Raw genomic sequence first — 130501 nt, forward strand, 5'->3', positions numbered from 1 at the left:
TCCCGACTCCTCGTCCTCATCGTCATCTTTCCCCCCCGCCCCCCAGCCTTCGCCGCCGCCGCCGCCACCGCCTCCTCAGCCACGGCGGGCGAGACGGGGTGTGTGGCGGGGGGGAGAAGAACCGCGAGTGCCGGAGAAGAAGGAGGAGGAGGAGGAGGAGGTGGGGCGGGGAGAGCAGAGCATCCCCCCGCCACCCGGCGGAGGGAGGCCTCGTCACAGCCGCCGCCTCCGGCCTCGGCCGCGGCCCGCAGATCTCGCGGTGTTTGCCGGCCGCCGCGCCGCCATATTGTGGGGGCCGTATTTTGATGCGGACTGGGGCCGGCGGAGCCGCGGCGAGAGCGAAGCGAGGAGCGAGCTGGGGGGGGTGGGGGGGAGGGCAGGCGAGCGGCCGGGGGGTGGGGGCGGAGGAGGAGGAGGAAGAGGAGGAGGGAGGCAGGGCGGCCGTGCGAGCCGGAGCCGAAGAGCGGGCCGCGGCGACGCCGCCCCGGCCATCGCTTTGATCCGCGCCAGGCGCCGGCGGCGGCGGCGGGGCGCCCCAGGCCAACCCCCTCCCCTCCCCCTCAGCCGCGAGCGAGCGGCGGCGGCGGCGGCGGCGGCGGCCGGAGGGAGTTGGCGGCGGCGGCGGCAGCAGCAGCAGCGGCAGCAGCGGCCGGGCGGAGGGGGCTGAGCGGGGAGGGAGGGCGGGCTGTGGCGTCCCCCCTGCCGGGTGGAATCGGCGCTGGCGGCGGCCGTGGTGGCGGAGGCGGCGGCGGCGGCGGCGACGGGGGAGACGACGGCTGCCCAAGTGGGAGAGGCGGCGGCGGCGGCGGCGGCTGCGGACGAGGAGGAGGGGGAAGCCGCGGCGGCGAAGGCGCAGAAGGGTAAGCGGACGGCGCTGCCGGGCGGGCCTCGGCGGGATCCTCAGCCCGCTTTCCTTCCCCCCCTCGCCCCGTGCCTGCCCTAGCCTGGCTCGGGGACCGGCTCTCCCACCCCCCCAACCCCTTCATTTCCCCCCCGCCACCCCCCGGCGCGCGCGCGAGGCCCGGGGTCGGGGCGTCCGCGCCTTCCTCGCTCCGCCTGGGTCCTGCCCGCGGTGGCGAGGCGCAGGGAGGGCCCCCCAAGTCCTGCAGGGCGGCGGGTGGGGGCGGGGAGCCCAGGGCCGGCCTGGCCTGGGCTCCGGGGCGTCGGGGGATGTGTAAGGGGGAGGGGGGTGACGGGGACCGACCGGGCCTGCCCCGGAGCCCCCAGCGCTGGGGAGAAGCCGGGGGTGGGGGTGCCTTGCCCCCGGCCCGCCCCCGGGCCTGGGATCTGGAAGTGGGAGGGGAGGGAGGGAGCCAGACGACTTTGTAAGGGGAGGGGGGGACACGATGACCCAGTCTTGGATAGAGTTGACTTAGGGCCCCCCCTCCCCCCGAGAGTTAAGGGAGCACCAGGGAAGTTATGTGTAGGTTGAAGAGGAAGCACATCGCTCCCTTTTCCGATTTTTGCTTTTTCTTCAGCCCTCCTCCCAAGGGGGGAGCGCGCCCCGCGGTGAATAGGTGCCCCCCCCCGTTAGATTCACCAGGCCGACTGTTGAGATTGTGGTTGAAACCGGGAGGCATTGCGAGGGTCTCTGGGCGTTGCTGACAGGTGACAGGTGGGCCTGTCTGCTGCTGATGCTGTAGAACGGTTCCTGCAGAGTTGTAGACCCAAAGTGTCGGGGAGCGTGTGCGTTTGTATTTACGTGTTTGGCCAAGTTTCATTCCATATATAGTATATTTGAGATGCTAAGTTTCCATTCAAGTCAGCTTGATTGTTATGGAGGAATTCTTCAAATGTTTCTGATAAGAGGGGTTTCTAGGAGAGTGGAGGGGATTTGCAGCCTCGCAGCGCTTTTCTTCCAGTCTTTTGAAATTCGGGTTTCCCGAAGCACTGGAGGCTGTTGGTAGATGGACTTTTATTCATTGCAAAGTTCTTGGGCACTAACGTTGTATTCAAGGCAACAGCCAGGCGGTATAGTTTTGCATCCATTTTGTCAGTTCTCGTTAAGTTAGTAAAGTGCCGAATTTTAGGGTCAAGTTGGCTGACATTTTATAAAAGGAATTAGTTTCTGTCTTAGCATACTCAAAGATGTTGCTCATTATGCAATTTCAGATTTCGCTGGGAATTTTGGTGGGTACAGATTAGACTTTTTGGCTTTCAGTTATCACTGTTGAACACACTTTTCATACAATAGCAGAGTTTGACACCTTTTCAGAAATACCCTTAATGTTTCTGTAAAGGTGAATCCATGGTTACTTTTAAAACTTGACAATTTGAAACTTTTTTTTTTTTTAAACATAGGCGTTTCTAATAAATAGTTGCTTTTATGCTTTAGCTGTATGCTTTAACTGGCTAATTTTTAGCTGAATCCTTAGGAAGAATTTTCAGATTCATGAGTTAGGAGCCGAGTTAGTAGCCAGATAGTTCAGGGGGGCTCCTGTAGCTTTTAAAATGTGTGTGGAATGAGTATGTTGAATGGTGGCACTATCCATGTATTAACAGGAAATAGAACAAAAATCCCAGTGATTCAGAACTTCTGTTTGCCCCTCCACCAGTTTGTAATAGAGAGTGCTTTATGTTTTCAATCTTAAAGAATCAAACTGAAAGTTGAATATGTTAATTATTATGCCATCACATTTGTCTTTTTGTTTCATGAAATGTCTTTTTCTGAGTTAGAAATGGTTCCCAAAAGACACTATGAAATATCACTACCCAAAACCTTCTGTGAACTCTCATAATAGTGTGTGATTCATTAATAAGTGGATGAAATGATCAGAGGTGCAAACGATATACTTCCTGAAAAGCAAATTTTAAGTCAATCCCATTTGATTGAAAGAGCCGCCTGTGTTTGGTAGTCTGTAGAAAGAAGCTCTTGCCTTTAGCTAAGGGTATGGTAAGATGTGTAGTTATAACACCTAGTAAAATGAGGCAAATTCTGCATGGTTAGGTGGGTACTACATAGACCCCTAATTATGTCAATATTGAGTGTTTTATACTCCAGCAAGAGTCAGCATGATTGGGTTTGTGCCTTGACAGGAATAAAAGCTTTATTCTACTTCTATGCAAGGAAAATTCCAGAGAACTGTTTAGAAAGCTGTTACGTACCAGAGATAGGTGTATGGTATATAGATTGCTTGATTTTCATGAGTTATGTGCTAGAAAAGCCCCTGTGGCATGAATTTTCTAAAATTGAAGTAATACATATACACACTAAATGTTTATTTTTATGACTATCAGGATACTTTAGAAAAGAAATTTTGCTTTACTGCATTTTTTTAAGTTCCTGGAAATATTTATAATATGTAAGGCTCGTAGATGAAAGTTTCAAGTTTCATTATATCTGCCTGGCCAAGTTCACATGCCCCAGGAACAGCAACAATGATTTTTTGTTGTTGTTGTTTTGATTGGCTTTTGCTATCTTTCTTTAATAAGAGCTCTTTAAATCAAGGGCTATGCTATAATAGAGACAGGTGTGAAGATCAGTGCCCTGCAGGAATAGGGAGGAAGATGCTAGTATTGGATGGACAGTTTGCAGGAGTATGGACATGTGGGCGGTGGTGGCTGCGAGGACAGGAAAGTGACGGCTGGACCACATTAAGGACCTTTCTTTCTTTTGATGGGCTCTCACAAGCTGTGTATGTCCTCATTTACCACTATAATCAGATGGTAAAAAATTTGGAGATAACTGACATTAAATGAAAATTAAATGTATGTTCATATTGTTGACCTCTGGCTTATGTTCCCCAAGTATTTACCAGTATTTTAATATTTTATGTCCTAGTTATTCTGACCCCTAAAAAGATCAAGAACACACACTGTCAAAGGTACAATCTCCAAGGAAGTACTCTTGGAGTTGCTAGGTACTCTACTCTGCATTCTCTGTGGTTGATCACTAAACTCATGTGAGCTTGGTAACTGGAGATCAGTATTAAGGAGAAAGTGCTGTCTTTCGTTTTCTAAGTATCCTCACCTCTCAAAAGCCTGTTTAGTATAAGTGGTGCTTTACCTACTTTCAGCCTTCTAGTTTTTGTTTTTTAAAGGAAATGGGAGGGGGTTACATAGTTGTTCACTTAGATTCTCTTGACTCTTTGCAGCGTATTTCCCATCATGTCCTGAGCATGATGAGAACTGCTAGCTGACAAGTTATTGATGTTTGAAGATTTCTATGAGATAGTTTTAGGTTTTACCAGTTAAAAAGTACGTTAATTCAAAACTTTCGTAGATCCTCAACCCTGTCTTCCAGTGGGGTGTGATAAGTAAGGCTTTGCTGAATGTGACTGCTTTATTGAGCTCATTCATTTGGTTTAATTGAGATGGGGGGGGTCTTGATTTGAGCCCAAGCTGGCCTCAGCCTCCTAGTGCAGTGCTTACAGGTGTGTACCAGGCCTGTATCATATTTTCAGTCATCCGTTCAGTGTCAGAATTTGGTACAACAGACATGGTATCCTGGTTAGTAAAGGAATGGTACTAATGATCTTTGAATTCCCACTGTGTACCAAGTTTTCGTTCACTTTTTGAGTTTTTAGTAAGCCCTAATAGTCTCTAGATCTTGGAGATGTAGTACTTAATAACAGACAGAATTTTCTGTTCTCATATAGTTTACATGTTAGTGATAAGAGACATAATAAATGAGAACTGTGTCTGGGGCACAACACTGGAGAAGGAAAACAGGGAAGCTGAGCAGTGAACCTTGCTTGTTTGATCTGAGATCTGCAGTGAGTACCAATCTCGATTTTAGAAAACAGAGCTATCCAGTGATGTTCTTACTGAAACTAAGAATATCCTTTATAACTTGGAAACAAAATTATATTTGTGCTTCAGATTACAAATTGTTACAGAGTTTCAATTAGTAGGGATTTCCTATTGTTTGTATTTTAAAAAGCTACTTTGTGACTCAGTAGAAAATTCTGGAATTTACCATCCTTCTTTGAACCCTGGTTTTGGCCACTTACCACTTTGCCACTGTATTTAGGGCCAGTTTTGATTTCTTAGATTCTCTTACCTAATCTGTAAAATAAAATGTCTAAGGTTTCTATGATGATTAAGTGGTACATTTTATATGCAAGTCATATACAGTAGAGTGTGGGTCAATTGTACCATTATTGTTTGTTACCTTTCTGGAACTCTGCAAAATAAACATGTTTGAGTTGGTGACTGCAGCAAGCTCTACCAGCACTATGGGGACATTGTTAAATCTACATTTCATTTGGCCACTTAAAGCAGCCTTGCCTGTGGTCTAATATTAATTAAAGAACAGTCTGTCCCTGGTGTTTTCTGGAGAGTTGATGTATGTCATCTAGTCAGAGTAACACAGGAGTACCATTACAGCCTTCTGGTGGAGGAGCATTGTAGGCCTGTCATCTAGGTTGATAAGCTGGATCTAAACACTTTAACAAATGGGCAGCAAGTACCATATAAAATTCCAGTTCGTGCACTTGAGACGTTTAGCACAGTGCATGCCTGGCACATAGAAAATGTTAGTAAAATGTTCACCTGTCAGTTTTTCCTTTATCGTATAAACAAGGGTATTTCAAAGACTTTACAGAATATTAAAGAAAACATTTACGAAAGTGAAATGTGCCACTTGTGAATGAAATTTCAAAGAAAAACCGAATAGCCATTCAAATTGCAAATCTTTATAACACTGGGAGATTACTAAATTGAACTCCTCAGGATAGACTATGTCTTTTTTTCCTTGTAGCCTTCTTCACACACTGAGTAGTGCTTGGCCTGTAGCTAGGAGTCCAGCAGGGTATATGTTGAGTAGTTTGTAATGGGCATCTTTTGTTCCACCACTACTATTTTTGTGTTTTTGAGACAGGGTTTACTGTGTAGACTGGACTGGTCTAGAACCCAGAGATCTGCCTGCCTCTGCCACCAGAGTGCTGAGATTAAAGACGTGCTCCACACTACGCTTTTTAATGGTAAACTCCTGTGTTTGAAGCTTATACGGTACACTAGGCTTAAGTTTTCGAGTGTATGAGATTTGTTTTGAAGCAGAAGTTTGCTATGTACCCCAAGCTGGCCTAGAACCCAGCACCATCCTTCCGTCTCTCCAGTGCTACGATCAGAGATGTAAACCTGGTTGAGCGTCTGATCTTAAGCATAGCCTAAATTGTTAAGTAAAGTCATGTTTTTTAAGTCTAGCAAAACTTCTGAGAAAGGAGAGTCCTGGAAATCTAAAGGAATGGGTTTACATTGAGGTGATTGTTTATTAACTATAGACATGAATATGAAAAGGGGTAGTAGTGCCTCTTGCTGCATGGAGAACCAGACCCAGTGCATGCAAGCATCCTACCATTAAGGCAGAGCCCCAATCCGCCTTTATTTTTTATTTTGGGACAAGGCCTGGCCAAGTTGTCCAGGCTGGCCTCGAGCTTGTACTTCTGCCCCAGCCTTGGATGTAGCTGGGATAGAGGCATGTCTACCTGCCACACCCTGTGGGATATAGCAGCTTTTAAAGGCAAAATAGAAAAATAGTTCCCGTATAATTATATACCTTAACTAACTTAAAGGTGAAGTTTATTTAATCCCTTTAAGGCAGTTTCAGTGGAACTGTTGATCTGTACTGACTGAATTAAAAGGTCCAGTCATGTACTTCAGTGCCTGATATGTAAGATAATGGTGTTTCCACAGAAGGGGAGAAACGACCCCGCACTTTAGCAGTGATCGGTCTTTGTATGTATGTTTAATGTTCACACTGGTCAGCTTTTTCCTGTTCTCATGCAAATTATCCTCTGCTTGATGAATAATAATTCTGGATTTCCTAAAATTTAAAGCTGTCTAGGTCAAATATCCTTGAGCCATTTACGCAAACCATTTCTTAGATTAAGAAGGGGAAACAATTCACTGGGCGGGAGGGATGGCCCAGCAGGTGAAAGCGCTCGCATTGTCATAGACGAGCCTGACAACCCGAGTTTGATCCCGTTGACCAACGTGGTAGGGGGAACTGAATCCTCCGTGTTGTCCTCTGACCACCACACATGGACTGCGGCAGGTGCGTGCACCCAGTAGTCCAACAACAACAACAAAACAAAAAAACCCACCCTCGCAAAGCACATACATACCCAGTGCTGTCTGTTCCAGTCTGGCATACTACAGTATTAGTGGGGAAATAAGCGAAGTGCCAGCCGAGTGTATGTCTATGATTCTGTCGTGGTGACTCGTCTGCTAATCAGCTGTGGGGAGAAGCACCAGTACGAGGTGTCAGTCAGCTCCTGAGGCTCCAGGAAGAAAGTCTGACTCACACACAGGTACAGCAGGAGAGGGAGGGAGGGAGGGAAGGAAGGAAAGAAGAACTGTTCTATTTGCCTTATTTTAAAAAGTGGCCTTCTTTTTTCACTTAAGGAAAAATAGGGGATGAAGTCCATGCCTCGTTGAAGTCCCAGAAGCTAAATACTAATGTAGAGGTAGAAAGGTCCATGGAGGAAAGAAAGAAGGGAGGAGAGAATGGAAAGAATTAGAGTTTTAGTAAAGTGGTGTGAATGCTGATCATTGTTAATAGAAAAAGGCATGAATCCATTAGAGACTAGTTTTGATTAGTGAATTTTTACTTCCCGGCTTGTTAATTTGAGTTATTAAATATGACTGATTTTGAGTGTTAACATTTTACTCACATTTATTTGCATTAATGAAATTTTCACTTACCTTTTCTATATTAATGTTAACTTTATAGTGTTAGCAGAATGGAGCACATCACCGTGGCTGCCTGACGATTAAGTCTGGTAGTCCAGCGATACTGTTGGGGACGTCAGTGCAGAGCCGGTGACAGCTCAGTGGGGTGATTTTTCATTTTCAGTCGGAGAAAATACTTATTAACACAAATAAAAAATTCATCTGAACAGTTTGATTTTTCATTATCAGCCAGAGAAAATACTTGTTAATACAAATAAAAATTTCATCTGAACAGTTTAATTCTGCAAAACCAGGCAGGGAGTTTTTTAGGGAGAGATTCCAATCAAGTCTGAATTCTAATGAACTGGGGTTACAGGTATAGAAAATTCACCTGATTTAATTTCTCTCAGAAACTGGGACAACACTGCTTTTGAGTTAATCTCTTTGTTAATTTGTCAGATTGTCAGTCTCTGTCAGATCAATTAATTGGCTTAATTTTAGTGTATTGGAGGCTTAATAAGGAAAGATTTGGCTTTAAAATCACTTGAATCCAATTTCAAATTACTTAGAGTTATTAAACAACTGTTGTTTGACTGCTCTATTATCATTGGAGTTCAGTTGCTAACTGTTATTCAGACTTTTTAAAATATTCTTTTAAATTATGTGTGTGGGTTTGTACACACAAGTGAGTCAGCCGCCTTGGAGCTGGCGTTAGAGCCATTGAGAGCCATCTGATGATGTAGGAGTCTGGAACCAAACTCAGTGCTCTCCAAGAGCACATGTGCTCTTAATGGCTTAAGCCATCTCTCCAGCCCCTCATTCAAACTTTTTGAGCCAAGACTTGTCTTAAGGAAGTGAATATTTGTATTACCTAATTTACACAGTAATCCTAACTATATATATTTTCTGTATTTCTTATTTTACCTAGCACAGTATCTACCTGGAACCGAGTAGGCACCAATGAGTAGCGCCAAAAATGTAAAATGGATCCTCTGCCTTTTAAAAATAATATTCACCTGTACATACAAAGCTGCTTGTATAGATGTGTACTTGCTTCCATCTTTTCTTTTTGAGGAGAGGAGGTTGTGAGCCTAGTCTGTAAAGATTGAACCATCTTTCCAACCCTCCTTCCTTATTCTTGATGTTCTGTGTCTTTGCTTTTACTTTATACTCTTTACAGATTATAGGTTTTTTATTGGTGCTTATCATAAGTAGACAATGCAGGCACAAACAGTTTTGATTTTAAAAAACGATTTAAGAATATCTGTAATCCCAGTACTGGGGCTGGAAGCATGAAGATACAGAAGCTCAAGGCCATCCTTGAGTTTGAGTCCAGCTTGGAATACATAAGACTGTTTCAAAGGGCACGCGGAGGGAGGGGGCCTACAGACAGAATTCAGAACAGATTACATGTTCAGTTGAAAGCCACCGAACCCAAACACCAGTATTCTGTGTCTGCACTGAGGTAACTGTTCACTCTGTGACTGGCATGTAGCAGCGTTATACTGGAGTAAAGTATTGCTCTGCTACCTTTCTGATGATTTCCCAGAAAATGGAAAAATAAACACAAGTGGAAATGGGGATTTCAAAAGAAAATTCCCACTTCCACATATAGTGATTCTGCTTTCTTCCATATAAAAGTATACTTGCATGCATAGAGATTTTCAGACTGTGTGATTGGTTGGTCCGAGTGAGACATCCTCATTCTCTTCATGAGATTTTCCGCTCATGAACAATGACATTCATTCAGAGAATGACTGTCAAGTACCATTGCTGCAGTTTTGAAAGTAGAACAAGAAGTACTTTTAGAGGAAGGCAACTAGTCCATGGGAGCTTTGAGCTAGTGATCATAACTAAACCTAGGTACTAGTGAGTAGTTCAGTGTGTTCATGGTGTCACATGATTAAAATGCCAGGATTACAGCATAGTCTATTGACTGTCTAGTCTTGATTATTACAACTAACTCAGAAGTTTTGGATTCCTGCTGTGCATCTGGTACTTTCTAGGTAAAGGGGATGGACAGATTACTAACATGTCATTCTTGCTCTAGAGACAAGTGTATATTGTGAGAAATGCTATAACTGGGGTAAGCAAAGCCCCTCAGGAGTCCACTGGAGGGATTGCCTGATTCAATAAGCAATAAGACAGCACAACAAAAGGAAGACTGCACTTAATCTCAGCGTGGATAAGACAAGGAAGAGATGCCATTTCACAAATAAAGAAGCACGCCTAAAACACGAGGCAGGAAGGTTACAAATCGTGAATAGTTTCACATACACTGAGCCCTAGTGGTGTTAGAAATAGAAAGTTAGGAAGAAAACAGCATAAAGATTCTGTGTACTCTGTAAAGAAGACTGGCTTCATCTTGTCACTGAGGGAACACAAATACTTAACATTCTGAAAAGACTGGCTACAGTGGAGCTGGATTAGGAGGAAATGCAGGCCTTATGCTGTTGGAGAGCTGACAGGGATCACAATTCAGGCTATGAAATTAAGGAGGGAGTTCGTAATGGACTCAAGGAGGGAATACTGAGTGGGAAGGAGAAGTAAACATACATGCCTGGGTTGAGTTCCTGGTGAATCCTGACAGCATTCACCAGTACAGAACAGACCAGGGGAACAACACATTTTGAAAGTTGTTTGAGTTTTCTGTATTGATTTAAGATTCTTTTGTAGGGAAAAAAGGGCATAATTTCTATTTACATGGAAGAAAATGGGAATTTTTATGTAGCTAGTATGATAGATTTTATATATGAAATGATAATGGTGTTTCCAAATATAAGTAGCAAATGTAAAAACCTATGCATGGGAGCCTATTTGCTATCTTCTAGGAGCTGGAAGGCCAGTGCCATAGGAAATGATATGTAAGTATGTACTTTCCATGTAGTTTTTGATTGTGCTAAGGACTTTAGATTTTATTCAAGATGAGCAAGGAAGCTAACAGTCTTAAGATGAAACTTAATTTGCATTTCCCTATTTCTTAGAACATCGCTTATTAATCGGGATTTGCATATGTATCTTTCTATAATGTGTATAGATTTGTGTAATCATCATAATTAGACTGATGTCAGAGTACTTTGTAATCATCACTAAGAAACTCTTTTGTTCCTTTATAGTCTAACCATTTCCTTCGACCTTAACCCCTGACAAATATCAGTTTGTTTGCTAACAACACTGTAATTTTATCACTGAAAATGCATAAGTGGAATTATATGAGGTTAGCTTTTTATTTTGACTTTACCTAGTGCCCTTGATCCATGCAAATTGTTGTATGAATCAATAAGTCATTCCTTGTTAATGCTGAGAAGCATACTATTGTTGGGATGTACTGCAGTTTACTTAAGCATTTATCAGTTTGAAGGACTTGAGGGCCTCCAATTTGACATTATAAAAATAAAGCTTGGGGTTGTGTGTTGAGTGTGCACATGAATGTACCAAGGTAGGAAGTGGAGAATCAATATGGTCTTTCTCACTCGTGTGGAGGATTCTAAGGTTTCCTCACTGTTCTCTGTGTTGTTGGACGGAATTACCACTTTGTACAAAAGACACATTGCCTGTTTCAGTGGAAACGACTAACAATTGGAAAAGGTTTAGTTCTTCAAAAGTAGACAAATTGTGATCAGTTACTTGAGTGAGCTGGTCAGGACCATGCATGGGACAGGCAGAAAGGGGGAGGGGGGGAAGCACTAATATTTCCCTAACAGTAAATGAGATGAACTCATCAGGGGACAGTGAAGTGTACCAAATAGTTGGTATCAGTCAGAAAACAACATGGCACAGAAAATCAGTGCTCCAACTAGGTGTCAGAGATGTGGCAATATGTGAAAGAGGTAAGGGCATTCACACATATGTGGGAGAGCAAGTAGACTGGTGAATACATGGATAAAAAGACTATGAGGTGGTAGCAATTCAAGGCTTTAACATTGAATTTCTGTGTGAAATACAAGCACAACTCCCAGCCTAATTTTTATAACCCCAAATTAGAGAACTCAGGCCTTCAAATTAGTGTGTGATTAAACTGTGGTACATCCAACAACAGTATAGTTCTCAGCATTAACAAGGAATGAACTATTGATGTATATAACAATTTGGTTGGACCAATGGCATTAGAAAAGGCATAGAAGAGGATTATTCTTTGACCACTGTTTGGTAGAAGCTCCTCTCCAAATCATGCCTTTAGTTCCCAAAGGAAAAGATAGGTTAATGGTATGTATGTACATAGGGAGGTAGATAGATTTACTGTGAACAATTATGTACATGTTTTTATGTGAAAATACATTTTAACATAATATGTTAAAATACATATTGTTTCTTATAATACAATTATAAGGAAAAAACAGAACTTTCTAGAGTGATTGTGCCATTTTACCTCATAAGAGATCTGGTTTCTCTCCGTTTTCACCAGCATTTGGTACTGTCAGTATTTTTCATCTCAGCCAATCTAATAGGTGACATGACATCATAGCTTAATTTGTATTTCCCTAATAGCTAGTGATGTAAATATGTTTTCATGTGCTGCTTTACTGTTTATGTATCCTTGGTGGTGGTGTGCCTATATTCTAACTGGATTGTTTACTGAGTTTAGAGATTTCTTTATGCTATCCAAGTCTCCTGTTAGTGATTTGCAAATATTTTCTTGTAGCATGTGAGTTCTCTCTATCCTCTTAACAGTGTCTTTTACATAGAATTTTTTATTTTGATGGTCTAGCTATTCATTATTTCTGTTCATTTTATCTTTTATGGATTGTACCTTTCTTGCCACCTCTCAGAACTCATCTGTTCTCAAAGATTTTCTCTTATTACAAAAGTTTTCTAAAAGCTTTATATATGACAATAGAAATATATCATCTATTTTGATTTAATTTTTATATTAAAATCTGACGTTTAGGTTGAGGTATTTTTTTGGGGGGGGGTGCTTCTGAATGACTAGTTCCAACATTATCTGCTTTAAAAACTATCCTTCCATAGAATTATTTTTGCAACTTTGACAAAAATCACATGGCTGTAATTGCAAGGGGTCCCATTCTGGATCTTTCCATTCTTTTGCTCTTTGGATCTGCCCTTCTCATTAGTATACTATCTTGATTGCAGTAACTATGTGGTAAATTGTCAAATTTCTCTAACTTTATTCTTTTTAAAATTATTTTGGCTCTGTTTACTTTTTATATTAAAAAAAGGCACCACTTGGAATTTGTTAAGAATTATACTACATTTGTAGGTCAGTTTTGGAGAAAATTTAGATTCTCACTTTATTGACTCAAATCCATGAATAGAGTATCTTTCGCCTTTTTTTTTTCTATTTCTTTCATCAGCGTTTTGTAGTTTCCAGCATATAAATCAAACACATTTTTATTAGATTTATACCTAGACTTTACAAGCAATTGTAAGTTGCTATTATGTTTTAAATTTTGACTTTTAATTGTTGTTAACATCAGTACAGTTGATTGCTGTGGATACACATTGTGTTCTGAGATTTTTGAAAACTACTGTTTGTTTTTAAGTAGATTCTGTGAGTTTTCTGTGTACTTCTGAGCACGGACCATTTTTGTTCTTTCTCAGTTTGGGTGCCTTTTATTTCTTTTCTTGCCTTACAGCTCTGGCTAGCTCTTTTCAAGTCTTAGGATATAGTCAATCTTTGACCACAAAGGATGTGTTGGCTACATTGTTTTTTAGGTGCTGTTCATCAGTTCCCTCTCTGGTTAATAGTTTGATTAAAAGTTTTTATCATGACTGGGTTTTGGACATTGTCAGATACTTTTTATACATCAGTAACTGGTTTTATGGTCTATTTTCTTTACATTATGACTTCCTTTTTTAAACTTTGCAATGTATGGAATAGATCATGAGACTAAAACAAAGATGTAAGGAAAGAGACTATAATGAAAATGATTGTAGTGATCCAAATGAGAGGCAGTAGTGGCTGAAACCAGGGCAGTAACAGTAAAGGGTGAGAAAAGGTCAGATTTTGGATGTGTTTCAAGCCCTGTGTGGGCAAGAATTGCTGATGAATTATATGTGAAGCATGAGGGGGAAACCAGGAATGACTCCCAAGGGTTTTGGCCCAAGCAGTTGGAAGCATGGAAGTGCTGTTGACTGAGTTGGGAAGAGAGGGGAAATGGCAAGTTTAGACTGGGCTAGGCAATCAGGAGCTTGCTTTGGAACACACTAGCTCTGAAATGCCTTCTAGACATATAATTTGTAAGATCAAGTAGGCAAGTCACTCAATACTTAAAATGGAATTTAGGCAAGAGATTCTGGCTAGAAATAAAAATTTGTCAGTTGAGGTAATAGATAGATTTGTTGTGGATTGTAATACCTTTCTGTTTAGAACGCTTAGTCTGATGACAAACTAAAGAACTTTATGAAAGTGTGGATTGGTTCTGTTTACCCACAGACAGTTGAATAGCTGATGTTAAAAACACCAGAAATTGTATCATTAGAAGATAATATTGAGGATGAATATATTGAAGCGTTTATCTTGAACCATACTTATTTGGTAGATGAATGGTTGTAATCTTGCTCATCTAATAGTTTTTTACTAATAATTCAGAGCTTTGTCCTAAGCCTTTGTAAACTGAAGTATCCCTATGCATATTGTGAAGAGCTTGACACTGCTCGTAAGTCCCCAAATGACATTCTGACAGCAGTTCTTGTACATAAAACTATCCAGAGTCAGATGGAAAACTAGGATGTAAAACAGCTGACAAGGAGATGCAGCTCAGAATCAGCTGGTGAGGAGAAAGAGTGCACCTCAGTCACAGAGACCGGAGGAGAGGCACATCTTCTGGCCCCGCTGAGATCTCTTTACATTTAACTTCTGGACAGTATTTTTAAAACACCATCATTTTTTTCCTGCTGTAACTGATCATTAGCTCTAGCATTTTCTTATTGATGATTTATATAATGCTAGCATTGCTTTATTTACTCCTATTGGCAGAATTTACCAACTTGTATTGATAATGATCTGTTAAGTTTTCAGTATTTTGTACTAAGTTGTTTTAAATATTTTGGGAAAAGGAAAGTTTATTGAGTATACTGCAAGGATACAGTGGGCGTGGTGGTATCAGAGCTGCTTGTCCCAGTAGTCCATTAGCACTAATACAATGCTTTAGCACATGGACAATCATTAAGTATTTGTGAATGAATGATGCATACAGCCTACCAAAAGTTTAAAGCTAGTACATGTACTTGACTTTGAAAACAAATGCATTTAAGATTGCAGGTTAGAGTTGCCTGCCTTTTCTGAGTAGGGCCTTGAGGCTTTTAAATCCCACTGCTGGGGAGTGTGCCCATGATAACACCATCACCAGCCTAAGGCCAGTGAGGTGTGCATTTTTGCCTTCTGCAGATTCATCTTCTCTTTGGTCCAGAACACGGTTGAATGGATTACACATTGCAGATGGTAGTCTGGGCTCATTGAATACATAATAGCATGTCTTTTAGGAAATTTTTGTGATCTATTTCCTACCTAGTTCTCTCCATTTGCAGGTAAATGGCAGAAGTAAGTATAGAACAAAATTTTCTTTGTTCGTTATTATGCTTATAAAACAGCTCCATGCCGGGCGGTGGTGGCACATCCCTTTAATCCCAGCATTCAGAAGGCAGAGGCAGGCAGATCTCTGAGTTCGAGGCCAGCCTGGGCTACAGAGTGAGTTCCAGGAAAGGCACAAAGCTACACAGAGAAACCCTGTCTCGAAAACAAAACAAAAACAGCTCCATACACTTTCTCATGTTGAGCTATATAAGACAAAAACCTTGAGCCCTTTACTATCGTACATTGAAATAACAGAAAAGTAATTTCTAAATACTATTTATGCATGGGAACACATGCATGTGGAGGCAGAGGAGCACTTCCAGTAATCCTTATTCCTCAGGAGCCTATCCACTGTTTTTGAGACAAGATCTCTCACTGGCCTGAAGCTCACCAATTCAACTAGGCTGGCTGGAGATAAAGCCCAAGGGATCGATCTGTCTCTACCTCCTTAAGGCTGGGATTGCAAAGGCAGGTCAACATGCCTGGCTTTTCCTGTACTGGGGATCAAACTCGGGTCCTTCCAACTGAGCTGTCTACTACCACTAACATATCTTTATTTGCAGATGTATAGTGTGCATGTGTACATATCTGTATACACACTACAGTCCGTGACAGCAGTCAGTCCATGACAGACTAATAGCATGTATATGGTACTATCTGACACTGTTGACACTAAGATAATATTTAGTGGCCTTGTTTAAGTGTCTTGAATAAGAGAAAATAGTTGTATATTCATATTTATTTTATGCTATGAACTGAACCAAATAACCTGTTTCACATGACTATTTGGATCATTAAATGAACAAACACATTATAAATCATTTGACTGAGTACCTGACACTTACTGTTGTCAAAAGCTTTAAACTTCCTCTGTTCATTTGGCCTTCTTGATACTTTAAAAACAAACAAACAAAACAGGTCTTATATTGCCTAAGCTAGCCTTGGATTTTACAAGTGTTGGAATGCAGTCATGAACCAGTACAGTGAGCTTGACACCAGTGCTCTGATGGAGCTAACCTCAGCTTTGTCGCGTTTCCTTCTTAGCTTTCCTCTTTTGCATTTCTTAGGTCAAAACGCTCAGTACCAATCAACTATAAAATCCCTTGCTCCTTATGGGAAGGATGTGATGTGATCCAGTGTGTATTTTAGGCAGTTAGTGGGCCTGTTGCAGTTGTAAAGCACAGCTTAGAAAAGCTGTTGAGTAGGACACGGCATCAGATGGAAGGTCTTAACGGGTTGTCAGGGTACATCTGAACCAGAACATTAAGGAGGGACTAGAGGAATGGATACAAGACCTTGGGAGTGATTAGTGAAACTTCGCCATTGAATATATGAAGATAGCAAAGAATGAGAGCTAGGAGTCTGGGGTTCCTGGCTTCAGAGCCTATCACTACTTACAATGACTAGAAATGCATTATCCGGTAGGAGGCAGAGCTTTAGTTCAGTTGTTTAGGCTGGTAGTGTGTATTGTCGGGATGCTGGTTTACTTGTTCCAGACCCACCCTTTCTCTCCCTCGCTGTCTGAATTCCATTGCCGTTAGTCTAAGAGCTTCCCTTTAGGAAAAAGTATGTTCTTTTTAGTCATAGCCAACAGCAGAGCTTTTACATGTGGAGAAAGATTCCTTATTTCCTGCCCTCATTCCTAGTCTCCTCTTGAGATGTCTGTGCCCTGAAGATGACTTAGAGACTACACCAGTGTCACCATTGTCAACTCATCCCACCTCCACGCCATAGGTAGGTTAGTTTTTATAGTTGGTGAAATAAGTGAAGTTGTTAGAGCTGTTTGAAGAAAACTGCAGCTATATGCTATGTTTAAAATTCAAAGAGTAATCAGTAAATAGGACATCATTTATCTCCTATCACTCAATAAAACTGTTTGCATAAAGTAATTAAAACTTTATTATTAATTTACAATCTGCATTTGTAGATTTTATATGGAGTTTTTAAAATCTACATCATGTGTGTTATATAAACCTATATTAATAAATGTTTTAGTTCCAAGTCTATTTCTTTATATTTCATGTTTCTCTGCCTTCTGAAATAGGGAACCTTATACACATGTACCTGCTTTTCATACTAAATCTTTTTGTAGGAGACAGAACCAGTGTTTGCTTCCTAGCTTCAGAATGAATCAGAATCCCAGATTCTGATCCAAGGCCTGCCACTTAGCTGTGTGGGAACTTAGTCCATAGAGTCTAGGTGCATGTTCTAGGCATTTAGAGACATTTTAGAATGAAGCATTTTATTACTGCTTTTAAGGTATCTCTTCCCTAATATACTTACTAAGTTAGTTAATAACTCATGAAGTTCCTTACTGCCCAGTAAGTAAGCTTGTCGATTCTTAATGAGTAGTGATATCTAGGTTCTTATTGGGGTGTTAAAATATCCATTTTAGCTGTTTACTGGACATTTGGCCTTCTCAATATATTTTCTGGTATTTGAAGTTACAAAACAAAAGTCTTAGTATTGATTTATTGAGAGCATTTTACTTATTCTGTATACTTTGTGTCTATATTGCATGTAGGCAGTATCCTATATTTGAACATATAGTCCATGTCACCAGAAGAGCAGAACAATAAGAGAAAAATAAAGAATCACAGTGTTTGTTGGTCCGCAGGAGCAATAGTCATTCTGGGTATAGAGCCCGTGTGGGCTGAAGCAAGGGAAAAGGAGTCAGGAAGGAGGTCAGACTAGAGTTGGTTTTGAAGAAGTGGTTTTAGTAAGTGTCAATGTGGAGAAATTACATTCTAAGCAAAAACACTGGGCACTGAAGGAAGAGAGGTTGAGCATGTTCATAAAAGCCTGAGTAGATTCCTAAGGATTTAGGAACTGATGGGAAATAAAAGGAGATAGATTTTAAGAAAACAATATTAATAAATGCTGGTGAGGATGTGAGGAAAAGGAAGCCATTATCTACTGCTAGTGGGAATGTAAGGTAGTCTAGCAACTACGAAAGCTCCTCAAAAACCTAAAAATAGATCTACCATATGATCCAGCCATACCACTTCAGTATTTGTCCAGAGACCTCCAAGTCAACAGTCACAAAGGCAAACAGAGGAAGGGATAAAGAAAATGTGGTAAATGTACACAAATGGAATGTTTTCAACCTAAAAGAACAAAGTTCCATGGTTTGCAGGAAAATGTAACTGGAAATAGTCATAGTAAGTGAATCAAGCCAGTCTCAGAAAAACAAGTACCATTTGTCTTACATATATTCTTATTTTCAGTTCCTAGATTTGATAAAAATATATAAAATGGTGTATTTCTGTGTAACATCAAAGCAGATGTGGAACATTGTAGGGGAACAAAGGGGCTGTTTTCCTCTTCTGTGGGTGAGAGGGGAGGACAAAGAGGAAAGGTATGGAGTGTGCTTAGTGTTCAGAAGGACTTGAAAATGTCCTTCTCTAACAGGACCATGTATGAGGAATATGCTCAAGGATTGAAAGTAGGTCAGTTTAGGGCTGAGTGTCTAGCATAGTGAGTAGATGCTTACCTGGCATGCCTGAGGCCTGGAGCTCACTCACAGCACAACATAAACCATGCGTGGTGACGCACACCTGTGATCCTGCCACTGGGGGGGGGGGGGTCAGCTACCAGAGTTTGGGCCAACCTGGAGAGTGTGAGACTGCCTCTTCTTTTCAAGTAACATTCAGTAGAGAGGTTTAATCTAAATTACATGAGCCCAGAGACACCCGAGGGTAGAATTTGAGGGAGAGGTGCATGTGGAAGTACAAAGGATTCAGTTTTTGCTGAGTTCTAATGGGCCGTTAACATCTACCTCTGATCGGGTTTTACAAAAGCACAGACCACAGTAGCCTCAGCAGTGCCTCTTTCTTTAGCACTGTGGGACAGTTCTCACACTGTACTTTAGGTGTGGATGTCTCTGTGTAGTTACACATATTACCACTTTGGAATTTAGATTTGTAATTGTTGGAGGCTCCTGCTCCAACGTGTGTGTGTGTGTGTGTGTGTGTGTGTGTGTGTATGTGTGTTAGGTATTAATAAGAAATCATAAATAAGGCGGCAGAGACAGATCTCTGAGTTCAAGGCCAGCCTGGTCTACATACAATGAGACCCTGTCTTTAAAAAAAAAAAAAAAAAGTAGCTGTGTTGTTTCACATCATTTTCCCTACTAGTCATTTATCTTGTGCTTTTGAAACCTTGCTTTTACTCATGGACCAAACTCTCCGTATCTTCTCATCGGTCTGCTGGTCCCAGTCTCTGAGAAGAATCACTATTCTCAATTCCAGTATTAAGCATGCATCCAGGTTTGGACATGTCACACTGTTATATGACCATATTTCAATAAAATTGACTATCTTTATAATCATGAGTACTTTGTTTTCAAAAGCACTCTTTGGGAATCTGCAGCTTCCTTGAGACAACCAAAGGGTTTATGACCTCTGATGTAGAGACCCCAACTGGAGAAGGGGTAGGGTTTTAGTGGGAGTGGCAAGCAGGAAAGAAGCCTAGTGAATATTGTTTCTTATTTGTGTGGTTTCAGTTGTGGTTTCTAGGTTTCTTGTTGGCTTCTTACTAGATAGACTAGGGTGTAGAGGGCAAGGCCTGCGTCAGCAATTTAGTACGTAGCTTTGTGAATTAATACTTGCTGAATAACTTTAAGACTTAACTGGCAACTTTGGTGTATGCATGTAGCAGTGTGTTTAAGATGACTAAGAGTCTATAAGTTAAAGCGAAGGCAGGAAACTTCCTCAAGGGAAGAGTGAAGGAATAGGGTCTGGTCTCACATAAAATGCAAATGCCAGTCTTGGTGGGAGACCTTCCCTTACAGAGTAACCAGACCTTAGAGACTCTTGATTCTTCTTTAAATTTATAATTGAATTTTAAAACTTGTAGCCTCGGGTAACTAATTCAGAACATATAAGGAAGGAAAGGTGAACTTTGAGGTACAAAGCCAAGCATACCATGATAGTAAAATAGATCAAAAAACTGCAGACTAGTCCCAGAAAAGTTGATGAAAAAATGCTTAATGAACTTATCAAATGGACTCCAGCATTACGTCACTAGAATAATACTATAAATTAATTCATGTTAATGGTGAACAGTGGGTGTGGGTATCTTAAGGGATGCCAAAAAGTGGAATACGGGATCTTCAACATTTATTTCACTAATAGTTCTTAGTAAAACAAGAATAGAGAGAGATTCCTAAGTTTTGGGTTTTTGGTTGTTTTTTTTTTTTAATTGTTTTGTTTTGTTTTTTAAAGATTTATTTATTTATTATGTATAAAGTGCTCTGTCTGCACGTGTCTCTGCAGGCCGAAAGAGGGCACCAGATCTCATTACAGATGGTTGTGAGCCACTATGTGGTTGCTGGGAATTGAACTCAGGACCTTTGGAAGAGCAAGCAGTGCTCTTAACCTCTGAGCCACCTCTCCAGCCCGAAAGATTCCTAAGTTTTCACATCTCAGACCAGAAACCACCATTTTGTTACTAGAAATAGTAAGATGCTAGAATTCCCATTAGTATTTAGTAAAATGCTAAATTTCTAGTAAAAAGTCACAAATCAAAGCCTATTAAGATGTTGCTTATAATTGTACAGGAGGCTGAGGCAGTAAAATAACAAGTTTCAGGCTAGCCTGAGCTATATAATGAGACTGCCCCAAACCTCCCTGCCATCCTCCTTAGTCCCAACATTACTGTTACATAACATTGTTATGGAAATACTACATAATACAGTTAGACTAAAAAATAATAATAATAATAATAAAATAAAATCAGGTATTATTGAAAGGGGAGAAAAATTTACTATTGATATTGTAGACATGGATAAAAGCAAAGAAAATAACTAAAATGTTACCATGAGTAATATGATTTCAATATGACAGCTAGTTATAAAATTAAAAATACCTAATGTTGCTGAGAGGTGGTGGCACACGCCTTTAATCCCAGCACTCAAGGAAGGTGGATCTCTGTGAGTCCAGGGCCAGCCTGGTCTACAAAGTGAGTTCTAGGACAGCCAGAGCTGTCAGACAAAGAAATCCTGTTTCAAAAAACAAACCAACAAACAAATACATAATATTGATTTGTCTATGGTGTTTTCCCTCCTTAGTAGTCTTGAAAGTGAAAGCCCTCCATGAGAGTGACAGGAATCTCTTCAGACCTTTTTTTTGCTTTCTGAGAACTATACGAATAAAATCCTATCTCTCCATTTTGAGTGGCATACTTCCATGTTAAGTTTTTCAACTATGTTGAAAGAAAGTTGTGGTAATGAATACATTTTGAATAACTGTGTGGTTTTTTTTCCCTTAAATTCCTTGTGGCTTGTGACACTTGCTTTATACTTGGTAAGTGGCAGAGGAGTTGTAATCTGATCTTAGAGCCATATTTGGTAAATAATGATTTTCTGTGGAACCCACTGTTCTATCAGTAAGAGAGAAATTATTGCCCATATGTAGTAGAAGGCTTTTCTTTGCCTTAACTGCATAAAAACCAAGTTATATCATGGAGTAATTACTTTCCTGGGGTTTTGGTGGTGGTGGTTTTGGTTTTGAAGTTCTGCATCCCAGAGCTACATTTTAACATACTGTTATTGTACCTATATTCTACTTTACTGGGAGAGAAGCTTTTGTTCTTGTTTACTACAGACTATCTTGGTATCCGAAGTGTAAATTTTTACATCCTTTGTTTCTCTTCAACTCTGGAATTGAACTGTCTTGTAGTTATTCTGAAACCAGTGTTAATAAATGAATTACATCTCTTAGAATGTGATGCATTTAATTACACCTACAGCTTATTAAACCTAGGTATTGCTTTAGCATCTGTGAAAATGAAAGCTTAAGTATACCTACATGTTCAGAGCAGAAATAAAGCAAACAAGAAAGAGTGTGTTTCATTCTTTAGTAATGCAGCAGAATGTATTGGAAACCTGATACGACGCCGGAGACTTGAGGTGCTTGCGTACACAAGCAAGGTTGCATGGCAGCCCAGGGAAATGAGCAGCTGTCTGCCATTTGATAAAAAGGAGACTTTGGATGGGAACATTTTAATTCAAGGCCATATTGAAATGAGATTTGAACTAAGGTTCCTGTCTTCAGGATTTTTTCTACAACATGCCATCACAAAACATGGAAAGCTTTCATTTTCTACCCCCACCCCACCCCCCAGAAATTGACGTCTAGTGTGTTTTTGTTGTGTTGTTATGTACTAGAAATGCAGGGAGGGAGTTTACTTGTTAAGCCTTTATTATCCACACTATCTTTGTCCCATTACAGTCCTCACGTTTGATACAAGAGAGATTTCAGTTTACTACTGTGGGATTCATTTCTTAGAGGAACTCCTAAAGGGCCAGCCTACTGAGAATCAAGTGCAAGGACATCATTCGAGGTCTCTGAGAAACTAATTAATGCATTGTCTACCATTTCTCTAACTTTGTAGTTGCCAATTTGTTTTTGTTTTCATATGGGCCTGAGGAATTCTTTTTAGTGAATCTGTTTTGATAATGGGAAAATAATTTCCAGTGGGTTAAGAAGCAATCTTATGACTTGTTCTTTGCCACCTTCTTTAAGCATTACCAAGTGTTTTTGGGAATTGGAACTTGAGCCAGATGTGGTGGCGCACACCTTTAATCCCAGCACCAGGAGGCAGAGGCGGGTGGATCTCTCTGCATTTGAGACCAGCCTGGTCTACAGAGGGAGTTCCAGGACAGCCAGAACTACACAGAGTAACCCTGTCTGGAACTTGGAATTGAGTTTATTGCCTGAATCTATCTAAAACAGTCCTAGGAAGGCTCTGCAGCATGTCTGATGTAGGAAATAAGGACAGCAGTTAAGGACAGCGAGGGAGGGTAAAGGGACCTGAGAGTGGAGGGTTTGTAATTCCACTTTTATCACTCAAATAGGTCTTGCTGCTTCTGTTACAGTCACACTGGCCTCTGGCAGGCAGGCTGCTGTTCAGAACCACTGGAGATTTCATAAAGGCTACTTGTTCACGACCCAGAACTGGGAGTTTCAGGAGTTGGGCAGGTGAAGAGTGTGCCTATAAGGGTGTATGTAAGATACCTTTTCCTGCTTGAGAGCTGTTCTGCTAGAGCCTTCAGGAAGCACTCCTGCTTTCAGACCTCAAGAGTGTTGTCTGCTCACATCCTTATTCTGCCTATCTCTAGTTTACTGTAGTTTCTCTTCTGCTTTCAAGGCTCCAGACCCAGTTCCTGGACCTGCTCTGGAAAAGAAGTATCCAGTAGAGATGAGCTCACTGCAGTTACTTAATTAAACATTTGTAAGCTGCCAATTAGCCAACCAAGAACAGCTACAGTTTGAATTTTTCTATTTCCAGGTATGCAAAAGTCGGGGCACTCACGCGTAGGCTGTGTGATCTGTAACAGCACACAGTTCACAACTTACAGTTTTCTGGCTTTGAAACCGAGTGACTTAGTAACTGCCCTAACATTTTGTAACATGTGGCTAGCACTGACTTGTAGCTTAACTTTTGCCTGAGAATTTCTAGTTTAATTTGTTTGCTAATAGTGCCAAACTAATGCAAAAGCATTTTAAGAGAAATAACGCTGAAGTGCTATGTAGTCAAGTCCTGAAAATGTGCAAAATAGTACTCTGGTCTTCATTGAAAAGTAAGCTTTGACAGCAACCATCCTTCTCTAAGGTTCACAAGTAATATTGGGAACAAGTAATAGTGAGAATTACATAAATGAAGCAGGTTCTCCTTTCCAGTGTCCTTAACTTTTCTTTATTTCTGATACATTTATGTGAAAGTTAGCACATTCTCCAGTCATTGGAAATGATAGGTTTTATTTATAGATAAGACCACATACTGTATTTACATGGTATATTTACCTAAATTTAATTGTATCGCAATATAATATTTACATATATGCAAAAATATATACTTGAGGTGTATATATTACTTGATTGCTTGAAAGAAGCCAAATAGGAAGAATTCCAATGCTTGCCCAAGAGTGTAACTATAAGGGTGAAAGCTGAGGCTTCCTAGTGCATTAGAGTTTAACCAAGAAAAGCTGCTCATAAATAATCAACTAGGAAGTCAAGTCAGTTGGGGTTGGGACTTTTAAGGATATTAATTATTTTCACCTATTTATATAGATTTGAAACAGTATTTATAAAACAGTTAGTAGTAGGTAGTAGATAGCCATGCATATCTTTTGATTTTAACTTCATCTAAGCCAAAGATGACCCAAAATTGACCAAGGGAATTTTGTATCCTAGCCAAGGATTTAACCAGTGACCCTAGAGTTCCAGCGTGTGTTTGACTCCTTCCTTCTTGTTCCTTCTCCAGTGTTAATGCATGAGTTGCTGTAGGAGCATTATATAACTACATGACTTATGGTATTGAAAGAGTCATGGCTCAGTGATGTTGAATTACAAGTAGAAAGGGAGCAACCATAGTTACATGAATATCATTACCCTATTAAGTGAACTAAAGGAGAAATTAAGGAAGGAAATGTACATGGATACCAAGTCTTGCTACTTTCAGAGATGTAATTAATAATGGTGAAATTTTCTATGCTGTTGAGCATACATTGTGTGTAAGACACTGCCAGGTCCAGTAGGGATATAAAAATAAGTGACCGCTGCTTTCAATGAGCTTATAGGCTGATACAGTGGACCCTCTACTCCTCAAATACTGTACCAACCATAGATCAGAAAGTAGTTGAACCTGTACAGGTTGCATATGTACTTTTAACATATACAGATTCTTGAAGATCATTATTCCCTAAGCAGTATATTCCCTAACGTATATTTGCCTAGGATTTACATTGTATTTGAGTATTAGAAGCAATGTAGGGTATGGGTAGGTTATATACAAAAACCTGCCTTTTTTTTATAAGATACTTGAGCATCTGCTCATTCCAGTGTCTTGAAGGGATGAGAGTGGAGGGTCCTGAACTAATCTTCCTTGGATATTGAGGAACAAGTATAATATAAAATATCATAATAGAGATAAAAACCCATGTGCTTGGGAGTACCAGAGGGAATCACCTTTGTGAAGAAGGCTTTCTACTGAGCATTGAAAGATTAGATTTTAGCAAGAGTATTTTTTAAGGTATATGTTCTAAAACCTACAAGTAGTCCAGTGTGCTTAGAGAATGGTTGGGATTTAGTGAGAAATAGAGCTATGCGAAACATGTTTCAAATGTGAAGTGCACAGGGTTTGGATTTGGTTTAGTAGGTGATGGGAATTCATTGAAGACTTCTTAGAACTAACTATGAGTGGAAGTCAGTCCTTTGGAAAGGCTGTAGTACAGTGAATGTTGAATTAACGTTGGAGATTGTGCATAGTGCATAGCCCTAATAAAAAACACCATCCATAGTTGTGTCAAGGACTTGAAATGCGGGTTACTTGTGGTTTCCCTTTAATCTTCACCATAGGAGTATTAGGAGAAGTGACCAAAATCATACGGACCGATTAGCATTCAGTGTAGGACCCTGGTGCATAGTAAATGCTGAGCCACAGTGATTACACTGTAAGCGCAGGGAAGGTGTGATCTTTTGTCCACCTTTGCATGGGATAGCTTTCCATAAACGAGGGGTTTACAACTCACAGAAGAGGCAGGTCATAGTTTTTCACCCAGAGGCTAACTCAAGGGGAACTGTTTACTCAAACTAAGTTGTGCTCATCTACCTGTGAGTTTAACTGCTTAAAAGAAAGGTAAGGAGTAATCAGAGTTCCCCAGTAAACAACTCCTGAAGCCTCATTCAGATACACGAGATGGCCAGTTGGGACTGAGTCTCCCCTGTTATTTGGAGACTTTATTAAGATGGCCTTCCTATTTTAGGAAGTTTCCATACCACTCCTCAGATGCCCCTCAGTTCTAGGTGTCTCTTTCCAAATTCCCTCACCCTCCCTCCCTGAACCTCCCATTCCAGTCCCCCGCCTCCCTGCTCCTAGTTCACTTATGAAATCTATTTGTTTCCCCTTCCAGGGAGATCCATGTCGCTGTCTCACCCGCTCCCGCTCCACCCCTGACCCTTCCTCTATAGCTAACCTCTCTGGGTCTATAGATTGTAACCTGATTATCATTTACTCAATGGCTGATATCCACATAAAAGCAAATATATACCATATTTACCTTTCAGGGTCTGGGTTACCTCACTCGGTATGATTCTTTTTCTAGTTCGTTCCATTTGCCTACAAATTGCGTGGTATCGTTTTTAACAGCTGGGTAACACTCCATTGTGTAAATGTTTTCTTTATCTGTTTTTATGTTGAGGGACATCTAGGTTCTTTCCAATTTCTGGCTATTGTGCCTAGAGCAGCAATGAACATGGTTGAGCAAGTGTCCTCACGGTAGAATCGTCCTTTGGGTGTGTGCCTAAGAGTGGAGAATATATATTCTTAAAAAAAAAGAAGAGGAGGAGAAGGAAAAGGAGAAAAAGAAACAAAGCTAGGAAGCTGGGTATGGTGGCACATGCTGTAATCACAGCCCTCAGAGACTGAGACAGGAGGGTCATGAGTTTGATGCCAGCCTGGGCTATATGGAGAAACTCATCATCTCCCAAAATGAAAACAAGCAAGCAAGAAGGATCACAAAATTGAAACTACATCTTTTTAAAAATGCCTTCAAAACCTTCCCTATGCATTTATTTTTTTTTTAATCTCTTTAAAGGGTATATATTTTGACTTTTTTTGTTTTGGTTTGGTTTTTGGTTTTTCGAGACAGGGTTTCTCGGTGTAGCTTTGTGCCTTTCCTAGAACTCGCTCTGTAGACCAGGCTGGCCTTGAACTCACAGAGATCCACCTGGCTCTGCCTCCTGAGTGCTGGGATTAAAAGCGTGCGCCGCCGCCACCACCACCCAGCTTGACTTTTTATATTGAGGGCTTTATAATATATGTGGATTCTGTGTCTTGATATTTTCCATCAGCTTCTTATATATAGTAATTTGGATGTCTTATTCCACTAAGAGAAAGACTCATGATTTTCCTTAATGTGGCTATGCAAGAATATATTTCTCCTTGAAGGTAGTTGTTTGGAGTGAAGGGGAGGGGAACTGAGATTGCTCTGTAGTTAAAGGCAGGCACTTGTCAGAACTCACTTGGTAATCCAGGCTGGCCTCGAACTCACAGAGATCCACCTGGCTCTGCCTTCCGAGTGCTGGGATTAAAAGTGTGCGCCACCACCGCCCGGCTAGCATTTAACTTATTATCATAATTTTCATGTATCAAGTTAATTTGTTTCTTACAAATGTTTATGGTTATAAGACCAGAACATGAGTTTTTCTAATATTTTGGTTTTCTTTTCTCCTCTTTTTAGCTATAAATAAGAATTTGTTAACATGCTTAGTCGCTCATTTCTTTTAAAGATGGTATTTATGACCAGGATAGATTATCTGAAAGATTACAGTGAAAAGGAACACTGGAAAGTAACTTTGTTTCCATACTAAAATGCTAAAGTATTGGAAATAATACGATACGAAGTGGAAAAGACACATAAGGTAATCAATTATATAATATGTTTGTCTCAGATTTATTGCACTTTTCTAAATCCATAGAAAATGGCAGCATCCACCACAAAACCACAAAACATAATTGCCAAGTGTGGCTGACTTGCACATTCCTTTAAGAAGAACTTGTAACTTAACTAGTGAGGCATAGGAAATGGCCAGCATTTATATCCTGGAGGCAGTGCTTTAAATGAAGAAATTGGGAAGGTTTCCTTCCCTTTTTTTTTTTTTTTTTTTTTTTCTTTTTCCACACACCCCCACCCTTGTTTTTCAAGATCAAGTTCCTCTGGAACTTGCTCTGTAGATCAGGCTGACCTCGAACTCAGATCTGCCTGTCTCTTGCTTCAAGTGATAGGATTATAGGAAGGTTTCTTTTTAAAAGAGAGGATATAAATCATTCTGCACTGACTGTTAGTGTGTATTGTTTTTTGGGGGGAAGTTAATTATTCTGGGCTTGTAAAGTTGTCTAGTTTTTAGTAATACTTAATTGCGCTCTTCAAGTTATTAAATATACTAGATTGGGCCATAATAGATAACTTAAAATAATTAGCATTTGGATGACTGGTTTGTTAGATTTGTTGTCTTAGCAGTTAATTTTTTTGTTTGGTTGGGTTTTGTTTTGTTTTGTTTTGAGACAAGTTCTCTTTACATAGCCCTGATTATCGTAGAACTCACTACATAGACCAGGCTGGCCTCCAATGCACAAAGATCCGCCTGCCTCTCTCTCCCAAGGGCTAGGATTAAAGGCATGCACTACCATGCCTGGCAATTCTTATTTTTATCTTAAATGGTAATAATATTTTAATTTCAGATTTTTAGTTGAATAGCTGTAATTCTTTATTTCTATCATAGGAAACTATTAACAGATATTTTGAGATTGTTGTTAAAATTATAACCTCATACTTCAAGAAATAAAATTCCAATAAGTTGTTAAAAAAATAATGTTGGTGGCCTGGGCATGGTGGCTCACCCCTTTAATCCTATCACTTATGAGGCAGATAAAGTGAGTTGGAGGCCAGCCTGGTCTATATAGAGAGTTCTATATAGGATGACATAGTGAGACCTGTCTGAATAAAAGAAGAATGTTGACTTTTTTAGGCTGATTAATGACATTTTAAATTTCTTAAAAATAAATATCAATTGTTATCTACCTGGCCTATGCTATTGCAACAATGTAAAAAGTATTTGAATAGGGGATGTGCTTAAATAATAAGTTTCTGTCTTACATTGGAAGTCTTTGAGATGAAAAGGTTTTATACCATCCTTTACCTTAAAAGGATGGTAACCTCATCTAACTCTTCGGACTGCACATCAGTCTTTCTTATGGTTACAGACATTATTTCAGAATAACTCTCTTAAGTCTGCTAATGTCAGCCAGTCCACAGAAGCTACATGAAACTGCCTATAGGGAGAGAGCAGCTTTCTACCTTCCCTTGGGACACCCTGGAGAGGTGACTGGCTTGTTAGATTTGAAACCAGTAGCTGGTGAAGTCCGAGGAGTTTTGACAGGTATCTAGTTCTGTTCCCATTTGATGTTCATGCTCCTAAAAATCACTCTGAATTATAAAAGTATCCCTTCCTAAACCAGCACAGAACTGGTAGGGAAAAAAGGAAATTAGAGATACAGCTCTCAAAAACTGTAGTCAGAAACATTTTTAAAAGCTAAGATTCTTTTTAAAGCATAGTACTGTTTTATTCATGTTAAAAAGTCAAGGAATGTGTGTAAATCTTGTAATAAATATTGACCTTTCCCTCGAACAAACCTGAAGTTTGCCTGTGGAAGTGAGCTTTATGAGATGGTGAACCAAGAGTTCTGGAAGCAAAGGACACTGACAGAGGCTGTGGCTGCTCTAGTTCACAGCCCCAGAGGCGGGCGAGGGCTGGTAAACTAAACACTGGAGCTGTGCTCTCGGGGACCTTCTGTGTTCTTGTGTGCAGCTTCGCTCAGCCAGGTGAGGGCTTTGTTCTAGTTACCTACTGGTTCTCCCAGATGAAATTGTAGCAGAACACACTTAATGTTCAAATAATTGTCTAACATGTCAATGATGTTAGGACAGACTTGTCACTTCAAAATAGATGGTACAACCAAACTGACTTCTTTAGAGATTTACCGCAAAGTGTATGTGTGTGTGCTCGTGCGTGCGCGCGCGTGCAAGTGCAGTACCCAAAAAGGGGTCACATCTTCTTGAGCTAAAGTGACAGGTTGTTATGAGCTGTCCCAGCTTGAGTACTGGGAACTGGACTTGGGTCCTCTGAGTTAGCAGTACACATTCTTAACAAATAGCCGTCTCCACATCCCGCCATACACTTCAAAGTACTTGTTATACAGCAGTAAACATGATAGTGTCACCACTGTGAATCCATGAAACTGATGTTAATACGGTTCACCTTTGATACACTTTATTAGCTGTCCAAATGAGACCAGTTAAAGAAACGTACAGAAACCTACGTGCTAACTGCTATGACGGCAAAAGCACTGTAGTGGAGTTCTATGAGCTGGGAAGTTTAGCATCCTACCATAGGGAATAGAAATAATCTTCCAGAATAAGTTTGTTATGGTATCTTGGTTTTTCATACTGAAATTAAGTGAATGCCATTTGTTTGGGTTTTTTTTTTTTTAAGTTTAATCCTCTACAAGGGCATTAAAATTAGTTGCCTGGTATTTATTTATTTACTTAGTTAAGGCAGGAAGATTTTGAGTTTCAGGGCAGCCTAGGGCTCCATAGTGAGTTCAACACCAGCCTGGGTCTCAAAAACTAAAACAAAGCCCATTGTATCATCTATCTACTGGCCTCCGATGTTTCTAATAAGTCAGCACTCAGGTGGACATGGTAGCTCACCCCTTTAATATCAGAACTCAGAAGGCTGAGGCAGGAGAATTGCCCCAAGTTCAAGACAGCTTGGGCTAGAGAGTGAGCCTTGTCTATAAATATGCGGTTCATTTGGCTATAGGTGCCATTCAACTTGGGAAATTTTTAGGCAAAATTCCCTCAGGTTTGGTTTTTGGCACCCACTAATGTGTCCTGTTTTCTGGCCACTCGTTATCAGTACATTAAAGCTTGTGTTCCCACCGGCTGGACCCCGCGGGCCTGGAATCCCCCATCCCACTCTCCACTCTCACTGTCTCCAGACTGCTTTGTCGTCACATTCACTGACTGCCCACAGTAGACAAGTGTGTCTAGTGAATTGTTTGTTTCCGATGTTCAAGCTCTCCAATAGAAAAGTATTATGTGCAAATTTCACACATAGGAGTACATTGGTATAATTCTATGTATTTCCTGAGAAGTCCGAGTATATTTGCCCTTACATTCATGGGCATAAATAGCTATTTTTAAATCTGTGTTGCTAATTTCAGTAGCCAACTCATTTTGGGCTTGTTCTCCATTGGTTGCTTTTTTTCTTGAGTATGGATTGGTTTTTCCTGTTTGGTTTTAATCGTTTGGGATGTGATTAAGGACAGAAATGACATAGAAAGTCTGGATTCTTTTGTGTTCCCCCAGTGGATAAGCATGCTTGCTTTGTTCTAAGGGACAGGTAACTTGGCTGAACCAGACTATAAACCCTGGAATCTCAGATGGGTTATTTTAACCTTAGCCTGGCTGCTCAGAGTGTATCTCATACGTGTAGTTCAGAGATCTAACTAATGTAGCATGTACACAAGATTAGGCTGCTGACTTACAGTCCTCTTTTTCTGTGAACTGCTCTGTCCTATTGGAGAGTGTAGTTGTGCATTTGAATAATGTTTCTCATCTGTGTCCTCGTTATCTAGAAAAGCATGTCAGTAGTAACATGGCTGTGTATGCTTTAATAATGGAATAAATTAAAGTTTGTTTTTGTTCTTCATCTTTTTGATTAATGAAGGTGTTTCTCATTTATATGTTTATTTGCCTATCTCTAATGTTGTGTGTAAATTATTTTTTTCCAAGTCTAAATCATTTGAAATGTTTTAGAAACTATAATGTGAAAGAAATTTCATAATAAAACTTTCATCCAATGAATGTTGCATGTTTTGTGAACCTAGAATGATCTAATCTTGGGAATACAATAGGTAACTTTAGAGTTCTTAATCCTCTGGATATCAATTATAAATGTTACAGAGGGAAAATGTAGTATGTGTATATGATTTTTTTTAACATAGGAAGAATGGTCAGGGACAGTGTCTTTAAGTGAGTGGCATTTGATGGGTGGCTTTAAGGAGGTAAAGAGAGCCTTCAAGTATTTGAGAGAGAAAATGTTAGAGGCAAGAGCAGTAAGTCCAAAAGCCTTACAGGAAAAGGATGGTTGGCTTCTTGAGAAGATACCAGAAGCCCATTAGCAACTGAGGAAACAAGGAATGTGGTAGGAAATGAACTTAGAGGGTGTAGTAAACAAGAGTCCTTGTGGAGTGCCATTTTGAGCCACAGGGGTCGAGGGTAGATACTTGCATGTATTTTTCACGAAGATTGCTTACAGGGAAAGATTGTGGGTGTGAAAGGCATGGGTAGTGAAACAGAGTGGAGGTGGAGAAAAGACCATCAGGAGACTTTTGCAGTAATGGCTAAGGTGGATTAAGGTGGCTCAGACAAAAGACATACAGGTGAGACAGAATTGTCAGGCACAAAATACTTTATTTTTGCAAATAAAGACAATCAAACTTAGTGGTAGATAAACATGGAAGGAGAGAAAAACACCTGTGTGAGTGCTACAATAGAAAACTGAAGTAGAAAAGACTTACTTTGCGTAGTAGGGTTGACTGCATTTAAGAACTAGGTATAAAGCAAAATACAGTTTCAGATAAACCATACATAGTCTTTTATATAGAGTAACGTTTTCAGGTTCTTAGGGTGCCTAAGGCTCTCCTGTGGTTCCGGCTTTTCCTTAATATGGAAAAGGTAGATCATTTCAAAATTTGTTAGAGATGGTACTATGTATAGCTATATGGAAATCATTAAGCCTAAATAACACTTTCATGGTTATATTGTTAGGTGCTAAGGCACATATTCTTTCATACTGTAATTATAAATCCACAGCAGTATTCATTCTAAAATCAGTTCTCATTAATTTTTTTTTTCTTTCACAGAAAATGCTTGGCCAGAAGAGATGAGTACTAATTCCACTCGGGCCTAGAATTGCCTATTAAGATAGTCCTGAGCAGGCGACACACGAATGGCCCAAGGAAGCCACCAAATTGATTTTCAGGTTTTACATGACCTGCGACAAAAATTCCCTGAAGTACCTGAAGTTGTTGTATCCAGGTGCATGTTACAGGTTAGTGTTCAATGATTTCTAGATTTATTGATAAAAAGTACTAATTATAATCTATTAATTATTGTGTTTTTTAATTTATTAATCTGGTATTTTTTTAGATATTGGAGGAAAACTCTTTGTCTTTGTCACTGTGCTGCAATGAAAAGAAATGATCTTTGGTGTCTCATAGTAACGTGGCCGGGGGCAGAATGGGGCCTCAGTACTTGCCTGGAATACAGGCATTGTCTGTTGTATAGACAGGAGAGCGAACTAAGAGCTGAACGTAGAAACACTGACATGTGCTAGCTATGGCCTTGCTCCTTTCTCCTCATCTTCTTGTCAGGTGTCTAACATCCCAGATCTTTGTGTAAAATGAGGAAGAAGTCATCCAGGAGTCAGAAAGCTTGTCCTTCTATTGATCTGGTACTTCAGGCATTTGTCAAAACCCTGTTTGCATATCGGTTCCTTATCTCTGACTTGAGGAATTTGTATGACAGTGTGTAAGTTCCCAATTGTAAAGGATATAACAAGTATTTCATATTTCTAAGTCTGATATGTTTTCCAGTTAATCTCTCCAATTTCTACATTGTTATTTGTATACAAAAATTCTAGAAGTCCATAATTCTAAATATTACTAAATATTTAGTATTAGTTGTAGTTGGCCATTTATTTAACCTGGAAATCCTTTCTATCAAAAGAATTCTGGGGATCCTTCACACGTACTTATGAATTTGACAAGTTACTTTTAAAATTTGATAATATATGAAGTTTTTTAGCAAGTCTATATTTCATAGTGACTACATATATTTTGTCCATACCCTTATCTTTTATCTGTATTTTTAATGGTCTATATGCCTCTAGCCTTAACCTAGTTTGGGTCCCACCAATCTATCTTGCTTTCTAGATGAAGATATTTCTGTTTCTTGGCCTTTTAGCTAAGATAAGTGTAAACACAGATTGCTATATATTTGCCTTAAAATTTTTCCCCTCACATTCAAGATAAATTTTGGGTGTCTTGACTAGAGTACGATAATCTGTGGTCTAGAATCCCAGTTTACTCGATATCCTGATGTCTTACCTCATATTCTACACTGTAATTATCCTTGGGTACATGGAAGTCTCCAGATTTACATGGTTCCTGTTACAGTGGTTAAGCATGCATGAGTTTTAGATTCTGAGAACAGACTTGAGTCCATGTTTTGATGATTACCAACAATAACGTCTTTGACCCTTATTTTTTACTTCTTCACTGTTAAGTGAGAATAAAAATCTCCACAGAAAAGTATAATCCAGGTAAATTAACTAGTGGGATATAGGACTCACACTTCTTAAAAGAGAAAAAACAGTAGTGAAAGTTCCCCATTATTGATATTTGGCAAATGAATCTGCCATTCGTATTTATCAATATAGACTGTAACGGGAAAAGGAAGGTGAAAATGTAACAGTTCTTAGTTAGGTCTGTGGCTGTGGTGAAGACCAAGAGTGACCTGCGGAGGAAAGGATTTAATTTCATCTTACACTTCCAGGTCACAGCCCATCACTGAGGGAACTCAAGGGAGGAAGGAAGTCTAGCAGGAATGAAGCAGAAGCCGTGGAGGGGAGGTGCTAACTGGTTTGTTCAGTTTGCTCTCTTAAGCACCTGTGACTGACCACCTTCCCAGGACTGGTACCAACATCAGTCATCAATCAAGAAATGCCCCATAGACTTGCCTACAGGCCAGTCTGATGGATTCAGTTCCTCAGTTGAGATTCCCTCCCCCAGATATGTCTAGGTTTGTGTCAAAGTTTTAAGAAGGTGGGAAAAGAGCAGAGATGGGGCGGGGGGCAGGGGAGTGTAAGCCATCCCTTAGAACCCAAGTCTAACTTTTCAAATAAAGCAGAAGGTAGAATTGTGTAGGAAAATAAAGCTATACTAAGGGTGTTCAGAGAGTCATTGAAAAACTAGTAGGAAAATAATGAAGGTTAACAAATTTCATGACTTGATGTTGAAAGAACTATCTAGAACACTTATTCATAGCTCAGTGATACACACACACACCTGGTTTTTTTTGGTTTTTGTTTTGATTTGTTTGTTTGTTTGTTTGTTTGTTTGTTTTTGAGACAAGGTTTCTCTCTGTGTAGTCCACCTGGCCTCTGCCTCCTGAGTACTGGAATTAAAGGCATGAGCCACCACTGCCCAGCGCTCAGTGATATTTTAAAACCTATTAACTGGGATTGAAATATAAAGTCTTTTATAGAACAAGATAAAGAAGACCTCTAATGTATATTTCAGTGTAATCTTGATGTGTTGAGAAAACAAGCCAAGCATTCCAGAGGCAAAGTGCTAGGCAAAAAAACAAAACATTTTTCACTTCTTGTTTGTCCATTCCTTGTTCAAATAGTATAGGCTATCATTTATTTATTTATTTTCTTTCTTTCTTCCTTTCCTTTCCTCTATTCCCTCCCTCCCTTCCTTCCTTATCTTACATCCCAGCCGTAGTTACCTCTCCCTCCTCTATTTTTGTTCAGGAAAGGGCAGGTCTCCCATGGGTATCTACAGAACACAGCACATCAAGTTGCAGTAAAACTAAACACCACAAGGATTATCATTTCTTAAGGATTCTGGGGGGATTTTCATCAGCCTGCTTGAGACATTTTAACACAGTTGATTTTTCTCTGGCTCCTAATCTTCCAGTTCTCTGACCCCCCCCCCCCCCAACCACCACTCCCCCCCAAGCTGTGTTCATTGGTCTCTTGTTACTCATTTCTATTATCAGATGTTTATTATTGCCTGTCTTCTCACTCACTGCTTTGCCAAAAGAATATCATCTCCTTGCTTCTTAAGTATGAACAGAATTGTCTTCCCAAAATGCTCTTTTGTTTTGTTTTGTTTTGTTTTGTTTTGTTTTGTTTTGTTTTGTTTTGTTTTGTTTTGTTTTGTTTTTTGTTTTTCAAGACAGGGTTTCTCTGTAGCTTTGGAGCCTGGCCTGGTACTCGCTCTGTAGACCAGGCTGGCCTTGAACTCACAGAGATCTGCCTGTCTCAGCCTCCCTAGTGCCAAGGTTAAAGGCGTGTACTACCACTGCCTGGCCCCAAAATACTCTTTTGTCTTTACTTCTCTGTTTGTCTGTGTTCAATGGCTTTCTCACTTGCTTAATAAAGAACAAACTGTAGTGTCTTATTTTTGTTTTTAACCCTCCATTACTTAATCCCAGTCTTCTTTGTAACCATGTGTTTCACGAAGTTTCCAAATGTGAATCTTCACTCCAGTTAAACTTGCTTCATTCACTTTGTTTGGAACATGGCTCAGCTAACTCTCACAGTTATGCCGTTCTCCTCCCCAAGACCTCTGGAGATCGCTGACGGCTTTGTTTTCGTTTGAGGAGGGCTGTTGGTCAGCGTTCTCCTCCTCTAAATTGTGTGTGCCCTGTGAATCACCAAGTGTACCTACCTCGTTAGTCCAGTCTCGTGTGTGTGTGTGTGTGTGTGTGTGTGTGTGTGTGTGTGTGTGTGTGTGTACATTAATGTATATAAGTTCTTATGTGTCTAGGAGGATGTGTACACCTGCTAATTGAGGTTTGCTCTAATGAACATGTGTTTGGGCTGACCATTTGGAACTGAGGATGCTCATCTCTGAAGAAGACTGGTTCTCCCTCTCTGAACAACCATCAATTGACCTATAGCTCCTCATCTAGGAGTGGCCTTGTGCAGTGTCCCCGTTCACATTGGCATGTTGACTGGTATTCTCATTGTGCATGTCTTAGGTAGTCAGCCATGTTGTTACGATTTCCTGGTGTAGCTTCCCTGTCATGTCAAGAAGACACCGTCTCACAGCAGACATCCTGCCCCCTGCCCCCCCACCACCCCCACCACCACCCCCGCCGCCCCAGTCTCACAGTCTTAGCATCCCCTCTTCCATGGTGTAAGGAGGGGTTGTGTTGTAGAAGTACTGATTGGTGCTGGGCACCTCTCAGTAGATGGTTCTCTGCATTTTCACCACTTGTAGATTTCTGTAATGGGTTCTGTCTGTTGCAAAAAGAAACTACTTTGATGAGAGGTGAGAGCTGCACCTCCTTGTGGCTCTGAGTATAAATATTTAGAATTTAGCTGGGGTGTCATAAACCTAGCTAGCTGTCCTTGCCTAGAGAGGTCGTAGGCCCTGGAGAACTGACTGCTGCCATTTTCCAAAACTGTCCACCTGATTGATTGACAGACTCTATGAGGGGAAGAACTTGTTTTATTTGTCCTTAGTCTTCCACAGGTTCAAAGACTGCTTCATATATAGTTGATGTTCAGTAAGTATTTGTGGATAATTTATGACTGATGATGTGCTACTTTATTTAAAAACACTTTGTTTGGGTTTTTGCTTTTTTCTGTTCTGTTCCTCTGAAATGGGTTTATATTTATCTGCTACTCCTCAGTTTTTCCATTATACTGATTGCGAGAATTAAGAATTCAAACATATATATATATATAATAGTTCTCAGATCAAAAGATGTAAGTCTCTTATAATTGTGTTACACATTCACTTGTTAGTTGTGGAGTATTGCTGTGGTGATGATAGTTTGTGTTCACTTCTCATGACTAAGATTGACCTGTTCTCATTTTGCTCTGTAGAATAATAACAACCTGGATGCCTGCTGCGCTGTTCTCTCTCAGGAGAGTACAAGGTATCTTTATGGTGAAGGAGACCTGAATTTTTCAGATGAGTCTGGAATTTCTGGTCTGCGAAATCACATGACTTCTCTCAACTTGGACTTGCAGTCACAGAATGTTTACCACCATGGAAGAGAAGGAAGTCGAGTGAATGGAAGTAGGACTTTAACACACAGTGTTAGTGATGGGCAGCTTCAAGGTGGGCAGTCCAGTAACGAACTGTTTCAGCAGGAGCCGCAGACAGCACCAGCTCAAGTTCCTCAAGGCTTTAATGTCTTTGGAATGCCCAGTACGTCTGGTGCTTCAAACTCAACACCACATCTTGGATTTCACCTAGGCAGCAAAGGAACGGCAAACCTCTCTCAACAAACTCCCAGGTTTAATCCTATTATGGTAACGTTAGCCCCAAACATACAGACTGGTCGTAGTACTCCTACGTCTTTGCACATACATGGTGTACCTCCGCCTGTACTTAACAGTCCACAGGGAAATTCTATCTATATTAGGCCTTACATTACAACTCCTAGTGGTACAGCTCGGCAGACACAACAGCATTCTGGCTGGGTATCTCAGTTGAATCCCATTAACTCTCAGCAAGCCTATCAGCCTTCGCAGCCTGCTCCTTGGACTACTTATCCTACGTCCAATCCTTTGCCACATACCTCAACCCAGCAGCCAAATCAGCAGGGCCATCAGACCTCTCATGTCTACATGCCTATCAGTTCGCCAACTACTCCGCAACCGCCAACAATTCATTCATCTGGTAGCTCACAGTCTTCTGCCCATAGCCAATATAACATTCAGAATATTTCAACAGGACCTCGAAAAAACCAGATCGAAATCAAACTTGAACCCCCACAAAGAAACAGTTCTTCAAAATTACGTTCTTCTGGACCTCGAACTGCCAGCACTTCCTCGTTGGTCAACAGCCAGACCTTAAATAGAAATCAGCCCACTGTTTACATAGCTGCCAGTCCTCCGAGTACTGAGGAGATGCTCTCCCGTAGTCAACCTAAGGTCTATATTTCAGCCAATGCCGCCACAGGAGATGAGCAGGGCATGCGCAATCAACCTACACTCTTCATATCCACAAACTCTGGGCCATCTGCGGCCTCCAGGAACATGTCTGGGCAAGTGAGCATGGGCCCTGCCTTCATCCATCACCACCCTCCCAAAAGCCGAGTATTAGGAAGTAACTCTGCAACATCTCCTCGAGTGGTGGTCACTCAGCCCAACACAAAGTACACTTTCAAAATTACCGTTTCTCCCAACAAACCCCCTGCAGTTTCCCCAGGGGTGGTGTCCCCTACCTTTGAACTCACAAATCTTCTCAATCATCCTGACCATTATGTAGAAACAGAGAATATTCAGCACCTCACGGACCCTACTTTAGCACATGTGGATAGAATCAGTGAAGCACGGAAATTGAGTATGGGATCTGATGATGCTGCCTACACACAAGGTAATGCTAATGTTAAAGGAGGGATCATCCCTTCCTTTCCAGTTTCCCAGTGAATGCTGCCGTTATTGGACATGTGGTGTCACAACAGGGATGGGCGTCAGTGCGCCTGCTCTGCTCTGCTCTGCTCTGCTCTTTGCAGTACTAGCCTGGTTAAACTAAGTGCTCTTCCACTGGAGCTGTATCCCTGGCCCAACTTCCATCTTTAAATGTCTCAAATAATATTATTTTAATATTTGAAAGTAGTCATATAAATTTTAATTTCAATTTTATGATCATATAATCTGGAGTTTTTTAGTAGTAGTATTAGCTCTTCAGAATATCAACTTAGGCTTGTTTGTTTTAAAGTATTTTTTAAAGTGTATTTTGTTTTATATGTATGAATAGTGTTTTGCCTGCCTGTATGTCTGTGTAGCATGTACTTGCCTGGTGCCTATAGAGGTTCCCCTGTACCTGGAGTTAAGGATGCTTGTAAGCTACCACGTGAGTGCTGGGAACTGAACCCAGGTCCACTGCAAGAACAAGGAGTGCTCTGAACCACTGAGCCATCTCTCTAGCCGCTCATCCTTTGCTGATACACTGGCTTTATGACTAAGTTTCTTAGAGGGGTCTGACTCTTTGGTCTCATATTGTTTTAAACTGATACATACTAAGTGACTCTATCTATGCTAGGCTGTGGCGTTTTCCAGTTCTATAGAGATGTCAGAACATCAAATGCCCAGGGCCCGGGTTGAACTCACAGTTAGCATCTTGATGTAGTGAGCTGATACACACATGTATTGTCGAGCACTGTAGATGATTCTGGGTGTACTAGAAGTTACGTGAAGACTGATGCTATCCCACTACCTGTGACTAATGGAGCTGTTTTCTTTACTTGGAGCAGTGCCTGAGTTTCTGGAGATTTACCAACTTCCCATCAACACTAGGTTCTCCTTCAGGCAGTCTTGTTCTCCCCTCCTGGAGAATGGCAGGCTAGGATTGGCTGATTCTGAAATGTAGAAGAACACTTTCATGAAGATAAAATATGATAATAGAATTTTTTTAAACAAAGTAGACATTCATTCTTATTTAACTGGACATTATAAATATTAAAGTTATTTGTATTTAACTGAAGAAAACAAACTGTTCCTGAAGTGCACTATCTCCGTGTTTATTTTTCCTCCCATTCTCTCTAGAATCTACTCCAATCAGGTCTTTCCCAGTGCAGTCACCCAGAACTACTCTCTAGGTCTTTGGTGGCATTGTTACACACTCAGTAGTCATCTTTGAACCTTACCTTCCTTCTCTGGAACCTTGTGCATTTCACTTCAGGTGTCCTCACTGTCTTCCTGTGCTGTTCTCCCAGTCTCTCTGACTCTCACCCAGCACAATTCTTCACCTCTTTTCTACCGCTGTGTGTTCTTTGAGTGGTCTCGTTTGGTCTCTTGATTTTGTTTGTTTGTTTAGACAAGATAGTCCTCTATAGTCCAGCTCTGCCCAAGACAAAATCCTCCTGCCTCAGTTTCCCAAGTACTGGAATTAAGGGCCTCTACAACCATGCTCTTGATTTTAAATAACATTTTATATATATACTCATGACCCCAAATTGGTACCCTAAACAGACTTCTTTCCTGAGTTCAAGGCACTTTATCTGCACAGTGGTCCCTGTATTGGACTATTCCATGGGGTTCTCAGACTTACTGAATCCTAAAACAGCTTCTGGCCTTCCCACCAGTTTATTCTCCCCTTAGGCAGTTACTGGCAACTAATTTTTCTAAAATATCCTAGACTCTTTAATTTCACAGCAACATCTCATTTGACAGAAAATCCTGTCAGTTATCCTTCCAAGTATATCCAGAATTCTGTCCCTCCATCCACATAGTCCCTGTTCTCATGACGCCACCACCTGAGATGAGTGCAGCAGCACACCTGCTCTCACCCTTGCCTCCTTGTGGTCTCCATGCAGCTCAGCAGCCAGGAGGATGCTGATCAGAACTGCATCAGATCCTGTCCCTGTGCAGGTAACAGCTGGTGAGGAAGTCTCTGCACAGGAAAAGCTCTCAAGCCGTACGTGCCTGCCATCCCTCCTCGTCTACTTTTTGACTTTACTTTTATTGAAGTTTTTTTTACATTGATTTAGAGTATGAGTACGTGTTTGTGTGTGTTTATGTTCACACATGCATGCTTGTGTACATTCATATGTGGATAGGAATGGATTGCTACAGCATTTGAGTGGAGGTCAAGGACACACTCGAAGTTGGTTTTTCTCCTTCTCCCTTCACATGGTTTGGGGGATCAGTCTCAGGTTATCAGGTTCTCCCTTCACATGGTTTGGGGGATCAGTCTCAGGTTATCAGGTTCTCCCTTCACATGGTTTGGGGGATCAGTCTCAGGTTATCAGGTTCTCCATGTCAAGTGCTTTCCCCACTGAGCCGTCGCGCTGGCCTGCTTTCTCCCTCCAGTCACTACCTTGCTTGCTGTGTGCAGCCCCACCGGCCTTCCTGGGCTCTCTACATAGAAGGCATCCCGCGGGCCTCTCTAGCTGCTCTTCCTGCTGTTTCCAGTTCCTGGGACCCACTGAGTTTCGGGCTCTGCTCTTCTTCCCTCCTGTTGAGACCGTCGGAGAGAACGGCTTCTGAGCAGCAGCCGCCGCCTCGTCCTCCCCCCAGAGTGGCATGCCCTTAGTCGGGCTGGCCACTCTGATAGATGAAGGGAATCAAATAGTTCCTCATTCAGACCAGATTTCATGGTGGAAGAAATTACATGTGTCAGAAAAGCCAGGCTCAGCAAAGTAGTAGAGCTGCCGAGATGATTTCTCCATCCTCCTCCTCCAGAAACCTCTCCAAAGAGCGGGTTAGATGGAGACTGCTTTCCTTGTTTACAAACATACATGTGTAAAATGTTATTTTAATAATACTTAGTATCCTGTCTCGGCTTATACCTGTGAGTCTATTGTCCTGTTAATAGTAACAGAAGTTTTGACTTTGTTAAGCAATAGCCTTAACTGTGAACCTAAAATAGATATTCAAGTTAGAAAAATTATGCGTTGAAAAGAAGTTTATAGATTTTTGTGTTTCTCGTTCCTTGTCATTTTTCATCAGTACATCCTTCACCAGTACAAATCATAGCACTCCTATTTGAGATGTAATAAAATTCTGGTTGTGATACAAATTAAGTGATTTTGTTTCAAATGGAAATATAATTTAAATTAATTATAATTTTTTAATTGGAACTTGATTTAATTTTGTGAGCTGCTGTTTAGAAATGTCTCCTATAGAACTTAGTTTTAAATTGTTTATTATAATCGTGTTATTAAATTACCTCAGTAATTACAAATTGACACCAAGCTGCTTTCTGGTTCACTTTTTCTGTTGTTTTTTTTTTTTTTTCAAATGAGTCTCTTACCTGTTGGCTCTTCCCTCTCTTTTACGGGAACCACTTTTTAATTTGGCGTCAATCTTAGAGTTAAAAGAGACTCTTTAAGTCATGCTGAATTCCAGACCCAGGGTTATCCACTTGCCTACCCACCGCCATGATACAGGAGCTCCAGCAACTGTGAGTCCATTCTATAGCTGCCTCCTGGGGGCACAGCCCATCTTTGGAGAGCTCTGCTTAGCAACTGGTGTCTTAGAGCATTATAGAAGTTATATGCAAGTCATTAAAAAGGCCTGACCAAAAAAAAAAGATAAAGTAAATATGTCTCCATCTCTAACCATTTAACTATTTAATATAATTTTTATTAACCTTTTAATATTTCTCATTATAGTCACTCATATATATAAATATACATACATATGACTATATATATATACATATAAGCACATTTTAGTATATACTATATACATATGGATATCTGTAAACACATCGGTTAGATAATCACATCTAACCACATATTGATAAATTGAACCTGTCAGGATTACATCTGTATTGCACAAATACAGACTTTCTTATTCACTAAACAAGCTAGCATTACAGCTTTATAGTTAATGTTTACATGGTATTAAGTATTATAACATAATCCAGAGCCTAGTTAAAGTACATATAGGATGTGCTTATATGCAAATATTAATTTCTTTTTTTTTTTTTTTTGAGCTAGGGCCTTTCTGTGATCCCTAAATAAGTTTGAATTCATGGTCTCCCTGCCTCATACTCTGTCATTACAGATTAGCTGGTAGGCTCTGTTCTGTATCATCCCCACCCAAGAACCAGATAGGAGCAAGTTCCATCTCTGCTCTATGACAAGAGAAATGCTAGCAGATCAGCCACCCCCCCAGCTTCTGCAGGCAGAGTTCTCTGGGTAAAGCAGGTCTCCAGCCACACCCAGGTCAGAGTAAACTGCAGTTCTGCATCCCACCCTGTCCTGCTACAGTAAACGTGGCTGCTTTCTGCGCAGAGGCTCCTAGGCCTCTTGTACTAATCTGTGTACACCATTTGTGAACAGAGAGTACTTTGACAGCGTTCACAAGAACTTTTCTGCCCTTCTATCAAGTGAATAAGTGATTGGAAAGAAAACATGTCTTTGTTCTGAGACAGACAGATGTATCATTTGGAGTTTATGAGTGAAGATGAATGAGTGTCTTGTAGACACTGGTATTTCTTACTTTGTGAGCATGCCTGTTTTTGAAGGGTGCTGAGTCTACGTTGCTGACATGCAGTGACTATGCTCACTTAATGTTTTGAATGCTTTACTTTTGTGTGTTCAGATTTGCCGGTCTTTTCCCCTTCTGGTTTCTGGGGTTTGTATCATAATTAGAATACCTTTTCCAGCTCCATGATTTGGAAAGGCAGACAGCAGAAATCTTGTGCTGTTTCTCTTTAGTTATGGTGATACTCCTTGAAACCACATTGAACTGGCCTCATGACATTCCGTCACAAACTTGAAGATTGCTGTCTCCTTTTAAAGGAGAGATCTGTCTAAGCTGTGAGCATCCTAGTGTCTGAAGTAAGCATTAGACAGTGTCTGTACCTAATGCTGTAAGTTGCATGCAATCTTAGTTATGTACAAAGAATGCCAACTAGGTAGTGCCCAGCACAGGTCTCTTCAGTACTGAGTGTGAATGATGTAGATGTCTGAGGTACAGAGATCCACATTAGCCTCAGTTTTCTTGTGTCTGTTCTTTGAATTACAGGCCCTGCTGCAAGATCTGATTTCAACTAGCCTTAAAAATGGCAAAACAGATGAAAACAGGATGCTTTAAAAGCTGCTGTCTTGAATCTTTGGTGATTCAGTCACCAAATAAATGTCTAGTAGTAATACAGCAATATATAAAACAGATACACCCTGCGCTGCCAACCCTGTTGAACTCTAGAAGAATTTAGATTTGTTTTAAAAGCTGACTTAGGCATATACCTAATTTAGGCACATTAAATCATATAAATTTAAGACTTGAGAAATAAGTACTACATTTAGTGGCAAAAAATACCTTTTTTTCCCAATAATTCTAAAATCTTTACATCCATCAATACCTAGTACGTTTTACAATGGATTGTCTTAAAGTGGATTCTCTTCTAATAGTTTTGAGTTTTATGTTTCTGGAAGAACTAGGCTTTATTTAAAGTGCCTAAAAAATATTAAAACTAACACCATCTAGAACTTGAAGTTTCTCTTTACAGTTTCTAATAAAATTAAGAAACATGTGTGTCCATCAGAACCTGGCAGAAGTTGAACCAAGGCAGCATTCTCTCTGAGGTGCCTAGACTCCAGAAGCAGTGCTAGTAATTAACCACTCCAGTTTGTGTTTGTCTTCACAGCAGAAGGGGTGCGTGGTTACATTACTTTTATCCATTAATTTAATTTTGGCAAAAAGAAGACTTAAGAGGCACTTGCTAGGTTTTGTAATTCCCCATTTCCATGTGTTGAAGGCTCCCTAAAGAGTCCTGATATTGCTGTCTTCTCTTGCCCTGATCTCCCTGTTACTGTAAACTCCACAGAGTGAGGAGGTTGCCTACGATGTAGTAGCCTCTCAGCTCATTAAATGAATGGATGAGTGGAATGTTTTGTTATAAAGAGCATAAATGTGAATTATTTAAATCTACTTTGCGAACTGGAGAGATTGCTCAGCAGTGCCCTTATGGGTGGACTTGGATTCGGTTACTAGCACCCACATGGAGAGGCTCACAACCATCTATAACTCCAGTTCCACGGGATCCTCCTCCCTCTCCTGACCTCTGCAGGCATGAGAAATACACATACATTCAGGCAAAGCAGTAATACATAGTAAATAAAATAGTTTTGTGGTTTTGGGGGTTTTTTTTTTGTTTGTTTGGGGGTTTTTTTGTTTGTTTGTTTGTTTTGTATTTCGAGACGGTTTCTCTGTGTAGTTTTGGTGCCTGACCTAGATCTCATTCTGTAGAACAGACTGGCCTCGAACTCACAGAGATCTACCTGCCTCTGCCTCCCAAGTGCTGGGATTAAAGGCGTGCACCACCACCACCCGGCTAAAATAGATATTTTTAAGAATCTTTTTTTTTTTTTTCTTATCTCTATCTCAACAAATACATTTATTTAAGATTGCACTTATTGTGGTCACTAGTGATAGTTTAAATTATCCTTGTCAAATTTTTTTGTTTTCTGTGTCTTTTGTGTTCTTCCTTGCCTACTAGGTTTAACCATGTTCTTTATTTCTGTCTTCGTTATTTTCATTTAGAAACTGGGTATTTTGTTTAGAAATGCACCTTCATTCCTCTCATTAGTCATTCCTAAACAGTTAGCGTGTTGGCATATAAGAATGGGTCTTCATGTAAATTGAAGCCCTTACAAAGAAGCACAGGAGAAGATGTTCTGGGGCATTGGTGTACAAGACCATAGTATACTTCAGAGTCTGGACTTCCTAAGTCTTTTTATTTTCTGGTATGTTAGTCTCACTTTGCTTTCAGCAGTCTCTGCCATCCTCCCATACTCACCACAATTGTCTTGTAGCTTTAGACTCAGCTTTTTGTTTGTCATCATATTCCATCTTAATTTTCTTAATGACTTCAGCAGCTGCCTGTCATTGATAAAGTCTCCCAGACTTTGAAAGTGTGTTTCTTCGTCTGCACTCTTTGATAATTTAGTTAGGTGAACAAATTGTTCCATTATCTTCTAGAATTGTATTTTTATTTTCTTCAATTTGGGGACATTTTTAACCATTATCCTTCAGATCTTGACCTTTCTCCATGCTCTCTGTCTTCCCGGGGAATTCATTTTTAAATGTACAGCTGCTATACAACATTTACCAAGTGATTCAGTCTGGAAACTGTTCGTGTAGCCACTCACCATGCAGTCGGCGTGGAGTTTCCAGACCTGAACAGTAATGCTACTTCATGCCTAGACCCTGGTTTGCCTGCTGGCTGTAAGCTGTAAGCCTGTGTAGCATGGACACTTAGGCAGTTGGAATACCATGGTAAGTATTTGTGTATCCAAACATTTCTAAACATAGGAAGCACTAAAAATACTGCGGGCTTAAGGTACTTTCTCCCATCAGCTTATTTTCTCTGGGTAGTATCATCCCAAGGTGTCTTTCTAATCAAGTGTCCTAAAAGACAAAGTTCCCATTTCCCAGGGCTGGCTCCCAGTGACATACACCAATATTTGACAGCTTGATAAGCTTTTCTGGGTAGCTCAGCATTTATGCTGCAAGATTTATTGCTTCTTTTAGAAACCCTGCTAAAATAGTTTCACAAAATGTAGTCTGAGAATGAGAAAAAGTGTTTATCTAAATGGCAGTTTTAATTTGCAGCTTGAACAGTTTGCTAATATTCATGTGGTTTTCTCATTTGTTACATACATCAAAATGTATTTTCTCCATTCCATATTCCCTTATAAAATACCTGTAAAATTGTCATGTTAGAATATCTCGTGCACAGACCAGTGTATCATGCAAGTGGAGAGAGACTTGTCCTTTCCAAAAGTCAAATGTGAACTACAGACGCTGTCTTCAGCCAGAGCATAGGTTTAATCCAAACCATAAAAATTTTAAGTGTAGAATATTTGCTTAAATAATTGAGACAGTTTCCAGAGTAAGAATTTTGAAATTTTGAGTGCTTAACAATATTTTGTTCTAATGTAGCCCTGGGATTCTTGGCAGACTGTCACAGAAATGCTTGGCGGTCTCCATTGTCGTGTCTGCTTAGGGTGGCCTCTGGAGTGGGTGGGTCTCACACTTGTGTCCTGTTGCAGCTCTGCTGGTGCACCAGAAGGCCAGGATGGAACGGCTTCAAAGAGAGCTCGAGATGCAGAAGAAAAAGCTGGATAAACTCAAATCTGAGGTCAATGAGATGGAAAACAATCTAACTCGAAGGCGCCTGAAGAGATCGAATTCCATATCCCAAATACCTTCAGTAAGTCTTACCCCACTGCCGTGACCTCTGCGCTTGCACAGGAGAATAGGCTGGCTGCCACAGTGTAAAGGCTGCTCTAGTTCTCTGCACACGCTCTTAATTCATACTTGTTTTTCTGTCCTTGCCTTCCCCTGCCCAACTCCATTCTTTCTTAACTAATGACATGAGAATTCAATACAAACCTTCTTTACATGGAATTATTTTTCAGCTCGAAGAAATGCAGCAGTTGAGAAGTTGTAATAGACAACTCCAGATTGACATTGACTGCTTAACCAAAGAAATTGATCTTTTTCAAGCCCGAGGTAAAGTTCAGTGCATACTCAGCTGAAATTTATTGAATTGATCTGCCAACTCTTTTCCCGTGACTGAGAATAGGCTTACCAGTCACTGTCTCAAAGTGTTCAACTTTGGAGCCAAGTAGTGCTAAAGAACAATTGGCTTTTTAATGCCCACTCCTCCCCAGTAAATATGTAGTTGGTTCAAGAAAGCAGACACACTCAGTAGCCTTTAGATCTGCTGTAGCCCTGTGGTAAGGGAAGACAGTGACTGTAGGTCTAGCTGCATGGTCAGAGGTTTGGCTTCCAGATGTATAGAGTCTGTTAACAGGATTTATTAATAGGGATGTATCCCTGTAACTTTTTCCTTTTACCTTTCAAGAATTGCATGTCCTCATTTCACTGGCACTGTCTTAATTGATAAAATGGAAAAGGACATAAAAGGAGAGTTATGTATTCTTAGAACCATGATAGGGTTTTATACTTTTTTGAGCAATTAGTAACCAGCAATAATTTCTTATTGCAGTAAAAAGTACTTATATTTAATTCAGTTCCATAGAAAACCTAAATAAAATTTTATCACTGAAATCTAATTCTGAAGTTGGGGAAATAACAAAAATAGATAAAATTTAAAAAGAGGCAAAGGAAACTTAACAAAGAAGTCTTAAATTATACTTCTGTGTGTCGTCTAACATCCATTATACTGAAAGATGATGGATTTTGCTTAAATTGATTTTAAATGACAATAAGCTACCATTTTAACTTGTCACATAGAGCCAGGGGTCTGCTTCTAATTCTTTCTTACAAGTATTAATTTCATTCCTTCCCAGTTTACCACTTGCCTGTTTATGAATACTATCTTATACCTATATTTTGAGATATGTTTTTGAAATCTTACATATAATTTGAAATAAAGAGGGTACAATTTAAAGCATTTCTGTTTATTTTTAGAAAGAAATGCTTGCTTTAAAAATAAAATTAAGTATTTTTGAGCTATAAATATTGATATATTTACTTTTTATATATTTCAGGACCACATTTTAACCCCAGCGCTATTCATAACTTTTATGACAATATTGGATTTGTAGGTCCTGTGCCACCAAAACCCAAAGGTTAGTGTATCCATTAAGTGTGAAAACTGTTACATTTTGAAAAGCAAAATCTTAGAAAATTTTAATTTTTTTTTTTTTTCAACCTTCCACTTTAGAAGTGCTTCCAACTTTGGCATTCCGGAGTGGATTCATTAGGAAGGTGTTTGTTTATTTTCATTTACATTCTGGGGTCGGTGGGGGTGCAAAGATGTAATGTATTTAACTTTTTAAGAGTCATGTTTGAAACCTTAGTGGCCACTATGTACTCCCAAAACAGAAAGTACAAAGGGTTATTTTCCTTAAATTTTTAAACAATGCTGAGGAAGTCACTGTAGAGAAATTCAGTTTTTGAGAACATTGTTTTGTATAATTCTGAGTAATATATCCTGAATTCCAGGTGAATTTCAGAACGTATCATCTAGTAACATTTTACAGCATTGACAGTCACAGAATAGGTGTGCACCAGGCTGAGACATGTTGAAATAAGTCTGTATTTGAGCCAGGCAAGAGAGTATGTATATAAATGAAGATCATATGCATAAATCTGACTGACCACAGTAAAAGATGTAGGCACATACATTTAGGTCACTATAACACTGTTAATCATTCATGGTGCATAATTTTCTTTTAGCCCTAAGAGAAGTTAAATAAAAAAGAGTAAATAGACATTAAGGGAGCAAATTTTGACTACAAGAACACATAATTTGGCAAGGTAGAGTTGGTGAAAGTGTAGCTTTTGCATGGGATTGAGATTAAGTCATCAACTAACTTAAAATAGAAAGATGTAACTGAAAGATATCCATGCAACCAGAAAGTAGGGGAAACATACTATTAACAAGTACACAGATGCTTTAAAAAACAGGAAACACTAGCCGGGCGTTGGTGGTGCACGCCTTTAATCCCAGCACTCGGGAGGCAGAGCCAGGTGGATCTCTGTGAGTTCGAGGCCAGCCTGGGCTACCAAGTGAGTTCCAGGAAAGGCGCAAAGCTACACAGAGAAACCCTGTCTCGAAAAACCAAAAAAAAAAAAAAAAAACAGGAAACCCAAGAGTCGTCCAACAACAAGGAAACACACAGATGGAAAGGCGAGAGGAGGAAGGAAGGAAGAGAGGCCGTGCCAAGTCTGCACTTAGCAATAAATGAGCACCGTCCATGGAAATACGTGAACTCACCACCAGCTGAGAGAGCTAATGGGTGAATCCTAAAGCGGGATTCAACAGTGCGCTCTCTCTACAAGAAGCTCATTTTAGACATAGAGACTAAAAATCAAGAGATACAAAAAGGTGTTTTATTTAAGCGGTAATTAATAGAAATCATGAGTGGCTGTATTAATCAGACAAGATATTTTTTTAAGTCTAAAGTTGTCTCTAAGGACAAAGAATGTGATTTTATGTATATAATGAAAGGATATATTCAATAGGAAGACACAAGCATTTACAGAGCTATCTTAAAACGTGTTTTAACAAATTTAAGATCAGACTCATTTCAGCCATCTTTGAACCAGTCCACTGACACCCGAAAACGCATGGAGAGTAAGCAGCACATCCTCCACTCTTCACTGGGTCTTTGAGGAGAGGATGAGCTAGAGATGTGTAGCTCACTGACAGGGGTCCACCTAGCAAGTCCAAGGCCTGAGGTTTGATCCCAGAACCCTGCTTTTGACACAGAAGTATCTGCAAGAAAACAGAAACCAAACACCAAAACCTGTGAGAGGCAACAAAAGCAGCAATACAGATAGATGTTCAGTTTGTAGATAAAGCCTGCATTAAAACCAGTAACTCGGCCTGATTATATACCTCAGGGACCTAGCATAAGAAAGTAGGCCCAAAGTTAATAGGAGAAAAGTAATGAGGAAGGTTAAACATAAATCAGAAAGTTTAAAAACAATAGGAAATCCATTAAAACATTTGAAAAACTAAAATTATAGCCCCCCCCCCAAAAAAAAAATTGAAAAGGAATACTTGCAGATGTTTGATGGGACCAAGACTGGGCAGAGACTCTGCAAGTAAAGGGAAGCTCTCGGCCCAGATACCAGCAAACACAGATGTGGGGGTTCGTACTGCACTGTTAGCAACACTCTGGAAGTCCATCGCGTGGCCAAGTGGGAACTAACCCCTGATATCCAAGAATTGCTCGACATAGACAGATTAGAGTACGTGGTGTACACGTAGAAACAGAAGAAAGCATGCCGTGTCAATGGGCACATAAGAGCATTTGATGGAAATCGGTCCACAGAGATTAAAGAATAAAGTACAAGATCCTGCAGCAGGAAGAGTTCTTCCTGTGAGATCTCAGGGATTGGATTCATTCTCTGGAGCCCATACAGTAGAGAGAGTGTACTCCTCAAGTTGTCCTCTGAACTCTGTGCGTGTGTACATGTGCTCTGACATGCATGCACACACACACACACACAGACACACACACACACACACACACCCCAAGTTAATAAAGAGAGTCAGTAAGCAAAGGGGAACCTAACCTCAGCATAAGAAGGTCACTTGTCCAAACCACACAGATCACGTCATAGTAGGGGAAACTTGAAAGCCTTTGTCTAACGTGGTACAAGACAGGAATGCCCACCATCTCTACTTCTTTCAACAACAACAAAAAGGCATCCAAATCAGAAAAGAGGAAACAGAATTGCCCCTAATTGCAGAAGATATGATCATGTGGTTATGTCCAGCTGCAGTTTCTCTTTATTAATTGGTTAGCCAGTTAATCACATTCTGAAAACGCTATGTGGAATATTCCAGAAATAATTTATAAATTTTAGATAGAATTTATTAGTATAGTGTTATAATCTGTTTTACTATGAGATATCACTCTTTTAATGTGCCTAGTTTATAAGTTGTTTTATAGGTGTTTGTATTTTTGGGGATTTAGCTCAGTGGTAGAGCGCTTGCTAGGCCCTGGGTTCGAGCCTCAGCTCCAAAAAGAAAAAGAAAAAACATAGCATATATCAAGGTCAGTATTAGCCATGGTTTCAAGCATTCACTATTAAAACTACTTAGTGAATTCACTAATATTGTAATATATAAAATCAGTCTTATGTTTCTTTGTACAATTATGCAAAAGAAGCTCATAGATACCAAGAAAACAATTTCATTCACAGTGATAATCAAAAAGATAAAATACTTAGGAATAAACTTCACCAAAGAGGCAGAAGAATTTTATACCAGAATTATAAATACCAAAGAAGGAAATTAACAGAAAAATTCATGTTCATGGATTGGAAAAATTGTACTGTTCAGATATCTAAGATACCCAAGATGATCTACAGATATATTTTTATGTGCACTGGTGTTTTGCCTGCATGTATCTGGGAGTGTCGGATCACCTGGAACTAAAGGTAGATAGTTAGGAGCTGTCATGTGGGTGCTGGGAATTGAACCAGGGTCATGTGGAAGAGCAGCCAATGTTCTTTAACTGCTGAGCCATCTTCAGCCCCAATCCACAGATTCTGTGTAGTCACTATCAAAATTCTATGTCATTCTAGATAAAAATAAGAAAAAGATTCTAAAATTCAGACAGGAAAGATTCTAAGTAGCCAGAGCGATCTGGAGTGAGGACAGAGCTGGAGATAACACACTCTTCTTTCAGAATAGAGGACAGAGCTCCAGTAATCCTAACAGTCAGTGCAGATATAGACACAGCCTTACACCAGACCCGTGGAACAGAGCAGAAACCAGCGTGTCTTCGATAAGGGACCAGAAACACACAACAATGTTTCAGTAAATGAAACTGGCGAGGCTGAAAGCTCCGTATACAAATAATGGGATTGACCCCGACCTTACTTCACACGCACATACCAGCTCAGCTGGAGCTGGCAGGGTGGTGATGGTAAGGACACTTGGTGCTAGCCAGCCTCGATGACCTGTGTTCAATCCTGAGGATCCATGTGGTAGAAGGAACGAACCAACTCCCTCTACACGCATGCTATGATGCGTGCACACTCACACATGTACATACACAAAATCCATAAGTGTTAAAACAATCGGCTAGATTACAATTTAAATATAATAGGAAACTGGCTAGATAAAAATGTCCTGTCATTGTTGAGGATGGTGACTTTCGGTTGTGACAGCTAAAAGGCTGCATAGCAAAGGATCTCTGAAAAAAAGGCTCCCTGCTGTTTGAATCCAGATTCAGTGTTCTTCCATACCATGTCTAATTTTTAAAAAATAAAACAGGAAAATGTGATGGTTTTTTGACACGGGCTTACTTTTTCGGCATTTGTTATTGACATAAGTGTAAACACACATTTAGAAAGTAGTTGTTGAGGCCGGGCAATGGTGGTACACACCTTTAATCCCAGCACTCGGGAGGCAGAGGTAGGTAGATCTCTGTGAGTTTGAGGCCAGCCTGGTCTGCAAAGTGAGTTCTAGGACAGGCCCCAAAGCTGCACAGAGAAACCCTTGTTTCAAAGAAGAAAAAAGGAAGGAAGGAATTAGTTGTTTAAAAACAAGGTTTATAGCACATACTTAAAACCCCAGCACCCAGGAGATTAAAATGGCAGGAGGATTGCTGGAACTTAAGGCTAGCCTGGGCTACATGGGCAGACACAGTCTCAAATAAAACAGTTCCTGAAGACTTACTTTCTCAGTAGATTAAAAAAATGCATTTCATGGAAACTTCCCTTCCTAGTAAAAAACAAATATCAACACTACTTGAATGGGAAATGGAGCTCATGATTACTCTCAACAGGAACCTTTTTCATGGGCTACCGTGAGACTCAGACATTGTAAGGACTGTGGGGCTGTGTTTTCCGTGAGGCTGTGGAGGTGTTTGTGTTGGTCCAGTGGCTCTTCCCAGAGGGAAGACAGGGAAAGCACACGGGAGGGAGTTAGTTCACCACTGGCCTGCGACCTCGGGCAGTCACCAGGGACTTGGTGCACTCGGTGGGCTTTCCTGCTTCTCTAACTCTTGTCTTCCTCTGGCTTCCCTGCAGATCAAAGGCCCACCATCAAAGCACCAAAGACTCAAGACACCGAGGATGAGGAGGGCGCCCAGTGGAACTGCACTGCCTGTACTTTTCTGAATCACCCGGCCTTAATCCGCTGTGAACAGTGTGAGATGCCTCGGCATTTCTGAGCCAAAGGCCCCGTGTCCTCTACAGCCGCATCTGAAATTCAAGACAGTCATCTGTCGTCGTCGGGGAAACGTTTCACTGCTACATAGGGTTTGGTCCAGTTGCAGGTGTGACAAGACGGTGGCCTGCTGTGTTCAGTGGCAGTCTACAGAGCTAATAATACCTCAGTCTAACGTCATGGGCAGTAGAGGTTCGTCCCGGGAAAGATGACCCGAGAGACTGGGCTGCCTGCTGCCTGACCATGTACAGTGTCTCTGTCCACGATGGACCATTCTCACCCCGCCAGTGCCTCGGCGTCCCCAGTCCTTCTCCCACCTGTCACTACTGATCTTGACAGGAGGAAGGAATAGGATGATAGCTTTTTGTGTTTTTAAAGCTTTTGGTGAAACACTACATACACGAAGAGAAGGAACAAGGTTTGACTATGTAAAAATTCTGCTGCCGCATAGTGCCAGTGGATGCGGGCAAACGTCACAATCTGTGGTACTCTTGGCCTTGTCTTTGTCTTCTCTGAAGACGTCTCTGTGAAGCCAGCATCTAGGGTCTGGTGATGAAAAGGAAAGCAGTGTGCATTGTCTGTACAAATCCACAGTGAGCGCCCCAGAGCCTTCCCTACTGTACAGATCTCTCGCGTCTGCTTTAAGTGATCTCTTCATTATTTTCTTATATTTCTATATGTATAGTGTAATAGACTTTTGTTAACTAATGTTCTTTTTCCCTTTTAGTAGGCACAATCATGTCCTTTTTAAGCCTTACTGAGAAAAGCAATGCCATAAGATAAAAAAGCATTAATGAAATGAAACTATGCACAGATAACTTCCCTCTCCTGCTCCTGTCCTTCGTCCCCTTGGGTGCCAGTGCTCTGAGAAGATATGCAGGTGCTGCATGGGAGTTGCAGGAAACACTGCAGGCATGTCGGTAGGTCACACTGTACACCGACTTCAGCAGTGGGTGACCAAACATGTCGTTGTCTTCTGCAGCAGCTTAACGCAAACAAGTATTGAAACCCACTGACATCCTGCCCCGTGAGTGGGTGGTATCCCCAGAACTTCACGGGAGGTTCTCGTTGGGAAAGTAGTTTGAGAAGCAGCCACAGCAGCAGTACCAGCAGCCTTTTTTCTTCTTGGAAAGAAGCGTAGCTGCTGTACTGTTGGGACAGTCCATTTCTAACCTGACTTGGTGACATTCATGTGTATTTATGAAACATAGTCATCCTTAGACAACTGAAGACAAGCTGGAAAAAAGAAAGAAAACAAGCAGACTTGAACACTGAAACAACCTCAGACATCTCTTTATCTTGATGATATATTTTTGTAAGGAAAATAACTATTCATACGATCAGGAATGTATATAACTAAATAAAATCAAGAAATAACTGCGTTTAAAAAGAATTATGAAATTATCAGTGCTTAGAATGGGGCTAGGGAAGTGCTGAAATACAGCAAAAGATGGGGAGTCATGTAGATTGTCCCGCTGTAAAGGTTCACAAGTGGCTGTTCTCACTAAACAGGATTCTCGCAGATGAGCGTTTTAGGGGTCAGAGCCTTGGCTCCAGGCTTTGCCTCGTGAATACGGAAAGAAATGTGGCAATCCTAGGTCACTGACAGCAGGCCCCAATCCTCGCACATTTGATGCATTTTGTTTTCAAAGTAGGCCTTGTTTTTCAGCTTCCTCTGCAGTTCTATGTGAAGATTGGTAAATCAGTTTTTACTTGTTTTATTAATAAAACGTAATTTGGATATCTTGAGTTGATGGTTTTGTGATTTAGCTGGGTAAACTATCTTTGTAACAGATAAGTTATTTATAAAAATTAAAAAACTTATATTCTAACGTGGATTTTGTGACTTGTTTTTGAAGTTTGTGAGGCAGTCTGTGCCCCGCACAATGTTCCCTGGTTAACTGGAGTCAGGAAAGTACAGCACCTCATCTTGAGTCTTCTCAGAAGCTCCCAGCTTCCCCTCGGTTTGTGGATTTTTTGTTGGTTTCTTTGGAGTGTCTTGATTGGCTGGCTGGCTGGTTCGTTTTTGTGGACAGGATCTCACTATGTGATCCAGGCGAGCATCAAATTTGCAATCCTCCTGCCTCAGCCTCCCACGTCCAGTGGTTCTAGGCATGCCTTGTTTCTGGCTGCCAGGCTTTTTAACTGATCAAAGCAACCAGATTTCAGCCAGAGAAGGAAGTGGAGAGTGGCTTCTTCTCATGGTGTATTTTAACTATTCGTTTCTTTTTAATTTTTAAAATTCTACCCTATTGTTCAAAAGAAATGTGACGTCTTGGATTCTTTGGCCTAGTCAGTCCATGTTTGCTAAGTCCCATGATGCATTGGTGCCGAGTGTACTGTGGTGCTTCTCTTGAAGAAAATTCTCAGTCACACTTTTCAAAACATTAAGGCTCAGAGTTTTTCTGAGCTTGAAAAGTAAAAGATACCATGTTTGCTAGTGTCTCTAACATGGTCTGTGCACGAAGGCATGATACACTCACTGTGAGTTTTCGAGACCTAGTGGGAGAAAAACTTTTGCCAAAGAACAGGAGGCCTGTTGGTCTGGAAACTACCTTTAGAAATTACTAAAGCCTCGGAGAAGGGTATGCCACCCCTCAGAGAAGGGATTACCACCACACTATTCAGGGATGGCAGTGGGCAGGTCATATAAACTGAACATGGGGACACTTTCTGGAACCTTAGCCAGGGCCAGAGAGACGGCTCAGCAGGCAGGTCAGTGCCCAGAACTCAGATGGTGGGAAGAGACAACCACCTCCCAGTTCTCTTACCTGCTGTACATGGGTTTGCCGTGCGTGCACACAAATAAATGTACAACACAACACACCAGTCACTGTCACTATGTCTAGTATATACACAGACCCAGGTTGCCAGTTTTCGTGAAGAAAATCAGAGTTGTTTTTCTTAATCACCATTTTTACTTTTTAGGTGTCTGGTCTTAACTGAGTAGTAGCCAGGGCTGTCCTCCCAGGTACAGTGATGGTAGGTTTTTTGGCACCATATCCAGCCACTTACTTTCTTTTTTAAATTATATGTAATGTGTGTCTGGGCCTGGGTTTGTGTGTGTGAGGAGTGTCCACAGAGGCCAGAGGTAGTAGGTCCCCAGTGTGAGCTCCCTGATACGGCCCTCTGCAAGAACAGGACATGCTCTTAACTGATGAGCCAGCTCTCCAGCCTCTTTTTTTTAAAATGACCAAACAGCCAGTCTATTCTATAAAAATAATTTTGTATTGAAAAATTGAAATCATGCATAAAATTGTATTAGCATAGTCCAGAACTGTTTTAGCTCCTAACTAAATGATAAGGCCTTGATAAACATCAAACTTAACTGACATTTTGTGAGTTTCCTCTTCCCCAATTTATTGCTAATGGGAAATTTTAGTGAGTGATAGAAGTTTCAGAGGTAAAGAATGCTCATCAGTCCATGGCTGAATTAGCTTGGAAAATAAGTGTTTGTACCAGAGACCATTTCCAGAAGTAATGCCTGCTCACAGTTAGCATAACTCCCTGTTATATTGCAAAATATATTCCTCTACAAGTGAACACGCTTTGGGCTCCAGTTTCTACTTTATCGTGTGTGTGTGTGTGTGTGTGTGTGTGTGTGTGTGTGTGTGTGTGTGTGTGTGTATTTACTATCCTATTGCTGTGATAAAACACCATGACCAAAAGCCGCTTAAGCAAGGAGTTTCTTTTGGCTTACATTCCAGAGGGATGAGTCCAGCATAGTGGCAAACAGCAGACATTGTGGCACACGCAGGAAACAGCCAACTGGAGTGGGCACAATACTCAAAAGCCACCTCTCACCCTGTGACATACTTCCTCCAGCACGGCCACACCACCTAACCTCCCCCAAACCATGCCACCTCCTGGGGACCAAGTCTGCAAGTCCCCAAGACTGTAGGAGACACAGCTCATTCAAACTACCACTGTGTGTGTGAATGCACGCCACAGCATATGTGTAAGCAGGGGACCCCTTGCTGGAGTTGGTTCTAGCATGGTTTCTGAGGTTGGAGTTCATCTATCAGGTTTATGTTACAACCAGCTACCCACTAGGTGAGTTGAGCGGGAGCCCTGACGCCAGCTTTTTGTTTTGTTTGAACCTACAATCTTATATCCATTTTACCTGAAGATGCAGCGATACTGCTGCATTTTTATTTTTGCTTCCACCTGAAGACACAATTGAGCAGTTAAGAAAAGTCTCATCAAGAAAACAGCATTTGAGGGCTGGAGATGTGGCGCAGTGGTTAAGAGCACTGGCTGCTCTTCCAGAGGACCCAGGTTCAATTCCCAGCACCCACATGGCAGCTCACAACTGTCTGTACCTCCAGTTTTAAGGGATCTGACACCTTCACATGCAGGCAAAACACCAACACACATAAAGCGGGGGGGGGGGGGGGACATTTCTAGCTGGGTATTTATTACTTTAGGTTTTCTTCCTTATGTGAGCCTGGTTCAGAGGGGTAGGGTAGAGGATTAAAAGCTTCGCACCACGGGTGTGTAACTGATCCAAACCTTTTTCTATATTAAGCTATATTAAGGCCTTCATCTCCACAGCATAATTAGCAGGAGAGATGCTCTTTTCTCAGTTGCTCTGAGGACATCTCCATGGAGCAGACTTTGGTGTTTCAGTCATGGAGACTGAAGTCCCCTCAGTGGCAAAGGTGGGTTGCCTTACAAAGGCATGTACGTGGAGGAGTACACGTGTGTGCAGGTGGGCTGCACATGGAGACCCAAAGATCCGCCCACCTCTGCCTCTCTGCTACTGTGAGTGCAAACGTAGGCCACCTCCCATAGCTGTGGGTGGGGGTTTGGGGAGGCTGATTTGAGGCCTCATACTTGGAAAGAAACCCTTACCATCAACTCTCACCTCCGCCTGCTTTACATGGTGGGGTGTTTTTGTTTTTGTTTTTTGTTTGTTTTTTTAATGTCAGAGGCTGGCTGCATGTAACAAATTATTTCTCCAGGACAACAAATGCTGTGTTCAAAAGACTGACTCTGGTGACTGCCCATGTGCATTTTTGTGTGGCCTAAAATAAACCCTCTCTGCTGGGCGGTGGTGGCGCACACCTTTAATCCCAGCACACGGGAGGCAGAGGCAGGTGGATCTCTGTGAGTTCGAGGCCAGCCTGGTCTCTAAAGCAAGTTCCAGGAAAGGCGCAAAGCTACCACAGAGAAACCCTGTCTCGAATAATAATAATAATAATAATAATAATAATAATAATAATAATAATAATAGTAAAATCAAATAAACCCTCTGAGCACTCCAGTGCCTCCCTCTGAAGATCTCCTCCTCTCGATCCCCTTGCTACCCAGTCATCTCCATCACCACTTACTGATCTTTGCTCCAAAAGCGCACCGGTCCCCGTGGCTCTGTAAATAAGCACTAGTATCTTTTCCATGGACTTTTTTAGAAAAAACTCCCACCTGGGAACCCAGCTCCACTTCCTGGTTCTTACTCTGCTCCAGCGCTATGGTATGTCACAGTATCGTTGGAGAGAATGCCTGGCCTGCGGGCTCCTGTCCAGCAGCCCTTCCTGTCCTCAGGCATCCACTGTGCTCTCACCCTGCTCTCTCTGCGGGATCAATTCCATAGACACCTCTGACATCCGAATTGGCCTGATGGCTTCCCCGAGAGACTTTGCACATGCCCCCCAGTGTACTGTTGTCCACCGTTTGCCCCGTCTCTCTAATTCAGTTTAACCTATCAAGGATAAAGGCCAAGATGAAGAAGGTCTTGGGCTAGCAAGACGACTCCGTGGGTAAAGGCACCTGCTGCCAACGCTGATGACTGAAGCGCAGTCCCTGGGACCCACATGGTTGAAAGAGAGGCTGTTGCGGGCCGCAGGAATATATCATAAGAACTCAGCTGGTTATGGCAAAGTCACTACCTGGAGGGATCATGGAATTCCTCCAGAGGAAGCCAAATCCCAAGGAGTTTTTGGTGTTACTTGGCTTGTTATATATCAGCTGTATTCTGTTATGAAAATCATATGTGCCTTCATAGCTTTCCCAATTGACTTTTCCCTAAGAAGGACTAACAGTGTAGACTGAGCACTCTCTGGACATACACATTCCAGGTAATTTGGAGAACAGCCTCAGGGAAAGGCTTTCTCTGGAATCAGATATCTCCCTTGGCCACTTTCAAGGACTACAGGAAACACCACCCAGGTGGGCGCCCATTGTTAGTCCCAGGGGACTAACAATGATAACAACCCACAGGCGAGTCCCCTGACTTAAGGTAAATTCCACAAGGGGACACCGCCTAGGTCAGGTAGACATTAAGTAATAGCTTTACACAATTTAGCCCAGACCCCTCCTTTCTTACAGCCTTACTAACTTTATAGACCTCTAACTACTTACCTAACCACTTCTAGGAATTTTTAGATAACCTTCTGTGCCAACAGCTATGCTCAGCCAGAACTCCCAGTTCAAGTCTCCCTGTAATTATCATTATTGGTAGCATCCGGCCAGGTCCATCGCCGGATGGAGGAAAGTACCTTATCAGAGATACCTCTGTACTCTCTAAGAACAGACTTAAACATCCAGGTTACCTGTTTGAGAAGGCCTGGCGGATGTGTCAATTAAGCCTATTCTTATCACCCCTCCATTTGACCCTGGAAGCCTGGCTTTGCACTGCTAAGGAAATACTGCTTGTAAGTATATATATACCAGAACTCCCAGGGCAGGAGAGGACAGAGAAGAGAGAAGAGAATGGAAGAACTAGATGGGTAAGAACTTGAGAGGAACGAACTGAGATGGGGAAGAATTAGATTGAAGAGCTAAAAGAGAGGACTAGAGGAACGAGATGGAAGATGAGGAAGAGCCAGATGGGGAAGAACAAGATGAGGAAGAGCCAGATGAGAGAGAAGGAGACGGGAGAGGAGCTGATAGGGGAAAGAACTAGATAGATGAGAACCTAGAAGGGACAGAACTAGATGAAGGAATTAAGATAGAACATAGAGGGGACATTAGATAAATATAGAGAGAAATCAGGCAAGAAGGGAGCTAGACATGAGAACAGAGCTGAAGCTGTGTATAAAGGATGTTATGCCAGAAGAATTAAAGTGTATGGACCAAAGAACTCGGTGTGCGTAGACTGATTTACTGACCCTAAAGAATAGATCCTCAGCTGGTTGATAGAGCCTTCCGCGGACCCTGGGAGGGGACTATTGAGGGGCTGGACCCCCATAGTCCTCGATAAGAGGCTCACTCGCCAAGTTTTCCCCGACATCCACATGCACACAGCCATGCATGCCCTGTGCGTGCGTGCATGCGCGCGCATGCACACACCACATAAAATATATTTCTTTAATTTTTTAAAGGGTGGCGAGGCCCTTGTACACTGCACCTTCCCTCATAGCCCTTCAATGCTTTCTGCCACCTTGGGGTTCCTTATTATTCTGCTTTCCATATACATGTATTCTGACAGGGTACTCACCCCTACCCCTTGCAAGATAAGAAGGGATCAGCTGGAAATGTAGCTCAGTGATAAGAGCACTTGCCCACCACACACAAGACCCTAGATTTGTTCCCTGGCATCATGGGATCGGGTAGGGGACAAAGATTGGTAATTATTGATGGTGATGATTCTTCATCTGAAGGCCAAGTAATGTTTCTAACATCTATTCAGCCTCACCAGTGAGTACAGCCTTTGGAATTTCATGTTTTTCCCATAGTAGCAATCTTATAAATAATAGGTTCCCAGGCTAGACCACTGATGGAATGCTGAAATAAAGTGAAATACTGCTGAGATCCCTAAATGTAACAATGGCGTTACCTGATAATGTGTGGTCTTGTTCTGGTGGAGGATGGAACTGGTGGATACTCTAAAACACTCAAAAATTGGCGTTTGAAATCCAGGTCCCTGATTTTTGTTACATCTAATTTTTATTGCAAAGCTGAAACTTTGCCCTTTTTGTGGATATGTGTTTTGAGTGGCTTCCTAAATTTTGGATACGATAAGGGTCTTAAAGAGGAGGGGGAGAGAACTGGAACAGAGAGGGACATGAGAGGATATTTTTCCAAAGAAAATTGGTGGAGAAAAGAGGAAAGGGAAAAATTGAATGCCAACTGTCTGATAATCCTGTCTTCCTGTGTCCCAGGGAAAGCGGAAAGACAGGTTTCAGATGGGAGTCACAACCTCATATGTATTTGTAAATTGAGTCCATGTAACCAAGACTCCGTGTAATAAGTGACATGAAACAGACCTGCGTCCTATTATAGGAGTTGGCTTGAAGTCTTAATTACTACCTTTGTGGTTTTAATAAGTCTTTCCCATGGTCTTGTGCAAAGTTGCCAGAGTTGTCTCGGAACAGAGCAGCACGTATGTGTTAGACACTTGCTAGTCCAGCCGACCAGGCTTTGCCGAGCTAAAGAGACCTGGCATTTCACCCCAGCGAAGAGCAAGTGCATTTTGTAAATGGTGCTGAAAGACCCCGAATGGTTACTCAGTTTCTAATGGCCAGAACACAGCCACTTTTAAGGCTTCCCTCCCGTATCCCTGTCATCCACAGCCTCTCTCCTCTCTCCATCCCTAGTCATTAAGACACTTGCAAGTGAGTGTGCTGCCTTCCTGTTCGGATTCTGAAAACCCAACTGCATTTCTCTGGCACAAAAACCACAACTCCTAGAATCAGACATGGGCAGAGCTTTGGTTCCTAGCACCCACCATTCGGTGAATGGGATGTTCTATTATGTAATGGCTCATTGGCTGCTCTCTTGGGTTCTAACAGGCAGGATACTGCGAGTTCAAGGGGGGAAAAAATCCCTTTTCGTCCTCCAAGATTATAATTTAGTGGCAGCATATTCCCTCCTTCTTCTCTAGACAAAGTAACTGTCTTCTCTAATACAATCCACTCTCCATTTCTGAAGAAGGCCCAGCTGCTTTGGTCATGTCTTATAAAGCACCATTCAGAGAGGGATTTGGGATGTCCTGGTTCACTGGGGAAGTGGACTTGCACACATGTGCTTCTGAATCCATGCTAGAACACACTGGAACAGTCCCACCAAGGGGTCATCAAATAGTGTCCTGCTGGCTGTCACTGGGGTCCTCTGATCCCAGCTGACTTCCAGTTACCCTGTCCAGTGGTTTTCTTTTCCTGTTTCCTTTTTTCTTTTTTTTCTTATCAGTGCGTTTCCCTCAAGGCTATTTAATTATATGCCTAACATTTTCGATGAAACTTTGTTCTTCCTGGTGTGACGATCCCACCCTGCAGGGGTTCTTCTCACCATACTGGAGCATGGATTTCCTCTCTATCAGTGTCACCCTCAGGAACTGAGCAGAGAGGGTGCTTCCTGTGTCACAGGCAGTGAGCCACAGTCTTGAGATTGATGCCCAATAGCTCTGTGTCTCAGTTCGCTTTGGGGCTGCTCACAAGGCATGTGGGTCCAGTCTGGGCCTGCAGGCTGCATGAACCCCAGGATCACTATGAATGCAGCCCAACACAAAATGGTAAAGGTACTCAAAGCATTAGGTGGTTTTTGTTGTTGTTGTTGTTGTTGTTTTTGTTGTTGTTGTTTGTTTTTGGTAACGCAATTTTGAAGTTCTCAAGGTGAACTTCGTAGGTGACATCATGTCAAGAGGCGGGCCACTTATTAAGTGGCTACAGTCTCACTTGCTTGATAGTGAAAATGCCAAGCAGAAGTGACCCCACACATCCCACACACCTCTCTCTCCCCCAAAGGCAATCACATCAGCCTAATGAGATCTCAGCAGCAGGTAAGCTCGGCACTGACTGGAAGTGTGTCACCTGCTGTCTTAGTTATGATTACGATTGCTGTGAAGAGACACCATGACCACAGCAACTCTTACAAAGGAAAACACCTAAGTGGGGATGGTTCACAGGTCCAGAGGGTTAGTCCGTTATCATCATGGAGGAGGCATGGCAGGAAGTCCGATGGCCTGCAGGCAGACATGGTGCTGGAGAAGGAGCTGAGAGTTCTACATCCGGATCAGCGGGCAGCAGGAAGAGAATGTCATACTAGACCTGGCTTGAGCATCTGAGACCTCAAAGCCTGCCCCCTAGTGACACACTTCTTCCAACAATGCCACACCTACTCCAACAAGGCCACGCCTCCTAATAGTGCTGCTCCCATGAGCCTATGAGGGTCATTTTCTTTCAGACCGCCACAGGCACTGAAGTTTATGTCTCACAAATGGGAGCTCACGGCATCCTCAGAACTCAAAGAGCAGACAATAGACAGAGCTGAAGCAAAGAAAGGCTAAGGTTGTGTAACAGGCCCACAGTCACACAGCTATAACATACATAATATAATATACAATATGCATATTATATATAATATAGCACCTGGGTAAGAATTCACAATCAAGTGACTTCCTCTAGTCCTGCTTTCAACAACTGGCGTACACTACCTTCAGTGAAAGTGAGAACGCACTGCCCAAGAGAGGAAGAGGTCAGGTCAGACACAGACTTACACAAACATTAATAGCAGCTTTACTCACAGCTAAAAACTAGAAATGAACCAAATGTCCATCAGGAGGCAGGCAGGTGGACTCTGGAACATCTGGACAGTGGGATACAGTTCAGCATTGGGAAGGGCGGGTGCTGATAGAACCTGGCTGGGTGTCCAGGACATCACAGTGATGGAGGGAGTCGGGTCCGGAAGACTCCATCCTGTCTAGAGCCATCCACAGGAAAGGCAGAAGCAATCTGCAGTAACAGCAGGCAGAGGGTAGTAGACCAGGGCCCACGGCAAAGGGCAGCATACAGACCTTAAGGGTCATAGAAATGGGCTACATGCTCACCGGGGTGAGGTCTCACAAACGGGTATCATTATCAACACTCATGGACTCAGTGGGGAAGGGTAGTTACCACGGCTCCTGACAACCTGCTCTCGGTCTCCAGCACCCAAAGTAGAAGAGAACTGACTCCTGAAAGTTGTCCTCTGACCCTCCATACACACGCTGTGACAGGTGCTCACCACCAAACACACACACACACACACACACACACACACACACACACACACACACACACACACACAAAGTGCAACTTAAAAAATTAAACCTCACGATAGGTACATACTGTTGCATATAAACCATACAGTTGGCATTGGTACTGTATTGCATGGCATTAATTGAATCGCATTATATAGAGAGTCCATCCCATCAGTCTTAACAAATTCAATAATTTCTCACAGTTTTAGATGCTTGACAAACCCAGGATCAATAGAGCAGTGGATTCCAAGCTGGGGAAGTACCATCCCAGAATCAAACTCTTTGTGCCTTATCCTCAGAGCGAGGAAGAGGAGTCAGCCTCTGGGGCCTCTTTTATGTTGTTCTGCTTTGCTTTGTTGATATAGGTAGGTCTTCCTCCATAGCCCAGGTTGGCCTCAAATTCACTTTCATCCTTAGCCTGCCAAGTGCTAGGATTATGTGTTTCCACGGCCATGCCTCTTTACAAGGGCATGGTCCCGTTCCCTGGGCCCTTGTGACCTAATCACCTTGCAGAGGTCCCCAAAGAGCCCTGGTGATTAGATTTCAAAGCCTGACTTACTTAATGAGAGCACAAACATTTAGTCTATAATGTGTAGAGATCCAAAACCATAAAAGTTATTTTTTAAAAAAGAAGCTTTGGCAAAAAAAAAAAAAGAAAAGTGTTAACTACACAGAACAAACTTGAGAAAGGTACATGGAGATGGCGGCTCAGACTCATACAAGTCACCAGGCAGAGACCCCATGGCAATCAGCAAATCGAAAATAAGGCCCCATCCCATAGGCAACTGGAAAGCGCAGCCATCATCCTGTCTGAGAACAGCCATGATCTTACTTTACTTGTATTAATAATATATAACAGTATATAAACCAGTCCCTCCTCTATTTCACTGCAGGTCTGCACCAGTTGAATCGTGGTTCTGAAATTGTCCACATGGATATTGCAGCAGATACCCAGGTCCCTGCCCTCCTGGCATCTTAAGCTTCCAATCCTACGGGCTCTCTCTTTTGAATGGGGGACGGAGCCTCATAGTCCCACATAGCTAGCCTCGAGTGTTCTCCTAAGGGATACTGACATCAGTGATGTTGTGGCACAGGCTTGGATTTTGGGGTGTGAACATTCTCTTCACAAAGTCATCCCTTGCCTTTGGTTGTTCTGCTTCCAAGGGCCTTCCATTCAAACACAAAAATCTGGCAAATCTTGTACAGCTAAAATGCCCCTGGCTACACTCCCTGAATAGTAACACGGGCCCTGCCCAGCAGGTCCCCAGCCATGACTGCATGGTCGGGCCCGTTCTAAGTCAAACGCTCACTGAGAACCTCCATTGCAGATTCATTCAGAGTTACAGCATCTGGGGACCCAGGGCTGTGACACTAAACATGAAGTCACTTCCTGGGCTTACCCCTCTTGGCCCAGGGTTGAGGTTACACCGTGGCCTATCTCATGAGATGCCTCCTCTCTGTATTGCCAGATTTGAAAATGGCATTGTATATACAGCTGTGGTGGTGCATGCCTGTAATCCCAGCACTAGAGATATAGAGGCTGGAAGATCAAGAGTTCAAAGTCAGCCTTGGCTAGTTAAGGAGCTTGAGGCCACTCTAGATTACATGCGTTTCTATCTCAGAAAATAAGCATAATATTTTCATGTTGGTTCTCTCTTTAGTAGCATATGTTCAAATTCAGAGAACAAATAAAATTCTAAGTGTGTGTCCTTTTAACAATAACAAAAACAAAAAACCCGGAAACCTCTTTCATACTTTTCTGGCTTCTATCTTTTGTTCTCATAGCTAAATACTCAAATATTCGGTCTTAGGTCACCTTGGTACTGATTTTATTTAGCTGCATGCTCCTGCAGCAGCTCCTGCTGCTGCTACTGTAGTTGAGATAGGCTGGGAAGAGGCATAAGCAGATGCAAAGTTGGGGGTGTCTCAGTACCCGGAGGGCTGGAAGCTTTGCCCCAGATCCTGCATCGGCTGCCTCTCAAGCTGTGGTCTGCTCGCCAGATCCTCCTATTCACCTTCCTTCTGGTTCCGTCGAGTGGATTCCTACCGCTGACGTCACTGCTTGTTTCTCTCTCGTCCAAGCTGTCTGGATGGCCTCGAACAGGGGATGGGGGAGAAGAAGGCACCTCAAAAACACAGTCCCCTTCCACATCAAATTCAGTGATGGGGAGGGAATGGTGCCTGGGTTTTTCCTCCAGACTCTAAGTCCTCGCTTCACACACACACACCCGACGCTGTCTTCAGTCAGTGGCTTGATCTGTGGCCGGGCCCCGAAACTGCTGACTAAACGGAACTGAAGTCAAGTGGGGGCGGGGGGCGGGGAGGGGAGCAGATTTCAAATACAGACAGCATAATTACAAGGGAACATTTTATGTTTGAAAACATCGCTCAGCCGGAAAAACGGAAAGAAAAAGAGCTTGAGCAAGCTCTTCCCAGTCTAGCCTCCAGAAAGATGGCCTTACAGGATCGATATTGCCGTGGTCCAAAAGAAACCATTAGAGCAGAGTGTTTCCATGCTGATCCATTCCAAAGGGCAGCATCAGCTGAATCTAGGAAGAGATCCCTGGGGAGAGGGCCGTGGGTTCCCTTGTGCATTCTGGGGAGGGACGTGATCAGTGTCCACATTCTTCTTCTGCTTTCAAGACACTCATCCTTATCGCCTCCGCTTGTCTCCCACTCCCCTTTCCTTGGGTCTCTCCTGCCCCTCACAGCCTTCCCTCATTTCCACCTTCATGTCCTACATATAAATCCATGGGTGCTGGGAACCAACTTGGGTCCTCTGAAAGAGCAACAAGTACTCTTGTTGTTGGTATTGGTGGTGGTGGTGGTTGTTGTTGGTGGTGGTGGTGGTGGTGGTGGTGGTTGTTGTTGTTGGTGGTGGTGGTGGTGGTGGAGGAGGAAGAGGTGGTGATGAAGGTGGCGGTGGTGGTGATATATGGGTGTTTTGGCTGCATGTTTATGCACTAATAATGTCCTGGCGCCCACAGAGACCAAAAGAAGCCATCGAACTGGAGTTACAGACAGTTCTAAGCTACCATGTGGGTGCTGGGAACCTACTGGCAGAAGTGCGTCTTTAGTAGCATCAACACCAGCCCATCCCTGCAAGTGAAGGCAGAAGAGTCAGCACCAAGAACTTTCAGGACACAAGAAACCACATCAGCAGGAATTCCTGGTTTATTGGAAGCTGACACCAAAGACTCGGAGCTCACATCTGGCAGGGCCAGCACCACAGTCCTGACAGAGAGCTCCATGCTCCACGCATGGTTTTGCCTATCTTTACAATATGCTGAGAAACCATAGGGAGAAAGTTCAGCCAGCATCCCTGGGAGCAGGCGTGGAGATTAGGACTCAAGATGGCCACAGCGTTGTTTATATCCCGATCATAGTCTCCCCTTCTCCCGGGTCCTCCCCACCTCCACATCCGTCCAACTTCATACCTTCTTTCTCTGTCTCTTTAAAAAAACAAAACAGGAAAATTTAAAAATAATAATAACAACAGATTTTTTTAAAAGCACAAGAAACACACAGACACACAAAAACAATACCCATAAAAACACAAAGTCAGAGCCGGGCGTGGTGGCGCACGCCTTTAATCCCAGCACTTGGGAGGCAGAGGCAGGCGGATCTCTGTGAGTTCGAGGCCAGCCTGGACTACCAAGTGAGCTCCAGGAAAGGCGCAAAGCTACGCGGAGAAACCCTGTCTCGAAAAAAACCAAAAAAAAAAAAAAAAAAACACAAAGTCAGAAGCCATAATATACTAACAGAAGACCAATAAGTTTTTTTAACAGCTAAATAAAGCAATGTGAGACAAAAAAAAAAAAATCTACAAAAAATACCACTGAGTTTGTTTTGGGTTGGCCATCTACCTCTACACATGAGGTCGACCCTTAAGTGTGGTGGTTTGTACACCCAGTAAGACTCCACTGAAGAAAACTCATTTTTCTTTTGCAATCGGATGTCAATTAGAGATAGCTTCTTAATTAGGGATGGGAGCTCCTGTTCACTTTTAGCACTGGGACCCTGTTGAACCTGTGCAGGTCCGCAGGGTTTCTCTGTGTAGCCCTGGCTGTCCTGGAACTAGCTCTGTAGGCCAGGCTGTCCTTGAACTCACAGAGATCCGCCTGCCTCTGCCTCTGAAGTGCTGGGATTAAAGGCATGCGCCACTACCAAAGGTGCCGCGGTATTCCTTAAGCTCTGTAAATTAACTTCCTGTACCACTAGAGAACAACTCCAGGTCCACTTGGCTGACAGACTTGGACTTCAGCCAGTCGGGGCAGAAGCCCCCGCCGAGAAGACTCTGCCCATTTGTAAACTGTGTCTTTGGTTAGAAATGCACACGAAGCCAGATAGGAGGCGCCAGCCAGTTTTGACGCCCAGCAACGGTTTTCAATATCTTCTTAGCAACAGAACTCTTTCTAAACAGATCTGAGCCTTCAATATATACAGCAACATGAGTGAGACAAACCTAGAGCCCAGGGCTCTGTCTGTCCAGCCTCCTCCTCATCCCCCAGGACACAGTATGTGTGTGGAAGTCAGAGGACAGTATCAGGGAGTTGGTTCTTACCATCCACTATGTGAGTCTCGAGGATCGAACTCATCCCGCTTGGTAGCACACAACTTCACGCATGAAGCAATCTTGCTGGCCATGGTATTGCTTTGATATTCAAATGCATGCTTTCTTTTTTCTAAAGACAAATGAATGTTGGGAGCTTTTCATTAGAGTGTTAACTGTGTGCTGTGTGTGGCTCCAGGTACACAGACAGTGAGGGTGTAATTTCTCTTAGGAAAGGAACAGGAAGCAGATGAGGAATGGTCAATGCTCCAACACCCAACACGTGACAGAGGGCTGAGCCATCCTCACAAGGTCAAGGCTGTGTCAATATCACTGACTTTCTGTATTTCCCTGGGGAATATGCAGTCTTGACTTCTTTATTGTATTTCCCAAGACAGAAATACCAAACCTGAGGGTGGGGAGGCTCAGTAAACCACCAGCAGAGAGCCCAAGAGAACTTAGGAGAAAATCCCCAGCATCGCGGCACGCAGCTGGGCGTGCAGCACACAGCTGGGCTTTGCAGGGACGTTCGCTGTCAGTCACGGCAGCCTTGAGTTGCATGTGGCTGCTGATGTGTATAATTAATTAAAATTAAATCACAGTTGAAGTTCAGCCCTTCAGTCACACTAACCACATGTAGCCATGGTGTGTGTCCCCCCCCCACCCTCACCCCCACCCCCGGGAACGGGGTGGGACATGCCATCACTGCAGAAACTTCTGTTTTCTGTGCCAATGGAGGAGCTTAACCAGCATATTCCATATGCAAAGAGGGCTCGGCACTTTGAAATTGTGAGGCCATGTGTGGTGGCGTATGCCTGGAATCCAAGCACTCAGGAGGCAGAGGTGAGGGTCTCGGCAAATTCAAAGCAATCTGGTCTCCGTAGTAAGGTCCAGGCTAGCCATGATGACAGAGAGAGACCCTGTCTCAAAAAAAAAAAAAAAAAGTGGCACACGCCTTTAATCCCAGCACTCAGGAGACAGAGGCAGGCGGATCTCTGTGAGTTCGAGGCTAGCCTGGGCTACAGTGAGTTCTAGGAAAGACACAAAGTTACACAGAGAAACTCTGTCTCGAAAAAACGAAAACCAGAAAAAAAAAAGTAAATGTGTGTGTGTGCGTGTGTGTGTGTGTGTGTGTGTGTGTGTGTGTGTGTGTGTATGAATGTATGAAATAAAATTCACCCTAAAGGATGAAAGAAGTATGATTGTTTTAGTTTGCTTTCTGTTGCTGTGATAAACACCATGACCCAAAAGCAACTTGGGTAAGGAATGAGTGTATTTCATCTTATTTCATCTTTCTAACCCATCAAGAGCAGCCAGTCTGGAGCTGAAGCAGAGACCGTGGAAGAATGCTGTTTACTGACCCTGCTTTCTTACACAGCCCAGGACCACCTGCCCAGAGGTGGCACCACCCACGGTGGGCCAGCCCCTTCTTCATCAGTCAGTAACTGAGAAAATGCCACATAGACATGCCTGCAGGCCAGTCTGATAAAGGCAATTCTTAACTGCATCCCTTTTCCCCAAGCAGGTCGAGTTGACAGCCAGGGTGAGTCTCAACAGTGATCAACTGAGCCTGGAATCCAAGATTCATTCAAACAAAAATCAGTGCATGAACAATAGACAGTGGAAAGGTGTGAAGGACAGCGGACACATTTATAATAAGGATACGAACAACCATAGTCATAAAAGCCAAGGTATCCAAGAATCATTTCATTAAAATATGCATCCATATCTGTTTACAGAAAATTATAAATTATTATCAAATGAAATAACTGAATCAAGCCTGGAAGATATTAAGATTCCATTCAAGCACTTAACGATATTCTCTGGCGTTTTCTGTATGTTTGAAATAGTGTAGTTTGACTTTTAAGATATAAAATGAAAACCTCTTCAGTTTGCCTTTCTAGTGGTCCGTGATGTCCACACTGTTACTGTGCCTGCCAGATGACAGATGCAGCTTTACCTGTGGTGTGCAATCATCAACCGCCCCGTGGTCACTGGCCCCAGGAGCCGCTGGACCCAAGATGCTGGAAGTCTAAAGCAGTGGATCAGATCCCAAGTGTCGCACCCCAGGTCAATCAGTCACGCTGCAACAGTGACACCTAGCGGTTTCAGGAGGGACGCGCATGGGTTTTGGAAAGGGGCTGGGGACCACCCCACCAAACGCTAAATGTCAGATTGGTGGCCCGAGGACCTGAACTGCAGGATGCTGGGTTTCTTACTCAGCCATAGCAAACTTGCCTCACTCCGTAAGAACAGCATCGTTTCAGAGAAGCTTCTAGACTATGGTTTTCTCTTTCCTTCTAAAGGTTAGGTCGCTGAGGTCGGTACTATGCAGGGGTTCCTCCCAGCACCCTGCCAATACTAAGGTGGGGTCTGAGGCCCTTCTAAAACAGTCCTGGACCCCACGTTTGATGTGAGAACTGAGCGGGGGAACTAATTCTGGAATTGAAGGAAGAGTCTGCATGGGGTGACGCTCATCCTTCCTTTTTTCCATTTTCCATCGAAATGGCTAGGACCCTCTGGGAATGAACGGGGCTTGAGTCAGAGCTGGTGTTCACGTGACCAACTCTCCAACAGGGCATCAGGTGTCCTGAACTGCCCTGGAGAGCACCCGTGCCTACCTAGAAGTAGCACTTTTAGTCCTATGCTCCGGACAAATGTGTCCTAAGTCAACACCGCGTGTGACAAAGTAGCTTTCTCCTCCCACAGCCACTTACGAACTCCCCGCAGAGACGGACCGTGGCCTGGAAATTAAACCGGAATAAATGCTTTCTTTCCCTCGGTTGCTTTCGGTCCTGTTTAATCAGAGAAACAGAAAGGAAACTAGAACATTGTACAAAGGAAATATTAACTGCTTATAGATCTGAAGCAGAAACCACGGAGGAAGGCTGCTTACTGGCTTGCTCACTGGTTTGTGGTCAGCTGGTTCCCTTATGCCACCCAGGACCACCTGCCTAAGGATGGGGCTGCCCTCAGTAGGCTGGGCCCTTCACCATCTGTTAGTAATCCAGACAATGGCCCACAGACATGCCCACAGGCCAGTCTGATGGAGGCAGATCATCAGTGCAGATGCCCCTCGTTGTGGAATATTCCTTTACACGGTGTGACGATATGCCGCTGTGATTGGTTTAATGAAAAGCTAAATGGCCAATAGCTAGGCAGGAGGTATAGGCAGGACTTCTGGACAGAGAGAACTCTGGGAAAAAGAAAGGAGTCGCCAGCCAGATAGAGGAAACAAGACATGCAGAAGGAGAGGTAAAAGCCACGAGTCACATGGCAACCCATAGATGAATAGAAATGGGTCAATTTAAGTTATAAGAGCTAGTGGGACAAGGCTAAGCTATAAGCCAAGCTTTCATAATTAATAAGCCTGCATATCTTTTTTTTTTTTTTTTTTTTTTTGGTTTTTCAAGACAGGGTTTCTCTGTGTACCTTTGCGCCTTTCCTGCAACTCACTTGGTAGCCCAGGCTGGCTTCGAACTAACAGAGATCCGCCTGCCTCTGCCTCCCAAGTGCTGGGATTAAAGGCGAGTGCCACCGCTGCCTGGCTCCATATCTTTGTGTGTGTGTGTGTGTGTGTGTGTGTGTGTGTGTGTGTGTGTGTGAGAGAGAGAGAGAGAGAGAGAGAGAGAGAGAGAGAGAGAGCTGGCAGCCCAAAGAAAAATCTGTCTACAGCCCTTCCCAGATGACACAAGGTTGGGTCAAGCTGACAATAAAAATTAACCAGGATATTCAGTAAATTCTCTTCTGAAAAATTAAATAGGAGTGTTCTGGAGATACGGCTTAGCAACGATAAAGAGCGTGTTTGCACAGGAACTGAGTACCAGGCCCAGCACCCAGATGTCAGCTCACAACTCTCTGCACCTCCAGAAACACCATCTTCTGGACTCCATGGGTGTGCACACGCGTGGTGCACTTACATCACACAAGCAAAACACCCACACACATAAAAATTAATAAAATATTTTCAAAATTAACTAGGGCTGGCGAGATGGTTGAGAAGGTGACGGTGCTGGACACCGAGTGTGAGTTCGTTCCCTGGAACCCATACCATGAAAGAGCAAAACTGAGCCCTGCCAAGCTGTCTGACTTCACACGCGCACTGTGGCAGGCTTGCTCACACTCTCGTATGGGGGCGGGGGGGGATTTGAATAGGTCCAACTCTGAATAAAAGCCGGATGTTGGCTCTTGTTTCTGTATGGGTGCTGAAAAAGTCTGGCTTCTGTCTGATCCCCGGGGAGGACGGGGCGCTGTGGTGTCACACATGTAACAGTCCTCGGGTTCACTTGGTCCCAGCTCCAGTGAGCTTCTAGAGAGACAGAACTGGCTCCTGAGTCCACAGAGGTGTCCTCACCCCAAACCATCACCCACCCACCCCCAGACATCTCCGAGCACAGATATGGAGGAAGACTTGGCTTAGGTGGAGATTATGGGGACTCGAGTGTCCCGCTTAGATCTCTCCCTTGCCTTGGGCTGCTGGTGTGAGGTGCTTCAGCAGGGCCTGGAGACAGCTAGACTCAGCCGTGAGAGTCAACCCCGACACCCTAGAAATAACAGTAGAGACTGAGGAAGACAGTCTTTTCATATGAGCTATCTTTGGAATTTTAAGTTCGCTGATACGTTACATAGTAACAGCTCATTTGTATCCTATCAGAAAGTAAGACTATTGAGCACTTTTTCAAATGCATACTGATCACCCACAGCTTTTCACTTATTATTTTATTTATTATTATGGAAGAGAATTGCGTACCCAAGTATACTTGTGGAGGTTAGAGGACAACTTTGTGGAGTCAGTTATCTCCTTCCTCCTTTCTGTGGGTTCCAGGTTCCAAGCTCACACCAGATTGGCATGAAAAGCACTTTTTCCCTGCTGAGCCATTCTGCCAACCTCATATCTTTTTTAAAAGTCTCCTTTTTTTGTTTTAATTTATGTGTCTATGTGTGTGCCTATGTGCAGTTACATGCCAGAGGGCATTGGGCACCCTGGAGCTTGAGTTATAGGCAGGTGTGGGCCACCTGATGTGAGTGCTGGGAACTGAACCCAGGTCCCCTGCAAGAGCAACAAGAGCTTAACCCCTGAGACACCTCCCTCCTCCAGTATCTTTTAAGATAAAGCTGGGGGGCTGGAGAGATGGCTCAGTGGTTAAGAGCACTGACTGCTCTTCCAGAGGTCCTGAGTTCAATTCCCAGCAACCACATGGTGGTTCACAACCATCTGTAATGAGATCTGGTGCCCTCTTCTGGTCATACATGCTGTATACAAAATAAATAAAAATATCTTTAAAAAAAAAAGATAAAGCTGTCCATATTTTCATTAGTTTTTTATTAGTGATTGGTTTTCAGGGGTCCTCTGTGTATTCTGCTTGTGTGTCTGCTGTGGAACAATCCTTTTCTATACTAGAAATATGTATTACTCTCATTGGCTAATAAAAAGCTGACAGGCAGGTAGCTGGGCAGGAAGTTACGCAGGAAATCCAAACTGAGGATGATGGGAAGAAGGAGGATAGAGTCAAAGAGTCACCAGCCAGATACAGAGGAAGTAAGACGAGAATGTACCAAGCCATGTGGCTAAACATGGATAAGAATTATGGGTTAATTTAAGTGTAAGAGCTAGTAGGAATAAGGCTGAGCTACCAGCCAAGCATTTATAATTAATATAAGCCTCTGTGTGGTAATTTGAGTATCTGGAGTTGCTGGCAGGACAAAAACTTCCACCTAAATGTGTCCTCTTGTGGCTACAAGCTCTGTGTATTCTGCACGTGTGTCCTCTTATGGATACAGGCTTTGCAAATGTTTTTCCCATCGGCAGCTTGTCTTATTCTCCTCATACTGTCTTTCAGAGAACAAGCGAGGTCATTTTTTTTTTGTTTGTTTGTTTACTAGATTATACTGTTGGTGTCATATTTTAAAATCTTTAGCTCAAGGTTGCATTCTATGCCTTTCTGGAGCTTTTGTAGTAGTGTTAGGTTTCACTTTTAGGCCTACGATCCATTTTGATTAGATTTTTTAGTGTGTTAAATTTTTTTTAAAAAAAATCAACAGCAAACTAGAGCAGGTGAGTATACATTGAATCAGAAAGTCTCCAAGGATTTTCTGACTTCTCCCTCCTCACACCAAGTTCCAGAGGAGGCAGGAGAGGGGCTGGGGATGGAAGAGGATGGCAATGCTCTACTTGGTCTCAGTAACAAGTAAACAAATTGTGAGAAGCACAAACCTCCATCCATAGCCCCACATCACATCTGCTTCTACATGGACACAGTGCAGTCATGGCTGAATCTGGTTTTGCAAAGTACTAGGTTCCCTAAGGCAGTGATTTCCAACCTACAGGTCACAACCCCCTTGTCAAACCTCTATCTCCAAAAAATATTTATATTATGATTCATAACAGTAGCGACATTACAGTTAGGAAGTGACAGTGAAAATAATCTTATGGTTGGAGGGGTCACCACAACATGAGGAACTTCGTTAAAGACTGCAGCGTCAGGAAGGTTGAGAACCACTGCCCTAAGGTATGGTGCCATGAGAAAAGCAAAAAAAAAAAAAAATGGGCTTGGAAGGGATTTCTGTTTTACTGAGGGAGGGAAATCTGGGAGAATCCATCTAAGTGCTGCAGCCCTCCACCCTGCCTCCTGAGCCCCCAGCAAAGCAAAGGAGCCAAGAATCGATGGCAGGCTGTGTAAGCAGCTCGAGGCCTGAGGCTTGCTAGGGCTGAGCACTTTGGACAATAAGCAATCGTTTCTAGCATCTTCTCTGGTGACTGAATGGCTCTGGTGCTGTGGAATATTATTTTAAAAGGGTGTTGTATTTTTTCTTTCTTACTTCCTTTGTTAACAGTGCAAAGATATGTTGCACTTGTTTGATTTAATAAAATTAACCTTCAAGCTGGAGGCTGAGTCAGCAGCCAGCTGACAGGAAGTGGTAGGGAGGAACCCCATGTAGCTAGGGTTCTTAAGTGGGGGCTGAGCAGAAGGATGGTTGAGTTTTCTGGAAGACGCCAGCAAAAGGAGAAGGTTACCTACTTGCTATTCAGCCTCTCTGAGTGAACAGAATTCCACCTCAACCTTTAAATCGTGAGTTCTTCGGAGGGATAGAGATCTGGATAAAGTTTCCCTTAGTAGCTTTGAAAGAGTTGGTGCCTGATGGCACAGAATCCCCTCAGGCTGCGGCCCTTCCAGCCCAACTGCTGCTGGTAGCAGTGGGTGTTACAATCTCTGGTTAGGACAACCATTGCTTAAGGGGCAGCCACTGTAAATAATAAAAACAGTTGACAACACCTGGCTGGTGTGCCTGTGACCATTATTAAAGCTTCTGAACTGCCAGCTCTGCGGAGAGAATTCCCAACCAGACCTTCACATGCTAAGGCAGCCATCTTTGGGTGAGGTTATGTGCAGGTACTATCATTTACACTTAATTGGGTTTGGGGTTTTGTTTGTTTCTAAACAAAAGGGTCTCACTGTGTCGACCAGGCTGGCCTCAGATTCACAGAGATCCTCCTGCCTCTGCTTCCCAAGTGCTGGAATTAAAGGTATATGCCACTAAGCCTGGCTCACTTCATTGTTTTTAAAGGAAGAAAATGTTTATAAATTGATATCAATTATAAGATCAATAGTTGGCATTTAGCAAGCTGCTTCTCTGTGTTTCCACTTCCTCCTCACAGTAAGCCTCCCAAGGGTGACAGTGATGGCAAATGGGGTGGCACTGACCAGCACGTGAGGGGTCAACTGGCCATTCTGTGGTGCGCGTTAGCTCTGCCTTCACCTGGAAGGAGGCTTTGGGAAGGAAAGACTTCCCCCTGTGCCAGAAACAACCTCAGGCACACAGCTGAGATCGTGAATGATACATGTCCTGGATAAATAGATAAAAATAGGTGGATTGTTTCTTTAGAGAGCCCCAAGGAACGGAAAGGTTCTGGGATCACAAACTCCCTCTGTGCCTTTGGCCTCCCTGGATGGGAGTCTCCTTGAGATCTCAGAGTTTCCTTCCACTCCAACATGTCATGAAAGTACTTGGTCACACAGTCCCTTAGAGGCCCAAAGAAGGAGCCCTGGGGTTATTCAGAGCTCCCCCTCCTGACACTGCCCCATGAACCCCTTTGCCCCACAAACCAGCCCAGCTTTCCAGGGCACCACAGGCCTTGACTGTGCTCAGGCGTTCTAATGAAGCTCATCCATCCATCGGTAGAAATAACAACTAGGATGAGAAATAACCATGCATTCCGCTCACCCGCAGCCACTCAGCAGTAGAGGGGCGGGGGCCTAAAAGGAGGGAAGAAGTCAGAGTGTAGGCCCCAGGGCACAGAGAACAGCAGCCCTGGAGGTCTCTTTGGGGGACTCTTACATGGGTCACAGGAGCCCCACCCTGGGCGTGAATTGATGGCGAGTTCAGGGAATCAGGTCTCTAGTGAGAGAAACATGGAATCTCCTGGCACTGAAGCTCCTAAGTCACTCTGGTAAACAAGCAAAGGAAAAACCTCAGCCAAGCTCCAGGCAGAGCTTGGCCAATATCAGACTTCTACAACACCAAAAGTCACTGCCTTTGCAACAAAGAGATCGTGAAGAATCATTTTGAAAACAGCTCCCTTCACCACTCCACCCGCCCCCACCAAAAAAAAAAAAAACTTCCCTGGAGTTGAATCAGCTCAAAGAACACTAGGAAAAGGAAATGCCATCCTCCCGAAACACATCACATATATGTAATACATTTCTTTTTTAAGGAATCTACTTTTCTAACTTCACAATATATGGGTAACCCTGGCCATCGTTAGTGCCTTTAAACAATATTAATGATTCACCACATCGCATTCGGTGAATGAACTGTGCTTTCATTATGCCTTCCATCCTTCAGAGTTTTCAGGTCATCGCCATTTCTCTGTGGTCACAGGTGGCTTGTCAGGAATGGCATCCTCTGGGTGTGTCTTCCACGAGCTCAGTAGAAGGGGCCTCCCTGTCCCAGCCCAGGAAGTGAAGTACAGTGGTGTGACTAGTTAGAGCCAATGTTTCAGGGAACTTCAGAACTCTGTTCTTTCTGGAACATTGCGTTCCTTCTCCTAACTGACCAGGCTGTTTGGGAGACCAGGGTCAGGTAGTACCCACCCCTCTGAGTGTGCATTGGACACAGGGAAGTCCAGCCTAGCTACAAAGATGAAGCCAATAAAGAAAAGCAGCCTTTCAAAACAAAGCCATCCAGGGGTGCCCTGAAGCCGTGAGGACACGTAGAAATGGAAAGCTATCCAGAAAAGATCAGCTTTGGAGGAGAGTCTGAGGAGATGCCAGTGCTGGCTAGCCAGGGAATCGTGGAGAGGGTTTCTGAAGAATCACGAAATGTGAAGAGAGGGGAGAGAGACGGAAGAAGGCGGGAGAGCAAAGGAGCCATGGCCAAGCCGAGCATGGAGCCCAGAGGACTCACAAGCGGGTGGTTTTGAGAGAAGCAAGACCTGGAGGAAATGAGAGATGGGGACGGGGAAGAGTGGGGGTCGCAGGCCGCAAGGATGAAACCTTTGTGCAAGAACAGCCTCGCTCCCTTCCTCGACGGCCTAAGCGTTGTGGAGAAAATGCGCTCTGACTGCCTCTCTCAGAAACGAACTAACTTTGGAGCTTGACGTGACTTATCATAATCACACAAGTACCATATTCAAGAGTCAATCTGACTGCAGATAAAAATCAGAATTATCATGAAGAGGTGACCTGTTGGAGCAGTCATCCTCAACAGCCATGAGTGCCGACTATCTAACCAGTCAGGCAGCATCAGACAGTTGGTCATGGTCAGCATCAGTAATTCAGTGCCAACCAGGAAGTCATGGTCAGCGTCAGCCAGGCATTCACAATCAATGTCAGTCACTCAGTGTCAGCCAGGCATTCATAATCAATGTCAGTCACTCAGTGCTAATCATTCATAATCAATGTCAATCACTCAGTGTCAGCCAGGCATTCACAATCAATGTCAGTCACTCAGTGTCAGCCAGGCATTCACAATCAATGTCAGTCACTCAGTGTCAGCCAGGCATTCATAATCAGTGTCAGTCACTCAATGTCAGTCAGGCATTCATAATCAATGTCAGTCACTCAGTGTCAGTCATTCATAATCAATGTCAGTCACTCAGTGTCAGCCAAGCATTCATAATCAATGTCAGTCACTCAGTGTCAGCCAGGCATTCATAATCAATGTCAGTCACTCAGTATCAGAAAGTCATAATCAGTGTCCACAGATCAATGAATCAATGTCAGCCAGTCAATGTTAGTCATTGTCTGATATAAGCCAGTCAGTGAATCAGAACAGGTATCTACCCGTCTATCTTTCTCAGTCAGTCAGTCACCATCAATGTCAGTCAGGCACCTATTGTCAACCATTCGATGAGGTAGTCACTGTCAGTGAATTGACGTTAATTTAGTCAAGGCGTTGGTGCCTGCTAGTGTCCATGTCAATCTGTCTCTGTCAGTGATCCTCAGTTTCAGAAGCCATCAGTTAGTAGGTCACTGGGGTGGTGACTCAGTGTCTGTCAATCTGTCGGTCAAGCAGCACCAGACAATGGCAGCCCATCAGCCAGACTTCAGCATGGCGTTCAGCTGATTTCTGAGCACTTGCCCATGACCTTTTGGTTTGTTTTCTCAGCACCTTTTCTGCTTCTGAGAAGCATGGGTACCATCCCTCCATGAGGACAGAGAGGTGTCTCCAGGAACCCACAACAAATTCATTATCCAGTGGGGTCAGGTCCATGGCCCCTCGTTTCCAGCTGCTCCCCCCATCTCCATCACACTTAGCTGCTGTGACAGTGAGAATTCTGAAAAATCAACTCAGAACATAAACTGGTGGGAACGAGGCCAGCCTTGACTCCAAAGAGCTTTTTCCACAACCATAGGGGTTTTTAATGGGGGTCTACCAAAACACTTGTCTGGCTCTGATCCCAGAATTGGCTTGATGGCCAGGGTAGCACTCCAAGCTCTGTTGCAGGAGACCTCCCTCCTTCCCCCTGCCTGTATTGTCTGTGGGTGAGCAAATATGAGGGTCACCCAGTAGGACAAGAGATAGCTGGGGGCATCCTAAGCCTTGGTCCAATCCCCAGCTTTGAGCATAGTTATGGACATGTGTTTCATCGGTCTAGACAATGATCCTCCCTCTTTGAGGAATCTTCTCACCTCCTTCCAGAGTCTAACCACCCTGTAGGTTCATAAAGAAACTACCAATCACAATTTATACCCATGTGCTGGCCAGAGGCGGGCATAAGGTCCGGGCTGGAGCCATTACCACCTTCTCCCACAGTGATTGGTTTGGGGATAGGTACAAGACTCACAACAAGTCAATCAGAACTCTTGCCCAGGATTTTGTCAAGGCTGCCTCTTGAATCTTTAGCTGAAAGGACATGTGCTTAATCCTGCCTGCAGAATGACTCTCATTGTGTAGAGAAAAGCTTAGAAAGAGACAATTTAAAAAAAAAATCAAAGAAGCAGAATCAAAGGGAAGCAGACAAGAGACACCTGGCGGAGCTCGCAGCCGTGAATGCTGCCTCCTTCTCTGGCCTCCTGCCATTTGGTTTTGTAAACCAAACTGGCTGCCAAAGAACCTTGCCTAATACAGTGTTATTGCCAGGTGTGGCTATCTCTTGCCCATTTGGAAGTGGCCGATTCCCTGTGTGTTTCTTCTGCCCAATGGTATCTTGCATCAAGTGGGCTGGGGCCACTGGGACCACCGGGACCACCCAGGACCACCCCTGGTCCTCAAGCAGAGGCCTGGAGTAGCACCTGCTCTGGATGCCCATGGAGATTTTTGTTTGTTTTTGCTATAAGATGTGTGTGTGTGTGCGCGCACAGCGCACATATGTTGGGTACTGATCTCTTTCAGTGTTTTGCTGTGAGCTCACTCTAGGTTCAAGAATGATCTCCTCATGCTTGACTTCTTTCTAGAGTCTCACAGAGGGTGCCCTGTGCTGCTACACAGGACCCTGTACTCAGAAGGACTATGTGCTGGGTTTAACACTATGCTGTCACCATCTTGAAATTCACAGTCCTGTAGAACAAGAGACCCTATGTTTTCATTGTGCACAAGACCCCATGAATTATACACCCGATGCTGGCTCCATGTACATTTGTGATTTGTGATACCAATGAATCTCTCCAACTCCCTAAATCCTCTGCCCCCTTCTTGTATACTCCTTGTTCCTTAATGCCCCTTCTCCTCAAGATCTCCTCCCCTTCTACCCCAATAGGGGACTTTCCTCCAGAGGCCACCAGCCTTTATGTCCTCATCCAAACTACCCATGCCAACCAACATCTGGTTCACTGCAGTCCATCTGACTTCACATCAAACCAAAGCTGGGATTCACTTTATTTGAACCACACTAAAACAAGCAGCCTTCTTGTGGCTACTGCTCAATGCTTAAATTCTGTGATTTGGTCTCAAACCTCCTTCCGGATGGGGCCTCTGGGGAAGATGCAGCCTGGGCCTCTCTGTTGGGAGCCATTGTGAACTCCCTCTGCTTCCAGGCTTAACAGGAAGAGCTAAGCTTGGAGACTCTGCTGAGGATCTGGAATGGGGATTGGGGTCTAGCAAACTGGTGAGCAGCCTGTGGTCCTGGGAATGGCCTGCTCATCAATTGCTGAAGACATGCGCTTGCATATCTTCTGGGGAAAAGGTAGGCTCTGGCCCCTCACATCTGACCCCAAGAGAGGGAGAAACCTGGAGGGCAACTGCCCAAACTGGACATTATCCAAGACCTCTCACCCATCCTGTTCAACTTGGGGAAAAAAAAAATGGAGGAGAGAAAAGCTGACGAGAGAAATGGATATACAGTTTGACAATAGAGTCCAGGTCTGGCAAAAGACATTTATTTTTTAGCATGGTAACAGCTATGCAATCAGGGATGGTCCATTCATGCTTCTCATCTATGTATTTGTGTCGCAAAGACATACTAAGACTTTGGAAATTTTCCAAAGGTGGTTACACTTGAGATGTGTTGGGTTTTTCCCCTTCTTGTCTCCCCCTGTACCTGTCTTAACCAGAGTGAACCAAATCGAATAGCTTTACAGCTTACTAAAACTCAAACTTGCCGTCAGAGGAAGCAGTTCAAACATTTCCAACTGTACATTTGCAATGCATTGCAATTGATTAGCAGCAGGGAACAGGGCCCGGGAATCTAACATGGCTCTAACAGTGATGAGCCTGTCTTATGGAAATGAAACACACTCCTGAAGGGAAAAAAAAAAAATCTAGATGATCTAGAAAAAGCAGATCCTCTGCAGGACAGGGGCCTCAAGGATAAAAAGCAACACTCTAAGAGCAGTGTCCGCTTTGAAAAGGGGAATGAGCCGGGCGGTGGTGGCGCACGCCTTTAATCCCAGCACTCAGGAGGCAGAGCCAGGCGGATCTCTGTGAGTTCGAGGCCAGCCTGGGCTACCAAGTGAGTTCCAGGAAAGGCGCAAAGCTACACAGAGAAACCCTGTCTCGAAAAACCAAAAAAAAAAAAAAAAAAAAAGAAAAAAAGAAAAGGGGAATGAGGAACAGATCTACAAGAAGCCATGCTAAGAATGTTTTAAAAGAGGGAGGACTCACAGGAAGCCATGTGGCTGCCCTGGTGCCAAGGAGTCAAGTTTACCATGAATACCACAACAGCATTCTCCCCAAGGCAAACCTTTGCTGTGCCAACAACAAGCACAGCCTCTTAATAAAGTGGCATTTCCCCGATGCACCTACCACGCTGCGGGGAACGTGGAGGCTTTGGCAAACAGAGGCCATTGGCAGGCTCTTCATAATCTTCCCAGCCAGCTGAAATACCACGTCCCTCATGAACAAATGAGTTACAACCTGGCAGGATACCACTGTGACGAGAACACGTGGATGCTGCCTAGAGACGCCAGGATCCCTAAGGATGCTGGGTCCATGCTCCAGCATCACGGTCTCATTTCTTGTCCCTTGCAAGTGAATGGGTCTCTTCTCCCCCAAACCCAAAGTTGTCTAAAAGATCCAGCTAAGTAAAAGTTACAATAACCTCCACCAGAATCCAACTCTATGCCTACCCACCTGGAGGTTATTTTGTTGTTGTTGTTGTTGTTGTTGAAGGGGTGGTAGATAGACTGGAGTTTTATTTCTGTAATGTATGACTTGGAAGTTTGTTTTGTAGATTCACCACAATGGAAGGCTGATTAAAAAAACAAAAACAAGCCAGGTGTGGTGGCCCACGCTTATAATCCTAGCACTCAGCAGGCAGAGGCAGGTGGATCTCTGTGAGTTCGAGGCCAGCCTGGTTTATAAAGTGAGTTCCAGGACAGTCAGAGGCTACACAGAGAAACCCTGTCTTGAAAGAAACAAAATAGGCTGATCCTTGAGCAAGGCTCGCTCTCTCTCTCTCTCTCTCTCTCTCTCTCTCTCTCTCTGTGTGTGTGTGTGTGTGTGATGTGATATTTGAGTTGTATGGTATGTATGCACAAAAGGAATGAAGAACTGGTCAGAAGACCATTAGGATCAAGTGCCCCTGGGGGCACCCACAGCACCTCACAGCCCCACACTAAAAATTTACAGAAGACTGGGTTCCCCTATGAGTGAGGTTAGCAAGGGTGACATGAAAACCCCAGGCATCGGCTCCCTCCTTCCCATGTCACCTGAACAGGCTTTTAAAGATCATTTGGTGCCACGAAAGTCAAGATTGTCTGCCAGTCTTTTTCAAACTTTCAACCATGACCCACATTCTCATGGCTTCCTAGAATCTTAAATACACACACACACACACACACACACACACACACACACACACACACACATGCTTACAGAGCAAGAGTTTGTATCAGACTCATCTTGATTACTGGGGTGTTCTCTTTGGTTTGTGGTGATGGCCAGCTGCAACGTTTTGTGGCTGGTGCTTAGAACCAAACACGGACGTGTTCTGAACACGTCAGAAAGCATCCTGCCCATTCAGCAGCCCCTGGGAGCATCCCCAAGATCGCCAAGGGTATCCACCATCGAGGATGAGAAGGAAGTCTCCTACTGACGGGGGACCAACCACATCCAGGTTGGCAATCGTCTTGTAGCCCACCTGTCCAAGGTGCAAGTCAAGCCTCTGCAATTCCTTGCAGTGTTGTGAACCTGTCCCTTAAGGGTCCCCCAATCGCGCACCAGTCCTTTGGGATCTCTGCTGGAGGGTGAGCAGAACCAGGTCGGAGAGCGCAGCATCCGAGGCCATCCCTTGATCAGCTGGGAAGACACTGCAGAAGGCAGTGTGTGCTCCCCGACCATTGGCTGCGGGCTGTGCTGACCCCGAAGGTCCTCTAAAGCCGTCCTCGCCCCAAGCAGACTCGGCCCAGGCTGGGTGACTCAGATAACGGTAGGAGCTGGAGAGAAGGTTCCACGGATCATCCATGGATCTGCGCTGGGGAGGCAAGTCACTGTGCATGTCCCTGGAAGGGTGTCCGTCTGGCGGCTGGGCCTGCGGGCAGGTTGGGGACCCAAGGTCGCCCGAGGAGAGCGAGAGCGGGCTGTTCAGAGTCCGGAGGCCTCGCAGCCCCGGCGACCTCAGGGCGGCAGCGCTGCCCGCGCGAGGGGTTGGCACGGCCCAGGACGAGGGGCCACCTGTGGGCATCCAGTCGGGCTCATGCGTCTGGGACGAGACGCAGCTAGCCGGGGTTTCGCTGAAGGTCAGCCGCGAGAAACTCTGGCTCAGGGCGCCCAGGGTCGCGGGCTGCGGCGCCGATGGGAGACTTTGCGCGCCGGGCTCCCGGGGAAGCGTCCGGGGTGCTGCGTTGCTGCTCCCGACACTGGGCGGTGGCCGCTGCTCCTCCGTGCCACTCGGCCGGGCCCGCGTCTTTGCGCGGAGTTCGTCCGCCACAGGCAGCAGCGCGTGGTGCGGCCTCTCCGGGTGGTAGAATCTGCACTTGACCCCGTAAGTGCATTTCTTGCCTAGAAAGAGGGCAAAGTGGAGAGGGCGCGGGATGAGACCTGGAGTGAGCGGAGGCTGCAATACCTGGCTAGCCCCATGCTCTTCCCCAGGCTGGTCCTCTGCTGCCTTTTGGCCCGTCAAAAGACCTCAGATCTGGAAGGTGACCCAGGAGGCGGCAAGTGTTCTGGGATGGGTGGGAGAGAGTGCTCAGAGCTCCGTAACCCCCAAGGCCAGCAGAGTAAGCATCCATCAAGAAACTGCCTTTGAGCAGAGTCTGAGGCCAAACTCGGTCTAGTCACTCTTAGCCTCCTCGGCCCCAGGGACCCCTGTGGAAAGGGCTGACCTTGAGGATGGAGCCCACAGTAGGGGTGCTGATGGTACAAGATCCTGCCTCTAGCGCTGCCTCAGTTTTCATTAATGGCCACATCCGTCCCTGCACTAACCTTTGCCTTCTCCCTATACCCGTTCTAACTGGGGTTAGAACAAACGACCGAATAATTGGCCATATAAAACCCAAGCACTTCCCAGAGTGAACCTTGACAACCTGGGCCAGCCTGGAGGGAAAGTTCCGTTAATTTTAACAAGAAAGGATTTTTGAATGTCACCCATATCTTAACGAACTTCTTTAAGCACAAAAGCCAGGAGCATTAAATGACTTGACAAGGCAGGTTAATGAAAGAGATAGTTAAACAGCTAGAATGAAACCGCTAACTCTGAATGGATAGCATGGACCAAGTTTGTAAAAGTGAGGTTGGAGGGGGAAGATATCAGGGGCAGGATAAAAACATCAAGTGTCAGGGATGGATGCAGTGAATGGACTGAGAACAAGAGCTGAGGGATGCATGGTCTGCCCCCCCCCTGCGCCCCCCCCCCCATGTGGCTTACATCCGGCCCTCATGGGTGTCAATCCCTAGAGCGACCTTGTGGGCAAGCTGCAGTCCAGAGATGCTAGGCTTCTCTCCAGGGTCAGGTAGCTGGTTGAGGGCAGAGCTTCCTGGGGCAGGGACCCAGGTTGCTGACTGGCAGGCTAACGCTTCCCACCACGCCCCTACGCTGTCTGGACCAGTTCCAAGACAGGACACACAACGCCTGCGTGCTACCCACCATAGGGACAGTGCCGCCAAGATGGCTCTGGGGGCCTTGGCTTCTTGCTTAGGAAATTGCTCAAGGTTGGTCCACGGCGGCCCAGGGGGTCATCAGGAGGCATGAACCTGAAAAATAACCATAGAGGGGCTACTTCAAGGATGAATGGGGGCTGGAGAGATGGCTCAGAGGTTAAGAGCACTAACTGCTCTTCCAGAGGTCCTCAGTTCAATTCCCAGCAACCGCATGGTGGCTCACGACCATTTATAATGAGATCTGGTGGACCTGAGTTCAATTCCCAGCAACCGCATGGTGGTTTATCATGAGATCTGGTGCCCTCTTCTGGCCTGCAGTCATACGTGCAGACAGAACACTGTATACATAATAAATAAATAAATCTTTTAAAAAATAAATAATTTGGGGCTGGAGAGATGGCTCAGTGGTTAAGAGCACCAACTGTTCTTCCAGAGGTCTTAAGTTCAATTCCCAGCAGCCACATGGTGGCTCACAATCATCCATAATGAGATCTGGTGCCCTCTTTTGGCCTGCAGGGCCACATGCAAGCAGAATACTGTATACATAATAAATAAATAAATCTTTAAAAATAAATAAATAAATAATTTTTTTAAAAAGAATGAATGGGACTTACCACTGGCACCTTATTCAGAGGCTCAGGAGAGGAGGCCTGAGCCCCCCTCCCCAGAGAATACCAGACAGCATGGACCATGTACCATACATAGCACAGTCTCCCCTCACACCAGCCTCTCCCTGAGTGGTGCTGGCCGGTAGGTTCAGAATCACCTCACAGCTTGTTTCACAAATGCAGTCTGAAGCTTTGCACTGTCTCTGTTAGGCAGAACTGGACTCCCCCCGCCCCAGGAATTTACATATTAACAACTTCCTGGGTGTCTTTTATGCAGGAAAAGAAAAATATATTTGCTGGGGCACCCCACCCCTTTCCCATGACCCCCCCCCCCAAAAAGAGCCTAAGAAAGTCCACGGTATTAACAGACAGCTCCCAGGAGGCTCGGGAACTGTGTAAATGCCTTGGAGGCTTAGGTCTTGTGATGATTCATCTCAGCTGTCAACTTGTGGAGAATAACCTGGGAGACAGGCCCCCGAGCATGCTTGTGAGCGGGCATCTCTGTCGGGTTAAATGAGGTGAGAAGACATACCCCTTATGGGCAGCACCATCCCCTAAGCTGGGACCCTAGACCGCATAAAAAGGGGACAAGGTGCACTGAGCCTACACACACATCACTCTCTGCTTCTTGACCGCAGAGGCAACGTGGCCAGCTGCCTCGGGTGTCTGCCACTGTGACTTGTTCACTGTGATGGGCTGTCACCCGGAACCATGAACCAAAATACTCCCTTAAGTTGTTTTTATCGGGGTATTTTATCAAAGCAACAGACCGAGAAACCAAGACAGGCCCCCTTCCACCCACTGGCCTTACACCATGGCTCTCAGCTCAAGCATACGCCGAAGGAAGGATCCGTATTGACAGTCTAAAACACCAGCAGGTATTCCGGTGAAGAAACAGACCCCTGCATCCAGCACCTCTGGCAGATTCAGCCCCACCCTTTGCAAACTCTGGGTGTGGAGGAACCTCTGGGCTTGGCCTCAGTTTCTGGGGTTGCCCCGACTCTGCTGCACACGTGGTCCTCTGATGCCAGCCTGCCTCCTGCCTGCTCCTCCTCCCCGGCACAGAACCTCAACAAAGAAGGGGATGCGTGCTCCAGCTGTCACTTACAGCTGTTATCCCACTATTAGGGAAACTGAAGCAGGAGGATCGCAAGTTCAAACCAGCCCAAGTAAGTTAGTGAGAACCTAACTCAAAAGTAAAATTGACAAACAGGGTTACCAATGTGCCTTTGATATATGCACAAGTATATGCACAAAGCCTTGGGTTCAGCACCACAAAAACAAAGTGCTTCTGGAAAAAACAAAAAAAACAAAAAACAAAAAAACAAAGAAAAACCCCTCCCGTTTACTAAGATTTCCAATAAATCCTTTTGGTCCCAGGAGCCCCTTCCAGTCCATACAATGTTCTAGAGGAGGGCTAAGTGGAGAGAAGGGCCATTTTTGCCCATCACTGTCATCCACAAGTTGAGCGAGTCCCACCCTGCAGAGACCTGAGTGATCCCTGACCCAGTGTGGACTCCAGGGCTCAGCTCCAGCCACACCGCTGGCTTCTCCTCCGAGTTGGGACCTGACCAAGAATCTGAGGCACCGCCCACTGCAGTTATTAAAAGTTCTCCGAGGCTTTACCTCCCTCTCTCTCGGGAGCAAGAGCTGTGCCAAGAGGCCCCTGGGGACATGCCCGGGGCACTGAGGCAGGAGCCCTCACTCACAGGCAGTCAGGCCTGGCCTTCCGGCCCTCCACCCCCTTCGCAGAGGGCCAGGCCTCAGAAGGACTTGGCTAAGGCCCCTGGCTGTCACCAGGCCAGAGGCAGCCGTGACCTGTGAGCCCTCCCTCGGTGAGGATTTCTGAAGTCTAGTTTACGGACTTGACAGATTCATCGAGACCAAAGCCACTAGCCCAGGAATCTGGAAATGACAGTTGGGGTTAGGACAGGGCAGCTGCTGAAGCCTCTGTCCTGGGGCTCAGAAGGGCATCTCTTCTTGGGTTCAGAAACCGGTGGCAGTGGGGGGTGGGGACATATCCAGACCTGTCCCCAGGAATAACTGCTACTCCTTATAGGATACAGTTTTCTCTAATCTTCACACCACTTCAGCAGGGCGGGGCGTCGGAGGAAACCACTGTGTGAGGTCCAAAGCCTTGGCTCTTGTCACTGCACTATACTGCCTCCCTGACTTTGGGGTCAGGCACTGTTCTCTTCTGGGCACCACCTGGAGTGTCTTTTTCTCCCTCTCCCTCTCCCTCCCCCTCCCCCTCTCCCTCACCCCCTCACCCTCACCCTCTCCCCCTCCCCCTCACCCTCCCTCTCCCTCTCCCTCTCCCTTCTCCCTCTCCCTTCTCCCTCTCCCTTCTCCCTCTCCCTCTCCCTCTCCCTTCTCCCTCTCCCTCTCCCTCTCCCTTCTCCCTCTCCCTCTCCCTTCTCCCTCTCCCTTCTCCCTTCTCCCTCTCCCTCTCCCTTCTCCCTCTCCCTCTCCCTCTCCCTTCTCCCTCTCCCTCTCCCTCTCCCTCTCCCTCTCCCTCTCCCTTCTCCCTCTCCCTCTCCCTCTCCCTCTCCCTCTCCCTTCTCCCTCTCCCTTCTCCCTCTCCCTCTCCCTCTCCCTCTCCCTCTCCCTCTCCCTCTCCGCCTGGCCATAGTCATGGTTTCATTCTCTCAGGCTCTCCTCCTTGCCTGTATCATTAGTCAGTGTGTATCTGCTATGAGCCAAACATGCCGGGAACATGAGGACTCAACGGCAGCCTGTGTCATTATAGAGTTGAAGACCTTGTCTCAACCCACGTGCCAGAAGGCCAGTCAGAGGCCCCAGAGCAAGAGTTGATGGATTTTTGCCTAGAACAGAAACCAAAGGGCTGGGGGTGTAGCCCAGCTGGTAGAACGTTTGTCTAGGATACCCAAAGCCCTGGGTTGGTTTGAGCCTCAGCATGGTATATACTGGGCGTGGTGGTCCACATCTGTAATTGTAACACTCGGAAGATGGAGGCAGGGGGAGCAGAAGTTCAAGGTGATCCTTCACTACGTGAGTTTGAGGCCAGCCTGGGATATGGAAAAATGTCTCAATCAGTATTCTTAAAAGATTTATTTGTGTTATTTTTAATTACGTGTCGGTATGCATGTCTGCCTGTGGGTCTGAATATGTGAGTGCAGGTGCATCTGGAAGCCAGAGGTATTGGGTTCCCAGCAGCTGGAGTTACAGATGGTTTTAAGATGGCTGACATGGGTGCTAAACACCGAACTCTGATCCTCTGCAAGAGCAGCAAGTGTTCTTAACCACTGAGTCATCCTCCCAGCCCCAGCCAGCATTTTTAAAATGACAAAAATTTGAAAGGAAGAAATACAGCAAAGTTGAAATCTCCCCTCCATGATAACTTTTTTATTTTAATTTTTAGATTTATTTTTATCTTATGTATATGAGTGTTTTGCCTTTCTCTCTCTCTCTCTCTCTCTCTCTCTCTCTCTCTCTCTCTCTCTCTCTCTCTCTCTCTCTGTGTGTGTATGTGTGTACCATATGTATGCCTGGTACCTATGGAATCCAGAAAAGGGCATCAGATCCCCTAGAACTGCAGTTATGGATGGCTGTGAACCACCAGGTCAGTGCTGGGAACCAAACCTGGGTTCTCTGCAAGCGCATTAAGTGCTCCTAACCACTGAGCCATCTCTCCAGCCCCACCCTGGATGATAACTATCTTATGGCTTTTCCTTGGGCAGAAAACGAAGTCCGCAGCTTTGCAGGGAGTGGGTTCCATTGGCCATGAGAACCAAAGGTCCTGGGCAGAGCCGCTTTTAGGGAAACCAGTCACAGAAGAGAGGCGATCCGAGGGACAGAGATCGACCCCTGGCCTGCGGGGACCTGGATAGGGCGAGCAGGCTTCCTCCATCCCTTACCTGTCATTTACAAAGGAGAACATGAGCAGTCGCTGCTCGATGAACCATTTCCACTCTGGGTTCTCATTCTGCAGGTCCCGGTAGTTGTCGTTGGAGACGATGATGCCGTCCTTCTCGAAGGCCACCTTCACGATGTAGCGGTCGTCGTAGCAGACCACTCGCTTGCCGTTGACCTTGCGGGATGGGGTGTAGACCAACACAGCCTGCCGCTCCAGCTCCTCCAGCACGTGCTGCTCTGAGGCCACAGGCAGAGAGGCTTGAGTCAGGGCTCCCAGAGAAGGGCCCCCGCCACCCAACCCAGGAACCCCTCCTAACGCATCTGCCTCCAAACCAGCCGCCAGTAAGACCTGGGCAGGTTCGAAGGGACTATTTATTGATCAGACAGTTTCTTACTGTAAAGTGTAAACTGGCCTCAACTTCACAACTTCCCCCCTTCTGCTTCCGGCGTGTGGGGATTACCACCTGTGCCACCAAGGCTGCTTTACTCTTTACTGCCTACGATCTCAGCCTTGCGAGGTAGAAGCAGAAGGAACAGGCGTCCAGGGAGCCCCTGCCCCAACAACACAAAACCGCAAAAGTGCATAGTACACCTAAGGTACTTGCAATAAAAAGCGCCGTGAACTTTGAGAATGGGGTGCATCGTGCCCGGAAAGTCCCTGCTGCCCATCCCAGTCCAAAAGCCTCACTTCCCCGTAAGATAACCTGTTATAAAACAGTGTTGACCGTCTCCCCCCCCCCCCCCGCCCCCCGCTTGCTTTTATTTTCACAGGTACACATGCGAGGATCATTTTCAGTGTGGCTCTCTGCCTCGGACTTTACCCAGCGAACAGTCCCTACCCATAGTCACATCCCGGTTTCTTTGTTCAGTTACCATACGGCGACATGGTCCGGCCGTGCCCACGTGTTTGCTACTGTCCCCAAGTGAGTCTCTGGCATGGACGTCCAGGGAACCCCCTGGGGTAGTAGATCGATCTCTAAAACAGTTTTTAGCCCACCAAGCATAGCATGGTCCCTTACAGGGTTTTATTTTGCGTTTATTTCTGGTTACTGATGGATTTGCACATCTTTGCCTACTTTTACTGCCCATTTATAGTTTTCTTCTGTAACAGGCTTATTTATGAAATAGCCCGTCTTTCTGTGGGTTCTTGTCCTTGCTCCATTAATTTGGAGATGAACCCCTTCAGCAGAAAATTTAAGGTATAGTGCTAGGGATGTGACTGGGTTGTCCAAGTGCCTCCCTCTTATGCATGAAGCCTGGGGTTCAACCCCATGACCACATAAAATGGGCCAGGGTGGCCTGTGCCTGTTGGTCACCCCCACACTCAGCAATGGAAGCAGAAGCAGGCGGGTCAGACGTTGAAGAAGGTAGAGTCTGCTGCTGCCGTCTAGACTTCTCTCTCTCTCTCTCTCTCTCTCTCTCTCTCTCTCTCTCTCTCTCTCTCTCTCCCTCCCTCCCTCTCTCTCTCATCTGTTTGTCTGTGGCACTGCCATCTGCTTCTGAGCCAAAGTTCTCAAAGTGCCTGATTCCATTCTTTTTTTCTGCACAGGACTGCCCCTTTGTGGTTTATTTTAAAATCCCTAGCCAAGTATGTTGGCACACATGGCACTTGGGAGACTGAGGCAGAAGAATCGCCACAGCTTTAGGCTATAAAGTAAGTTCCTGGACAGCTAGGGCTACATAGCAAGATGCTGTCATAAATAAATGAATGAATATATAGAGGTCAGAGGGCAAATTTTGAATGAATTTTGACATGAATCCTGTAGAGACAGTGGTAAAGCAATACCAAAGGCTACACATTCACATTGGAAGTGGTTTGGCGGTGGCAGCCAGACCCCAGAGGTTGACAGATTTGAGGAAGACAGAAATCAGAAGAAACCATACTGATTCTAAAATGTGGAGGGAGCCACAGCCCAGCAAATGCCTGCGAGGCTGAGCAGAGGTGGGAACAGTTTTCCCTGGGTGCAGCCAAATGCTCCAGGCAGAGGCAAAGAGCTAGCGGTGAGCCTGGGCTTGTCCTCATCTCCCATCCCGGTCTCTATGAAAAAGAAGAAAGTGTGGCTAGCGAGGAGGGTGGCCTCGATGAGCTGTTCTCTGGGAATAAAGCCCCAGTGTCCTCCCATCGGAGTGTGTGGCAGGCCCGGGGGCCTTGCTCCCTGTCTGCTTCAAGAAGGAGATGTGGAAAGGACAGCTGTGAGTGAATGCCCAAGGTCATCCTTGGAAAAATCCTGGTCCTAGCAGAGAAACCATGGTGCATACATAGGTGTTTGTCTAATCAAACTGGCTCAGGTGAGGGGTTCAGCGGATAAAGACACTTGCAGCTAAGCCTAACAATTCACACACACACGCACACACACATCAATAAATATAAAAATAAAATAAATAAATGTGTCTTTTTAACCAAGCTCCCCTATGAACGATAAAGACTAACAGACAAATCAGCAGACTTTAGGAAAGAAAACCTAAAAGCAAGAGAGACCGAAATAAGCAAAAAGAACTAATCTTAGAAAAAATAATAGGACGAAGGAAAAACAAATAGAAATGGGGAGAACTTTTAAAAACGTACACATTAACATAGAAATATCCTAGAAGACACAGCATCCATAAGAAGAGCAACTCACTTAAAAAACAAATAAACAGAAAGAGGAGGGAACAAGAAGCAACTGGTAACCACGAGCGTCATTTAAAACAAACTAAAGGTCTGGACAGGTGGCTCAGTGGGCAGAGCGCTTGTCTAGCATGCACACATGAAGCCTGGGCTTGACCAACAGCAGCACATAAACCAAAACTGATGTTGCACATCTGTAATCCCAGCACTGTGGAGGTAGACACAGAAGGATCAGAAGTTCAAGGTCACTCTCAGCTACATACGGTGTTCAAGGCCAGCCTGTGCTGTATGAGACTCTCTCTCTCTCTCTCTCTCTCTCTCTCTCTCTCTCTCTCTCTCTCTCTCCCTCACTCTCTCTCTCCCTCACTCCTTCTCTTTCTCTCTGTCTCTCTCTCTCACACACTCACACACAGAGAGAGATATACAGAGAGATACAAAGAGATACAGAGACAGAGAGAGACAGAGAAACAGAGGAGTGGGGACAGATACCTTTGGTTAAAATAAGAAAGGAAAAGTCAAGCGAAGCTTCCAAATGACCATGAGGTAACCACCATCCTGTTGTTGACTCGGCTGGGTTGATACCAGCAAAGGTTTAACACCCCACCTCTTGTTGTAAGAAAGTAGAAGGAAAACCAAGCAAGGGCTGGAAACGTAGTTCCATCGTAGAAGCCTGGCCTAGCATGTGAAGGCTCTGTGTTCAAGCCCCTGGACAGCAAAATAATAATAATAATAATAATAATAATAATAATAATAATAATGAGGAGGAGGAGGAGGAGGAGGAAAAGGAGGAGAAGGAGAAGAAAGAAGAGGAGGAGAAGGAGAACAACAACAATATTGTTTATAGTGTCCTATTAGTTGTCGCTTAGAATATCTACTAGATTTAGGAATTAAAATGGGGCCGGGGCCCTCTCATCCCTATCTCTCCAGAGTTATTATTGCCTTTCTGCGGCTGCAGCCTCTGTGCTTGCCCGAGCCCCTCCCCCCACCCCACCTCCGTTCCCCAGGGACTCTGTCTCTTGGTGCAGACCCAGGGGCCCCTTAGGTCTTAACCACTGACCCTCCCAGCCTTCCTTTCTAACCGCTCTCCATTCCTTTGTGTCAGCTGCCAGCAGGCAGAAACATTTTGTACCAAGGATCCCGCAGTGGCCACCACCCCGGGCTGGAACACAGGAAGGTAATTTTCACTGTCCCTCCTGTCCTCCATTACAGTCTCTCCAGAATTACTGTTAATTTCGCAGTCGCCTGACAACAGGAGCAGGTCTTCCCACCACACCTTCACCCCCTGGGAACTCCACCTCTCCATGTGGGCCCCAGTGTCCCTAACTCTGACTTTCCACTGGAGACTCTGGAAGCCAGAAGGACCTGGACAGATGTCCTACAAACTCTGAGAGACCACAGATGGCATCCCAGACTACTAAGCCCAGCAAAATCATCAATCACAATTGACTAAGAAAGAAAAATATTTCAAGATTACATACAGTTTTAAGCAATTTCTATATACTAATCTAGAGCTATAGAAGGCACTAGAAAAAAAAAAGTAGTCAAAGACAAGGTTATCCAGGAAGACACAAGGAATAAATAATCCCAAAAATGTTCATTATAGGAAACACACAGCAAAAACAACAAAATAAAAGGAATTAGTAAGCACTGCTCATTGATAACTCAATATTAATGGTCTCAATTCACCAATAAAAATGGATTGGATTAGAAAAAACAAGATCTATATTTCTGCTGCATCCAAGAAACAATCTCAACATCAAGGATAGACATTACCTCAGGGGGAAAGTATTCTAAGCAAATGGGCCTGAGAAGCAAGTAGTTGTAGCCATTTTAATATCTGACAAAACAGACTTCAAACCAAAACTTACCAGAAGAGTTAGGGAAGGGTGCTCCATACTCATCAAAGGAAAAAAATCTACCAGGAGGAAACTGCAATTCTAAACATTTAAGCATCAAACCCAAGGGCTCCCAAGTTTATAAAGAAACACTATTACAGTTACAATCACATATTGACCCTCACACAGCGATCCTGGGTGACTTCAGTACCCCACACTTGACAACCGACAGGTCATCCTGACAAAAACTAAACAGTGTAGTAACATCATAAATAAACGAACCTAGCAGATATCTACAGGACATTTCACCCAAACACTTGAAGAATGTACTTTCTTACCAGCACTCATAGAACTTCCTCCAAAACCAACCAGATACTTGGACACAAAGCAAGTCTCATTGGATACAAGATAACGGAAATAACACCCTACAGCCTATCTGACCCCCACAGATTAAAGCTGGATATCAACAACAACAAAAACAGCAGAAAGTATACAAAGTCATGGAAACTGAACAACTCACTACTGTGAAAACTGGGTCAAGACAGAAACTGGATGAAAGAACAACACACCCGAACCTATGGGACACAAGGGAAATTCTAAGAGGCAAGTTCATAGACTAAGTTCCTACACAAAAAAACAAACAAGCAAGCTGGGCGGTGGTGGCACTCGCCTTTAATCCCAGCACTCAGGAGGCAGAGGCAGGCAGATCTCTGTGAGTTCGAGGCCAGCCTGGTCTACAGACCAAGATCCAGGACAGGCACCAAAACTACACAGAAAAACCCTGTCTTGAAGAGAAAAAAAAAAAAGCCAACCCACCAAAAAACCCGGAGATACCTCATATTATTAACTTAGTGGTACACCGGAAAGCTCTAGAACAACCAGGGGAAAAAAATACACAAAAAGAGGAAATGGCAAGAAATAAACTCAGGACTAAAATCAAAGAAAATAAAAACAATCAAACAAACAAAAAAAATACAAAGAATCAATGAAATGGAGAGTTGGTTCTTTGAGAAAATCAACAATATTGGCAAACTCTTAGCCAAACTAACTAAAAGACACAGAGAGAAGATCCAAATTAATGAAAGTAGAGATGAAAATAGAGGCATTACAACAGACACAAAGGAAATTCAGAGAATCATAAGGATGTACTTTAAAAATCTGTACTCGCCGGGCGGTGGTGGCGCACGCCTTTAATCCCAGCACTCGGGAGGCAGAGGCAGGCGGATCTCTGTGAGTTCGAGGCCAGCCTGGGCTACCAAGTGAGTTCCAGGAAAGGCGCAAAGCTACAGAGAAACCCTGTCTCGATAAAAAAAAAAAAAAAAAAAAAAAAAAATCCATATAAAAATCTGTACTCTACCAAACTAGAAAACCTAAAAGTAATGGATGAATTTCTTGATATACATTGCCTATCAAAGTTAAATCAAGATACAATAAGCAATTTCAACACACCATAAACCCTAGTGAAATAGAAACAGTATTTTAAAGTCTCCCAACTTAAAAAGGCCCCAAGCCAGATGGATACAGCACAGAATTCTACCAGGCTGTCAAAGAATAATTAACACTAATACTCCTCAAATTATTCTGCAAAACAGAAACAGAATGATTATTGCCTAATTGTTTTTATGAGAGAAACTCAAAGCATTTCCATGAAAATCAGAACTAAGACAAGGATGTCCACTTTCTCCGTACCTATTTAATATAGAACTTGAAGTCTTAGCTAGAGCAATTAGACACCAGAAGGAAGATCAAGGGGATATACATAGGAAAGGAAGAAATTAAAGTATCTTTATTTTGTACAAAAAATGACCCTAAAAATTCCACCAAGAAACTTCTACAGCTGATAAACACCTTCAGCAAAGTAGCAGGTTACAAAGTTAGCACACGAAAACCATTAGTCTTCCTGTATACAAATGTCACAGATAAAGAAATCAGGGAAACAATACCTTTTATCATAGCCTCAAAAATCTGGGGGTAACTAACCAAACAAGTAAAAAAAATATGTATACTAAAAACTTTAAGACGTGTAAGAAAGAAATTGAAGAAAACACCGGAAAACAGAAGGATCTTATGTTTATGGATCAGTAGGATTAATACTGTAAAAATGGTCATCCTGCCAAAAGCAATCTGCAGATTAAATACTATCCTCATCAAAATCTCAAGACAATTCTTCAAAGAAATTAAAAGTATAATTTTGGAAACACAAAAATCCCAGGGTAGCTAAAATCTTGAATAATAAAAGCCTCTAGAGACATCACCATCCCCAATCTCAAATTTTAGCTTTCAGTATGTGTGCTAGAATCTGAATAATACCAAGGTTAGGTATCTAGCAAGGGACTAACAAGGAGAAGAAGATCTATAAAGGAAGAGGAAGTAGAATACATTGTTATGGAGAGACAAAAAGGAAACCAGGAGAATTAAATATGGAGCGGGATGGGAGAGAAGGGTAAAGGAAGGACTATGGAGAGGAGCAGCTAACACTAAAGGCCATTGGAAAACCTACTACTGAGAAGCTTCCTAAAATATATACATACATGAAAGGAATCTAAATGGAGTCACCAAATAATAGAAGAAGAGGCAATGCCCCAACTAGACATCTTAAGCTACCAAGTAAAACCCCCAGTACCAGGAATTTTTATTTTGTTTTTATTTCATTGAGCCACTGGCCAAAGGGCTCCATTGGGAACCCCTAAACATCAGAGGCTATCACCAAGGCTATTGATTACTCTCCATAATTTGATGATAAGGCCCATTTCTGAAGATGATACTTATTTACGCCATCAAACATGCGAAGTCAAGCTGGTACCCAACTAGAAGCTTCTCCTCTACTGACTACCATTCATGAGACTAGAAGGTATTCTTTTCATTGTTGTTGTTGTTTTTTTTTTTTTGAGACAGGGTTTCTCAGCGTAGCTTTGGAGCCTGTCCTGGAGCTCACTCTGTAGACAAGACTGGCCTCGAACTCGCAGACATCTGCGTGCCTCTGCCTCCTGAGTGCTGGGGTTAAAGGTGTGTGCCATCACCGCCCGTCCCTAGCGGTACTCTTAATACCACCCAGCTACAAGCCTTGCAACCTGCCACAGTGACCTGCTTGTGAAATGCATGGACACAACAGCAGCACAATTGTTACAGGAGTAGCCAACCACTTTCTTGTTGGATTAATAATTAATACTTGAGGACCACTCTGTGAGACACTGTTAAAGTGGCCAAGAACCTTCAACTAGATAGGTCATGGGCCTGGGGAAAAACCTATTACTGTTATTCTGCCAAAGGGACATAGCAGAAAAATAACTTCTAATGATATACTGCTATACTCATAGATCAGCTCAACCTGTACAAGAGAATATACTTCTTGCAGTAGATGGAAATTAACATAGAGACCTTGAACTGGACAAAGTGCAGGAAGTTAGAGACTTCCGGGCACTCAGTCCTGAGGGGGACATCTTTATCAAACTACTCCCCTCGAGGCTCAGGGATCTAGGCAGAAGAAGCTGAAAGATTCTAGGAGGAAAATCGCGTCCTCTAAACACAACAGGACTGATGTATACATGAACTCTCAGAGACTGTGGCAGCACATAGAAGACCTACACAGATTCAATCCACATGCTGTCCCAGGACTGGGAGGGGGAAGTGTATGCAGGATCCCACTCCTAACCAAGAAGTTGTCTGCAAATGATAGCTGCTCGTAAAGGGAAAATCAGTTTTCTCCAAAGGCGTCTCACTGTGTGTATCAATGATGCCTCACTCAGGGCAAGCCCCATATCCAGGACTGGTTGACTAACGACAAGATATCCTCAGTGGCATTTTTTGTGGATTTTTTTTTTTGTTTAATTTTGCTTTTGGGGGCTCTTTTTTTTTTTTTTTGGTCTTATTGTTATTTTCCTTTTTGGTTTTGATTTTCATTTTTGTACATATGGATTGTTTCTTGGTTTTTGTTCATTTTATTTTCTATCTTTGGTTTTTGTTTGTTTTCCCTGGCTGGCCTGGAACTTGCTCTGTAGACCAGGCTGGCCTCGAACTCACAGAGATCCACCTGCCTCTGCCTCCCGAGTGCTGGGATTAAAGGCGTGGGCCATCACTGCTGGCTGGTTTAGATTTTTTTGAAAGAGAGAAGGAATAGAAAGTTGGGTAAGTAGGGAGGCAGGGAGGATCTGGGAGAGGGGGAAACAGGATCAAAATTTATTTCATGAAAAAAAAATTCAATTAAAAAAAGAAAATAAAGCTACACAGGGAAACACTGTCTTGAAAAACCAAAAAGAAAAAAGACAAAGAAAGAAAGAAAATGGGGCTGGGGACCAGAAACAAAGTGGCTCAGTGGTTAAGCACACGGACTGCACTTGCAGAGGACCAGTTAGAGCACCCACACTGGGTGGCTCACAACCATTAGTAACTCCAGCTCCAATAATTCAACACTCTCTTCAAGCTTCTGAGGACACGGGGACACACACACACACACTGCATATATTATACATAAATAAAACAAAATGTCTGGAAATGTAACTCAGTAGTAGAAGGCTTATCTAGCATGTGCAAAGCCTCTGGTTTGACCCCCAACACTGAAAGAAAACAAAAACACTAAAATTAATTTCTGTGTCTCCATTTCCATTTCTTTAAGTGAAGAGGTTGAAGCGGTATTTGGGAAATAGTAAATGTTACCTGACAGAATGAACGCCTCCCTCAAAGTCTATTTACTATTAGCTGTGAAATGTGGATCCAATCTTCAGAGGGTTAAATGTTATAAGACACAATTGTTTTATAATCATTCACAATAAACGATAAAGCAATGTGCTTGTCTATAAATGAGCAAGTAAGAGTTATAGAATGTTTGTTTATTCTACAAGTTTTCATGGCATTTCTGCTCTGAGAATGCTGAGTGTTCATAGTCAGCATTGAACTATGAACTCATGGAGCTTTCAGTTCGGGAAGAAAGACCACTAAACCAGTTCTAGACAAGCAGCTGGTCACCACAGTGGGTGACATTACCACAGAATGGGGTGGAGGGGTGGCGCATACCTCTGATGGGGGTATCAGATCTTGATGGCTCTTTCCTCCAAGATGGGACAAAAACCTTGATGTAGGTGTGTCCTCTATCCCTGAACCAGTCCACAGCCAGACGAATTCCCCGGCAAGAGAAGGCTTCCTTATTTCCATGGCTACAATGGAAGACAAAGAAATCTGAGGAGAAACAAAAAGGGACTTTCTCTGGGTCACAGCCTCAGACTGAGAGGGAACTGGGCAAAGAGAATCTTAAACATAGTCCATTCTTCCCACAGACCACGGCTGCAGGCAGCTTCCAATAAGGACGCAGAGGTACCCAGGCTCCCCTGGGTTCCAGGGAGGGTGCATATTCCAAAGGATAATTGACCAGTCCACTCTTTAGCTGAAGTTAGTAGGAGCCAACATTAAAGACAAAAAAAAAAGAATTATAAAATAGACAATATCAGACATCTGCAGAATTGCTCCCCCTCTGCGAAATGATTGTACTGGCTCTACCAGAGCTCCCCAGTCCACGCAAGGAACCAGGTCTCCACAAACCCCACAAAAGACATCACTGTTGCAGAAAACGGCCTATGAGAGACCTTGATGCATCTTTCAGGCCTCTTAAAAATCATCACCCTAGCCAGGCACCGGAGTATACATCTTTAATCCCAGCACTTAGGAGGCAGAGGAAAGTGGATCTCTGTGAGTTCTGGGTCAGCCTGGACTACATAATGACTTCCAGGCCAGCCAGGGATACATAGTGAAGCCCTGTCTCAAGGAAAATATAATCGTCTTCCTTAAGCAGGGAATGATGGCACATTCCTTTAATCCTTGTATCTTGGAGGTAGAAACAAGAAGATCAAAAGTCTAAGGTCATCCTTGGCTATACTCTGAGGCTAGCCTGGGCTACACAAGACCTTGATATGGAATAAAGTGTGTGGGGGATCATCTTCCTTCATCTTAAAGGGATGAGAGATGTGGAGGGGTTTTAGCTTTGAGGTAGATATAAGAATAAGGCGGACACCCATGTGTGGCTCACAGTGCTTCTCTGGCCCACAGAGGACAGTGAGTTGGGTGCAAGGCGTGAGATAAGAAGCTGTGGAAATCATCAAACAAGAGTCAGTGGTTAGGCCTGAGCTGCTGCTGCTGGATAAATGAGAACAGAAAGTGAATTTGGGGACACTGAGAAGGTATATGAACTCAGTTTCTGGATGTGGAAGTGACTGAGAAGGTATCAGGTACTTCCGGGTTCCTTGTATAAATGCACAGTGGGGGCCATGCACTGACCAGGGAACTCTGGAAGGGCTCTGATTGGAGGGAAAAGCCATTCGTAAGTTTGGCTTTGGATACAGAGTGACTTGGAGAAAGTTTTGTGACTGTTCAGTAGACATACTAAGTAAACAGCAAGAGGTCAGAGGAGAGATCTGAGCGGTATAGGTTATAGGTCACCCCTGCTTAAGCAAGAGTTGAAACCGCAGAGTGGACAGAATTGTTCCACTGCCAGAGAGGAAGTTAGAAGCCTTGAGCTTGGCCTGGAATGAGTCTGGGATGCAGCCGCTAGTTTTAGCCAGGGGTAGAGGATGTCTTACAAAAGAGACAGAAAAGATCTCTTCAAGGGACAAGAAGAGAAACAGCCAGATGTGCTGCTGTCTTGGAAGCCAGGGAAAGAGGCAGCTGAGTACCCTCTGGGGGACCGGTGAACCTAGGCTGCACTTGGACTTGGTCAATCAGGTCACTGGTGCTGGAGACAGAGACAAGTGGCTGGATGTGGGACACTGAGAAGGCAAAATTAACAAGCTGAGCCACGGATGTGACGGAGCCTGACCTCCAGATTAGATCGTTTTCTGCTCCCTACTCCTCAGCCTGGTTTTCCTCCAGCTGTTTACTCCACCACGTACCTTCCTAAACAGGTCTTTGCAGCAGCTCTTCCTGACCTCCCACCAAACCCACTCCTATTCCTCTTCCTCCAGCTCTCTTCTAAACCCTTGCTTCCCCAGGAAAGCATCCCTTGACGGATTAGACTCCATCACCCAGACACTTCCTAGCATTTAAGAACATTCACCCAGCCAGGCACGGTGATGCACACTTATAATCTCAGCTCTCAGAAGGCTGAGGCAGGAGACTTGCCTGGAGTTGGGAGGCTAGCCTGGCTGCTTACATAGCAAGTCTTTGTCAAAACAGAAAACAAAATAAACAACAACAATAATAACAACACACACACACACACACACACACACACACACACACACACGAACCCAGGACACTCTGCATGACCACCAAGATCCCAGGGACTAGCTATGGCCCCTGATTATTGGTGAAGACTTAGTGAAAATCCTGCTGAGTAGATCTGTGATGGAGAAGATACCAGCCTCGGTCTCCTCACCAGCAGAAAGACAGACAACACAGGCAAAAAGGAGGAGCTGCCTGGAAAGACCTACAGCCCGATTCTGGGGACCGAAGGGACAGCAACGTGAGCACAAGACACAAGGGACACAGAGACTGGAACAGGTTCTCCCCCGCCCCACCCACCCCCAAGGAAAAACGTGTAAGGTGGGAGTATGTACACACAAGTGCGGGTGCTGGAGGAGGCCAGAGACATCGATCCATCTAGAAGAGGAGGTGACGGGTGCCTGTGAGCTGCCTGACTTGGGAACTGAACCAGGGTCCTCTGAAAGACTCTGAACTGCTGAACCCTGAACTGCCGAACCCTGAACTCTGAACTCCAGCCCTGAGACAAGTTCCCCGAAGCCTGGCTAGAAATAACCAGCTCACACCCAGTTAAAGACCACACTGAGTTCCCCTTATGGCACTGTCTCTGTTGTGTGACGTGGGATTGGGACAGACACAGGTTTACAGGCTAAGAACGGGAGTTCAGGGAAGCAAGTAACCGTAGAACCTGGAGTGGGCATGAACAATCTCTGCGAGTTCCTTCCTCCGCGGTAACCATGAGGACCCTGACTTGCCTGCCTCCTCAGAGGCTGCTCTGGGAGGCTTGAGCAAACAGCAGGGAGAAGATAACAGCCGGATGCCGTGGGAAGGGAGGAGGAAGCGAAACATGAGTCCCTTCCACCCCCACACACAGGTTAAGAGAAGAAGGGAGAGAGGTAAGGGGATCATTCTCAGGGTTGTTCCTGGCCCCTCCTCCTCCTTCTGATAAGCCCTGGGAGGAGCAGGATACTGAAACTGGCCTCAAACAAGAGGTTGAAGCCTTGTGGGCCAGCACATCTGGGCAGGCTGCACATCCTCAGGACAGTTCTGGCTCAGCAGGCTGCCTGGTTTGAAAGTGGCCCCTAGGGGAGCTAGAAACAGTCTCCCAGACCTCTTACAGGCCCGAGGCATGGTGGTTGTCGGAGACCCAGGGACGGAACAAGTCCCTGCTGGAGGAGACTATTTTAAGCCATCATAGCTGCCAAAAAAAAAGCCCAATGACAGTCCTGCCACAAGTCTTAGAAACTCCTTTCTTAAAAAGCACTGGACCTCACTTGGTCCCACAGTGATCAGCAAGGCCTCCCGGGCAGCCCAGGCTACCTCTAAAGTGAGAACATTCTCCAGAATCAAGAGGCTCTGGCCTAGGGAAAGTTGTCTAATAAACACCAGACCGGCCCCTTTGGTGATGACGGTGACCCAAAGATGTGGCCATCCTCTTGGGATGACCTTGCAGTCTGGAGCCGAAACCAGGGACCCCACCTTGACCAGGACTGCCTAATTATGCATACATCTTCCTCCTTGCTCCAATTCCCCCTTTGTTTAAACCCAAAGCTCATCTCAGTTCCCTGAACTTGGGGTCCCTGGACCCCTTTATTCTGTTCCTTTTCTCAGTGCACATTAATTAAGTCTCTGGCCTCCTTAATTAGCATGTTGGGACAGGGGTGGCTTAGCTGTTGGGGCTGCTGAAGCCCCAGCTCTTGCCCTAAAATTCTTGTTACAATCCCAATTCACCAGGACACTCTTGTAGCAGAGTACCATGAGAGCCAAGACCTCCTGTCCCAGCTGTCACACAAGGTCTCAATGTCCCCAGTGGTTATTGGGAAAGGAGTCAGGCCAGGGATGGAAGCACAGAGTCTGAATCAGCCTAGCCTCCCTCAAGGCTAGACCGGGAGGGAACACCATAGGGTACAGGCAAATGTCAGGTCAGCCCATCCTATTCCCCAAAACTGAGGAAATACAGGAGTACTGTGAAGGACAGATACCCCCTCCTCCACCTGCCCTCCCTCAGGTACATACAACTCCCGTCCAAAGTCATCCAGCCCCACCAGTCAGTTATCAAGTAAAATGGTCACTTCCACAATTACTCTGAAAGTCATTGAATTGCTCGGTCTCCTGGGACTCCCCGTGCATCTGTCTCATCACTCTTAAAACCACGCAGCATGCGTGTGTCTCTGTTGAACTGGTGGGCAGACTTAAAGAGAGGTGCAAACGACAATCCTCTTTTGCAACCTGGAACTCTCCAGTCAGGGTGAGTTTTGATCCGTGTAGAAGGAGTATGGTAGTCGGATGTCTGGAAGTGACAGCAGTAGTGGTAATATAATTGGTTCTGAAGAGAGTCGAGCATTAAAAAGAAATAAGCCAGCCTTCCCTCCCTGATCTTTTGATGGGTGTGTGGTGGGGGTGGGCTTTTGTATGGTATTTTGCTTGTGTTCTGACAAATAAAGCTTGCCTGGAGCTCAGAGGGCAGAACTAGCCTCTAGTCAACCAGAGAGGCCAAGGGGTGGTGGCACACACATTTAATCCCAGCACTTGGGAGGCTCATGCCTTTGATCTCAGCACAATCGGGAGGTGGAGACAGGATCTTGGTCCCCTTTTGGACGGAGGATTCATAGAGGTAAGAAATCTCTAGTGGCTGCTGCTCTGCTTCTCTGACCTTTCAGCTTTCACCCCGATATCTGACTCCTGGTTTTTATTGTTAAGACTAACTAGGATCATGCTTCAGGGGCATTCAGTGGGAGGGGAAAGGAGGGGAACTGAGCCCCAGTAGGGTTCCAGTCAGGAGATGACAGTCATCCTGGGTCCCTTTCCAGGAGAAAGGTGTCCATCTGGGCTTTTGTCCCTGTCTTTGCACCAACCTCCGAACTCCTACTACAACAAGACTGTGCTGAGGGCTAAGAGACCCACTAGACATGCTGCTGTAGTCCTAGTACTCGGCGGGGTGGGGGGGGTGTTAAAACAGAACGGTAAGCTTGAGGCCAGCCTTGGCTAATAATGAGTTGCTGGCCAACCTAGACTGCAAAGATCTTTTCTCGAAAGATTCAAAGCACAGGACCTAAGGACATAACTCAGTTGGCACAGTGTTTGCCCAGTGGGCCCAAGCCCTGGCAATCAGGCAAGCCGGGCATGGTGGTGCATGCCTACAATTTCAGCACTCAGGAAGTGGAGGCAGGAAAACCAGGAGACCAAGGTCCTCTTTGGCTACATTGTGAGTTTGGGGACGGCCTGGTCTATGTAAGACCCTGTCTTAAAACAACAAGAAGAAAAGGGACACCTGGCTTTGGGGTCCCTTTTTAGGGGAATGGGGACTGTTAGAGAGGCTTAAAGCTCATAGAGAGTTCTGTTCGCCAGGTCATATGGCTCATTTTACCATTCCATTACTCCCTTGAGGAAATGGCTTTCACCCCACTTTACCCTTATGAAAACCAAAGCAAAGAAACATGCCCAGCTCTCTGATCTGGTGGTCACTCTACAGGCCTAATTGTCACTACAAACTCTTCCTTCCTTTCACCCAAAATCTTTGAGACCCAGAGAACAAGCCTTGTTCAGTGAGAGTCCTCTTATGGAGGACCTTCCATGGAGAGATTGACAGACCCTGGGAACCAGCTGCCATGAGGCCATGGGAAGGGAAAGGAGGCCTAGAAGTTTTGAATATTGGGAGGATAGAAAAGGGAAGTGGCTGGTGTCTGAAACAAATTTTGCCTCCATGACAACTGTACCTGTGGCAGCCGGTTAAGAGGACTGTCATTTGCACAAACTAGACAACATAATTGTACACACTGCATTCTGACTAGTGTCCAAGAAGTCTTTGTAGAAGTCGGGGGCTCACAGGATGACCCATGGGGTACAAGGTTATGGTCATGGGGTGGAATGAACAAAGATGTCTCCGGGCCCTGAGATGGAAGGGCTGTGCTATTTCTGCCCAGGTTCTTATTGAACACTCAAATGCTGGTGCTCCACATCTGCCCAGTGGGAGATCTAACTCAGTCCAGGTCATGGGAGGAAAGAGGGTGTATAGGGGTCATTTTGGTTGATGACTTCTTCTTCTTCTTCTTCTTCTTCTTCTTCTTCTTCTTCTTCTTCTTCTTCTTCTTCATCTTCCTCCTCTTCTCCTTCTCCTTCTTCCTTCTTCTTCTCCTCCTCTTCCTCTCCCTCCTCCTCCCCTTCTTTTAGTTCTTTTTCTTCCTTCCTTTCTTTCTTTTTCTTTTTGGTTTTTTGAGACAGGGTTTCTCTGTTTAATAGTCCTGGCTGTCCCGGAACTCACTTTGTAGACCAGGCTGGCATTGAACTCAAAGAGATCCACCTGCCTCTGCCTCCTGAGTGCTGGGATTAAAGGCGTGTGCCCACCACTGCCTGGCCTGCCCCCTTCTTATAAGGTAGAAATGGGTGCAGATTTTGGTAGGAGCCCAAGACCCCAGCCCAGAAGTAAAATGGCACCTGGTCCCAGACATGGTAGTTAACATCTATAATCCTAGTATTCAAGAGGCTAAGGCAGGAACGTGAAGTTCAGGGCCAGTTTAGGCTACATAGCAAGACTTTATCTTCAAACTAAAGAAAGCAGTCTGGTGTGGTGGCTGTTTTAGAAAGAGAGGGAGGAAGGTCAAAGGTTGGCTGGGGGTACAGCTCATTGGCAGAGTGATAGCCTATGGAGCACTAAGTGTTGGGCACCATCCCCAGCACCACATAAAGCCAAGCACAGTGGTGTCCATCTGCAATCCCAGCACTCTAACAGTGGAGGTAGGGCAATTGGAAGGTCAGGGCCATCCTCTGCTACATAGAAAGGTCAAAGCCAGCCTTGGCTACATGAAACTGTGTCTACATAAATAAAGTGCATTGCTGGACATTGAGGCCAGGTGTCTAGAGAACAGTTACACAGCTAACAGATTTACAGTGATTTCTCTTTCCTCCCTCCTCCTTTATATGAACACACTCGCACATGCACACTCACACGTATGAGTGTGTGCCCTTTGAAGGGACTGTAATGGAAAGGATTCTCTGGCCTGTGAGTCTACCAGAGCCACCATTCCAGGTGCACATGATGCATGAGGGATCCCAGCCTTGGTGGTAGCAGGAAGTGTCTTGTTTCTGGCCCTGTAAATCCCTGGTGATGGGAATAGGGACCTGGTACATCCTGTCCATAGCTGGCACGCTACTTGAAGGGCTGTACTTCACAAGGAGGGCTTTGACACCAGGGCAAAGGCCTGTGGGGACATGGTTGTCCAGCCAGCAGTCATTTCGCAGGCCATACACAGGGAGAGGGGGGAGCTGTAGGGATGGGAACTAGTAGGGGTGATGGAGAGATGAAGGGATGGGAAGGTGGTGATGGCTGGCTTTGGACAGGGCATGGCAGCCCAGAGCTGGTGTTTTCTTGCTCTTGGGTGAGTCACTGAGTCTCCGAGCCTCCAAAGAAGAGAAGTCCCCCTATGAGGAGCATGCCCTCATGTCTTTCTAGAATTCATAAAATAAGTGCTTTGAATCTTAGCATGTCAGAGACTTTAAAAAAAAAAAAAAAGCCTTTTGAAGTTACCTAGCCAAACTTCTTAATTGTGTAAATAGGCCTCAAAAAAAGAATAAGGTCTGGGACTCGTGGAGGCTCCTCAGTTGGTCAAGTTGAAAAGCTGGACACGCACTTTGTCAGCTTGTGTCGCCACTACAGTTAATTCAGAGGAGTGAGACAGGAAATGATGTTTAGCCCTCGGGTCCTCTGTGGTATTAGCTACCTCCCAAAGGTTCAACAGCCACATGTGGCTGTGGTGATACATTGTGTACCCTAGAAAAAAAAATTTGCCTGAAGATCAGAGAGACAAAGGAACAAACCATTGCCACGCGTCTTAACCTCTAGGACTCCTCAGCCTGAAAAGCCTTTAGTTCCTGTCTCCTCACGCCTTCTGTACCTTTCTCCACCCAGCCATATCACTTCCTTCTTAGAGCTGGGATTAAAGGCGTGTGACTCCCAAGTATTGGGATTAGAGGTGTGTGCCACCACTGCCTGGCTCTGTTTCTCTTCTAGACTGAGTCAGTCTCATGTAGTCCAGGGTGGCTTTGAACTCACAGAGATCCAGACGGATCTCTGCCTCCCCGGAGCCAAGAGTAAAGGTGTAGGCCGCCACTCCCTGGCTTCTATGTTTAATCTAGTGCCGTGTTCTGTTCCCTGACCTTCTGCAAATTTTATTAGGGTACACAATGTTTCACCGCATGTAGCAAATAGCTTCCACAGCAGCAATACAACCCCAGAACTTTCTGCTCTCTCAATTGTCTTGGACAGCCTTGAACAAGTGGTCACAACTTGGACTTTCAGGCAAAGATACACTGAGTCCTCTGCCTCTGGCCTTCTGCTTTCCTGTGTGGACATGAGACCTTCGGAGAGACTGTGGAGCACATGTTAGACCTGGCTTCCCAGGGTCTGGGACAGTGCTCATCCACTTCACAGCTCAGGGCTCTCATTTGTTTGACTTGCTCCTCACAGAATGACAAAGTAAGCTACCAGTCCCGCTTAGGGGAACCCATAGAACTGAAGGCTTTTGAAGCTTGTGATGGAGTAGCCACATACATCTAGTTCCCTTCCATGTAGATGAGTCATAATCAGAAAGTGTTTCATAAATCTCAAAGCCCACTGTGTCCTGAACAAATACATCCCCCTTGCTCATAAAAAGCCTTTAATCCAGGACCCAGTCCACTCCATCTGGGTTTAACCGTCACCCATAGCTTTGGCCTAAACAGCCTGAAGGGCTCAGGAGAGAAAGCCACATAAGCTTCCACATAGAGTGGCACAGAGCACCGGAAGCTGGGTCTCGAACTTGACCAAGTGCTGACCTCAGAACCCATCAAGTCCCTTCCTCAGCAGCTGGGAGATTCAAAGACGGGGACAGATGGCCTTCCTCAGACAATCTGTGTGGACACAGGGCAGGTGGCTTGGTGCGTTATCTCTGACTTCTCATTGTACGTCAGTGGTCCCTAATTCTTTGGGGACCACAGATCCTTTAGTTATTTGTTAAGAATCTTCTCTGCAGAGAAACAATCATATGTGCACAAATATGCCATACCTCATATCATCTCGAGCCATCGATGACTTTGAAAGTAAATGGGCCCCAGGTCCAGACACGTAGGAAAAAGTAAGCGAAGAGGCTCTCCCTTAGGGCATCCAAAACGGAACTCAGCTCTGTGGATAAGTGGAATTGAACCTAAAAGCTCCACTCAGGCTTCTGCCCTCCAGAAACAAAGGCACCTGAAGACATGTTGTTTCAAGCCATCACATGACAACGGGTGTTGGCTTGTGGGGGACTTCTGGAATGTAACTTCCCGATGACTGGGGGTGGGTGGGGGTGAGGGGGGTCTAGCATGCCGAACATTGTAGACAGGTTTTGCCCTTTTACTCTTTTTCCTCTCCCTTTAAAAAAAAAAAAAAAAAAAAAAAAAAAAAAAAAAAAAAAACTTACATTCTTAAAGCTAGCCCCCAAGGTCTCTCTGTTCCCTTACTTGGCCACTGACTCGTTCCTGAGACAAAACATCAAGGTCCAACCATTAAAATTCACTCTTCGGCTAATATGTCCAGTTAGGATTACCAGCTCACCCTGGCCCAGACTCCACCCCTTCTCCCCTTAAAATCTCCCTCCCGCAGAAGCACCTGCGCTTGCTCTCTTGCTCACTTGCTCACTTGCTCACTTGCTCACTTGCCACTGTGCAGCCTCGTCAACCCCCGATTGCTTTCCCTCCAGGGCAATCCGTCTCCTTTGTCGTCTGGGTATGTCCTGTACTGATTCCGGGGGCCAGCCTCTCTTTCAGGGGGAGCAAGCATGGCTGTCAAAAGTCAAGCTGTTGGTCCCTGTAAGCAAAGGCATGGGGCCGCAAGCTCCAGGGGGCAGAGGGATAGCTGTAGCATGAATCTTAAAAGTTCTTATTAATAAAATCAAACCTGAGCCAGGTATTGGGTTGAATGCTGGTAGATCAGATGCAGAACAAGCCACAGCTTTCTCACCTGGCCAATTCCTCAGCTGGTCCTGTTTCCTCAGACTGGAGGCCTCTGTGTCCTCATATCCAAATGGCTCTCAGCTGAACTGTGCTGCTAGAAGCCTGAAAGCTTAACCAGCCAAATGCTAAACCAAGCCAAATGCTTCTAGTTTCTGGTCCTCATGCCTTATGTACCTTTCTGCTTTCTACCACCACTCCCTGGGATTAAAGGCGTGCTTTCTGAGATTAAAGGCGTGATGAGTCACTATGCCTGTCTGTATCCTTGAACACATGGACTTCTGCCTCTGGAATGCTAGGATTAAAGGCATGTGCTACCACTGCCTATCCTTTATGTTTAATATTGTGGCTGCTCTGTCTCTGACCCCAGATAAGTTTATTAGCATGCACAATATTTGGGGGAACACAATACCACAGATAGCCAGCCAAGGAAGATGTCCCTGTCGACAGGAGCTACACGTCTGACATGTTAGGGGTAAAAGACACATGTCCCACCCAGGCTTTCAGTCCCCCACACACCCAGGACCAGATAGCAGCCTCACTTCCCAAAGCAATCTGGGATCGTATAACCCTCCAAGAAGAAGGATCTCCTAAAAGCATCTTTCCAGTGTTATTAAAATTCTGTGCTCAGTAGGTAATGAGATACTATTTTGAATTCCTATAAAGAAGGACTCTCTGTGGCAAGCCTTTCATGGCCAAGGATCTATCTGGCCTTGGGAACACAGGGCTTGTCCAAACTCCCACTGCAAGGGACAGTAGAGGAACAGAGAATGTATGCGCACACCCTCCATGCTCTTAGAATTTGCCTTTGAAGGAAATGAATTAAGATCCACAGTCAAAGAATCATTATATAATGTGTGCTTTTCCCTGGGATCCAAGCGGCAAAGGGTGTGTGTGTGTGTGTGTGTGTGTGTGTGTGTGTGTGTGTGTGTGACACTGAGATATTTTGTCGACAGAAAGTATATGGAAACACTTAGACTGTGATACTTTCTTTGCAGTAAGTCTGTGCAATGGTTTCCATTTGTAACCCACACAGATTGAGCATGGAAAGACAAAATTGACCACAGCCGGAGGTCTGGGGGTGGCAGTGGTAGCACTGAACGGATTGACCCAGGACACTCCATAGTGGTGTACAAATAGAGAATGTGGTTTCAGTTCGAATCCCAGGCAGCACAGAGAGTCCCATCCAACGAAAGCCCTCTACCGTGAGCTCCCCAGCATCATTTTAACAGTGTTCTCTGACCCCCAGAGAGAAAACACCATCCTGAAGTAGTCTGTTTGTCCTATAACCATTCTACTGTTTGCACCCCAACTCAGGGAACACATACCACCTTGGGACTGACGTGGGGGCTTTGATTTGTGCAGTGACAACTTACATTCAAACCTTCTCTCAATTGCTGCCCAGTGAGTTTTGTCCGGATCATGCAGACGCCAGGTACCTCTTCCCCCTGCACTTTCTATGGCTGCTGGAGCATATTGGACTCATTTTTTTTTTTAAATCATGTACATTTATCGATAGGTGGGATGATATGTGAGAAGGTCAGAGGACAGTTAACATGAATACCCATCTCTTGCCACCATGTGAGTCCCAGGGAGGGAACTCGGGTCATCAGATTTGGTGACAAGTGCCTTTCCCACCTGAGCTGTCTCGCTGGGCAATGGATTCTTCCATACCCCTGTCCTGGCTAGTTTATTGTCAACTTGATACAAGTTAGAGTTACCTGACAAGAGGGAAGCATAATTGAGAAAAATGCCTCCATAAGACTGGCCTAGAAGCAAGCTTGTGGGGCATTTTCTTAACTAGAGATTGATGTGGAGGGTCCAGAGCATTGTGGGTAGTGCCATCCCTGGGCAGGTGGTCCTGGGGTGTGTGAAGAAGCAGGCTGAGGATGCCGTGAGGAGCAGGCCAGTAAATAGCATTCTTCCTTGGCCTCTGCTTCAGTTCCTGTTTCCAGGTTCCTGGCCTGAGTTTCTACCTATTTCTCATGATGATGGACTGTAACCTGGAAGCCATCCTTTCCTCCCCAAGTTACTTTAGGTCATGGTGCTTCATCACAGCAATAGGAATACCCTGAGACTGTCCCTTTTAACACCCCCAGAGAGCAAGATGTCATAGTTTCCCATCTGCTGCCAAAAGAGGGCGTAGGAGAGACACCGAGAGCGAATGCACAACAGCTTAAGTCCCAAGGGCTCCATCACGATCCAGGGGCTCCATCACGATCTCTGTGGGCAAAGCCAGCAGGTGGAAAACGGAGCCGATGGCCTTGGGACACACCACGCCGGGCGCGTGGGGACAGCCCTGAGGCTGGGCCACACTGGGCTGGGCCATTCCAAACCTCTCTTCTACAATGCCAAATTCAAAGTGAGCTCAAATCCCCGTGGGGGAGCTTGGGATGCCTGTTGACACATTTGGGCCCGCTGATAACTGCTTTTCGGAATTCCTACTCAGCTTTTTAAAAGGGAAGTACAAGTATTTATAGCTGTGAGTGAACAATTTCCTATGGCTCTGCCCTCTGCCCGGCTGTAACTCGGCCAAGTTTGCGCAATGCCCTCCTCACCCAGCCCTGAGTGTGGCAGCTTGGGAGACTGGGCCACAGCGGAGCTTTGCCAAGTCAGGCACAATGACCGCACGCGCCGCCAGGCTGGAATCCCCAAGCACACAGAGAAGCCAGGTTACAAAGACTGGCCTAGCTCTATCAGCAGCTCAAGGCGGGAGGGGAGAGGCCCCAGACCCTCCTTTCAGTCTTAATGGGAACTGCAGCCTTGCCTCCCCACCAGCCCCCAGCAGAGGGCTTTGAAGGCAACCCAAGCACTTCTTGCATTCTGGTTCTCAAGCCCTAAGGGAGACTGTGGAGACCTACTGGCCTGCTCTGCACAGAGAGGAACCGAGTACTCTCGGCTTCCCAGAATAACACAGCTGGCTGGGGACAGACTCCAGAGGAGCCCTATCAGTCAACGCCTAACCCTGGGCTCCTGCCCATCCCTGGCTCCCGTCCCTCAGAAGAAGGCTGCTGCTCCTGTGAGCCTGGTCACGGCACCGACTTGCTGAGTACACTCCAGCAGGCACTTTTTGTAGCTCAGATTATTACAACTCCCCTCTAGGGAGGGTTGATTCCATGTCACAGAACTGGAAAGAGAGGCAACTTGCCTCGTTCCCACAGCTACTAAGACATAGAAGAGGGATTCAAAGCCTGATCTAAAATAAGTGAATAAAAACAAAGACAGAGAGAGAGAGAGAGAGAGAGAGAGAGAGAGAGAGAGAGAGAGAGAAAGAAAGAAAGAAAGAAAGAAAGAAAGAAAGAAAGAAAGAAAGAAAGAAAGAAAAGAGCCCAACAAATTCAAATTAGAACTACCATTTGATCCAGCTACACCTCTTCCGTGATTCTAAATCAGACATCCCCGAGATGCTTTCACAGCCATGTTTACTGAAACCCTATTCACAGTATTTGGGTTATAGAATCAGTCTAGATACCCACTGCCAGATAAATGGATGCTAAAAAGAAATGAGGTATGTACACATAATGGAGCATATGTTATTTTTTTAAAAAAAATGATGATCGTGTCATTTTCAGGAAAATGGATGGAACTTGAGATTCATTTTCTTAAGCAATATAAAAGTCAGCCACAGAAAGTCAAAGATGGCATATGTATGTATGTGTATTCCTGTATAAGGCTGGGAAATAGAGGGTGGGCTATTTGTTAAGGAGGAAGGGGACCAGTGGAAGGGGAAGAGGAGAGACAGAAGGGGATAATGGGAAAGTGACTATGGGCAAAGCATGTCATATACTTGGATGACTATGTCATCAAGAAACCTATTATTTTGTGTAATAGTTTTTTTTTGTTGTTGTTTTGTTTTTTTCAATCATCCATTGCCGGGCGGTGGTGGCGCACGCCTTTAATCCCAGCACTCGGGAGGCAGAGCCAGGCGGATCTCTGTGAGTTCGAGGCCAGCCTGGGCTACCAAGTGAGCTCCAGGAAAAGGTGCAAAGCTACGCAGAGAAACCCTGTCTCGAAAATCAAAAAAAAAAAAAAAAAAAAAAAATCATCCATTGGGCCTAAAACTCTTTGAAGCAAACCACGGCGAGGAAAATGGTTCCCTGGACCCCTGAGACCAAGGTCTCTGGCCCCAGAACCCAGCAATAGCATGAAGGAAAGCAAGGACACTACCTCATGGCCACATTGCTGCCATCGATGACTATGGGCCGCAGGTAACTGGCTGGGTCTCCGCCAGCCTCTTCCAAGCCTGGTCCCAGGCCCTGCTGGGCAGAGTCCCGGACTCCGCAGCATCCCCGGGGCGTCAGCACTACTCCAGTGCTGTTGGCAGGATCGTCCTGGACCCTCGGGCGGCTACCAGTCTGGATCAGCTCCTGTAGCACGTCGTTGACCAATGCGCTGTCGCCCAGTTTGCCCAGCACCCTGACCACGTCGTCCTGGCTGTAGCCCAGTTTCTGGAAAAACTCCATCTTGCTCCGACGCTCCATAACGTGCCAGCTGTTGCCTGGCACAGCTCCTACCCTGGGCTTCCTCCTGGCAGAGCTGCACAGGCATGAGCTGAGAAGAAAAAAAAAAAAAGCAGCAGTCAGGTGTTTGCTGAGCAGCCTGGCAGCAGGGCCACTGGGTGAGGAGGGAGGGCACGCTGTGTGGGCTCCTCCTTCCTGGCGTTATCTATCAGGAAATCACGCCTAGCCTGGTCCCCTTGGGGATTTTCAGTTGCTTGGTGTGGCCGGCAAGCCACAGACGCAATCACGCCTCTTTTTCTGATGTGTTCTCTGAGGCCTTTGCTCCTGTGTGCCCGTGAGGGGAACACTAGCCAGGGCCCAGGGTGGCAGGGGTGGTGGAGTAAGGGCACCCAGCCAAGGAAGCCTTTTGGGAGACTCTGTTAGGAGCGAGCTGGCGTCCACGCAAATTTCTGCACGGAACTGGCTAGCACCGGTACCTCGGGGTGTCGCTGTGTTTAGAGACAGGGCCTTTCGAATTAGGTCCTTGGGGGCACACCTTCACCTTGCAACAGCCGCTCTACAAGGAGAGGTGAGGCACTTTAGACCAGACACACACAGTTAACCTTAAGAGGGTGAAGGGACCGCCTAGGGAGCGAGGCCTGGGAAGGATCCCGAACTTGCAGCCTCAGAATCCGGTGACTTTCAATTATGTCAGCCTTCATCTGCCAAGACTGTTGCTGCAGTCTCGCACTGGCTCACCCAGGGGAGAACGCTCACAGAAGAGCCTCCCGGAAAGGCAAGGCTACCCAGGAATTCAATTCTGCACTCTGGCTCCATTTCCATTCAGATCACACTGAGCCTTGAAAGGGAAAGGTCCTGACTCAAGTTAGGCTCTTCCTGTGGGGTCACCCAGCATGGCCTCCGTGTGTGTGTGTGTGTGTGTGTGTGTGTGTGTGTGTGTGTGTGTGTGTGTGTGTGTAGAGGGGGGGTGTCCAGGAAGGGACTATGCCTGGCAGTTGTTTTCAAAAGGGGAAAATGGGGATATTCAGGACACCCCGGGTCTCTGTACTACTCACAAAAAAGAACCTGACAGCCTTCGAAAATGTCTCAAAATGTAGAAATAAACTTGAAGCCGTAATTACTGTGAAAGATTCAAACAACGCAGAAGTAGAGGGAAGGTATAACACACGGCCGACACCCCCAATGCCTCTTGTGCTGACACTGTGTCTGGGTCTCTCCAGGGCTGTCTCTGTTTACCTACTTGCATATTAAAGGAGGATTATTTCTGGTTTGTTTTTGCATACACGATGCCATGCTGTACGTATTGCTGGTCATCAGCTTGTTTTTCTCCTTTAAAATACATCTCGGGCATCTTTCCCAGTCAGTTTCTGGGATCTGCCCACTGTTTGTCCAGCATCAAATTGGATGGTGAATTAATTAATTAATGAAATTAATTAATGAAATTAATTAATTAATTAATGAAAATGAGTGAATGGTATTCTTTAGGGTTAACCATATGCCAAATGGTAGAAATTTAGTTGCCTTCTATTTTTCTCTGTTGGAGATCCTGCTCACTGGAGATTCTCGCACATCTTCCTTTCACCCCACCCTTCCCAATCACAAGGATTCTTCACCCTTCGATGCCATTCCCCCATATGAATCCATTACAGCATGTGTGTTTCTGGGCTAGCCTCCCACCCTGACTTCACACACTCCCGAAGACCTTTCCATGCAGGGCAGGAAAACGGACAGCACTAACAAGGCCAGAGCCCGCGGGGTGCAGAGCATTTCAAACACAACCTTCTAGACATCGAGGCCTCTGCTGCTTCCCCTTCCCCTCACCCCTCCGCCATGCTCACCTCCCACTCCGCCTCTGGCCATGCTCCTCTGGCTTGGACCCAGCCTTGTGTTTTTAAAACAAATCTGACCGTATTTCCTCTGCTTGAAAGAATGCTCTACCACAGCCTTTAGAGACTACAGAGACCGCAAGTTCCCGGGCATGCAGAAAAGCTGTGTCACCCTGCGGCTCTGACCTCAGCCACCCCACCACCTACCAGTGCCTCACCTAGTCCTTAGAGCGAAATGAATCCCTTCCTCACGTCTAAATATTCCAGGATGCTCTCACACACATGCTTTTCTCCTTTGGGTTTGCCAAACTCTAAATTTCAGTTCACACGCCACTCAGAGGGATCCTCCTGGAGTCTGCAGACCTAGAGAGAGCTCAGTCATGCCACCTACCACAACACACCACCTTTGGGATCATTGCACATGAGTTATCATTTATTTTTCTCAAGAAACTCAAGTGTTTAACCTGTCTGCCTCGGGGCCACCTGGTAGAGCTGAGGAGTTGGATAGATTTTTTTTTTTTTAAGTGGACGGTCTAAGCTGGAGTTTTCCTCTTTTCCCACGTTTTTCCTTGAGTTTTAAGCCTTGAAGAGCAGCATCCTCCAGAGGCCCCAAAAGAGACATCCCCCCATCCCCTCTGAGTCCGCACTTCTGTATCCAGCGAGTCGTTAGTTCTGTTTCCTGGACATGTTGCACACCCACCCTGTCCTCCACACTCTCAGTGACATTGTTCCATCCTCTCAGTCACTCTTCCATGGGACAAGCTTCCTGACTGCCTTCTCCACACTGGTTCCCCAGAAACAAAACGAACCACAATCTAATCTCGACTTGCTCATAAGCTACTCTGGAGAACAGACTAAAAAATGTCAAAAGTAATAAGTCATAAATCCCAAATAAGCACAATTGGTTGCTTGGGGGTTTAGCTTTTTTGTTCTTTTTTGTATTTAGTGTGTGTGTGTGTGTGTGTGTGTGTGTGTGTGTGTGTGTGTGTGTGTGTGCCAGAGTGTTCATGTAGCGGTCAGAGGACCACTTGTAAGATCCTATTCTCTCCTTCCAGCAGCATGGGTCCTGAGGATGGAACAGGATGCTGGACTCCCAGCAAGGGCCCTCACTTGCTTCACCATCTCACAGCCACCCATTTTGATTAGGGGGGAAATGTGCTTTGGGAAGCTGGAAAGATGGCTCAATAGTTAAGAGCACTTGCTGTTCTTGTAAAGGACCTGAGTCGGGTTCCCAGCAGCCACAGGGAGGCTCACAACCATCTGTAACTGCAGTTCCAGACAATCGGATGCCTTCTTCTGGCCTCTAAGGGCACCAGGCACACCACACTCCGTGCACATACATACATGCAGGCCAAACACTCCTATACATAAAACAAGTACATCCAAAAACCATCGTAAAGAAAGAAGAAAAAATGTGCTTTCAAGGTACATGTGAGGAATGACTTATCTCCTTTTGAAAGGGTATGGAGGGGTAGTCCGGGCTCCTCCGGTAAAGGCACCCGCCACCAAGTCCAACGAACTGAGTTCGAGCCCCTGAGAGAATCAACTTAGCGGACTTGTCCACACACAGGAAATAAAGCAAACGTAAAACTGATGTAAGGAAAGGCCAGCGAAGTCCTCAATGGACTCTGAGGCCTTCTGAGAGGACACCAGGGTCTCAGCATGCAGTTTGCCCCACCCCGCCCAACTACACTAATGCCCAGCCACCGCTAAAAGACTCCTTAGCTGAGGAGTTTGATAGATTTCTTTTTTAATGGATGGTCTAAGGTCTAAGCTGGAGTTTTCCTCTTTTCTCCAAACTCCCCATCCCTCCGCCTTACACAGAGGAAAGGTCAAAACTCATCCGCATGAGTATCAGGGCCTCACGGCCAGCCCTGTTCTACCTCCCACCTCTTAACTACGAGTCCCTGGTCCAGCCTCACCGTCTCTCTGTGTCCACTGATCAGTCCTCTCTCAGGACCTTTGTCCTCCAGGGCCAGGGTCCACCTTTGGACCAAACTTCACATAAAAAGAGGACACTCACCAGCCTGACATGTCACCTCTCACTGGGGGTGGATGTGTCACTCACTGACCCACGAGGCTCCTCCCCTACCAGAGACATCTGTTCCCTCCACAGGCTAAGCCTATTATATTTTCTGGAAGTTTCCAAACTGTGATGCTCCATCAGCACCTCATCCCTCGTCGCTCATGCAAGCACCCCTGCACTTATTTCGGGGGCGGGGGGGGGGGACGACTAAGAACAGAAAGATAGCAACAGGAATAAAAGCATGTGTTCCCACTGTGGCTTTTCGTGGTTTCCATATCATTTTTATGAACTCCCCACTAAACTTCCTGTTTCTCTTGGTAAGAAGACAGTTTAGAGGTGCACATTCTCCTTTCAGGTTTTTGAGGGAAACTGAGGCCGCCTAGCTAGTAAACGGCAGAGAGGTCCTGACAGTCAGTACGTTCCAGAAATAACTTGCTATTTTTGAGTCATGTGCTCAGCCCGGGGGACAGCATCTTACCATTGCAGAAATGGAACGGTTGAAATTGCAGCCGAGTGGCTTCCCTTCCGTCTCAAAGGAACAGCTCTGTGAAGAGTCCCGAAATTATTTTACAACTGCTGCCGGGTGAGACAAAAAAGCAAGAGCGTCTGGAGTGAGATGGCTTTTCGTCTGAAGGGGTGAGTAGGCAGCTGGCCCGCATGAGGGCCTTCCCTCAGGCTTCTTCCCTCCACAGAGTCAGCATGTGGTGGCCCAGAGAGCCTTTTCTGAGAAGACTCTCAGAAGGCATGTGTGCCACCAGACAGCTGTTTTTATACAAAAAGTAACAGAAAATTCACCTGCTTCGGAAAATAATTCCCCCTCGGGACCTTAACAGCAACTTTAGTTCCTTTTAAAACAAATGTCTTCTAAATAAGGGAGGAACCAGGGGTAGGGCCCTGCTCTCAGGAGGCACCCCTCCACTCTGATGGGACGATCTTCGTGCTGTTAACACCCGGCTGCTTAAGTGTGACCTTCCTATTTTTAAAACCTGAGAGTCTGAACGACCTCATCTCAGTTTTTCTTCCTCAACCTTGACTGGAAGTCACAGACAACCCAGAAGATTAGTAACCAAATCTTCCAGATTTCATCATGAGACCTTGCGATGGTCAGCATCCCTCTCTCCCTCAGGACTGAGGGCGGAGGCAACTACCCTGTGGGAAGACCCCTTCTAGAAGCAGCACACCCAGGTTGAAGACCGTCAAGTCGAAGGCCTGTAGCCTCTGCTTGGAAGAACATCTGGGGAGTGGAGGAGAGGAAGAGAAGAGAAGGTGAGGGGTAGAGACACCAGAAAAAACAGCAGCCTCCATGTGCACAGAACTGTCTGACTATGAGGTGCTCCCCACACACTGTCTGCAAGAGCCCCAACCTCCTTTTGAGGTGGGAAATGCTAGCCCATGCCTCATGTAGCAGTTTCTGTGCGGAAACTGACGGGAAAGGCCTTTGGTAACTTGCCCAGGGTCCCAGAGTGACTCAGTGGGAGACCAGCCTGCCAAGGGAGGTGCTATTTGTCTCCCAGGCCACAGAGCACCCTCCAGTGGCCACCTGCAGCGCACACCCACAGCATGGAGCCCTCAGACTACTCCTTCAGGCCCCTGTCCTGACCCCCAAGGCCACTTGAATGGAATTTAAACCACAGTAGTGAGGAGACCGTCAGCCTGGCCCCAGCTCTCAACAACTTCGTGAAAAACTGTAGTGGGTCAGCAGCAGATCTCCAGGCCCTCGGTAGAACTAGCTGTCAGTCAGATTCTTTTTGTTTTGTGTGGTTTTTGTCAGTTAGAGTTTGAGGAAGTCACAGAGAACCTAAGATTTCGTCCCACAGGACTGATTTTTTTTTTTTTCCTTTTTCTTTTTTCTAATCTACGCACCTCTGACTTTTTAAAGAGAATTTGTAATTTAAAACATACACAGCTTAGTGGTGGCTGCTTGCCTGGCATGCACAAGGCCCTGTTTTAACCATTTCTAAGCTCACGGTCCTGTACTGGTGAGTCGTTCACACGTTGGAGAACGGTCCACACCACCCATCTCTAGAACTCCTCATCCTGTGAAATTCATTCTCCTCACTGCCCCAGTTGGCAGCCACGGTTCCACTGCCTCTAGGAACTTGGCCCACTCGGGATGCCTTACGTGAGTGGAGTCACACACCATGTGTCCTCTGGCACAGCTTGTTTCCCTTAGCGTAATTCCCTCAAGGTCCATTCATGCCGTGGTGCGTACCAGAATTTCCTTTCTTTTTGAGGCAGAATGATAATCCACCCGAGGCATCTGCCACGTGTATTTGTCCACTCCTCCAGCTATGGGGTCCTTGGGCTTCTTCTGTCCCTCAGCTACTGTCACTCAAACTTCTATGAGCATGGATACACTGGCCTGGACTTTTGTGTCCTCCTCAGACTTACCCCCTCTCTTCTCTGCTGCTAGAGGGAACTTACAGATCTCTCTGAAGCATTCCCAGGCACGATCCGTAGCCCTATCCATATGCCAGGATCAGGCACTCTGCTGCAGCAGCATCTGGCCTGGGAGGAAAGTCCCTAACCCTGGGTGACAAAGCTCCGGCTTCCACTGCTGCAGAGACTCAGCCCAACCAGATTAAGAGCCGCCCATCTCCTCAGCAGCCCTGAGACCGCTGCAGAAGCTCCTGGTGTCGGCCGGGAAACCAGACACCAAGAACCGATGTCTAGACTGGTAGACACTTCTGTGAGCCTGGACATGGGGCAAAGCCACCCCACTCTTGACGTCACAGCATTCAATTTGCTACAAAGCCCACAGATGGAGGTTTTATACACACATACACACACACAAGAACCCTTGCTAAAAGTGAGCAGACGTTGCGTCTAAAGGCTGTTAAGGATGCTTACCTCATTTCTGTAATTCGAACAACTAAAAGGACTCCAGGTGTGAGAAGCCAGAGTGTAGGAGGCCGTCCTCACTCACACACCACTCTGTAACATGCCCTGCTCCCATGCCCTTGACTGAAGTCTGTACTGTGCCTGCCACGTTAACTGATAGCGGGGCACTCGCACTCACCGGCAGGGTGTGTCCCTCCGGTTGGTTCTCACAGCAGACACTGCCCAGCTGCCTTGCGCCTTCACATTGAAGGGAGCGCTCAGTCCCTCAGGAGTTCCTGGAGTCAGAGGGGGACAGAAAACCCAGGCCACACCCCCGCTCGAAGCTGATCCATGCCTACGCTCCACTTCCTGCACAAGTCACGTTCAGCTGCAAAAGGTACTTGCACTTCACGTTAAAAATAAAAGAAAGAAAGCAGCCCGAGGTAGTAGGAAGTCAGCGCACCTCTGCCTGAGTCAACCAATCAAAGTACAGCTGTCACTCAAAACAAACTCTTCTGAGGGCTGCAGCAGGAGCCTCCTCCCGGGAGAGCCTGGAGTCCTGGGAGGAAAAGGAGAATCTGAGGGTGTGCTGAGTTCCCACTCCCGGTGGCTGGGAAGCCCATCTGCTTGAAGATGCGCCTAGGGGGAAGCAGGTGCTCAGTTAATGGAGACCACAGCCTGCCAGAGGGAAGTGGTACCACAAGGGAGAGAACAGAGATCGTTACAAGTTGCCCACAGACCTTGGGCTTGGAGAAGAATTCTGCCCTTGATTCACCAAGCCAGAAGTCCCAACAAGTAGTGAATTCCTTTGGGGTAGGGGGAGCAGGGGGCGTGGCTCTCTTCACCGCTGTCCTGCATGGAATGGATGACTGCTTCTTCCCTAACTGAGGAGACGTCTGAGCCCAGGCCTCTACAGCACAGCATTCCGCTGCTCCACAGTGAGCGGACGCCCCACTTTGTTTCCTGAATCTGGGGTGTTTCAGAGCAATGCAAGCAAACTGTACAGCAGCCCACCAGACGACATCCCTAACAGTGGTGTTCAAGGACATGGCCAGGGAGACAAGCTGAGCTTAGAACTGAGGAAGTAAGGCGGCCTGTCTTTCACCCGAGTGATGGAGATTAGAACTCAGGTCCCCGAGTTAGCACAGCAAACACCCTCACGCACCAGTCATCGCTCCAGCCCTTTATTTATGTTTTTTGAAATGCAGCCTTTGTAGGCATCCGAGGTTGGCCTTGAACACGCTATGGCCAGGCTGGCCTTGAACTCAGTCCTTCTCCCTTGGCCTCCCCAGTGCTGAGATTAAAGGTGTGAACTACCTTGCCCAGCCTCGAAAGCTGTTTATTCTCTTCGATACAAGACAACAGGTCATTGATGCACTGGGGAGGTTATCAAGATGGGCCCAGGATGTGGGATATAAAATCTTGGTTTGTGGGCCATTAAGATGGGTTAGCAGGTAAAGGCACCTGAGGCCGGGGCTGATAACCTGAGTTTGACTCCTTGGACCCACATGTGGAAGGAGAGAACCCACTCCTGCAAGCCGTCCTCTGACCCCCCCACTTGTGTCCTGACACAGGTGTACCCACATACACCCATATACACATACGCATGCATGCATGCACACACGTATGCACAAATAAATAAACAAATGTAATAGACGTTTTGGAAAGAATCCTGATTTGTGTCCATCCCTGAATCGATAGCATTTCTGCAGAGGATGGGGCCAAGTGAGAAGCATCAAATTATTTCTCCAAAAAAAGGTGGTTTGTGGGTGACAAGGTCGCTCAACAGGTAAAGCTGCTCACTGCCAGGCTGATGGCTTGAGTTCTGTCCACAGGACCAAGCAAACGGAAGGAGGGAACCGGCTCCTTCAAGCTGTCCTGTCACGTGTGTACCCACATACACACATACATATGCGCACACACACACACACACACAAACATATGCACGCACGTACACACACTACATTTTACATTTTTTTGAGTGGACAGTGCCTGGAAAGGACACCTGAGGTGACACCTAAGGTTATCTGACCTCCACACATGTATGTGCACGCTCTCACACAGATACACACACACACACACACACACACACACACACACACACACGCACAAAAATGATGGCGTCTGTTCAGTGGTCAGACTAGAATGCGATTGGTGGACTTCGGTGTCTTAATTCCTGGAGTCATCATAGAAAACTCGATTCTCAGTTGTCTTTGTTAAGGAGCCACCATCCTATACAGTCCCTGTCCAGCATCGGATCTAGAGAAAGCTCGGCTGCGTTTGCCCACAGTGGCACATTTCAGCTGCCGTGACGGTAGGTAGGGCTGAGAAAGAACTCGGTCTCGCTTAGGCGACTTGTCACCCACTGGAAGGAGACACAGTTACAGTGTCACCCACTCCAAACTGAGTTCTGCCTAGAAGAGGAGGGGGCAGGGCAGCAGCTTGCATGGGAAGAGACCCCAGACTCCTTCTGCAGCCCCATAAGAACCAATCAAACAAGAAAAAAAGAGAGCGGACCGCAGTCGGGAAGCCAACCCCCACAAATGCTGTTGAGTCCCGAGCAGAGCAGGGTGGCAAGCAAGTCCTCCTTCCCTTTCCTCTTCTGCCTGGTCTACCCCAAGGCTGCTTCTGCCTTTTTCAAAGCCTTTTTGGTGACACTGGGGTCTGTGCCATCAGGAAGTGGCCCAGAGGGCGTAGGCGTGTGGGAATAGATCCTCGCCACAGAGGGAGGACAACGTGCAGATAGGTATCACGCACACGGAGCCCTCGAAGCGCAGGACGCTCGAGGACCAGAAAGGCTGCCTCCCTCCATCTACAGCACCAGTGGACACCAGTCTTTGGCGATGTTTCCTGAGTGAGGTAAAACTGTATAGCACAGTGAGGACAAAGTCATGCATAGGCTTGGCCAGAAAGAGTTCTTCTCAGCCTTCCATTCATGTGTTCACCAGAGGCAGGCGGGAGCCCCCAGTCTCCAAATCCTGCCAGCACAGGGGTTTCCGAGCCATTCTACTTTGTGCCAAACCCGTATATGAGGAAGGGTTTGCCAAGGCCATTTCAGCTTTTTTCCCCTGGCTGCTGGGATTGCCCGCACCATGGCCCATTTTCCTATGGTGTTCCCTTTTCTTTTTGGTTTGTATTATCTTTCATGTATTGAGGCTTTGTGTGTTTCCTGTATGTCCTAAGTATTTGTTCAATTTTATGTGTAACTTTTAACTTTGTTTATGTTTTGAGGTCTACAGACACTTTTCAGTAATGTATTAGTTTTTCCTTTATAATCTATGCTGTTTGAATCTTGTTTAAAAAAAAAAAACTCTTTATCCTGAGATTGAAAAGATATTTTCTCTCAAACTGTAATTTTTTTTAAGACTTATTTATTTATTATGTATACAATGTTCTGCTTGCATGTATGTCTCCACACCAGAAGAGGGCACTAGATCTCATTATAGATGGTTGTGAGCCACCATGGGGTTGCTGGGAATTGAACTCAGGACCTCTGAAAGAGTAGCCAGTACACTTAACCTCTGAGCCATCTCTCCAACCCCCTGTAATAGTTTTTACCATTACATTTTTTGGTGTGTGTGTGTGTGTGTGTGTGTGTGTGTGTGTGTGTGTGTGTGTGTACATGCATGCCATGCCATGTGAGTGGAGGTCAGAAGATAACTTTTGGCCATCATTTCTCTCCTTCCAAACCTTGCTCAGGATCTTTATTGTTGTTTCTGCTGTTTACTACATACACCAGGCTAGCTGGTCAGCAATTCCAGGCTATTCTCCTGTCTCTGCCTCCCATCTCTATTGTAGGAGTGCTGGGATTACAGATGTGAGCCACCACATCTGGATTTTTATGAGGGCTCCAGGGGTCAAACTCAGGTTGTCAGACTTGCATGGCAGGCACTTTTCCCAGCAGCCCTCTTTTCTTTTTTGAGATCTGTGTATCCCAGTCTGGTCCCCTCCTGCCTCGGCATCCTAGACCCATAGACCGTGAGTGTCTGACACCACACCTGGCTCAAATAAAAATTTTTAATGGATGTTGGATTACTCCATCCAACTGTAGCAAAGCCCAACACCTAGAAAACCCTGACACACCTTTAATCCCAGCACTCAGGAGGCAGAGGCAGGAAGGAGACTGGGAAGCAGAGGCTGGTAGGTCTACATGTCGAGTTCCAGGACAGCTAGTGCTACATAGTAAGACCAGGTTTCTAAAACAAAACGACTTTGCGGAGACTAGCAAAAGTACTCTCCCAGTCAACAGAAGGAATGTATGCGCTCATCACACACAGGTCGAGGCCTAGGAGAGATGGCCAAGCTGTTTAGAGTAGCCTTTGCTTTTGCAGATGACCTGGGTTCAATTCCTACTACCTGTATGGCAGCTCACAATAATCTGGTGCTCTTCTCTGAGCCCCAGGAGTACCAGACATGCACGTAGTGAACACACACACACACACACACACCTACCTATATACATACATACATGCACACAAAAAACATTCAGACATATACAATAAAAATTTCAATTATTAATTACTATGTACTGTCACACACAGGCTGTTTGGTTAAGGTTTAGGAAAAAAATTTTTTTTCTGTTCCCCACCCTTGAAGACAGAGTTTCTCTGTGCAGCCCTGGCTGTGCTGGAACTCACTCTGTAGACCAGGTTGGCCTCGAACTCAGAGATCCTCCTGCCTCTGCCTCCCGAGGGGAGAAAATCATTTCTAGGCCATCATGAAGCCACACTTGAGAAAACTGATGGCCTCTTCCAGCGAGGGACTGTTGGACCAACCCTAATGTGGGAAGGTCTGGCCATCCAAAGATCAGCCAGCCTTTCTCAGGATTACAGGCCTCCTGAGCAACGTGGGACAGAAGGAATGACCCTCCAGGGCCCTCTCTACTTTCCTCTTTGTAAGATGTCAGCTACTGAATCCACGGTCCTACTATACAGTGCCTGATGTACCCAGAGCTCACCCAGGGCCTTGTTTGGTCTTACAGGCATTCTCCTCAAGAGATTGTGACTATGTAACCCAAATAAGCTAGCATTCCGGAAAGATACCTGCAGTGGGAATAATGCATAGCTCTAACATACCACTGTTGACTCTGGAAGTCCTGCCTTTCCCAGAAGCCATAGCTCTCAAAGAGCCCATAGGGGAAATGTGAGGTGACCCATGCTAGTACTCCATATATTCCTAGGAAAAGATGCTATGAACAAAAAGATACAAGGACTGTGGGCCACTAATAGAGGAACAGAGATGAGCACAGAGAATAACGAGGGATGTTGCACATGCAACATGAGGCCTTGACAACCTGGACCAATGATATCGCCTAGTAAGTGACCATATCTGAACGCCGGCCACGTTTTTAGAAACATAGGCTCCAAGGCTCATCCCAGCATCCTTTGCTGGTCTGCGGGCCAAATTGCTACAGAAGCTTTTCCTGAGCTCCACACCACCTCACCCCACAAGAAGGTCCCAAGTTACCATGCTCCCCTCCCCGACCCCATCCTCAGACACGTTCAAATTCTAACTTCCTATATCTGCGAACACTATTTGGAAACAGTCTCTGTAAGTCATCCAGGTAAGATGCAGTCATGTGGTCTTGAGTGGGCCCTGAATGCAATGGCCAGCATCTTTATAAGAAAAGGCCGGGTGGTAGTGGCGCACGCCTTTAATCCCAGCACTTGGGGGGCAGAGGCAGCTGGATCTCTGAGAGTTTGAAGCCAGCCTGGGCTACAGAGTGAGTTCCAGGCCAGCCAGGACTACACAGAGAAACCCTGTCTCGAAAAACAAAGAAAGAAAGAAAACATAAAGAAAAGGAGAGAGGGAGATTCAGAGATGCAGGGTAAAGGCCATATGGAGACAGAGGTTGAGCTTAGAGTGATGCATCCGTTAAGCCAAGAACACACCAGAAGCTAATAAGCAGCAAGGATCATTAGCACCTTCAAAGGGAGCATGGCCCCGGCTATACCTTGAAATTGGGACTTGTAGCCTACAGGACTGAGAGAGAAGTTTCTGTTCTTTTCAGTCATTTGGTTTGTAGCCATGTGCTATGGCAGGTCTAAAAAGTGCACGCACCTTTCAGTTCCCCAGAGAGCATCCCGTGGCATTTACTCACCTCAGAGCAGCTCCCACTACAGATGGGAAGCCCTGAGCAGGCCTGTGGCGTGACTCCAGTGCCTGAAGCTTTAGCGGCTACTGTGTGCGTTACAATACCACTTGTGCCCACCCACATACAGGCTGTGCAGTGGGCATGAGGTTTAACACAGGCTCTGCAACAGAGCAAGTTTCGTGGTAAAAACCATCACATTATTTCCCATAAGCATGTGAGGGGAGAAGGCTATGAATCTGTGCTTTTGATTTGTGAGTGGTAGATAATTATCAATGTAATAGTGAAACATCCTTTATGAAGTTAAAAATATCTACTGCCATCCGATGAGATTACAGTAACAGCAAGGCTCTCTACCGCAGGCCAGGTGTAGAGATGAGTTGGACAGGGTGACTGCCCCTAAGACAGTATGAGACAGGCGGTCCACTAAGGGAATGGAGACCACATTAACTAGGGGGCTCCCTTGATCCTGCTCCCACCATGTCAAAGAAGTTTTACCCAAACCACATCTGTAGCCATTCCAGAGCCGTGAACTGTTCTCTGCAGTTAACAGTGGTTATCTACAGGGACGGTAGATTTGTTATGGTTTTTTATTGGTGGGATGCCCCTTCCATGTTGGAGCACTTCTTCAACGTGGGTCTCAAATGCAGGCCTCCATTTATGCAGCACCTCCTCTGGGAAGGCTACTTGGATTAAATCTGCTTTGGGGTTGCATGTGGCACAGATATGGGGTACCGACCCGTTGCAGAACCTATATCCAGCTCCCGTTTTCCTCAGCTCTACTGTGCCGCTTTCTTCCTTAGAGCAGTCTCGTGTTTTCTACTGCCTGCAAATCAAACTCAGGCTTCCTGGCTCTTGGTTCTTCTCTTTACCATCCTCTGTTCGGTCAGACCATCACCTTGTGCTTCCTTAGCCTTCTGCTCCTCCAATCGGCACAGGCTTCTTTGCTTCTGACTCAGCCTTCCCGACTGGAAACCCAAGCCTGTCCACCACACCACGCACCAAGGAAACAGTCCAACACTGTTTTCAGGAACTAGGGGTCACTGTGGTTGTGTTCTGGAGTCCCAGCAGCCGAGCAGTGTGCTCCAACTTCTCTTTTTGTACAAACGCTTGCTAGTATGTTACCTCATGTGAAATCCTTTGTGTCAGCTTCCCAGCAATCCAGACAAAGTAAATACCAGCAATACAGGGTGAAAAAAATCATTACATTTGTGTGTGTGTGTGTGTGTGTGTGTGTGTGTGTGTGTGTGTGTGTGTGGTTGCTCATGTGTCAGTGTGCTTATGGAAATCAGAGAATCAGAGGACAACATGTGAGGCCCAGGGCTCAAATTCAGGCTTGGTGGCAAATGCCTTTACCCAATGAGCCACTTGACAGACCTAGTGATATAATTTTTAAATTGCACAAGGAAAACACTGAACAGCTCACCCAGCTGCCTACTCAGTGAACAAGGAATAGACAAGGAGGCAAAACATAAAATTGCTAACTCTTGGCAGTGCTCAGTCCTGGGTGGGCAAAACAGGTAGTAATAAAATCGACCCATCAGCAAGAATAACTGGTGTTATTTGCTTTGAAAAGAAGAGAGTTTTGAAAATGAAGGGGATCTCCACATGCTCATCTAACAGGAAACACAAGCTTCTCTCAAATTTCCCATCAAAGCATGGTCTCCTAGCAACAGCCACTGAAAGGTAAAGCTTTCAAGATTTCGATTTTACTATCTGTTATGTATTCTTTGTGACTCAATCTTCAAGGGTATGAAATGTCAAACTTGAAATTAAATTTCCACTAACCGAAATGCAATTTATTAAAGGAATTTGTCCAATCATTGAAACAACAAAAAGGTTCTCACTCAGTCTACTAAAGAACTATTAAAATTCTGGCCAAAATCTTTGAAAGTTCAACTGGTAAACGATTAAAAGCTGAAAGTGAAGTTATATTAATGAGCAATTTGGGGTTTAAAGTAACTATTGTAATACAAAATCTATCTGCTGGTCAATCTTTTTTTTTTTTTTTCTTTCTTGCAAACGTCAATGGAAATATCACCCAAGACTGGTTCACCTACTGTGGTGAGAGGCAGAAGGTTCTCAGCAGGCACAAGGCCCTCAGTTCAATGCCAGCATGAAAGGAAAACAGTTAAGAGTTCACCTAAAATCTACAGAAGCCAAGTCTGAGACAGGAAATATGGCCACTTCAGCTATATAAGCAAAATTAACATAAACCCAAGACTGCCAAGGTACTTCACAAATGCTGATCAGAAGTCACAATTAATTAAAACCACCTGGTGAGGCTGTGTGCAGCGGGGCACACCCTTAATGCTAGCACTCAGAAGGCAGAGACAGGCAGATCTCTATCAATTCAAGGCCAAAGGCCTGGTCTAGAGTGAGTTCAGGCCAGCCAAGGATACAAAGTAAGACTGTCTCAAACAAACAAACAAACACACACCACCCGGTGAAGTAGCTGGGAACTGGGCTCAGTTGGTAGAGGACTTGCCACACAAAATGGGCATGGTGGTACACATTTATAATTCCAGCTCTCTGGAGGTTGGCACAGGAGGATCACAAGTTCAGTTATACTCAGCCATGCAGAGTTCAAAGCTAGGCTGGGTTACAAATGATTCTTGTCTCCAAAAATTTAAAAAAAAAAAGCTGGAGAGATGGCTCAGCAGTTAAGAGCTGACTGCTCTTCCAGAGGACCTGGGTTCAATTCCCAGCACCCACATGGCAGCTCACAACTGCCTGTACCTCCTGTTCCAGGGGATCTGACACCCTTACACAGACGTACACACAAGCAAAACACCAATGCACATAAAATAAAAATAAATTATTTAAAAATAATAACAATAAAAGTGATCACCTGGTGAAAACCACAGCTTCTCAAAGGAAATCCTTGTATATTATCTTTGGGAATGTGAATTATTATAGCCACAATGGAACACAGCAGAGATATTTGGGAGGAAAATCCTTGAAGATAGTACTACTATGATCCAGCAATCTAACACGTTTAAATTGGTATGCTGAAGGACTGTCTATGCTCCTAGCTTGCTGCCACATTAGTTACAACAGTTCAT

General features: G+C 44.7%; 2 protein-coding genes, 1 long non-coding RNA gene and 1 other non-coding gene across 8 annotated transcripts; 3 read left to right on the plus strand and 1 right to left on the minus strand.

Moving 5' to 3' along the window:
- Positions 1-713: 713 nt before the first annotated feature.
- Positions 714-55485, plus strand: Tab2 (TGF-beta activated kinase 1 (MAP3K7) binding protein 2). 4 transcript variants are annotated; one of them, XM_076552794.1, is made up of 8 exons: positions 714-860; positions 32642-32829; positions 37405-38905; positions 47040-47200; positions 47409-47502; positions 48507-48587; positions 48683-48726; positions 53515-55485. In XM_076552794.1, exons 2-8 carry the CDS (start codon positions 32728-32730, stop codon positions 53602-53604), a joined length of 2073 nt encoding a protein of 690 aa, XP_076408909.1. In that variant the 5' UTR covers positions 714-860; positions 32642-32727; the 3' UTR covers positions 53605-55485. The 4 variants fall into 4 exon arrangements, with proteins under 4 accessions (XP_076408909.1, XP_076408906.1, XP_076408907.1 ...); XM_076552792.1 differs by lacking the exon at positions 48683-48726 and adding an exon at positions 23300-23440 and having other exon boundaries at positions 719-860; XM_076552791.1 differs by lacking the exon at positions 48683-48726.
- On the plus strand, positions 38912-42221 carry LOC143268903 (uncharacterized). Its single transcript, XR_013045111.1, has 2 exons — positions 38912-41186; positions 41231-42221. It is a non-coding gene; the product is annotated as an uncharacterized LOC143268903 (long non-coding RNA).
- Positions 55486-82641: 27156 nt separating the features above from the next.
- Positions 82642-122095, minus strand: Zc3h12d (zinc finger CCCH-type containing 12D). 2 transcript variants are annotated; one of them, XM_076552795.1, is made up of 6 exons: positions 121545-122095; positions 114381-114764; positions 100077-100216; positions 90626-90860; positions 86126-86232; positions 82642-85041 (listed from the first exon to the last, which is right to left on the minus strand). In XM_076552795.1, the coding sequence occupies exons 2-6, from the start codon at positions 114692-114694 to the stop codon at positions 84239-84241; spliced, it is 1599 nt and encodes a 532-aa protein (XP_076408910.1). In that variant the 5' UTR covers positions 114695-114764; positions 121545-122095; the 3' UTR covers positions 82642-84238. The 2 variants fall into 2 exon arrangements, with proteins under 2 accessions (XP_076408910.1, XP_076408911.1); XM_076552796.1 differs by lacking the exon at positions 121545-122095 and adding an exon at positions 116718-117860.
- LOC121823333 (small nucleolar RNA SNORA40) lies at positions 104408-104529 on the plus strand. The gene has a single exon (XR_006064743.1). It is a non-coding gene; the product is annotated as a small nucleolar RNA SNORA40 (small nucleolar RNA).
- Positions 122096-130501: the final 8406 nt, after the last annotated feature.

The sequence above is a fragment of the Peromyscus maniculatus genome, chromosome 16 (genome assembly GCF_049852395.1).
Source record: "Peromyscus maniculatus bairdii isolate BWxNUB_F1_BW_parent chromosome 16, HU_Pman_BW_mat_3.1, whole genome shotgun sequence".
NCBI lineage: Eukaryota > Metazoa > Chordata > Mammalia > Rodentia > Cricetidae > Peromyscus > Peromyscus maniculatus.

Coding starts and splice junctions, on each gene's coding strand:
- Tab2 (XM_076552791.1), top strand. CDS start 32,728: ATGGCCCAAGGAAGCCACCAAATTGATTTTCAGGTTTTACATGACCTG. Junction 38,906..47,039: donor TGATGCTGCCTACACACAAG/GTAATGCTAATG, acceptor GTCCTGTTGCAG/CTCTGCTGGTGCACCAGAAG. Junction 48,588..53,514: donor TGTGCCACCAAAACCCAAAG/GTTAGTGTATCC, acceptor GCTTCCCTGCAG/ATCAAAGGCCCACCATCAAA.
- Zc3h12d (XM_076552795.1), bottom strand. CDS start 114,694: ATGGAGCGTCGGAGCAAGATGGAGTTTTTCCAGAAACTGGGCTACAGC. Junction 100,217..114,380: donor GGCAGCAATGTGGCCATGAG/GTAGTGTCCTTG, acceptor CTTCCATTGTAG/CCATGGAAATAAGGAAGCCT. Junction 86,233..90,625: donor TTCTCCTTTGTAAATGACAG/GTAAGGGATGGA, acceptor GTTATTTTTCAG/GTTCATGCCTCCTGATGACC.